Raw genomic sequence first — 135,681 nt, 5'->3', positions numbered from 1 at the left:
TGACAATGATAAAACATTGGAGCAGATATCAGGTGTTTTCCTTCCAGCTATCAATATGTAGAAATTATTAAGTATCAGTGTAAAGTGTTCATTAATTGTATATGAATTTTAATTGTAAACTTTAGAGTTTAAACTGTTACTTAGTAATTTCTATTGCTGACTTCATATTTGACATTTAGAGTGAAGTGCGTCATGACAACGTCTCCTCAAAATGACGCTGAAGTGAGCGAGGACGTCCCGTTTGATATATTAAATTCCTCTGTCCTTGCGTCTCTTCCTCACATCTCTTTCTTTCATCCTCGCTTGGAGGAGCTAAGGCGCGAGGGAGAGACGCGAGTGAGAGCAACAAGGAGACACGTTAGCGTAATGAAAAGCACCCTCAGATACCTCCCCACATTAGAACACAGAAAGGAAGGAAGCAGGGAGACATCTCTACAAAACAAAGCTTTCTTGAAACCATTGTCTGTGCAGGCAGGAGATGAAAGCACAGCCCATGGCAGGAAAGGAAAATAGAAGCCATCCCAGTCTAAAAGGCTCACTGGCGTGGCGTGGCTTGGTGTGGCGTGGCGTGGCAATGGCGTGTGAGCAAAGGATCATGTAAAAGATGATATCTGAATGACAACAGCAGGCCACTTTCATGCCACATGCTCTATGCCTGCTGTCATGAATGCTGCAATTTCAAAGAAGAGCTGTCACAACCACCTACCTTAATTTCTCTGAACACCCTTCCCCCAACCACCACACACACACACTCACACATACACACATATACATATGTAAGCCAGCTGTGTGGCTGTCATCATTCCTTAGTATCACACTCACTGATGATCTGCTGTAAATGTTCCAAGCCATAAATGTCAACAAATGCCACATACTGTACAGTGCTAAATTGTCTGAATATCTAGTTACTGCTATCCACATTCAACCCTGACACCACATATATTACATAAGGAATGATTAAATGAAGGCACCTCCGTCTTTGCTAATATAAATATTTTATAAATGACTTACTATGAGAATTGAGTCACACATGTTGCAATTTTTCTAGACAGTCTTGAGGGATAAACAGAAGGCTGTGCAGCTCTCCTCTTCAGGTCAGCGATTCCCAGTTCCCCATGAAACAGACGTTAGTGACAGCTATTCCCCTTGTAGTGTGTAACAACTCTAAATCCATCCATCCACTGTAAAACACAAGAAAATCATCATGTCACTCATCCTGCATCCAATCCACAGCATTGTACCAATGTTTATGTGCATGTTCTCTGTTTACCTTTAGCCTAGCTTTAACTTATCCCATGGCAGGAAAGTCATCTGCTTTCTCCCTGACATTTATGAATTTGAAACGGCACATGTATCAGCCACTGGGGGCAGAAATACAATAGAAATGCAACGGATGTTTACAGCACAGTCAAACACACACTGGGCTGATGATTCATCACGTCATGTTTTAATGAAGAAGACATGGAAAGGCCTGCTACATGGTTCTTGCCCTGGTCTTTATAATCTCACACTCATACCCGCAAACCATTAAACACAACAGTCTGGGGTCACGCTGACTGCACATGACTCAATGCTGATTGGCTTGTTGGTCTGTCGTATCACTAACCCAATCACTTCCTCTTCTGCCTTACATTACATTGGCTTTCAGGTTGCCAGAGTGATTTTAAAGAGCAGGAAACAAGTAAGCACACAGAAGAAAACAACAGCATACATGCTGTACAATAATGACATGCAGCCATTGTGAGAGTTTTATTTATTTACACATCCAAATAAATAGCAGTTGGTTGAGTTAGTTATCTGGAAAGTTTTCCATTCCCTCAAAATACCTTTGTGTTACCTCGCAATACTTCTTTCATTCCCCCTAATCTATATCTCATGATGGAGTCAGAGCTCTAACTGTAGTGTCAGCCATTGGCTGTGGAAACATGTTTTCATCAGGGGGTACTCTATTAATCAGGATGAATACATTGGCATAGTTCAGAAAGCCCCACTCAGTTTTCTAGTCAGTCTAGTAATATGTTACGGTGAACTGTGTTGAATGCAGCACTGAGATCCAATAATACTAATACTGAAATTTTGCCACAGTCTGTATTTAAGTGGATGTCATTGAAGACAGGAGCAGTCTCAGAGTTGTGGTGTGGTCAAAATTCTGGCTGGAAGACATCAAAACAGTTGTTCAGCTCTTGAAAAGCAGCTTCTTCAATAATTTTACTTAAAAACGGGAGGTTTGATATGGGCCTATAATTGTTCATTAGTGACATGTCTAGCTTGTTCTTTTTTAAAAGTGGCTTGATGACTGAAGTTTTCAGGGCCTGTGGAAATAAACCTAAGAAAAGAGACATGTTGACAATTTGTAGAAGATCTGAGGCCATGCAATTTGAAACATTTTTGGAAAAGCCTCTAGGCAGAATGAATATCAAGGCAGCAGGTGGAGGATTTCAGATCTCGTAAAATGTCCTCAAGTTTTTCTGGTTGATAGGATCAAATTGTGTCATACTACTTGAATTTATTTTAGGTGGACACAGGGACAACGCATATCCTGTATCTCATATGGAGGCACTGACTGCTTGTCTAATTTTCTGAATTTTGTCTGTGAAGAAGGAGGTAAATTCATTGCAGGCCCTGGTAGACAGAAGTTCAGAGGCTACTGACACAGGAGAGTTTGTTAGCCTGTTGACAGTAGCAAACAAGGTACATGCATTATTATTGTTTTTGGCAATGATGTCAGGGAAGAAGAGCTGCCTTGCATTTCTCAGTTACAAATTGTAAATGCAAAGTCTCTCTTTATAGATAGTTCTTTATAGTCATAATGAACCTGGAGATTTGTCTTTCACCACCTGCGTTCAGCTTTGCGGCACTCTCTTTTTTCTATTCTGAGTAATGTGGCATTTTTCTTTCTTACCAGAGACAACCTTCATTTTAGTGGGCGCAATGGCATCAATAACATTTGTAATTTTAGAATTGAAATGATCTACAAGCTCATTGACTGAGACCCAAGAGAGGATGGGTGTGGACGAGGAAGCTTGAATAAATATTTCCCTGGTGTTACTGTTTTGTGATTACCTCTGTTTGAATATTTGTGTGCATGGAGATAGTACTTTCAAAGAAAATACAGGAATGATCAGAGAGAGCAACATCAGTCACCATAACCTTAAAAATGTTCAGACCCTGGAGATGATTAAGTCCAGAGTGTGCCCCTTGTTGTGTGTGGGCTCTGTCACATGCTGAGTCAGTCCATAGTTATCAAGAACACAACACAGTTCTTTAGTCCCTTTGTCCTGGGGGCTGTCGACATGGATGTTAAACATGTACATTGTATGTACTGTATGCTGAGCCCTTAATACTGAACTACTACTAAACCACTACTAAATTGCATGTATGCACAAGCTTTTGGCTTCCACATCAAATACATACATTCCTTGTGTCCTGTGATGCCTTGGTGCGTGGATATGGATTGAACCATTTGATGTTGTTTGCTAATACTTGTGTAGCACAAACACATGGTAAATGGATGGTGATCCACAGCTTCACACCTGTAAACAAATCATGGTGCACATATGAACATGGCAGGGCTGTCAGGTCAGTGGGCAAGTTGGCCCAGATGTAGATTGCAATGCAATCAGCCACAGTGGCTGTTACAGGTGGCTACTTTAAGTGTTTACTTTTGGTCAGTCTCAGAGGCAAGTGTTTAAAATGATTTTGATGTAAAAAAAAACATATTTATTTGGAAAGCAGCGGGAGACTCATGCAGCTTACCTATAATGTTGCACAAGTCCTTCTTTCCCTAAATCTCTGCAGTGGAGCTGGTGAGTGCAAAGCTAGCATGAGTCACAGTGGCCACATTTATGGGAAAGCCAGGTGCCAGTTTGAAAAATACCAGAATTTTCTGTCAACTGTCCTCTGAACAGGATTCTGGGTCTGAAAATATCTACACTGTCTTTGTTTTCCTACTCATCAGTAGCTACTTTGGGATGACATTTGTTTAGAAATTTACAATATCTGAGTGATATGATGGTATGATGAATTTGAAATGTAGAGACAGCTATGGTCATTTTGTCAATTACTTAAAATGACATGTACATTTACAAGAAGCAATGGGGAAAGTAGCAAGACGTTGTCATACCTCTAGGGTTTAACACTGACAACCGCTGTTTACATCCAGTCTCCTACCAACAGTCTACACTGGTGTTGACTTGGTAGAACAGTTAACACTGTCAACAGTCAACAACCCTAACCCTCAGTTACCTAAACCTGTGGTGAATGGGCTTGAAGATCCCCTCCAGACATGTTTTAAGATATATAAAAAAAAATGTTACAGACAAACTTTCCCCCTTTAGCAGATGGAAGTGAAAACAGCCTTCTAGTGTCAAACTCCACTTTTTGAGTGGTGGTAGCTTTAACATTTTACAGCTGACAGCAATGGTTGCACTGTTGCTGGGGTATCCCTGCATTGCTGTCTTGTGGCGTCCTAGGGGCTGGGAGGGGACATCTCACTTCTGGACTACCTCTGCTGGTCTACTGAGCTTCACTCCACTGTGTTCTTTGATCCTCCTTCTCTCTTTCCTCCTGGCTGTCTGGCACATGCCGTGTTGAGGATCACAAACCTTGAGTGACAAGCACTTGTCAATTCATTGTCTTCGGCTTCCTCTCCCATTGCATAGGGTAGGGTAATTGACTAGAATCTCAAACATTACCACAATCTGTTTCTGACTTCAACCAAACAGTTGCCTGAACTTAACCAAACCATAACCATGTGGCTGATCAGGAAACTCTCATATGAATAGTTTTTGTGACAGTCATTTATAACAGTTTTGGGAATCACTGATGAATGATGTATGTGAGACAATCAATTCATTGTTGCTTTTCTTTTTTCCATCTGATTGGTTGATAACAAAAAGCTCATGTGCATAAAACTATCCCCATGACTGAAGCAGTAAGTGTTTTTGTAATTTATTTATTTTATACCTCCTTAACTCCAGTTGCCCTTTAGCAAATGGCAGTTCTCTTAAAACTTTTACTTGTTGCTGCCACATGGGGCAATACAATATACTACCATCCAAGCCTGTCACAACAGGCTTGAAATCATCTTAGGCAATTCTTCTGAAGACCTTCTTCATTGTGTGAAATGTTAGCGTGATACACTAAATAAATGTCTTGAATTCAAGAGCATTGTGTTGGAATCTGCTTTTTCAGTAGACACTGAGCTCCTCTCCAACACATCAGCATAAGAAATACTGGATCTCTGGAAGTCTAACCCTCTTCATGACCATCCTGTGATCTTGAAAGATCAGCAGGTTACACTTTACCAAAGCACTGTAGTCAATTCTGAGCTAAGGGTTGCCTATGAATGTGCAGAAATCTCCAGCAGCCTTGTGTCATTAACCCAGCATTCTAGAGACTTCCAGGGTCAGGCTGATCCCAAGATGGAGGTCTCCAGATAGCCTCAGGTGGAATTCTTCATACTGGACTGAACCTGTCACAACTCATCTGGCTGCCAAGTTCAGCTATAAGTAGAGCACCATGGTTGGTGTTTGTGCCCTCTATGAAACAGCTACCCAAGAGCCTGACACAGATGTTGTAGGATTTGATTTAAAAAGCATTTAAAGAAAAAAAAAGTGTTATGGTTGATGGTTGGTGGTTGATGGATATCAGAAATATCATTACTTTACTTGAGACATATACAGTAGGTCCAAGACATAAAGTGCTGTGGATGTAAAAATTCTCAGTAGCCTACTGATAAACATATACAGTTGGAGTGGGCAGCAGTTGAAGAAATATTCAAATTGTTTAATTAAATATTTTTTTTCGACCACATGGGACCAGTGGAACCAATTATATTGACATATTAAGTTAATATGGCAAAAGTGTTTGCAAACAGTTGCCTTTTTACACATCCAGCAGACACAGAACAACATTAGCTTTCACTTTGAGTGGTGTTTCTGGTTGCCTGATTAATATAAGTCCAATATTCATTCTTTTTTGCTTACTAACAGCTCCTGAGGAAAATATCTGTCTCTTTAGCAGCTAAATGTTACATTATGTTCACCAGCTAGTCTCTAACTGTGTCTGTTGCCATTTGGTGCTGAGCAGGTAGTGTACAGAGCTTTTTCTCAGGAAACAGCTGCCTGCTGCAGCTGGAAACAAAATTGATGAGAGTAGAGTTTGTGAGTCAGAAATGATGAGTTGTAAAATAAATAGCAGTAAATAAATAATTTAATTTTCCATATAGTTTATTTTCATATAAAAATATTGATTAGTGCAGATAGACGTAAATTATGTTATAGCACTGAATTCTAAATTTTATTGGAAATTTACTGTAGTTAGTGATGAGACTGAGTCAGGTGCATTCATGGCTGTCACTTTGGTCTAGTCTCTCCTCCCACCTCCCACTTCATCTCATTCAATCACTACTCTGTCCCAGTCTGGCTCTATGTCCCTCCATCAGTCTACCAGATGTCCTCAGACCTTTTCCCTGTTTGTTGAACTGGACTGAATGGAAGGACGGATAAGATACATTGCAGATTATATTAAAGGACCACTTGAGATACTGTACTAATGAACCTTTGTCCAGACATTTTACTGCCTAGTCCATAATAAATATGCTCGATTGGAGGAACATACAGAACTGAAGTGAAATCTGAAATACTTTTGCCTTCACCTGGTTCAGAATGAGTTTGTTTGTTTTACAACCAGAGAATGTGCTTTGGGCTGGTTTCTCTGAGCCTCCACATTTAATGCTTTTCATTCAATTCACACTGTAAGAGGTGACGTATCAGTTTTTGGGTATGGATGATATTCTATGTTTTGGACTTTGGGAGTTTGCATGTCTTGGATTGTCTTGCAGCCCAGTTGTTTGCATTTAGCCTGCTGGAATTTAGGGCTTTCTTGAGCCTACTTGTGTTTTCTGTGTTTTTGGTACACAGGTACACACCTGCTATATATATATATATGACATACATCTGACCATATCACTTTTTTCCACATCTCTGTAGACCAGTGCCTATGGTTTTTGCACCACTGAACTCTCAAATGTGCATTCATCTTTGTAATGAGGGGTCTATGCACTGCAACCGTATTATAGTATCCCTCTCCATGTAATTGTCGATGGACTGTTCTTGCTGACACAGTCTTGTCATATTCTTATCTGATCTGATCACATTCTCAGTCACCTGAAGAAGAGTTGTTCTTCTGTTTTTCCTTACATATCGCAATAATGCACGAGCATCGCAGTTATCAAAAGTGCACTGTCGACTACAATTTCCAACCCTGTTTCCTGATGTCTTTCTCATGATCTAAATGCAGATGTCACTTTAGTCATTGTTTCTATTGAAACACCAGCCAGTTGAGCAGTCTTTGTGACTGAAGCTCCTGCCATCCGTGCTCCAACAATGAAAACTCTTTCAAAATCCCTTTTCCTTCTGCCATCTAGATGTAAAATCAAAATCAATTGGGCCTGCTCAGCATTTTATACATGCCACAGAGCATGATTGGATGTTAGTTGCTTAATGGTACCATGCTGTGTACCTGTGTGGAAGCATCTGCATTCGTTATATTTCTCCACTCATTTATTCAGGTTTTTCCTTTAATTTGTCACACGTCTGTACATTATACTTTTCCTGTTCAGGTCACTGTAACTGAGAACAGCTTTACCCTAACAAAGCCAGGGAAAGTGCTGTCCAGAGTGCTAACAGTCATCAGCACCAGCAGGAGACTGAATGTACTGCTACAAGAAGCCAGAAACTGTCAACACACTCTTCCAATCAAGATATATTGTGCCACACCCATTATTGCATTACTGCATGGGTTTGTGAGTTGACAGCAGCCTTGGCATATTAGTGTGAGTTGCCATTGTGCTTACTTTCTCCACCCATAGTGACCTTTCATGACTCTTGGTCCCATGCAAGAAAAGGCACAGCACTAACTGTCTTTGCACCTGTAGCAGCAGAGCAGAAGGATGGCAAAGTCACCTGTTCATACACTTTGATCCAGAACAAAACATCTAGACAGTTAATGGCAAGAAAAGAAAAGAAAAGAAAAAGAAAAACCTAAAACTAACTGGCAGGTTGTCATTGAATTTGTGAAGGAACCGTTTTCCATTCCCTCTAATTCCATCCTCAGATCAAACTTAGCTTGTTAATAGCCATTGCTCTAAAAGACAAATGCAAGTTAGCCTTTGCCACTCGTGAAGCTACCTAATTTCAGCATATTTTATCTCTCCAGTTGCAGATGTATGGATGGCGTTGTTGGTTGGAAGGTGATGGCAATTCTCTTGATTTACTAGTCGATCTATGTCCCAACCTTCATCTACAGCTTTGGTTAAAAACTGAGAGAATAAAATCACAGATACAAGTAGCCAAAATGAGTTTTCTTCACAGGATGGCTGTGCTCATCCTTCGAGCTGGAGGATGTGGATGGGGAGAGGGATCTTGTTTAACCTGCTACCACTGCAATCTGGACCTTGATAAGGCTGTGTTCAGACCAACATTAGCGCTAGGTGAAAAAATATAGTCCTTTCAGCAGTGGGGTTGCCACGCAGAGGGCTCTGGCACAAAAATGTTGTTCAGCAAAAAAGTTGGCCAGATTGCCTAATCTGCTGTGATTATGAAGGAGGGTGAATTCTAATGTCTTCTGTGACTCTTCAACTTCCCTTAATCTACCTGACTAAAACTTCCATTTTTGCATAAAAATAGTGTTCTGTGTAGACTACGTAAGAGGATGGACATTGAAGCTAAAGGCTTTGTATGCTTCAACTGAACTAGTCATTAAGTTTTTACACCATAGACCTTCTCATCATTACTCATTCATATATTTTTGTAAATATATAAGCACAAACTGTAAGAAAAAAAATGTACAAAAGCAAAATAAAACATATATATATATATATATATATATATATATATATATATATATATATATATATATATATATATACACACACATTTATTTTATACCCTGACAAAGGTCCAAATACTAGTAAGGAAGTCATTAAATTGAGGAGAGAGGAGGAGGGGTCACTCAAATAAAGAAAGACATCAGCAAAAAGGGCAATTTTATGTTCAAACCCTGCTATGTTTACTCTCTTGATGCTATTGGTCTGTTTAATCCATTGGCTGAGTGGTTCAATGAACAATGTGAAGAGGAGTGGAGAACAGACACACCTCTGATGGCACCCCCTCTCAAGAGTGAAACTATTTGTTAAATTCCCATTCATTTTAATTCTAGCAGATGGCTTATCGTATAGATCATTAATTATATCAATAATATCATCATGAAACCTACATTTTCCTAAAACCTTGCACAAGTATGACCAATGCACCAAATCAAAAGATTTTTCAGCATCCAACCCTTAAGTAACTGCACCAATTTTATGTGTTTGGATGTATCTCATAACATGTAAGGTTCTCTGTATATTGTCCTGAGTCTGTCTTTCCCTAATGAAACTGGTCATGTGAAATAACATGTGGCAATAGAGACTCTATTCTCCTTGCCATTATAGATGCATACAGCTTATAGTCCGTGTTGAGGACAGAAATTGGTCTATAATTGCCACATTCAAGTTTCGGGATCACTGATATTATGGCTTCTCTCCAAGATGGTATTTTCTAATACCCAGTTACATGCTGAGAGCAAGCCTGGTGTAAGTTGTTCTTTAAATATTTGATACCATTCTGAGTTCAATCAGTCTGGGTCACTAGATTTGTTTGGTTTAAGTTTAGCAATGGCCTCATGTAGCTCCTCTACTGTTATTTTTGACTTAAGTCAAAAGTCATTTTGTACTACAGTGATTGAGGGAAGACTCACTGAATGTAAAAAAATAATCTATATCCCCATATCATTGCTCTTTGGTTTAGCATGAAGTCGTTTGTAATAAGATTCAAATAACCTTTGAATTCCCTGTAACTTGTAATGACTTATTTTAGTTATTGGATCACGCATCTTATAGATAGTGGGATCTGCCTCCTGTTTTTGCAACTTCCTTGCCAAGAGCTTCATAGTGTTGCTTCATAATGTTTCAAAAGTATGATCTTCTTTTCTAAGTCTTGGGTATGTAAATTATCAATCTCATTTCTAACTCTTTTGATATCTTGAAGAAAATCCTGGTTCATTTTCTGTTGATGTTCTTTTTCTAGACATTTTAGTTGAGACTGCAGATTAAACAACTTCTGCTGTTTTTGTTTCTTCAGAAAAGAAGAGACTGCAGTAATCTTCCCTCTCAGCACTGCCCTACCAGCATCCTATAGCATGGATGGATTCACCTCCCTGTTATTATTTTGTTTCATATACAGCTGAATCTCTGTCTTAATTTGTTCTTTAATTTGTGGACTGTTCAATATACTTGAGTTGAGTCTCCAAATAGTAGGTTTATGTAGTTTACATAAACAGAGAGTAACTGAAATAGTCAATTCTGGAGTAAACTACATGGGGGTGAGAGTAGTATGTACAGTCTCAATTTGTGGGGATGTCCCTCCATATATCTACAATCCCTATTTCTTACATCAGGTAATGTATTCTTCTAACAATTGATGGTATTTGGTGAATACATAATTTAGAAGAATCTAATTCAGGGTTCAGATGGGCATTCAGATCATCTCCACAAATGAGTATATCTTGGGTTACAGAAACAATAATGATGAAAATATTTTGGAAAAATATGCTGCTTTTCAGTAACACACAGCTAACAAAGGCATCTCCTCTGCAAATCTGCTCCCCATGATCACTGCTCAAAGAACATAAAAACAGTGATTGCATGGCAAGCATTAGTCTCCTATTCAAAAATGAAAAAAGGAGAATTAGAAGTTCACATGTATCCTATTCTGTACCAGTTGAAAGTTTGGACACACTTTCTCATTCAAGAGAGTGGGAAAGTGAGTCAAAACTTTTGACTGATGCTGTAAGTGGAAGCCCCATCATATCTCATGTTTAATTCTTCACACAACTACAGTACATGTGTCTCTTTTTTGTGTGTTCGACATATGCCTTTGAGGCAAGACTGTCCAAAAGTTTGTGTCACTATCCCCATTTCTTACAAGTCATTGCATTGAAACTATAAAAACCTGCAAAAAACAGAATTCTTGGAGCAGCATGGCATTTTTTGCGCAAACACTTCTGCTTTTGGACATGGTTAGAGGGTACTTCCGTCATCTACATGTAGCTACAGCAGCTATGTTCATAAACTGCAAAGCTACAACGAAACAGCTAATGCTTTATAAATCCTCCTATTATGCTCATTTCCAGCTCTATATTTTAATTCTGGGACTCCACTAGAGTAGCTTTGCATGATTCACAGTTCAAAAAACTCCTTATTTATCTCATACTGGCCGTTTATGCATCCCCTCAGTTCAGCTTCTATCTCTAACAGGCAGTCTCAGTTCCTGTCTCTTTAAGGCCCCCCTCCCAATGAGCCCACTCTGCTCTAATTGGCCAGCTTTCTAGAAGACTGCCAAGGGGCAACTGTGTCTGAGTCGTCTTAAGTTACCACCAATGCAAACCCAACATTTCCTGCTTCACTGCTTCATATTAAAAGCTTTTAAATTACTAAATAACGGGAGACTTTTATTGTGAAGAATTCACAGGAAATGAAATTTAATAACCTTTACAGGTTATTAAAAAGACAATTACATCTGATTGACAAGAGCCGTGACACTGTTTACATAAAAGTTGGTAAACTCTTCAAGTAAAGGCGTGGACTGCCCGTCCACCTCAAGGTGTAATTATCAGTCTTTACAGCTTGAGCACCTGGTGTGGAAGTTAGTACACCAGCGCTAAAACCCGGTCAACACATCAACATATGGGGATATTTGGAGCGGATCAGTTCGAAATAATGCAGGGAGGAATAGTACAAGCAGAAACAGCCCACCAGCACACCTCCAATGGGTAAACTATTTATTTTACTTTGCACCGCTGTCTAATGGAAAAACACTCACAGCCCGCCAGCTCGACTTGAGTCATGGCTTGGCATGACTACCCCCAAAACAATGGAAAAATGCCAAAATGTTAGCAAAGCGGAACAGTGAACTCGTGCATTGTGTGTGGAGCAGATGACCATATAATGAAATCGGTCATGAGTTGACGTCGACTTGAGCTGAAAATAGAGAAAAACTTAGGAAACTAAGCATTCAGAGCAGTCTGAAGCTGGTGCTTTTTGCTCACAAGGATTACTTCTATATACGTTTTCCTCATTGTTTGACACTGTGGCCATGTTTAATATGAACATCCAGCAACATTATATATGTGACTGAAAATAAGGAAAAGCATAATAGGTCCCCTTTAAGGACAGATTCTATCTTTATACTCCACAACTAGTAAGAATAGCAAACCTGTCAGTGTATTGTTTGTTCCATCCAGCACTTTCATATTAAACATGCACCCTATAACAGAACCTTAGGCTTTTATTCTTCCTTATTTGGAGGCTCAGGTGATGTTTTTGTAAATAAAAAGCTTATCACTCTGGTTTCTATTTAATGTCAAAGATGCAAAGCTGTACCCCTGAAGATGGCTGGATTTCTACATTTCTGAGCACTTGACCTTTTGCAGGTACATTATTTTGATCTGATCGCAATGTATTGTTCTTTGCTTGCAGCCAACCCCTGACATACTGTATGTTAGCATCAGATCTTGGAATATTTTTACTGACACCAAAGCCCTGCAGGCAAGGGATAGCTGCACTGCTAGGACTCTATATACCTTCCTGTGTGATTTTAAAAAGTGAAGAGTTCTTGTTTGTGAATGTTGCTGCCATCAGGGACTATTACTTGAGACATTTACGACCTTTCAGGTCTTTGTGCCTCTACAGTACATCTCCTGCTCCTTTTTCTTCTTTCAAAAAGTATCTTCAAACAATACAGGTTTTCACTGTGGAAATAGCAGTTGCTCTCTGTTTCACTTGTGGCTGTTGTCCTTTGGCTCTCGTGTAAAAAAAAAACAACAAAAAAACAGCAGTGGTTTGGAATAAGAGGAACAGACAACCAGGGTGCCTCCTGCCTTATATTACTCATTCATCAGAAAATTCATGTTTGTGTAGGGGATATCACATTGACTTACATTCATTTCCTGGAGACTTACCCCTAACCCCTAAATCCTAACCCACCAGCCCTAACCCTATAGCATACTCCTGACCTTAGACCAAGTCTTCACCCTGAAAACATTTTCAGGGGTAAAGTGAAGGCTACAAAGTGTGCAGCTGTGTTTTGCTGAATGCATTTGGCTGTGTCTTCTATCAGAAGAGTTCATGTAAGCTGGCTCATACATGGTTGTCAGATTTGGCTTGGTTTTTTGGAGATGCAGACTTTGGTCAAATTGCACTGAGAATTAGTTCCAGTTTGTAGCACATGCATGGGCCAGTGTTTGGAAACTGAAAAAATGTCATTCCCCCAATACATAAAACTGTTGCAATATTATTAAGGAATGGAATTTTTTTTAAATATGATTATCAAGAACCTGAACTGTATGTTTTTGTTTTTGTTTTTTGCCAAGGCTTTTTATTTTTTTCTTGCTGCCTTTAACATTTAACTAACTACATTGATTTACAGTGATTTAAGTCAGTGTAACTGCCAGTGATAGCGCACGGTTGATATGCATGTGCGCAGTTGTGCGCACTAATTAATATCTTACCAGGAAATGAACGGAACTCTCCGCCTCAGTATTTATCCATCAGACAGATGTGCTACAGCAGAGCGCTGCTCGCTGTACAGTTTGCTCTCAGGTTAGTCTGTGGGTGAGCTGTGGGGACTCCCTGTTGGAGGAGCTGACAGAATGGACGGACAGTAACCACCTTCATCTCTTTGGCTTCCTCATCTCATTCTCCGCCAAAGGCTTGTTCATCTCCAGTGTGTTCACTCAGTATCCAGTCTCTCGTGGCAACCCAGAGGACACCTGTCGCGTTTCAGGTAGGCAGCAACTATGTTTCGACAGATTACACTAAATTGGACGCGTTTTTCACAAAATGAGCTGTAAGCTGCCATGCAGTTTCTGGATGGGGAGTTTGGCTGCAGAGACTTGGATGCTGGACTAAACAGAACCCCACTGTGAGACGACTAGACCTGTGTCTTTGTGGAGACAGATATCTGTGTGGGGTCTGTTTAATTGCAACATCTGTAAGGTGCTTTGTGCCGTTCTGCCGTGTAATTACGCGCTCTGAAAGCGTTTCCCGTCTTGTTTTCAGGCTTCAGCAATGAGACGACGATGGGGCTCACATTACATGTCTGTGTTGGTCTCTTTGATCGTACTGTGGCAGACATGGTAAGTTTTATGTCGGTGTCATGTATTTTCTTCAATTAAACAGAAATAGCCTACTATAGCGCTTGGACGGCAGGCTGGTCGCGCGCACGGGCAGCGTAAGACACGGCTTTCTGGCTTTCCCACCTCAAGGCTACTAAACGGGATGTTTTGTTAAACAGTAATAGTACTACAATAGTCTGCTAGCGACGTTAATGATCCGCGTTAATATGGAAATTCATAGCAGATCCTTTTCGGACACAACCAGTGCTTTATGCGCTTACTTTACCATCACGTAGGGAGCGCAGCGCCAAACCTCCTTAAAAATCTGACAATTTAAGAATGATTTGCCTATTAGGAAAAATTACACCTAGCACAATTTGATACGCGGTCTTCTAGGTCTTGCTATGCTCTTCTGGTAAAATCGGCGTTTCGAAGCATCATTTTATTTCAGTAAATCTCAACTTAGGTAGCCTATTGGATGTCATTGTTACCGCCCGTCACGGTGCACTTTGTAGAAAAAAAAAGATAGGCTAATGGGAGTAGGCCTAATAGACGAACCGGTTGTAAAAGTTAAAATTCTAAACCGTATAATCCTTGCATTAAATTGTAACTCCATCCATCTGTGTGATATTGAATTAGATTTTTACACGTGTAAAAACTCTGTTCCACATGAAGAACAGTATGTGATGTCATTACTCATAGTATGATACTGTCTAAATGAAAACTATCCAGATTACTGTATTGCCCATCGAACAGCAAAGCTGTCCAACGTGCTAGCCTTCATGAAAGGTTTTGCCCTGGTTATTCATTACTCGGAAAAAAGAAATGAAAATAAAGGAAATTCATACTCAGACATTAAAATATAAATGAGGTATTTAAAAAGTTCAAAGAGCAGTGCGTCTTGTCTCCCTTCTGAAAATTCTCCGTAACAGTAACTCACAATTTGTCATATTATTTCAACATATTATTGTGCTAGATTCTTGTTGAATAAATATTAGTGTTAATTTTATATTTGATTTGAATGGTTAAAGTGAATTTAGGCATTCCTAGTTGCTGTGTGGAATGAATCGTCACATTGTATTTTTGAAAATATGAACGTGTTGTAGGGGCTGTCCACACTCATTATGACAGTTCAAAACATTTAGTTAGACACTCGTGTCTCTGTAGGAAAAAAAAAACTGTTTAAGTATTTAAAGATATATAAAATATTTATTTTATCTTTATGCTTTTATCAAAATATGTACAAGTGTGATTTGGAATACATTAACTTTTTGTTTTTTCTCAAAACTTTAAGTGCACTGTTGCACTGTGATTACTATGCCAGTCATGCATTCCTACCTCATAGGCCAGATCGCCTATCACACTTAAAGGTGTACTCCACAGGTTTAGTATTGCACTTCTATAAAGCTGGGACAAAGGGAAAACAAGAATGGTCAAAATCAAAGTGGCAGAGGCTGAGATATGGATCCTACATTTCCCATAAGGCAACTCAAAGGCATCTCTTCATTAGACCCTCCCTGCCTGGTAAACGCCCACAACCTTCTATTTCCAGTTTGAAAGATGTCTGTTGTGCTATACATTTGTACATTTGTCCAGGCCATAGCTGAGATAACCTTGATGATGTCATCAGATCATACCGCATCAGTTTCTCCAAAACCACAGAAGACATTATGCAGCTGTTTTCACAGGATAAGTCGTACTAACTATTACTAGTAATGTCACCTTTATGTGTAAAACTGGCGGAGTGCCCCGTTAAATAATGTTGTCATCATTAACATTGTGTTAAGTAGCATATTGTAAAGGTCTTCACTGGTCTAAAATTTCTGACTTGATTTGATACAGACACATGTCAGATGTGCATAAATTAATCTTCCAAAAAAGGATACTGATCCAGAAGGGTCCTGAGGTTACTCAATCCCACTGTGAATAGACCTGCCGATAATTAGATCCAAAATGACCCAAACAGACAGACAACAGCAACACTGTCAGCAGCATGGTGCTCCACCAACTAACAAGCAGCCAGGGTGGAAAAAGACTCACACTCTCCTTCTGCCTCACAAAGAAGAAAAGAATTGTCTTGTGTCTATGACGATGTATATCATGATCAAAGCTGACGGAGAGTCTGATGGATCCACTCAGTTTGACACACAGACCAGAGACCTGCAGCAGTACAACAGGACACTAACAGGCCTGATTAGACCGGATATAATTCGGATCCCATTCATTCATTCTCGGGTCCAATCTCAGTTACTAGGAATAACTCCTCTGCTTCCAGTCTTTATGCTACTTAATCACATGAGATTGATATTGATCATCTCATCCTGTGCTTTGAAAGAAAGCCAATAAACATATTTCCCAAAATGAATCTATATTTTAAAATACGAGATCACACTTCAAAGCGGAATCTATTATTTTGTGAGAAGAAAAAGTCAAACAAGGCCAGTTTCCTCTACTGTTGTGGGCTGACTGATCAATACAAATGCCTCCACTGTTTGGACAGTTTCTACAATGATGATTATGGACAATCTTCAAAACATTCTGTAAAGAAAGTCATAAGATACTTATGTACAAATAAAGAGGTCACTCATAGATAGTAAACAACGTAATTATGAATAATTGCTTGAAGGTTATTATGCATGACCATCAGTCAGCCTCATGTTGCAGTAATGTTGTGCCACAATATATTCTTTCAGGTTTAGTATGAAATCATCTGGGATAAAATGGATTCAATATTGTAGATGGAGATTATCAAGATGTATCATTATCCACAGTCCTTAATAGTACTTAAGTAAAGTCTATTTTTGTAGCTAATCTAGAGTCCTCTTTTTTTTTTTCTCTTAAGTCCATAATCAAATTTTTGTCCCTCATTTAGGTCCAAAGCAGATTCCAATTCGACACGCACCTTCAAAGACATCACAACATTCACCAAGATCCTGGACAGTCTGCTGGATGGATATGACAACAGGCTGAGACCAGGCCTGGGAGGTAAGGCGAGGAAGACTACACCTCTACACATACAATATGCGTGTATGTACACTGGCAAAGAGGTACTCTAATGACTTAGTATAGCACATCCATACATTTTGGGAACTGGCAAGAGACATATTCATAAAAGAATGATCAAAATAGATGCAGCAGGGGCTGAGATATCCTGACTTTTAGTCCTAAGTATGCCTCAAAATGCATAACATTGGATCCAACACTTCCAATAATGCAGCTGGATAGCAGCTCTTTGTTAGACCCAGTCTGCCTGTAAATACCCACATCTTTCAAACTCAGTAGCCCTTTAAGCTACTAAGGGTTTTTGAATGTGAAATCTGTGTAGGAAATGTGGACTTTTATTGACAGAAACTGAACACATAATGAAAAAATGGCAAAGTAGAACTGAGTGGAGTTTATTTGTATTAAAAAGAGAGAGTAAGAGCAGAAGAGTGGTGAGTATGGCATTGTTTTTATACTGTTGGAATTAACGCTGTGGAAATGTACATCATACTGAATTTATCAAGACAACAGGTAAATATAGTGTTGAGTTTGTATTTACAGCAAATTAAAAAGGGGAAGATCATAAAAAATAAAACAGGATGACGTCCTACTGAAATATGATCAAATATACAAATAATTAACTGATAATCTGGCACAATCCGATGTGGCTTTGCGAGGCTGGCAACTTCTAGCGCTGGTACAGAACAGTGATGGTGATGGCTCTCTGCCCCTCAGGAAACATGTCTTCTCTTGAGTTCAGCCAGTGTTGATAACTGAAAGCTGAGAGTGAATTCAAATTGACTCTGTTGGTAAATGACACCCATTAGATTTCCTCCATGCCCAAGAAGTAGTTGAAAAATGCACTGACTTTAACATTACATATTACTCACCTTAGTAGTTAGGGGTTGCATTTCTCCTCTTCTGGTGTAGGCTAACCACGTGCAAACACCTCCAGCCCTCACACCAGGCTAGCATGTAGCGGACCAGTCTGTCCCCTGAACACACAGAGACCAAACTGATATCAACCTCCTTCAAACTACCACAAAGATGGTAAAAAAGTCCATCCGTATATATCAAAGTAAGAGCATTACTGGCATTAGTAACTGTAACGTAATTACTGAATTTCACATTGTAATCCCTTACACTACTTGTTACTGAAAAAGTAATCACATTACTGTAATTACAAAGGAATCCTTTACCGCTGAACACTGGTTATGGGACACAATGTTCACTGAAATACAAGTTAATGTACTTCCCCCTCCTGTGTGTATTGGTTATGTGTTCCATACAGACGGGTGGCAAATTGAAGATAAAAACCAATCAAAAATGAGGGGTGAAATATAATGAATCCGGATATTTCCATATGGGTCAGGAGGGCTCACTGAATAGTTTGATAAAGATGAAAATGTTGTGAATCATAACACTATAGCCTTCACAGTCAGATGAATGACGCACCTACTGTATGGGATATTTTGGAGTGACATGTTAGACAGAGCTCTCCACTACCATCATCAAAACATTAAATGAGGGAATATCTTTTGGAAGAATTCTGCTCATCCCTCAAGCAGAGTTCCATACACTTGGAGAATCTATGACAAGGAGAACTCAAGCTGAGGCTCATGGTGGAACAACACCTTACTAACACACTTTATGTTGGGTTTTCTTTTCCCTTGTCAACCATTTTGTAACTGTGCTGCCATTTTAGCTAGGACTGTCTAAAAAAAAGATGTCAGTCTGAAGAGTTGAGTAAAGGTCAAATAAACAATGATAAGTCAGTCTAACCATTAATACAGTGAATTTACAAAAAAACATCCCACTGGTATTCTAATTCTGGCCAGGACACACAAATCAAGGAAAAAAACATGGTGGAGGCATGCAGTTACCTGTATTTATGCTTCATGGTATATGGTAAATTCTGAATAATTTATATTTCCACAGCACTATTTCAAGCAGCACATGTCATTCTCACTCGGCTGCTCTCAGTTTCAAATACTAGCTTCATCCATTCATTTTAGTTTTTTGTGTCACTGTTGAATTACCAATGAAAGAACACTTGCTGTAGGTTTGTCAAATTAAAAACCTACCAGCAGAGGGAGGGATTATACACAATGAACCTCTGGAAGACCTTTAATGTGAAACATTTGTGCAGGGAGTGTTGCGTTTTATTGACAGTAACTTACTACATTTATCAAGACAACAGGAAACATGGAGGGAGACTGTTGAGTTTGTATTTACCAGCTTGACGGTATGAGTCTCTTTCAGTTTGTATGACACAATATAATGTATTATTAAATGTATATTTTGAATTAACCTAATTCAACAGTGATATGTACTTATTTTGATGTGCACATCTTCATGAAGCCAACACTACTGGAAAAGAACCGTCACATTAATTATAATAAGCAGGAATGACACAAAGCCAGCCTGAGGCAGAAGCAAATGAAGTGGCTGCTTAGGACCACCAGGGGGCCCTGAAACAGGCATCTGTGCATTACAATGTCGAGGCTGATTTACATTTTGTGATGCAGAGTTTGGGTCAGCTCAGTCTACGGTTTGGGGTTTGGAAAAAATCCTACTTAAAGGTGCAGTGTGTAGAATTTAGTGGCATCTAGTGGAACAGACTTGGCAGAAATGGAATATTCATAAGTATGTTTTAATAAGTGTATAATCAGCTGAAATTAAGAACTGTTGTGTTTTTGTTACCTTATAATGAGCCATTTATATCTACATAGGGAGTGGGTCCTTTTCCACGGAGCCAGCCATGTTGCTCCACCACATTTCTACAGTAGCCCAGAATGGACAAACCAAACACTCCTTTTGCTCCTGATGGCTGTGCCATCGGTGTATGAATGTGTGTGAATGGTTAGATTTCCTCTGATGGGCAGGTTGGGACCTTGTATGGTAGCCCCTGTACCCATTCAGTGTATGAATGTGTGTGTGAATGGGTGAATGTGACTGGTAGTGTAAAAGTGCTTTGAGTGGTCGGAAGACTAGAAAGGCGCTATACAAGTACAGTCCATTTAACTGTGACTGTAGTTTTGTAGTAGTGACATTCTGTTATCTATAAAACTACATTGAATTTCCATGGCCCCTCACCAGACAAGAGTCACTTAAGATCAAAGGTATATTTGAAGAACTCATTGCTAAAAGATAATTGATTCATCTTGAAAATGGAAACAAGCAAACAGTTGAAAAGTATTTCAATAAAAGGCTTCACTTGTCAATTGATTTTAAATACAGGAGACTCACACTGGAGAAGTCATGTAAACAGGCCCAACACACCACAGCTATATTCTCTCTAACTCTAACAAGGACTACGTCCACATTAAACTGGCAAAATTCTAAAATGCCATTTTCAAGCAAAAACGATCACAGCAGGAGTTTCAGCTCATTTCTGCAAATACCTTCGTCCAAATTAAAACACCAAAATAGGTAATTCTCCTCCTACTGGGCGTGTGCGAAGGACAGATGAGCAAGTCAGCCACAGAAAACCCGCAAAGAAGAAACAGTATACTGTTCCATTTCCACAGCAGCTTCCTGACATTTAGTTTATTGCGAACACATTACCACAGTTTCAGCAGTTTCAGAAAGGTAGTAGATAACTATGTTTAACTCTAAACAAGCTCTCAAAGTAGACAATAAAGAGAACAACACTTGCATGAAGCCATCCACCATTGTTGTTATTGTCATGTTTCTTCTTCCTCCTCTTCCACTGAAATGCAGCAGTAGTTTTCCTCAACCAAACCTTAACCATAGGAGGGGTCAAAATCAGACACCTATAGATGGGTCATTTATAAAGGCAATGAGAAACAACATTTAGCTTTCTGAACTTGTTGGAATCTATTGGGGTTTGACTTCACATGGTAGTAGATCATGTTGTTTTTAGCTAAAAGACTTAATGGAACCAATGATCTGATAACCAGGTTACAGACTGTTGATTATGCAGAGTGGTCCTGGTCTTAAATTGGGGTGCAATTGTAATCATCCTTGTACCTGTTGGCCCACTCTGCCTCTTGGACATACTGTTCCTCAATCTGTCTATCCTCCTCCTCACTGATAAGATGTTGTGCTCTTTGTAGATGGCTCTACAGGTTTCTTGTGCACTGTGGTCTTTATGTTCTTATCAGCCTTCACATGAACACAGTGTGTGTGAAAGCTCTGGAAAAAGCTAGTACCTTGATGAAAATGATTTTGTCAAACCACTGCTGATATATGTTTCACTTAGTGCACCTTAAAGCTAATTATTTGAGTTCAAATATGATAATATCTACATCCTCTGTATGGTGAGGTATTGTTAGACATTACTGGCATGTTTACTATGGTTGGTAGATAATGGTGACTGGGATGCTGCTTTGGTGGAGCTGGTTGGGTTAAGGTAGTCTCCTTTAGTTGGACATGACATCAAAGCTTGGTGCTTGGCAAAAAGGAATAAAAAAGGATGAAGGGGAGCTGCTGGCTCCACAATACAGGTCATTTTTGTGCATGGTGCATGGAAGACAGTAGTGGCTTTATTGTTCCAGGACCTGACAGCGGGGCTTTCTTTTATGTTTGTCTGGAGATCCCTTCAGTGTTTTATAGCTAATGTGATATGGTGAATTACTGCAAAGAAGTGTTCTTTTACAATTCTCCATCATCACTGAGCTTGTTTAAAACCAATCGAGGATGTCAAAATTAATGTTATGCCCTGCATGCAGGGTTTCTGCCAGTGTATTGGCCCGCCGGGCCTGAGTTGACTCCCCACCAGGCCTAAGCATTGGTGAATTTTAAAAAAAAATGTATTTTAAGATGTTTTATAAACTGAAATGTATTATACAAGTAGTGTAGCTCCTTTAAAGGGCGGGTGTTAAACCCGCAAACGTAACATCCCTGAAACATAATAAACCACAAATGTAATAAAAATCTGCAGCTTTTAATGTAATAATCCAACAAACATAATAAGTTTCCTACAAACATAATAGCAGTTGCCTACCACAAACGTAATACATCATTTCCTGAAAACGTAATAACTATTATGTTTGCAGGGATTTGTTACGTTCATAGGAAGGTGAAAAGCTTTCAAAAATGTAATAACTTCCCACAAATGTAATAAACCACTAATATAATCAAAATCTGCAGTGTATACAAGTTGCTAACCCTAAATGTCTTTAACAGCCAATGACATTTTCTTCTTCAATATTGTTGTCCTTTAGATTTTTGCCTGTTTAGACTGATCATTTGACTGATTAAGCCCCATAATATTAATTCCAGTTTAATTCCAGGTTTTATTACAAAGCCAATTGTAAAAAATCTCAGGAGAAGGAAAAACAGAATCATGTCACTCTAGCAATGAAAGATTTACAACCAATCATACTTAACCCCATACAAAAGTTTCAGTACAAACTCACCTGCTATATGTGTGTGTGTGTGTGTGTGTGTGTGTGTGTGTGTGTGTGTGTGTGTGTGTATTTATGTATATATATATATATATATATATATATATATATATATATATATATATATATATATATATATAAAACTATGCAAAAGTAAGTGATGTAAAGTATTAATTGTCAGTAACAGCTGGTTACATATATATATATATATATATATATATATAACCTCATACAAAAGTTATATATATATATATATATATATATATATATATATATATGTAACCAGCTGTTACTGACAATTAATACTTTGCTCCACCCAGAACATGATTCTACCTCATTTTCATTCCTGTTTGTAGCCAGTAAAGTCATTTTTTAAAATCATATTTTCTTTGTGAAGAAATGTTTAACTTCTACATACTAACTTTTTGCTAACAATGAATAGAATCTTCAGTCTTTTGAAAGAATAAACGATTCTAAAAACTGTCCGGATGAGTTTATTGGGTCCAAAAGAGAGTAAAAATGAGGCAGAATCATGTTTTGGGTGGAGTATCCCTTTATACACAATAGTAGTCTATGTTTGACCCATTTAAATAAAATATGTCTGCATATCAAAAGCTCAAAACTTCAATATGTATTTAAAGCAGTCTGTCATTCTTTGAAATAATGAAAACAAAACATTTGTCAAGATATAAGACAGTCTTAAGACTGAAAATTAAAGGCTTGCAAACAATTAATGACTGACATCAGGTGAATTTAAATTAATGTCAGTGAATGCAGGAAAGAATCTCCTTTAGTTGGACATGACATCAAAGTGCTAACTGAAAATTTCCTAGACAAAAGAAAATGATATATTATAGGTTACATTAACCTTAAATAAAAGTCTTTAAATTAAGTGTCATCCAAGCTGTCATCCACCTATTATTGTTTGAAAGAATTATTTGATAGTTGCATAAAACTACAGTTCTGACCAGTTTTGACCAGCTTGTACAGTTTCATAACACTGACAACTGGTGATTTTTGTCTATATCAATGTTCAGGCAATGCAGGGAAGGTGTCTTTTAGGTTATTCTCTAAACAGTCTCGCTTGCCCGTGTCACTTCCCATTAGGATACTGTGTTAATGATCATAGCTGTTTTAGTAGCAGTTTTAGTGATGAGTGAAGTGACGATAGTTCATCATTTTATAGCTATCAGTCAAAAAAAAGAAAAATTTCAACTCCTTTCAGGTCATCTGTCTTAAGTCTAGTCTAATCAATGAATGAGTCTTCTGTTTCTTCTGCCTCTGTTCTGTTTTCTTACAAAATTAATACATATATATATACAAATACTGATGGTGAATTGAAAAATTTTTTATTAGCAAACCAATTAGCAAATGTGACAGGAAAACAGTGAATGCTAACACTAGTGGTTTATAGCCTAAACTATAGGCTATACTACTACTACTAGAAATAAAAGACTGTTGACTTGGTCGACCAATTAGCATTAGACTTAAAATTATTGTACATGTTCAGTGCGGTTAGATATTTATACCATATCATATTTGTATGTCTCACAGATTGAAGATGATTCTGCGCATACCACTGTGCACACTCTGTGTGATATGTACTGAACAAGGCCTATGGCCAATATATAATGACAACTACAGTGTTATACTGAAGGTACTCTGACAGGGAATTTGATGTCCCTGTCGCAGACAGGATGAAAAAATCAGCGGTCAGCTCTGGTCAGAGTATGGAGAAATAGGCACCAGTATTCCTTAAGTGATAATAGAAAGTCCATTTTGTGTAACAGGAAATTCATGATAAAGAAGTCTGCTATCCCAGAACTTGTTAAGAGAGGATTTGATGCCACTAATGGTTATAATGCACGAAAAGTAAACATCAGACTGAGAGAGAAGGACTCTGGGATAAGTGAGAGCTGTTCAACAAGCATTGGATTTATCCAGACAGTTCCATTTGTTGAGAGCAAAATTTTTAAGCAGGCCATCTTTAAAGCCAATTACAGCTAAACTGGTTCAGGAAAGACACCAAACAGACCTACTTGACATGACAAGATGGAAAGTTACACATGGAAGAGCAATCTACAAAACCTTTCATTATCAGAAGTTTTGAGAAATGTTTTGTTTTTGTTATTTCAAAGATTGAAAGACATATTTTAATTATTAAGCAAATTCACACTGAAGCTGGTTATAAACCTTTCATTACAAAATTACATGACAATATTTTTTCCCTTTCTGCGTTTTTTTGTACTTGTCTTTGTAGTAAAACCGTGAAGAAATCTGGAATAAATATGACTGGGATTTATTGCTCATTTGTACACACAACACTTGATCAAGAATATTGGGGAAGAAAATGTCATTGGCTGTTAAAGACATTTAGAGTTGTATACACTGTAGATTTTGATTATATTAGTGGTTTATTACATTTGTGGGAAGTTATTATATTTTTTGAAAGCTGAACCTAACAAATCTCTGCAAACGTAATAACTATTACGTTTGCAGAGATTTATTAGGTTAGGTTAGGTGCAGAGATTTACATTTGCAAACGTAATAGTTATTACGTTTGCAGGAAATGACGTATTACATTTGTGGTAGGTAACTGCTATTATGTTTGTAGGAAACTTATTATGTTAGTTGGATTATTAAATTAAAAGCTGCAAATTTGCAAATGGTTTAAATTATTTTTTTTCTTTCTTTCTTTATGATTCAGCAATGACTTGCTGATTCTCATTTGTTTTGTTAGGATGCTAATATTATGATGTGCTTTTTGAGCTACTTCAATTTTGTTTCATGTCTCCTCAATGCCATGTTGTGTATAAGAAAAATTCAAATAAATAAATTGCAAACAATATGTGCTCCTTTCTGATTATCAAGACTAGAAAAATCTGTTTATGTTGTAAGTGTGGTTTGTCTAGTCACTGTAGTTTTATGTATAACTTAAGAGTTTTTCTTTGTAGAGTAGATGTTTTTCATAGTTTGATAAATGTGGTGATCTTCACATGATGGCATAACGGGTTGCATCCAATCTACAACTCCGATGACATTTCAACTGAAAAGAAATCTACTTCAGCCCTGTAAAGTTCATCTTTTTTGTGGGAGAGTAAATGATGTCAGTGCCACCTTCAGGACCCCCAGCAGTGTGAGACTGACAGATTACTTCAACATTCCAGCTGTACATGAAATCACTCTAAAGCTTCATTTATGTTTGGGGTCTCAACAGTCCACACAAGATGACATGTGGCATATTGCTCTGCATTTATACCTCAGTGACAGTAGAAAGTCATAGAAATGATAAAGTGGAGAGATATCACAGTTAACCTCTTCCACCCTGCAGGTTCTGACAACAACTGATGTTGTTTGATTCATGGATAAACAAACAAATGAATAGAGGAGCATTTTTTTCTGTGTAAATGAGTCTCTAAAGTGATGTGCTTTTCTTTTCCCTTCTGCCAACAATGAGTGTGTTTAAATGCGCACAGATACCAGTATGTTGGATCTGTGAGGAGCACGGTTGGTTATAGGCAATAATTAACAATTATCAGTAATAATTACTTAATTATAAAACTTAATAGAATTATTAATATGAATTAACAAATACAGGGCACCACCTGGAAACAGGGACCAATAACCATACAAGGTAGTCTCATAAAAGAGTTCACCTAGAATGTTAATATCTGAGAGATATTAACATTCACAGGTGAACACAGAGGGGTTGAATTCGAGCTCTGACTCCTTTCACAGTGTTAAACACTATAATGACAAAAGAACTTCTCTTTAAAGATATAACAGTGTTTATTAAACTTAGCGGAATTAACAAAGTTAATAAATGCTTCATTCAATAAACTACTATTCTAAAATCTAATTCTACCAAAGCAAAACACAAACAGCTAAGTACAGGGTTGAACACATGCAGGTGAATGCATGTGTCTGTGTGTGTGTGTGTATGTGTGTGTGACAAGATGGTGACGTGATCTGGCGTGATGACGTCGTGGGTTTGAAACTATGGGAGGAAGTCATGTCCACCATATGGCGGAAGTATGACAGTGTCTTGGTTAGACAATAGCAAGATGGTGCCGCCTGGTGGTCGGCGTCTTGCACTCACCAAATTCCGTGCAAAACACACGTGTCTGATTTCAGATAGCGAGAGACGAGTCCCACATTATCTGACCATCAGATGTGCAAAAAGGTGTCGGTGCGTGTATGTGTGTGTGCTCATGTGTGTGTCACAAGACAAGGAAGAAAGAGGAGGGAAAGCAATCGTGAGAGGGAGAGAAGTGGTTCCTTTGTCCACAGAGAGCGTGCGTACGGACAGCAGTCTGTAACGCACATTGTCTGGTTTCTGATTGACAAAGCAACTTACTTTCTCCCTCACAATGGCACAAACACAGCAGTGGTCCTGAGCGGGACAAACACAAAACAGTCTAGCATGGTGAACACAACTAAACAGGCAGAAAACTTAAAATACTCCTCAGAGTAAAGCAGAGCAGATGGACTCGGCGGTCCATCAATCAATCAACAAACAATGGTAATAAAGCTAAAAAAACTAAAAGCTAAACAACAGCACTGATGCTGAAACTAACATACAATAACACTGCCTCTGCCCAGACTTAAACCTCTTACTTGCTCGCTTCAGAAAGCGAGCAGGGTGTGTGCTCAGTCCGTCTTTCGGTCTGGCTCCGTTCCTCAGCTCAGATGCTGTCGCTGCCACTGTTGGCAGGCTTAACGGCGGCTGATTCTCAGTGGTGCAGCAGAGTCGACTCAGTTGAAGAAGAGCAAGAAGAAGTTCTGCATCTTCCTGAAGGAAATCCGTTCCTTCCTCCTGCAGGAGGTAAGAGCACTGGTTGCAGCAGCAATCTCTCTTGGATCCAGGGATGGTGTAAATAACCCAATTTATGTCTTAGCTCTAAAGAAAAGATAGCCCTGTTGAACATCATTTTGTTACAATATGTTTTTTATTACATATTTGATCTGTTTCAGGTTTGTAGTGCCTTATTTCCTATTTTGATTAGAAGGGCTTTTATTTTGAAGGCGGCATTCTGGTACTCGCCCAGTTCCTGCTTCACGCAACAGTAAAGATAAACAGTAAAGATAAACAGTAAGATGAAAGAACTAAGAAGGAAAAATGCAATGTTTTAGCACCCCCCGAAGAGGCACAAGCTCTTACGTTGGTTTTGGGATTGTCATTAAACCTAAAATCATCAGTTCAAGTGTCAGACCATCTTTCGGTGGGGTATGCTACAGTAAGAGCTTCGCCTGTACCTGCTACACCATGCTGCCCATGTAATCCACGATACGACGGCACGGCACACAGAGCAGCAAGTGGCAGCACTGAACGGTATGGTCAAAGGAGACGTTAAGGAATACAACTACGCTCAAAATGGATGACATAAAGGAACAGATACACAAGCTACAAACGGAAATACAGGAAAGTAGGAGCTTACTACATCAAGAGGAAAATAAAGACGTATCAAGGCAGGAATTAAAGGAGACAATTGAAAGCAGAGAAAAACGACTAGCTGAGCTTCAACACAAAATGGATGACACTGATGGGTTAGCATTACCACGTCGTTCAGAACGTCCTAGTGTGCCCATAGAGAAAATGCTAGCCTACCAAAAGGAGGAATTGAGTAAAAAGGAAAAAAGACTGCTCAGCATGTATGAACAATGGAAAATTCAAATCAGAAAATCCAAAGAAAATTTAAAGAAAGACATATCAGAAACAGAATTGGCTGCAATGGCAGACACCATTGAAAAAGGAAAAGATGGACTCATGAGAGCTTACAATGAAATAAGAGAGCGTGCCACACCATCTACTGAACTAAGACGCAAAATAGATGCATGTGAGGCTGTAACTAAAGACATTATGAAAATAGTCTATGAACGCTTATCAGCAATAGATGGCTATTTTGATGCAGAGCGTGAAAGACACCAGCTCCATCAACTACTAGCCCATGACTATGCTTACTCCATATATGGTACTGCCTCTCTGTCAGGTGCCAGTCACCACTCTGAATCAACAAGCATAGCTGCAAAAAGGGCTGATGCAGCCGCGGAGCTAGCTGCAAGGGAGGCTCAATACAAAGTAATGCAAGAAGAAAGAAAGCAAAAGGAAAAAATAAGAATAATGGAGGAGCACCATAGGAATGAATTAGACATGCAGAGGTCTGAATTAGAGCGTCTACAAGCAGAAAGGGACATGGAGGCAACTCGTGCCAGACTGGATATCTATGACAGAGAAATTAAACAGAGCCCCCCTGTATACCACCACAACCCTCACACTGTCGCACCAGCAACCCCTACAGACGTGTCCTATCTTGCCCAAGCAATTCAAGACAGCATAGCCATAAACAGACTCCCGATGCCAATGCCCACAGTGTTTAGTGGAGATCCAATCCACTACATTGAATGGAAGGCTTCATTCAAGTCACTTGTAGACAGAAAAGGTATTTCTTCAGCTGATAAACTTTATTACCTGAAGAAGCACGTCAGTGGCCCCGCACACAAATGTCTTGAAGGCACCTTTTATCGAAACGATGATGAGGCATACAGAGATGCATGGAATAAGCTCAACCAACGCTACGGTCAGCCATTTGTCATCCAACGAGCTTTCAGGGACAAGCTGGCAAAATGGCCAAAAATACAGTCTAAGGATGCAGAAGGATTAAGAACATTCTCAGACTTCCTAAATGCCTGCCTGCAAGCCATGCCTCATGTGAAGGGTCTAGAAATATTAAGTGACTGTGAAGAAAACCAAAAGCTGATACAGAAAGTTCCTGACTGGTTAGCATCCCGTTGGAATCGTCAGGTCACAACAGCCCTCATGGGAGGTAAGGAGTTTCCCACCTTTGAGGATTTCGCTAACTTTGTCTCAGTAGAAGCAGAGATAGCATGCAATCCAGTCACTTCCCTACATGCTCTTCACTCTTCTAACTCATTCCAAGACAAAAGAAACACAAAGGAAGTAAAGGGAAGCAAAGCCAATGTCTTCAACACTCAAACTGCCATAAACAGTGTTAAATCAGTATCAAGCAGTGGAAAATCAAGAATCCCCTGCATGTGGTGCAAAGATGACAAGCATCAACTCCCAAAGTGCGCAGACTTTATGGAAAAGTCTCTGGAGGAGCGGCGAAAACATGTGAAGGACAATAAGCTGTGTTACGGATGTGTGAAACCCGGTCACACTGCCAAGGAATGTCGTCACCGCCACACTTGTGATATATGCAAGGGAAGACATCCTACCTGTCTCCATGATGAGAACTACAGAGGACGTGAAGGTAGAGAAGGGCTTGTAGCTAATGTGAACACAGCTTCAAACACAGTAAATGAAACCACAGCAGCCATGGCACTCAACGTCACTAGAGGGGGTCAGTCATGCAGCACTTCCATGATCGTCCCTGTATGGGTGTCCTCTGCTACAAACCCATCTAAGGAACAGCTTGTCTATGCATTATTAGACACTCAAAGTGACAGCACCTTCATCGACAATGGAATAAGTAATGAATTACAAACAGATTCCCACCCGGTGAAACTGAAACTTACCACTATGCTCGGAGAGAGCATGATCATGAAGAGTCAAAGGGTGGCTGGACTCCGTGTGAGAGGTTACAACTCATGCTTTCACATCGACCTTCCTCCTTCATATACAAAAGACTGCATTCCTGGGAACCGTGACCATATACCCACTCATGAAACAGCAAAGAGATGGCCTCACTTAACAGCAATCACCGATAAGGTGCCACCTCTCCTTAGCTGTGATGTAGGACTCCTAATTGGATACAACTGTCCCAGAGCACTAACCCCCAGACAGGTATTAACAGGAAAAGACAACGAGCCCTATGCCATTCTTACAGATTTGGGGTGGAGCATTGTTGGCTGCTCAACACCATGTGTTGATGAAACAGACTCCAGTCTGTGTCACAGAGTCACAGTAAAGGAACTCCCTCCAGTAACACCGATGGATGTGATAAGTGTCCTGGAGTCGGACTTTAAGGACACTAAAAGAGACGACAAGACTGTCTCACAAGAGGATCTTCTTTTCCTGAGCAAACTAAATGAAGGCATAAGGAAAAATGACCAGGGACATTATGAGATGCCTCTGCCCTTTAAGCAACGGCCACACTTACCTGACAACAGGAAACTCGCTGAAATCAGGCTCAGTCATCTAAGACGGAAGTTCTACAGGGATGAGAAATATAAAAGAGACTACACAACATACATGAAAGAAATCATTGAGAGAGGTGATGTGGAGGAGGTATGCGAAGATGGAACTCCCGGTGAACGATGGTACATTCCCCATCATGGCATCTATCACCCTAAAAAGCCTGAAAAACTGCGTGTCGTGTTCGACTGTTCTGCAAAGCATGCCGGCACAAGCCTCAACGAACACCTTCTTCCAGGGCCAGACATGATAAACAACCTAACGGGCGTCCTCATACGGTTCAGACAGCATCCCATAGCTCTCATGTGTGACATAGAGAAAATGTTTCACCAGTTCCATGTTCAGGAGGATGACCGCAACTACCTGCGTTTCCTGTGGTGGAAAGATGGAGATACAAACACACAACCTCAGGAATACCGAATGAAGGTACATCTTTTCGGTGCTGTGTCATCCCCTGGCTGTGCGAACTATGGCCTGAAATATCTAGCCAAGGAAAACAGTCTTTCACATCCAATAGGATCCCAGTTCATCACCAGAGACTTTTATGTGGATGATGGAGTCACAAGTACAGACACAGTGGAAAAGGCCATTCGGTTGGCACACGAGGCAAGAGAGATATGTGCCAAAGGTGGTCTCCGTCTTCATAAATTTGTGTCAAACAACCATGCTGTTCTACAGAGTATACCCTCGTCAGAATGTGCAATAGACGCCAAGACAAAGGATTTGACCTTCAACGTTATACCGCTGGAGCGAGCACTAGGGATTCACTGGAGCATAGAGGGGGATAGTTTCAGATTCAACAACACCTTGAAAGACCAACCAGCGACACGTAGAGGCATACTGTCTACTGTTGCCTCCATATATGACCCCCTCGGCTTCCTTGTGCCTTATGTTCTCAAAGGAAAGAGGATCTTACAGGAAATGTGTCACCAAGGTATTGGTTGGGATGACCCCCTACCAGAGATGCTGAAGCCACGGTGGGAGAGCTGGCGTCACGACTTTGCCAACCTGCAGAAAGTAAACATAGCTCGATGTTATGTACCTGCCAATTTTGGAGAGGTCATAGATACAGAGTTGCATCACTTTTCAGATGCGAGCGCCAGTGGATACGGACAATGCTCTTATCTGAGAGTCAGAAACCAAAGAGGAGAGATTCACTGTTCTCTTGTGATAGGAAAGGCCCGTGTTTCTCCCACAAAGTTGACTACAATACCAAGGCTTGAATTAACTGCAGCAGTGGTTTCAGTCACCATCAGCAATATGCTCAGAGAGGAACTCGTTATGCTGATGGGAAAGAGTACTTCTGGACAGACTCAAAGGTAGTCTTAGGCTACATAAATAATGATGCACGGCGCTTTCACACTTTTGTCGCCAACCGGGTCCAGAAGATCCGCCATAGCACAAGTCCCCAGCAATGGCTTTTTGTCCCCACAGATAAGAATCCAGCGGATGGCGCATCCCGGGGAAAAACTGTAAATGAACTGCTCACATCCAACTGGTTTACTGGTCCCATGTTCCTCTGGGAAAAGGAAATACCTGCACCTAGGGATGTAATACCGGACCTAAGCGTAGGAGATCCAGAAATCAAAAGGTCACAAACACTGCAAACAAAGACCACAGAACCAGTGAGTCTTGCGACCGTCTGTCCAAGTTCTCATCATGGTCCCGAGCCACCAAGGCTGTGGCCCGACTTCTGCGACGGGCTAAGAAAATCAAATCATGTGTTCATTCTACAGTGAGTGAACAGGAAAATGCTGAACGTGTCATAATCCAAGACCTGCAAAGTCAAGCATATGAGAAGGAAATCCAGCTGTTAAACAAAGGAAGTCAACTACCACATTGCAACAAACTGCACCGCCTTGATGTTTTTCTAGACACGGACGGTATCCTCAAGGTTGGGGGAAGACTCCGCCACTCATCCCTTGCTGACTCATTCAAACACCCGATTGTCATCCCCAAAGAGCATCATGTGACAAAACTAATAATAGCTCACAACCACGAAAAGACAAAACATCAGGGAAAAGGCTTCACCACAAATGAAATCAGATCCAATGGCTATTGGATCCCTGGTATGAGCCGAGCAGTTGCTTCATACATTCGTCAGTGTGTGACTTGCCGTAAGCTCAGGAGACCCCCAGAGGGCCAAAGAATGAGTGACCTACCTACAGAACGTGTAGAGCCCTCCCCACCATTCACATATTGTGGTATGGACTGTTTTGGTCCTTTTGTTACTACAGAGGGAAGAAAACAGCATAAGCGATATGGCCTGCTCTTTACCTGCTTTTGCTCACGGGCCGTCCACATCGAGATGCTAGACGATATGTCCACCGATGCTTTCATCAACGGCCTGCGATGCTTCATTGCTGTTCGAGGTGCAGTCCGTCAAATCCAGTGCGACCAAGGCACTAACTTTGTTGGCGCAAAGAATGAATTCAAGGCAGCTCTGCAGGAGCTCGACACACAGAGACTCTGTACATTTCTGTCACAAAAGCAGTGTGACTTTGTCATGAACGCGCCCCACTCCAGTCATGCAGGCGGCGTGTGGGAGCGCCAGATAAAGACTGTCAGGAGTGTCCTGAACTCCACTCTATCACTTTCTCATGGCAGACTCAACGATGCCTCATTATGGACTCTACTTTATGAAGCCATGGCTATAGTCAACAGCCGACCCCTCACCGTGGATAACTTAAATAGCCCTGACAGCCTGGAGCCACTCACCCCCAATCATCTGATCAATATGAAATCCAGCATAGCACTGCCTCCCCCTGGCACATTCCCCAGAGAGGACTTGTACGGAGCGAAAAGATGGCGGCGTGTACAATATCTGGCAGAGCAGTTTTGGAGCCGCTGGAAACGGGAATATCTTCACAACATCACCACAAGGCAACGATGGCACATGCCGATGAGAAATATACAAGTGGGTGATGTAGTGATGGACATTGATGAACTGTTGCCCAGAAGTGAATGGAGACTCGCAAGAGTCTTAGAGACTGTCAGTGGTAAAGATGGACTTGTAAGGAGAGTGAAAATCTCAGTAGGAGATAAAAGACTGAACAAGAAGGGTGAACGCCTTGGTACACGTTCCATATTAGAGCGACCAGTGCAGAAGTTAGTTCTGTTGTTAGAGGCTTCTTAAGCCCATGACTGTAAGCAAACATTATCATTCCTAATGTGAAAATTATTCATAGTTCATATCATCTATTATGAAACATTCATAATTTTGGTGGGAGTGTAAATAACCCAATTTATGTCTTAGCTCTAAAGAAAAGATAGCCCTGTTGAACATCATTTTGTTACAATATGTTTTTTATTACATATTTGATCTGTTTCAGGTTTGTAGTGCCTTATTTCCTATTTTGATTAGAAGGGCTTTTATTTTGAAGGCGGCATTCTGGTACTCGCCCAGTTCCTGCTTCACGCAACAGTAAAGATAAACAGTAAAGATAAACAGTAAGATGAAAGAACTAAGAAGGAAAAATGCAATGTTTTAGCACCCCCCGAAGAGGCACAAGCTCTTACGTTGGTTTTGGGATTGTCATTAAACCTAAAATCATCAGTTCAAGTGTCAGACCATCTTTCGGTGGGGTATGCTACAGATGGTGTTTGGGTGAACACGGGCGAGGTCTCGTCTCGTCTGAGGGAAAAACACGTGCGTTGGGTACCTATGTTAGCGAAGCTGACTCACAGAAGGACGAAGGACAATGAAGGTGTGTTCCTCAGGGTGCGTTCACTTTTTAAAGGGGCAGTGATGTCACAGCTGTGTCATCATGACGCTCCTCTGTGCAGGAGCATCTCCGCCAATGAGGGACTGTTTGTTGAGACTATTTCCTGTTTAGCACCTAGGTGCCAACTTTGCAAAGCATCAGTGGAAATGGAGTCTGTGAGCTGTTTTTGGCGGTGTTCCTTTGTCTCAGGGGGAACAAAGGAAAAGCACTTCGTGGCCAGGCCTCAGGGTTTACATGTAGGCCTTCTTTGTGTGACTGCATGGTTTGAGGCCCAACAGTATAAAGCAAACTTCGTTCCCCTGTTCGAGAAGGTGAGGCAGGATTTGGAGCAATGGAATTTTCTGCCTGTCTCTTGGTTGGGACACATATCTCTGATTATGATGAACATAAGTCGAGCTGTGACAACCCTATCACATTTAAGACCTGGCAATTAGTGTGCCGACTTGAGGGAAGGTCAAAACTAACTTCTAGCTTCACTCCTGTGGTGAACAACCCTGATTTCCACCCTGGGTTATCTGATGCTGGTTTTAGACAGTGGGGTAATAGAGGCATAAATAGGCTAAAGGATTTATTTTCTGGTAATATTATAATGATATTTGAATAAATGATTGAGAAATATGGTATCCCCAGGCAGGACTTCTTTCGTTACCTGCAGATATGGCATTATACAATGCATAGCACAAAGTTAATGGACAATCCTGAAAGACCTCCTGTTGAGAAACTGTTATTTCTAACAGCTGAAAAGATGTCTGTCAGTTTGTTTCATGAAGCTATACGTTTTACACTCCATGTCACTTTACAGGGGCTTAAGGGCACATGGGAGAAAGAGCTATCTGTCACAATTGACGACGAAGAGTGGAAAGATATCTGGAGACATGCTAAATAAATTTCTGTTTGCAATTGTGTCAAAGCAATACAGTTTAAGATTATACACAGAATGCATATATCCTACAATCGCAGACATCATTTTAACCCTACCCTCTCACCTATGTGCCTTAAATGCAAGACAGAAATTGGTACTCTCTCTGTGGTCATGCTGTAAACTGCAAACGTATTGGTCTAATATGTTATCTGAAATAGAAAAAATATTAGGTTGCGAACTGGAGATGGACCCAGTGTCTCTCATCCTGGGCCTCCCAAGCAGATATGTAACATCAAAAAAGAATAAGAGACTGTACTATATTCTTACCTATGCTGTGAGGAAAAACATTTTATTGCAGTGGATTAATAAAAAAGCACCAACTGTAAAAGGCTGTCAAAGAATACTGTTTGATTTTGTGCCATTGGAGTACCTTACATGTACACTGCTGGACCAATCCTATAAAATTGGGGAACCCTATCTGAACTAAGTAGTGCCTGGTATCTCAGCCATCATGCTGCAGGGCTTTTCTTGATTGCCCTTATTGCACATTATCACTGTAACCTATGATGTTGTGTATATGAAACTGAGCTGATGTTTTTTTTCCCTGTGGATTTCATAATATATCTGTCTTTTACTTGTAAAAGTGAAAACCAATAAATATATTAATATTAAATATATTATTAAAAAAAACAGTGCCAGGCCAGTGCAGGTGTGTTTTTAATCCTTCCTTTGGAGTAACTTTTTAACTCCACCTAGATTTTGTTGTCTTTTAACTCAAGTGAACACGTATTGGCCTCAATTTGCTTTCCATAGAGTTTATATGCCATCTTAAAGGGGCACATCACCAATAGTACACATCACAGTACACTGTACTAGTCATGATTAGTGCTACTGAGTCAGTGAAAACAGTTGTATAATGGGTTCTGTGGCTCTGAAGGAGCTTTGTGAACTCACAAACAGGAGGTGAAGAGTTTGAAAGAGGTGGATTTTTACCTGTCTTGGAAGGTCTAATGAAAGATGCTATTGAGTTGCATAATGAGAAATGTAGGATCCAGTGTTTTTGGAGCTTGACCCACATTAGGCACTAAAAGTTAGGATATCTCTTCCTCTGCTGCAGATTTTGACAATTCTTTTTTAAATCAGTCTCTCACAAGTCCCAAACACGATACTGAATCACTAGAGTGTTTCAATCACAGCTAACTCCTTCTTGCTCAGTCAGCTTTCCTTGCTCATTTGTCTCCTCTGTTACAAAAGGTTGTTCTTTTGTTATTTATCATTTTATAAAATTAATTTTATCATTTGTGTCTACAGACAGAGTGACGGAAGTCAAGACTGACATCTATGTGACCAGTTTTGGTCCAGTGTCTGACACAGACATGGTAAGTCTCACACCTCAACTCATAGTGCACCATCTTTTCAGGAACCCAAACACACAGAGTGTGAAGTGAAAATGGCTTCAGCTCCTTGAAAGCCTCGACTATACACTTTAACAGTCTAAGTAAACATGTAGTTTCAAACACAAACTGTGTTATATGGTTTTGTCAGATTTTTGCTTAAGGTGTAAACAAAGAACTTGACAAGGTGACAAGCTGTAATATGTTGGAGGCTCTGAGGCACTGAAAGCTAAAACATTTCAAAATGTCTCTGAGAGAGTTAATATATCAAGAGGATTGAGTTTGTTTGGAAAGACAATCAATCCATAAGAAAGAAATGTGGTGAATGTTTGAGGAAAAATTCAGGAAAATCAGTCATGTCACTGCTTGTTCAGTAGGTTGATGAATGATTGTTTATGGGATTTCAGTATAATTACTCCATCATGGTAAATGACTGCATCTCCTCAACTTAACATTGTGTTAATCCTGTCTTGCTGGAGCTTTTTAAAAGGTCAAGACATTTGTTTCATACAGAGTTCATATACAGTCATGAAAAACCTGGAAATATCATGGATTTTGAACATTGCTGTTTTTCCAATTCTTGTTTGGTAAAAAAGTGAAAATCTGAACACTTTTAGAAAATAGTTTCATTAATGTTTTAATGAATATAAGTTTTAAACATGATCTGTGTATTTTTTAAAGTTCATGCAGTGTTAGAGCAGAGATACTGCACTATTGCTCACATATGATCACAGGTATACAGTACTAGGTACTAGGGGTGTGCCCGAATACAAATACATTAAAGCACAAATAGTGAGTTTTTTTTTACGAATATTTGTTTCATACAAATATTTTTTCAAAATTATTTGTTTTTGGAAAGAAAAAAATGAAACATGTCAAATACCAGAGAGCTGGTCAATTACCGTCGCTATCTCAGTGTCTCTTCTCTGCTCTGCTGTTACGTCTATCAGCAGGTTTCAATGAGAGGAGTTACATCCACCCACTACATGACGCATATTCTTAATTTGGACATCACTTTAATTTTCATCTTTAATTTTCTAAAATTATAAGCGTAACAAAGACAAAAACAGGATTCTTAAGCCTCTTTCCACTTTTATTTGAACACAAATACAAATACAAATAATTTTGCTGCCTCAACAAATACAAATACTGGGCCCTCTGCACATCCCTACTAGGTACAGTAGTAGATTGTCCTGCCTGGAGTGACAGCCATTCCAAGTCCTAGTCGGGGGCTCCACATGGGCAGTATATCATATTTAATATATAAATCTGGACTGTGTGGAAACATATTCAGCATTTGGAGAGGTAGTGCTGTGAGATGATCCATTGTGAATCATGTTAACACTGTGGGGCAAATGTCCACTGAAAGCATGTCAGAAGCAAGTCACTAGTAACCAGCACTTTAGCAGATAGATGGTGTGGTGTTTTATTAAGTATTTCAGTTATTGCATTATTAAATTATATCTCTCTTTTTCTGACTCTGGCACATTCTTTTCTCTCTTGCTTCAATTTAAATCTGTATGGAAAGAAATTCCCCCGCAAAATAGCCTGTCAATAATCAATGATATTGACAGAAAGAAATAGTATAAAGTTATTGCTTAAATATGTTTTTAGCTGCCTTTAATAGGAACAGTATGAAAAATATGTTGAGAGACCCAACTCAGTAACACAGGCCTACATATAGTAAATGAAGGCCAAACACCAACAGAAGATAATTATTGAATGAAATACGATGATAGACCAATGGAGCATAGTTAATTCATGCAAAGTGCCAAAGTCCCACTTGTATTGGCTCATTGTTTCATTCACCCTTCACCATCATTGGCTCATTTTCAGCTCTGTGGTCAGTAACATGCAATTATATTCATGTTGGTGAACAGCATGGACATTATAACAATATACTGTCACTGGTGTGGTCCCTCCACCACCCCAACTTCCTCCGTATCTAGTATTTTTGGTATTGTTGATTTAACCTAGATTTATGTTCATGTCATTAATTTGTGTGACAGAAGGTATACTATGGGACTGGGTGATGTGGTTGAGATTAATATCATGATATTACAAATAGCTTTGATTAATAGGCAGCAGAAGTTTATAAAATGAAAACTTGATGTGATCATCACAATAAGTTTCCACTGAAAGTCAATAAAATGTAATATTGAATTATCACCCAGTCAGCAGGGCTTGCACTTTGGAATTATTGTGGTCAATTTGGTTTAAAGTCATGGAAAAGTAATAGATATCCATTGGCCAAAACGTGTTGAACCCTGTTCATTCATATTACCAAAATGGTGGTAACGGCGATCAGCATGAAATCTATAAAAACTGTATTGAAACATTCTTTTTTGACATCTTTTGATAACTTTACAGCAACTAACAGTATAGAATGACTGTAGCCAAGAAAAAAACAGGCTTTGCTACTGAATTTTGTGACAGTGAAAAACCACTTATTAATACTAATTTTCATCTTGCTTCTTTCACAATCTCATTAGAGATTAATGCACAAATCATTTATTACGATAAATAAAATATTCTCAGGCTGTAATAATTTTAAGACTACAATATTAAAGTACTGTTTGGACTTAAACTGTGGTGTCCAGTATGTGGTGAGATTTTGCCTTGCTAGTGGCAGGGCCTTAAATGAAACTTCCAGTGTTTTTCAACCTGGGTCTTATTCTCAAAACTATGGCCATTCTGACTATGGGTCATGCTGATTTTAGACTCACCAACCAATCTAGCTAATCGAGAAATGAATTAACAAAGTTAGCGTGACAGATTGTCTCCTTTACGAACATGTTTGTCCATGAGAAGGAATTATATCTTGAAAACGAAGGGCTAAATTGTCAGTAAATGTTCTGTGGATATTCTTTTATCCCAGAGGACAAATCCTTGGTTGATCCTCTGACTGTTCTTACCTTACCGAAGGTCCACATTTTTACTCATACACAAGAAATATCATAACCTAATAGGCAGAACATGAATGTGACCTTTCATGTTGTGGAGTGTTGTTAACATTACAGCCTCCAGGGATCAAAACTTACAATTTGTTTTTCTCTCTGTTTAACTTTTGATCATTTTCTGTTTATTATTCTTCTTGAACTCATTTAAACTGTATCCTGTTAGGACAAAAGGTAATATGACGGCAATATTAGAGCAATAAAAGTACATGACGCTGCCCACAATTAGAATACGATCAAAGAGTGGAACACCGTAAACATTGTTACTGTCGCTGCAGTGCAATCCCTTAATCTTCTACCTAAAACCTCTACAAAAACACAAAGCCAGAACACAAGGTTCTTGTTGAAGGCTCGACCAAAAGAAATCTGCCTTTAAGCCGATATGATCCTTCATAAAATCTCAGGGTTGCTTTGCTGGGCCAGTTCAGAGATAATTACACACATCAAGCAGATAAAATCTTCTAGACAGAAACCTGTCACTGCCGCTTTCCTCTTGCCAATGGAAACCCAGCCACTCCAGCCAGGAGAGTAATGATACAACAAGGGTCAGACTGTTTTATTAAAAATGGGATCTGATCATCCGCTGCTGTCCAGGTAAGCAAGTAAAGCTTTATTTATATAGCACTTTTTAAACACACTGTTACAAAGTAATTCACACACACACATGAAAAATATAAATGAATAAACAACAGTGGCGGCTGGTGACTCAAAAAACTGGGGAGGACAGGAGGAAAACTAACATGGAATCTTACAACAAACTGCATCAAACTATATCATTGTCCCCCACCTGATGAAATCAGATGTGAACAGGCTGCTTATTTAAAGACATTTAGCATATACATATTGTTTCTAAACAAAGAAGTGCTCATTTTAGCCGTGGAGTGGTTCAGAATGTGTCATTTTACCAACAAAATGAAATTCAAATTTATAGTATTGCTCTATTGTGACAACAGATTTATGTTCTCATCAAAAACAGAAAACATATCACATGATTTACATGTGTTTCCTATGTATTTTGTTAGTATACAGAAATATATAAAGTACGACAAAGCTTATAATCTGATACAGGAACAGATCAGTGCTGAATACTAGAAAGATTGAACACTAAAAACATTCACAGATCTAAAAGTGTAGGTTCACACGACACATGTTCAAACATGACTTACACACTCTTATCTATGTGCACCACATACAAAATATAGTCTACAAAGCTGACATGTTAACACTTGTTATTCTAGTTACTTTAAGCTTATTACTCAATATACGACTTGAAAACAAACTGAAGAAACTCTCACATCAAGCAGCCAGACCTCCTGCACACTCATTCACAAATCACACAAAATCAACAGGTGACTGAACAACCACTTAATTAAAAACTGGATCAATTCTGAATGAATGAGTGAGTCCAGACAACTCACTGTAACTTCAACAAGCAAACTACCCACAACACATTATATGATCTCTGCTGCATTCTTGTTAAGGAGATAAATCCACACAACAGCCACAGAGACATTTAACCATCAGAGATGAAATTAGCAACCAAAGAGACAGAGAGAGAGAAGCTGTATCTGACTCACCTTATCTGATGTCTTTTTCTTTCTTTCATGGAGATAAAGTATCCATGTCATAACGTCCATTTGTGGCTGTTGGTCATCTTGTTTGTTAGTTAACAGAACTTTGTGGCTGCTGGTAAACCAGTCTGATATCATTAGTAACAATAACAAACAAGCTAACTCTCCTGGTTGTTTCTCTGGTTGCTTCTCTCTCCAGATGCTCCCCCATGGCATCCTGCTGCTGCTGCACCGCACAGTCCAAATCCATCCCTGTTAGCTTAACAACCTTCCTTAATAGTCCTTAAAGAGTCCCTCAGGGCTGCTACAACAAGCCAACTGTTGCATTGGCTAATGCAAGCAGCTATCTACTGCTCCATAAAAGAATTGAAACGTAACCTCTAAATCTAAAAAAAAGGAAATTTGGTTGTTGAAGGGGCCTAAATAAGATGTAATGTTTTACTGATGTGTTTAAAAATATAGTTCACAATTTGCGTTATGATTTATTTTCTAATGTGCTACTCTATCAAATTATCTATATCTTACTGGTCTTCTTCTCTTACCAGTTCGTCACACTCATGTACGTTACAGTGGTAGAGAAGTGAAGATGAAATATGGAAACTATCATTGGACCAAGGCTATGTCAATATTGTATTCTGGCTGTTGATTGGTTAGGGAGGATGTCCTCCCTTGGAGCATCATTTTACATGTCTTGGCCAATCATAGATTAGCATGAAAAAGATGAAGTACATTAAATTGATGTAAGAGAGCCCGCCCTGAGGAGGACAGCAGGCACCCGTCCTCCTCTGTCCCCCACTTCGCCCACTGCCCCCCACCACCACTTCACACAGACTGTATTTCTACTCCTGCCCTGCAGGTGTTGCTGTTGAAGCATTTTAACCAGAATCTCAATAATGGATTTTTTCCAAAGAAGAGAGAAAACAGTTTTACTACTGTAAAACAGCAGTAAAACCCTATTGTTTTTCGTGCGTTTGTTCCTTTCTTTCTTTATTATTACGCCACTTAAACCCTAAATTTGACCCCTTAAACATGCTCAAAAACTCACCAAATTTGGCACGCACATCAGCGCTGGTGAAAAATTTGATAAAATGTAAAAATTAACCCCTAAAGTGCCAAAATGTGCTCTCTCGTGCCACCTATATAACTAAAATGGCCACCACGACCCGTAGGAATGTCATGGAGAGATCAAACCAAAACTCAGTTATTCGTCTCATCAAGACCTACAAATCGTACACTGACACCCCTGACCTAAATCCAACAGGAAGTCCGCAATATCAATTTCAAAATAAGACTTTGACCCAATTTTGGACCCCGAACAAACGCTATCTCCTCTGAGGGCATTAATGGTATCAGCTTCAAACTTTGATACATGACTTATGACACTGTGCTGAAAAAAAGTTGTTAAAAACTTTGTAATAATTCAAACGTAAGTCAAATATAAGTCTGACTATTTTCAAACCTGTATCAATGGATTTGCAATGAAATTTCGTACTAAAATATGATTTTTAATGTTAGATTTGGCCAAAATAATGGGATTTATGAGGACATTTCACAAAAAGTGTACTCTAAAATCCTGCTCTCCAACTGCTCCTGGTGATGTCACTCAATGGAGTGAATTATTCCGCAATACACACTCATTATAAAATCACAGGAGGAGCAAGAAAAGACTTTAAAACTCACACTCTAATATCTCAAAAACAATAAAAGATAGAAAACATATGTAAATTGTTTTCTTGTGACTCATTTAAAGTCTTCTTTAATCTTTTTGTATCTAAAGCTATGTGGAGGCAGTAAATGATCAAAAAGGTGTGGGTTCGCTCACACTCTCCGTTCAGTGTCCAGCTGCAGTTACTCATTGTCTCTACACACCTGACAGTACACATCTCAATCAAACTTTCAAAATAAAAGCACACCACATTTGTAAGAAATATCCCTCATTTTTAAAAATCAAAATGATCTGATCTCAACGGGCCAGAGTGCAAGGTCCCAACCAACGCTGCTTGCAGCTTTAATTTTATATTAAACCAGTCAGACTGAAGTCTGTTGTGGGGAGATTGGGGTAACCTGTTTTACATTTAAATTGAAACTACCCACTATACCTACAAATTATATATATTTATTTAGTTTAAAATACAAAATGTGCAATACATTTCACTCTCTACTGTATCTGAACATACATTATCTGAACATACTGTATATCTGAACAGTACACTATAGAGCCACTAAACCGAAATCAAATTCCTTGTATGTGTAAACATAAAGATGACTCTTATTCTGATTTGCATCCCTAATATAAAAGAGAATATAAAAAAGAACCATGCAGAAACACACACCTTGCTGTTATTTTTTTGCACCATGAACTAAACGGCTTGCCGTTTTCTCCCGTTTCGGACAACCAAGTCCATCTCCATTTATTTTTAACAATGTTGTCAATCTCCAATACATCGGAGCTCTCCTTCATTAAAAGAGTCCATGCTAGCTAAGCAGCTAAGCAGAACCCACCCTGGTCTGTGTACGCACACACACGCTGTAAACAATCCAAGAACAACATCAGCTCTCACTGTTTTTTTTTTTACACCATCAAAGTCCACATACGAGATAGCGAATGAATGGGAAGTTACTTCTCTCTCTCAACACCCCACCCTGCCCCCCCTTTTTTTATTCTCCTTGGATCTACACTGATCTCATAATTGGCCTCTACAGACTCCAAATGACGAAAATTCATTGCAGCAATGGAGAACTTTAATGCCTAAATTCGCCCTCCAAATCAATTCTACAATAGCAAAGAAACAAAAAATCACTTCCACACTCTAAAATAGGCATGTAAGATGACAAGATGTTGTGATCTGTTTTCCACTTACACGCTGTACAGAAGGTTGTTTGCCTGTTCTTCATCCACTAGTACAGTCTCTCAAAAGGTCCATGGATTTGGTGCGACACACAAAACAAGTAAGAGTCCATATAACATAATACATTAAAGACAATGGGACCATTTAGAATCACAAAAGGGGATTCATTGTGACTGCAACGGGGTTCTGTCTAGTCATTATAAGGCACATCTACTTTTCTTGCAAAACCTCTAAAGCTTGGTCCTGTTCTTTCCTGTTGAGATAACATTTCAGTGTCACAAATTAATCCTGTGTGTGCGCAGCAGGACTATACACATAATCCAGCTATAGAATGGAATGTCATGAGCAGACAAATTATGGGCATTTCATGTGATCTGATATTATAATTTTTTACACTGTTGTGTGTACATATTGGTAATGTTGACATTGGCACTGACTCATCTTCAAAATTAGAGATTGAAAACAAACTAACTGGTCAGATTCTTTTCCATTTGCTGATGCTGGATGGTGCAAAAAACCCGGTCACTTACATGGTGTCGATGTAGTTGGACCCTGACTTTGCCGTCAATCATATTTAGAATGCTGATAACATTAGCGAGCAAGCAAGCTAAGGTTAGCAAGCTAGCTGTAACTTAGCTACTTGGATATGTTGGTTGCTTTGTAACCTGTAACGTTAGCTGATAAAGTAATTTGCAAACAGCAAGCTAGCCAATTTACCAGCCAGATCAGCCCCGGGAGTCTTGATGAATTAGCTGACATTATCCACTCAAGACAGTACTTTACGTTAGCTAGATAGCAATTTGTCCACGTTAGCAAGCAAGCTAATGTTAGCTAACATTAGCCAGCTAACAATGTCACAATATCTTTCTCATTCTTTGCAGTAACGTTAGCTTAGCTGTCCAATAGGCAGAAGGCCAGCTCGAGGTCAGTTTTGATCCCCAAAATCAATGAAAGGCCCTTAATGTCTCGAATGTACAGCTGATGTTGACCCTAGTTTTCCCCTGACATCATTCACATTGCCATTTGGCCAGATGGGCTTCACTAGATAAAACTTTTGTTGTTGTTGTTGTTGTTGTTGTGTTGAGGTTGACTTTGTATTGAACTCTGTGTTGTGGTGGGTGCCGGTCCTTTGTTGACTTTTAGCAAACTCAACTTCTAAGCTAATGTTAGCTAGTGTTAGATCCTGTTGGCACTGTAGGGGGGGCGGGAGAGAGGCAAGGCACTCCGGAGCGTGCATAAACATCACCATCCCGAGTCTTTTACATAGAAATCAGTGCACAGGCTGTTATAGGCAACCAAAAAAGTTGGGCAAGGTCTCATTTTTTAAGCTATCAAATAATTAACTTAAAAATCACTCTTTTGTTACACTTTTCAGCAGACTTTGATCATATCTCCTTTATGAAATAATTTGTAATTTTGAAGTTTTTTTTTCCGTTTTTATCCCAGTCTAGACACACATTTGATCACATTTTCTCAATCTGTGTCATCTATTAGTTATTATAGCTCATTATCAGCTGTACTGTAGTTTATTCCTACAGTGATAAGACACAGAAGGAAAGTGATAAAAGTAAATAATAAAAACCAAAAATGAGATTCAAACAACCAATTTATGCAAATTAGATTAAAGAATCTGATGTCCTGGTCTGTCATTATCCCAAACATTGTGAAATAAAATATGATAATAATAATAATAATAATAATGATAATAATAATTCAGTGTTGGATCTTGAAACTTGAATATAAGTTATAAGTATAATGTGTGGGTGAAAGGTCAGAAACATGTCTTTTAAATCACTGTTGGAACAATGACATGGAAAAATGCCAACACCAACATACTGTATTGGCCTGTTTGGGAACGAATGTGGACAGTAAAACATAGAACCATCAGGAGAGAAAGACCCAATAAAAGCTCATAAAATGGCTGTTGTAACACCAGTTACAGGTATGGACTGGTATTGCCTTTGCTCCCAGTTTTCAGCCAATATTAGTTGGCTAATTTACACCATTAAATGTATGCTGAGTTCTCTATTAGCAGTTCCTGTTTGCACTGCACTCATGTTGTGTGTATGTTTACATGTAGCTGCTTCCTATGAGGACTTAATGTTGATCTTCACAGATAACACTGTGTTTCTTCCCAGCATGAATAACAGAAGTCATTTGACAGCCAGCTTATACTTATACTACAATGTTAGTCTGAATGATTATGGTTTCTTTTATTTGTAATCACCATTATTGAACTTTTTGCACAGTTTCACATTTGCTTCCAGTAATTTATTGGAAGTGTGTTTAACTGGCTGCAGAGTTGTGCACCTACACTCATAGTGAGGGCAGAAAAAGTCACACTGAATAATAACAATCAAGTGTTTATGTCTGAAACATGATATTCATGATTAGGCTTTGTCCAGCTGGATATTCATGTCTATTACAGACCACATCCTGTCTTTTCTTCATGGTTAAAATGGCGTCAGGAACCATGAGTTGACTTACAGAGGAGCACAGAGATAATTTGATTCCCCACCTCCTCCTGTGATGTTCATCCTGTCTGAATGGAACTTTACTCTTGTTTAAATCATAACATCATATTTGACAGCAGAGCTTCTACTTTCTAACATTCACAGTATAAAGTCATACAGTTGTTGTTTTTTATTTTTTTATTTTTTTATTTGTATTTTCATCAGGTATTTGTGATCAACTGAGGTGTAATTTAGTAGTTTCCAATCAGCCTGACCTGCATGTCTTTGTGTTGTGGGAGGAAACCCGAGAGCCGGGAGAAAACCCACGCTGACACGAGGAGAACATGCAAACTCCACACAGAAACATACAGAAACAGGCAGGTGGAGGTGTTTCTGTGAGGCTGCAGTGCTGATCAACAGTCTAAGTAAGGAGGGAAATTCTAGTGGGTATCTTCATCCTGGCACTTGCGTATATAGGTTGATGTATGTGGGTTTACTACACCAAAACATGACTCCCAGGACACAGAGACACACTGTCTGTGGAGACACACAGGGAGAATTTACCCACTCAATTTAACTAAACCTCCAACTCTGCAGCTGATAAACAACTCACTCTACCTGCTGAGCCACAGCAGTAACGAACAGATTACACCCCACTGTGTTTACATTCTTTCACTTACTTTGTAATATAGAGCGACAATGGGAGAGTTCTCCTTGTCTCATTACTAAATATGAGACTACTGCTGTGCAATCAACATGTTTACCTTCTCTCATTCACTGTGATAGAGAATTGTGGTGAGCAGGTTTGCAGTGGAGATGTTTTTGTTACATGTGTTACTGAAAAGCAGCAAATTAGTCTTTCTTCAACTTGCTTCAACCATCAACAATCTCCACCGTCATCAGAAACATGTAGGAGAAAACACGAGAAGCTCAAGCTGATCAATCACAGTTCTTATTGTCCCCATGTGGTATCTCTGTAGCTGCTAGCTGTTGGCTAAGTTACAACTATACACTATAACCCCTATGAATATGATGATTTCTTAAAACTAGGTTACCTATGTAGTAGAAATGTGCAGTTATTTTTGAAATGGGTGCCCTATGACTAAAAAAAATGAGAAAAAGGCTGTAGCTTTCCCATATCGCTCTTAAGGGGGAATCCTACAACAAGCAGAATGCATTGCACATGTCCTGTTCTACCCACTGCTGATGGTGTGTTTATGGAATGCAGCTAGCAAGTACCTTTCCTAGAACGGCCAGTTAGCAGAGACAAAGAATTATATCTCTTTACTGAGGCTTATTTTCATTTACAGAACACTTTTCCTCATCGAGTCTGGGCCTATCGTACTGTGTGCAAGGATCATAACACAAATGGCAATCTGTTTGTGGCAACTTTGCAGTGGACCAGTCTGTGGTCAGTGTAGCAGTTGGCGCTTGGCATCACTCTGGTGTCTCTGTCTCTGGAGCAGGGGTGTCTCCAGGTAGCCTTGAATCTGTTCCTCTACTGGAACAATGTGTTTGTATGGATACCGGTACACTGTAACAAATAGAATTGACTGATTAAGAACAAGGCTTTCAAATGAGTTATAATTAAGTATAGGTCTAGGGTTGATTATTAGGCTTGAGTTGAAAATGGCTGCAACTCCACCTCCTCGAATTAAATACACTATAGCTGTACTTTATAGCTCTTGAAGCACATGACTTGTTTGGACACGTTTGTTATTGTTAATAATTTTATCAGAATCTATGTACTTTCCAAATTCAATAATCAATCATTCAAAAGATGGGAGAGATTTAGAAAAGTTGGACAAATGGATATGAAATTTGACCAAATGAAATTAGCAAGTTAACAGTCACTGGCTCTTGTTTTCAAAGTATAAAATAAAAATGCTGGCTTCCAACTTCATGGTTTGTTTGAAAGCAAAATAATCTTCCTGTTTTCTCCAGAAGGCTGTTGTATACGAGCATTCATAAAATAAATGTTTTATCGTGTCTTCATCTGAACAAAATTCACATGACATCTACAAATCTTATAAGAGTTGGTGGTATATACAGGATATTACACAGTTTTGCACAGTTTTGTATCATAGTTACAGAAGCTAGTGGGACAGAGGCTAGCTGCATTGTGACACCATGATTTCTGATCTCTATTGCCTGATGGCCAGTATGGACCAAATGAACGATGACAGCAACCGGTAACTCTTTCATTGTAGACATAAAATATAGTATTGAATTAAAATAGGTGGATTTTTTTTTCAAATTTCTTTCATTCATTTCACTTGAGTAAAAATCTAGGGTGAACACTGATTGTCCCACGCACATGCGCACACATAATTGCTGTCATGCTCACCCAAAAACACACATATTTCTTGCCTTAAAAGCTTTCCTTAGTTTTTCCATCAAAATCCCAGCCACCAGACCTCCTTCCCACCCCCACCTGGCTGTTCTCAAATATTTAAGTGGCACAGGAGTGAGGGGCAGAAAGATGGAAGTGGTCGTGATCGAGACAGCACCTTCAAAAGAAAGAAAAAAGAGAGATGGTCTCATGTTTAATTCATGCCATGTCTCCATCAAACTTGCAGAAGATGATTTCTCTCCACCACTGTGTCTATCCTTTTTTCTGCCTTTGATAGCTTGGTCCTGATACACACACACACACATAGACACACACACACACACACATGCCTTCCTTTTCCTGATAGATTGGACGGCTCCCTGCTGCTCCCTCTGCCTAGTTGTTTGTGAAGGTTTTTCATTGCTGTAATGTCCTGTCTGTGCTTCTCATGCAAATACTGTGAAAGCAAGAAAGCACATTGAGCTCCTGGAACATATACACCTGGTTATTTAGTATGTTCAATTCTCTTTTCTGATTGACATATGATCGCACTCTAAAACCTTCTATTTTTAAATTATAATATCACATGTATTTATTTCACCAGTGTTTTTCTTTTCAGTTCTACTAGTGCAGTGCACATTCAAATCATGCCTGTTCGGAACGGGTATTGGTAGATGTTACAATTTACCAATGCTCCCTAAATGCCTCACATGCAGGCTATTAGTAGATGCTATAATTTACTCATGTTCCCTAAATGCCTCACATGCAGGCAATCAGTAGATACTACAATATACCAATGCTCCCTGAACGCCTCACGTAGAATGTCTCAACACAATTTTGAGTTGAACTGAAGTTGATGAACTGCAGTGCCTATTCAAAACATGCCTGAGACAGCCTGCACTATGTCTTGAACATACATTTATGATTTACAATTTACAATTTCATTTAGCAGACGCTTTTATCCAAAGCGATGTACATCTGAGAGCTAATACAACACAAGCAGGGATCTAGTCAGGAGAGAACAACACGAGTAAGTGCCATAAAGGTAAGTTTGAGATGCCAGGCGGTGCACAGAGGCAATGCATAGAGTGCATAGAGGAAGAAGCAAATCAGTGTTGTTTATGAGGTATTTTTTTATATTTCAAGAACCACTCATCCAAACAACTTCACATATCGACATTGCACTTCCTTGATTCCCCAGCAATCCACTTGCCAGGTATTAAGTAGATCAGATGAATGGTTCTCGAGATATGCGAAGGACAAACAAACATACCTACATACATACAGACAGACATACAGACAGACAGACAGACAGAGATTCCTTGCTTTATATAAAGAGAAGAAGGCAAGATGAGCTGACACATAGGACTGTGCAGCTTTCTCCTCCTTTCTTAGAAAATTTTTTTACCTGCAATCCAGCTCCTCACTAGAATAGGTATTCATTTTCCTTCTCTTTTATGTTAATACTAAAAATAAATGTCAACATTTCAAACTAAATTTAACATTAAAAAATATGTGGGCCTCTTGGAAATGTAAAAGTCAGGGGAGTACATCACAGTGATGCAGAGCAGAAGGACACAGCAACTTGACCTATAAGGATGTAGAATGTTATAGAACATTAAATAATTTAGTCTTTCAGTCTTTCCGGCCACACAGTGGGGTGATATTTTTGTTCCTGCTTTACTTTGCTTTCCCTTACTTTAGTTTTTATAAATCACATTAAGTCCCAATTCTTTTGGATCCTTGTCCCATTTTAATCCTGTGTAATTTTAATTTCTAGTATTACACAGCTTCTATACCAATATAACTGGGCAGGTTTAAGCTCAGTAGGCATATTTGTGATAATATAAGAGCTTATCAGCTGTATTAATCCAGTTCTTGTCAACAGTCCCTATGAGAAGCCTACAGTATGTGTAAGTGATGTTATTATTTAATTTTGAGCAAATTATACATTCAAAGCTGAAATAGCATATAAAGAGACTTTCAGCACTCCCGCCCTGCAAGAGTGCTGTTTCCACTGGATCCCACGAGATTCCCAAACAGAGTTGGTTCTAAAACACTAGGGGACAATCTGTTCCTGCATTCTGTCTCTTCACAGAATCACTGATGTTTACTGAAACGTAATTTAAATTAAATTAAATTGATCCTTAATTACTGTATGTTGTATATTTTTAAAACAGACTCTAGAAAGTAAGGCTGGTTCACTTGAGCCACCAGACCTACCCTTTCTTCTTCAAACAAACATGTAGGGCCAGATCTTAGCTTAGATGATTATAAGAAGATATGTTATTTTAGGTCATAACAAAATTTTAATTAAGGCATCACCTTTTTCCCCTTCTATTGCTTGCAACATCAAAATCAAAGACTTGCAGTGAGAAAGGCTAACTGGTAGGGGTTTGTTCTCAAAAACACAGATTTGTTCCTGTCTTCAGATAGAGTTTACAAGTCCATACAGTACCATGATTAAATCTGCTTTCTGTATACTGTGGAGTAATGAGAGAGACAGTGCAAGGGAGATGTTGCCACTGAGCTGGAGGGACTGAAGGCCTCAGTGATGTTGATGTAAACCATGGCTGACACTTGCCTCAAGGAACAGCTGGATGTGAGACTGACAGACAGGTTTGACCCCGGCCAGGTGTCACACTCAGCCAAGCCACAATCATGCGACAACCTCTATCTGAGGCTGAGGACAGGACAGGACAACAGGACATGTTGGATTAGAGAACTCACTGTATTTCACACGTCTGATTTGACAGATTTTAGTCTGTTAGTGGTAATAATAGATAAGGAAGATGTACTACTATGTATTATTCCTGGTGTTATACACCACTTAAATCATTAACAGAACATTCACTTAAAGGTTGGTTCACCTGAATTACTGAAAAAAGATATCCCTAGTGGATATTTATTGTTTATTAATTATTAAGTGTAATTTTTCAATGCTGTGAACACAACAGTAACACATGAAATTCCATTCACCTCCACTGTATTTGGGAAGGAGAAATCTCCGAGACAGAACTTTCATAACCCGGACAAGTAAAACCCAAACTATCTGTCTGGATAGAAATGAAGAGAATCAAGTGAGAAAACGTCTTTGTAATCAGGTGGACAGAAACACTACACCAAGTGAATGATAATGTTGCTCTGTGTATACTGGATATGTAAATAGGTAACTGTTTGCTATCACGTTCATCATGAGAACTTAATAAGGTAATATGTCAATATTGTGTTTTCAGCTTGCATCACTGCACCCAAGTGGCAAAAAAGAAAAAAAAAAACATAATGTAGCTATGTGTATGTATATATATATATATATATATATATATAGATTTACCCCTTCAGAAGCACAGACATGCTAAGTAAATTTTATGGCAATCTTCACACTGTATTTTAATATTCCATATGTATAAAAGGAAATTTGGCTGGATGTTGGTGCTAGAGAAAAAGGTCAGGGTCAAGGTCAAAAGCTTTGTAATTCATCCTCTCAGGACCATGAATATTTACTGCATGTGCTGCCCTGCAGATTCATAGATAGAAGGCCCAAAATGTTGAACAGTTGGATGGGCAGACTGATGGACCTTCTGTCAAGCTGCAGAGACAACTTGTGCTGAAATTAGTCAGGAGGCATTAACAGTCTTAATTAGGTTCTCATTATAATCACTGAGGTACATGTAATAGTTTATAATATATACCTTAATTAGGTTCACATTACTGTGTCTTACTACTGCACGTTTGGTTAGCTATATGCAATGGAGATGACACATTTACTGATGTAGAGCTTGCTGTGGTTGAAACACAGTAGACTCATGTGATAATTACAGATGAATGAACGTCATTTCAGTCCATCTGATCCACATTAAATCCACACACACAGACATGCAGATTAAACAATACAATACAATACAATACATTATATCCCTCAACATCAATGTATAAAAATCAGCTAGTCTTTGTTAGTTTCTAGGACACAATTTAAAGGGGGTGCTTTCACACCTAACAGTTAATGTTAAAATGAATTGTGGTGCATTTGCCTGTTAATGTTCATTTGAGCTGGTGTGAAAGCTGTAAAACTGTGGTGCAGACCAACAATTAGATTGAGATTTCCTGAAAAGGAGGGCCTCTGGTGCGGTTTGTTTGTGATGAGACTTTAGCATAAATTCTAAAGATTACCTACTATCTGCTGATCATGAACTATTATGAAAGCAATCTCCTGCTCTGTATTAGCAATATAAAGCCTATATTTATACAAGATAATTTTGTAACCATGGTAACATGTATGCACATCACCTCATGAGTGTGGTTATATCATCAAGAGAAAAGAAGGTAAAGATGTGTTGAGCTTGTGTCTCTGTGTATTTTAGTAGTGGTAGTAGTTCCCAGATAAAAAAAAAAATGCTTACGCATGAAAACCATGCATATGCAATATCCCACATATAAACTGATATTAATGTGGAGATGAAATATAAGGTGAGAAATGAACTCTAAATAAAACATTGCTTGTTGGTTGTAGGTTGATAACCAGCTCCACTGATTGTGTGATTTTTATGCAGTGTACAATCTGTAAAATGCCAATCAAAGGTGTATTTATAAACTAAATATTGATTAATTGCTTTTGTGTGACCAATTTCATCATTATTTTAATTGACCAGGAAGCATCATTTTATTTTTCTGTTAATATTCTTTTTATTTTATCCTGAATTGTGACACATACTGTCAGTATGGATATGAGTGCTACAAATTAATCATTGATCACACTTTTGACATTTAAAAATGATGAGATATCACTGCCAATGATGGTTTACAGGTCCATGTGATGAATTAATGATATGGATGCTTTTAATAGTCGCACAGCCATACGTAATGGTCGCGAGTATTGAGAGCTGTTCTGGTGCTGTTAGAGAACCACGCCTATGCAACACAATCAGTGAAACTGCACATGTTTTTTTTCTGTTTGTTTCATTAACGGTTCTACAGACTTGTAGACAGATCTCTGACACAAGACTGGCAGTTATCTGTTGACGTGGAGAACCAGCTGAAGTTCCAATGGCACATTGTGACAACTACCCTGAGGTCAGACATCCTCCTGGTCTCTGAGGCTATGAAGAACATCATCCTATTTGAATTGACAGTGCAGTGGGAGGATCGTCTGGAGGGAGCACATGAGAGAAAGCAGGGGCCAAATATGAAGAACTGGTCATCGACCGCCAGAAGCAGGGCTGGAAAGCAAGGCGCATGCCCATTGAGGTTGGATGCAGAGGATTTGTGGGGCAATTACTCTACAAAGCCTTGAGCCAGCTTGGCATCACTGGAGTGGCAATGAGTAGAGCCATAAAGAACATCATAGAGGAAGCAGAAAAAAATATTCAAGAGGGCTCTGGATTAGGAGAGAAGACCCATAGAGCGAAGCAAATTCCACCTGAACACAAGCTGTGGTCACCTGAGAAAGGGTGTCTGATGTTGTAAGACCTGAAAAACCTGATACTTTACTGATCTGAGGATGTATTCCACCAACTAGTCATGAATCTCAGAACTGGCCCTAGAATAAGTTTTTCTTTTGTGGGTCCATGTAGCCTGATGCAAGATGACATCACCAAAACTGCCCAATCAGTGAATTACCTGTCAGTCCATATGACTTTATGTTTTATACCTTGTAGTTCATTTGCAAAAAGACTGTGTAAACACGAACTGGTCCAGAACTAAAAGACTTGGGTTCCTTGGCTCAGACCAACACTGTTTCTATAAAGAGATGTTGCTGTTGAATTTGTTGAATGTCAGTGCTGTGACATGTCACATGTGCTGTGAGCACCATAAGTAAAATTCCATTCACCTCTGTTGTATCAGGGTGGAGACCTGAGACCAAAACTATCTGCATGGATAGATACTATTAGAGAGAAGTGGTACCCCTTCAACAGACCATGAATCAGACAGTCTGACTTCATAAACACAGGTGTAACTAGTGACATTAATATGGCTGCACTCCATTTAGTTGTAGCAGTGATTTTCCACATACTAGCTCTCTGGCATGGCCTACTGACAGCTCTACTTCTAAAAGGGTTAATTAAATTTATTGGTTACACCCGTGCTTTGCTCACGTCAGTCTGCCCTTCTTGGACTTGTGAAACATAACAAGTTGAGGCCTAAGTACTGTTCAAATTCAAAGTCAACATTCAGCCAATAACATTAGAGATGGCAGGATGTGTTCTTGACTTCTGTGAACTCGGGAGACTCTCAAATGACAACTAGGACCTGCAAAGAGAAGATCACTTGACAGACACAGGCATTAGTAGGCTAGTTTTCACTTTGCTAGCTATTCTAGTTGTATTATAACTTAAGGTTAACAGTGAAAAACAAACACAACTGTCACTTGAAAATGAATCAAACTCTGTAGGTGTAAAGGAAAAACAATAAAGTTTGTTAATCAACCTGCCATATTTCTTTATTTGTTCACCTCTGTTAAATTTCGACAAACTGTGATTGGAACAATGCAAAACATTTACAAATGTTTAAACAATGAGAAACAAATTAAACACAGCCAACCTCTCTCCAAAATATGAGATAGGCTAATCATTATGAATTCATGCATACATGTCAAATTTATCAGCAGAATTGTGTGTGGATCTGTTGCCCAGCAAGACTGATCAGAATGTCTGTTCAAAGAAATATCAGATAAAAAGGGGAAACAGTTCAATGCCAGTGTAGAAAATAAACAACAAACAAATACAAACAAATATTTAGTTGATTTACGGTCCTGAACATTTGCGCCAATGGTTTCGGAGTTGTGAAGACGCACTAACAGGGCAAGACCGCAGAACATTGGCCAATCTCAGCCACCTTTTGGTAATTTGCCATTGGTACTCGCTTCCATAGAGTTTTAAACAGAGATATAATTCCTTATGGATGATAAACTTTGGTCTCAAAGTTGAAGCTGGATGAAACCTAATATTTATTGCTTGTTTGTCTGAAGGTAAAGTTAAGACCACACTTCACCACACTTCAATAAATATGAGCATATACAAATAAAAACAAACAGAGGCAGTGTAGTTTATGATATCAAATTTTGTTAAATAAAATTTCTGTAAATATAAATTACAGTCAGATAACAGGTGTATGTGTTGCTGTGCATCTCACAGTCAAAGCAGTTTAAAGCTCTGCAAATAATTAGTCGAGTTTACATTTGAATTGAGATTATTTTGTCACAAATCAGGTAGAGACAGTCACGCTAAAGTGTAATCACCTGAGCCCAGCTGAGCATACTGTATCCTCCTATTCTTGGGAGTTTGGAGTTCAACTTGTCAAGGTTAAACTCCCAAGGACATGAGTTCAAACTTGGCTCACTGACAAAGGCCAGCATGTCTACACATGGGTCTTTTGGGCTTATTTAACACTGCTTTCCTTGTTCTCTCCCTCTCTCAGGAGTACACTGTGGATGTCTTCTTCCGTCAGAGTTGGAAGGACGAGCGATTAAAGTTCCATGGTCCAATGAACATTCTGCCTCTCAACAACCTTATGGCTAGTAAGATCTGGACACCTGACACCTTCTTCCATAACGGCAAAAAGTCTGTGGCCCACAACATGACCATGCCCAACAAGCTGCTGAGGATCATGGAGGATGGAACCTTGCTATACACCATGAGGTGGCTGTTTTGTTTTTCATTTCATTTTTTTCAAATTATAATCGTTTTTACAGCTGCTTATTGCTATTCAGTGCCTTATGTATAGTGTATTAAACTCTGGATGAGAAACTGCTTTGAATTTAAATGGTTTCAATCGTATCTGCAAAATAATGTTTTTCCCCATCTTTCTTACCGGCAAATTGTAGCTTTTCCAAGGCAACTGTGACTCATGGAGTTTTCCAGGGTTCTATACTTTGGCTGTTATGTTCTCTGTTTACATAATAACACTGGATCATCACAGACACAACATCTGTGATGTCAACTTTAAATCTCATTAGAGCCATATAATACCATATAACCTGACTTCAGTCATACACTATGTTTGTTGTAATGAAAGTATCATGTGATGCCTTGCTAGGGCATATCATCAGCAATACAACCTGGGGTCATCAGGTGTTTTAGCAACAGAAACTCTTGCCCTCAGAGTTGTTCCTTCCCATTTTACCATTTATGATAATGGACTAAAGAATTCGCTGGTACAGTAAACATGAATGTGTTCAGAAACAACATCATCATCATCAAAACATGTTCATTTTTTTAGTTGACAACATTAGCTCAACAAATGCAAAGCACCGTTGTTAATACGCAGCACCACCAGTCTGCTCCCAAAGGCAGATAATGCAGGTTTCAATAGTCAGTTACAGTACAATGATGATAGAAATAAAAAAACTTTTTTGGTGAAGCCATTTATATGATCACATTGATCCAACTCTATTTCAGTTTTAATTCAACTTTATTTCATGTTATGAAATTAACTAGAAATTATAAATTAAATAAAGTAGAATTATTTCAGGACCACCCATGAATGTGTCCATCCCACCAGAACACTGGTTTCATTTAAGGAGAAGTTGGTCTGAACTCTCCACTCCATGACACTGATCTCTGCTTTAAATGAGGATAAAGAGGGTTGATGTGATTGGCAGTGGTTGATGAAAGATCCTGACACATGCCAACAATGTACAGTAATTACTTACTTCCTTGTTGCGTAAAGCTTTGGGCATGGTTTGGGTCCTGATTTGGTTTGGTTCTCTGACTGTGCCAGTAATGTTTTTCAAAGTGTATCATGTGTTGCAAGTAGGTACACAATGCCTACTGGGGAGAGGGCAAGAGGCATAGTGCCAACATGTAGCATTACCATGGCAAGCTAACAGTTATAGATTAAATAAAGCAAAAAAAAAAAAAAAAGCTTAAGTCTACAGCTAACCTAGTGCACCAGTAAGGCTGTACTTTGGCACAGCAGTGTCTTTCGCTCAATGCTGACTTCAGCATGCTAACAAGCATGTATTTGATCATGAAGAAAATATAATTATAAAAAAATATTATCACACAGTATAAGTTTTATCAAACATTTTATGATTCATCCATGACATGAATGTCTGTGCCAAATTTCATGGCCATCCATCCATTAATAATCGAGACATTTCACTCTGAACCAAAAACTGTCAAACTGCTGGTGATGCTAAATGAAAAGTCAGGGGATCACCAAAGTCATTAGGATGTATCCTCTTGTTTGCACTCAACTGAAGTGGTATATAGTAACTGATATTCTCATCTATAGCTAACACGGTGAGTTCCTGTCACTTCTGCGCCTTGATTCACAAACCAAACCCCCTAATCTTACCTCCAGCTAATATACAAATAAAACTGTTATGAGATAATAGAATTATTTTGTGATTTATAAATTACATTTACTCCCAGATATGTATTGGCAAAAGAAGAGGTGCCCTCTCCACTGCCTTCGAATATAATCCTTTTTTAAACTCAGTTAAAAGTGCCTTTCACAGCAAGCCTGTTGCCTCACATTTTATGACAATTTCTCCTGACCTCTCAGCTGTATCGAAGTGTCATCTTGTGATCACAACTAAAATAATCTTATTGTCTAGAGATAATAACTGGTGATCATAATGGTAACTTTATGTGTAGGCGCTGTCATTCTTGCTCTGTTCTCTTTCTGAACACCTCATCCTATCAAGATTTATAACACATTTTATTCTACTAAACAAAGTCTGATACCTCAGTTAATGTTAAAATTCCATCGTTATCTTGGAATAATGAGTTCAAAAATGTGTGTGTGTGTGTGTGTGTGTGTGTGTGTGTGTGTGTGCTGCCAGGCTAACAGTTCAAGCTGAGTGTCCCATGCACCTGGAAGACTTCCCCATGGACTCTCACTCATGTCCTCTCAAGTTTGGCAGCTGTAAGTGTGAACAGGATGACATCATCCATACTGTACATGCCTGCACTCTACTCTCAACCCCAAACTGTAGGCCAAATCATGGTTTCCATGTTCCACGTCTGCAGACATGGTTGTAGCCATGGTAACTTTCCAGAGTTGTAAAATCCAGTTTGTGAATATTACAAACCGCTTCACTGTGTTTTTCTGATAAGCCTGTAAACGTTGTTGTTCTTTATGTTGCAAAACAACAAGAAAAGGTTGGAAAAAGGAGAGCATTTTTTTCTTTGCCACCAAATTTTACTCATAATTGGTTTGGCTTCCCAAACTGTCAAAGGTACTACAAAACTTGCAAGGTAAGTACTAGAGCAGAAAATCATGCCGACTATGTCAACTATAAGAGAGGGCTAAAATATGGGTATGGGTGTTTTGATTCTATTATTAACCGTGTGTAGCTCATTGTTTGCTTGCAACATTGGCATTTAATTGTATGATGTCATTTTTGGTAGAAAAAAAAAACAAAAAAAAAACACACCAATGGGTTGGTGCAAATAATAAATTGGCACTGTAATATGTTTGTCCTATGCTCTCAGGTATGAGTGAGGTTGAAATATATGTGAATATAAATGATGGGAAACAACATTTTATTAAGATCTTGTTTGAAAAAGACTGAACCTGTTTTTCAAAAGTAAAATAGTGTAATATATAGAGTGATTAGAATGTATCTTGCTTGTGATTTTTTTGCATAGGAGTAATCATACCTCTCTTGATGTTGGGGAATGCAGGGGAGGTGGGCATGTGATCTCTGTAATTTGAGCCAAGAGCATTAATAAGGTGTTCTGCTATGAACAGTGTGTTGATCATGATAAAGAGGGATTTGTATGATTGGTTTGTTGATTAGTGTCTCTTCCTTCCCTGCTTCAGATGCCTACACTAAGACAGAGGTTACTTACATCTGGACTCGTAATGCCTCCCAGTCTGTGGATGTAGCAGCTGATGGATCTAGACTCAACCAATACGACTTGGTGGGCCAAACGGTGGGGAAGGAGACCATTAAATCCAGCACTGGTGAGCATTATACCTTCACTACAAGTCAGACGAGCAGAAAGGAACCAGAGAGAATACCAAATGAAAAGGTGTTACGACGATTTAATTTTGTACTGGGTAAAAAATGACATCATTATAAAAGACAAAATAAACAACTGCCATACTTCCATGTTAGCATGTTTGGTTGGTTGTAAAAAATAGGCAGTAAATGAAAAGTGCAAAGCAAGAATCACCTTTGAAGTTCTTCCCTACACGTTACATGATGTGCTGTCTCTGTGTTATGGGTGTATAAATAGGTAGAGGTCTGTCTGCACAATGGTGATGCACTGGTTTTAGCTCAGTAGTCAGCACAGTCATCCATGATCTGGGAGACTAGAGTTCAAGACCTGGTGTTGTGATCTCTTTTGTAAGATAGTTTATTCATAAGCACTTTTAACACTTTAATATCCTAAAATTAAAACTGTAATAAAAACAAAAACTGAATTTTTACACCTGTTTCCACTTTTATTCGAATACAAATACAGATATAAATAATTTTGCTGCCTCAACTAATATGGATACAAATATAAATACTGAGCTCTCTGCACATCCCTAATATCCTTTTGTATCTGACTATCTGTAAACAAACTATATTAATTATATTCACATTTGTACATATTGGTGGTAGGAAGTAATTAAATATATTTACGCAAGTTCTTAAGTACAGTACTTAAGTACTACAGTACAGTTACAGTTTTGAAGCACTTGTCTTGGAGTATTTTTGTTTCACGCTTCTTTATACTTCTACTCCACTACATTTCTGAGGAAAATATTGTAATTTTTTACTCCACTATATTTATCTGACAGTTAGAGTTACTAGTACAAAGAAAAACATATAAGATTGCAAAATATGACAACTTGTTATGCCTCCACACCAGCGACAGCTGTGGTCGGAGGCATGTTTTTGGGTTGTCCGTCCCATTCTCATGAACGCAATATCTCAGAATGCCTTGAGGGAATTTCTTCAAATTTGGCACAAACATCCACTTGAATCTAAGGATCAACTGATTAGATTTTGATGGTCATAGGTCAAGGTCACTGTGACTATCCAATTTTCGTGAACATGATATCAGGAATGCCTGGAGGGAATTTCATTACATCTGGGAAAAACCAAGCAGCAACCTCCGGGGCTGAAAAATGAAGCCAATGTGGAAGTGCCAAAAACTGCAGAACCCTTGAATGGCCACTTGAGGCTGGCTCCAAAAGCGAGTCAATCCCCATAGACCCCCATGTTAAAATGCCCAATTTTACAGCAGAAATAAACATGTTTACAGTCTGGGACAAAAAATGCTTTTGGTCTGTATGGCTAATTTCCCCTTTCATGACAACTATACGGGGGGTGAATTTTTTTATAACTTTCTCGTTTAAATTTTATTAAGCCGTAAAGTTCTGCATAATGAAGTACATGGCTGCTTTGAGTGACAGGTCCGCCAGCCGCTAGGTGGCTTGTTTCAGCCATTTGGCCTGCCTCTTTGCCCAAATGAAGCTTTTAAAGCTTTAAAGTTCAATGAAATTAACTTTTAATAAAGGGCTGCCTGAAAGGTTTATGACATTGATTTACAAAAAATAGTATTGTTGGTACGTATATGCTTTAAAAAATGATCAGCATAGCATTTTGCATTGGCTAAGACATTCTGGTATGGCCCTTTAATATACTTTGAGAATGGCTTCATATGTCACCCAGGGAGAAGAGAGATTTTATTTACAGCACTAGTGTGTTTTCTTTTTATCTGTGTTTTATGGCATTAAGTCCACTCACTTCATACCTCTTTGAAGTTTTATTTTCTGCCTCCAGGAAGTAAGGATAGAAAGTGAAGATGGGAGCTGCAGAAGCTCCCAAAGTTTACAGCATCACAGGGCATCACAGGGCCAGAAAAATAGCCAAAGTGAGCCAAACTCCATCAGACTTCTGACAAAGACAGCTGAGCTTAAAGCAACACACTGTGTGATCAAAGCAACTTCTGACAGGCACACACAATGCAGTCTCTGCATAATGAAACACTTTGTGGCTGCTGTATACTTAGATTGTTCTCTCAGGAACAGTTAGAATGGTAAATAAATCACAAAATGGTAAATAAATTCTCCACATTTAGCTATAAAATATTCTTTAGATATCCTCTTCCATGATGAATACATTTTACATTAATACAAAATCTTACACACATATTACTTATGCATCTTTTAATTCATCTATTAATACTTGGGGCACATGTGTAACAATGCTGCAAGAGCATCTTCACTGAGCTTCAAGGTTTATTTTTGACTTTGGAAATAGAATTTGGACAAAACATGTCATTAGTCAAAGCCCACTTTCTAGATTTCTTTCAGAGCTTTTGGCCACATCTCAAGGTCTTCATCTGTGGATGGAGATTTGCTGATGAAGGGTCCATCAACGGCTACATCAGGAACTTGTTGTTGGGGTGTTTATTATAGGCTGTTGAGGCTGTAATTATGATTTTTCCAGTCTTCAGTTATTATATTTGCATCTTATTAAAATAACATGCTGGCAGTCAGAAAAGTTAGAATAAACTTATTGTTTTTGTTGTTACTGTATTTGATGTTTTCTGTAACTTCAAAATCTTTGTACAGTTCATCAAGTGTAAACCTCCATACAGTATTCTCAAACTGGGATTATGGTCCTCTAAGCAAACATGCACAAGGGTCAGTCAGTCAGAGACTTCATATGGCCATTTCTTTCATACTTAAATATAGTACATTTGTGTGTTTTTGTTTCTGTTTGCCCTCAGGAGAATACACAGTCATGACAGCCCACTTCCACCTGAAGAGGAAGATTGGCTACTTTGTGATCCAGACATATCTGCCCTGTATCATGACAGTCATCCTTTCCCAGGTCTCATTCTGGCTCAACCGGGAGTCTGTGCCAGCCAGGACTGTCTTTGGTAAGTCTTTTCATTTTAACAGATCACACTCTGGCGCGCCCCGGTTGCCTGCTGGTTAAGACGCATGCCACATCACACCAATATTTGTGGTTCAATTCCAGCAGCAAACCTTTCTTGCTTGTCACCCCCCCCCAATCACTCTCTCCCCTTGATTCCTGTCATCTCACTACTGTCGCAATAATAAAAGCATAAAATGCCCCCCAAAAAATAGTGCTTGATACTAGTAAAAGAGTAAAAATAAACATAAACTCTGGTAGTAGCAGGACAGAGCTATATTATGTGAATAAATAACTCTAGTGGTCAGATAAAAAGCTGAGCCACAGGCCCAGCATTAAAGTGGCTTTCAGACACAATGCGACAATGGCGCCGCTACGCTCTGTACCTCGTTATTTTCAATGGCTTGCGCCGCTTGTCGCGTCGAGCAAAGCGCACGTGCAGCGCAGCACTCAGCATCAAAGTTCAACTTAGTTCATGTGTATGTCAAAGTTCATGTGTATGTCAAAGTTTGACCTAGTTGAATTTTGACTGCTGCACGCTGTGATGGACACCCGCATGCTGTGTCGAACACCCACGTTGCCATTAGAGGGCATTCAGCATTCAGCCCGGCACGGAAGATGGAGGAAAAGCTGATACTTTGTGCTTCTTAATTTCCTGAATTATACGATACAAGTTTGCGTTCGTATCGAGAACTCGGGAGGAAAGCCCTGTCTTGTAAACAGGTTTACACTCAAGTAGGCATGTCAGCTGTGTTTTAATAGTCAGGTAGCTTGTTGTACATAGGCAATATGTGTAAATATAGCTTAGGTTTGTTACGTGTTCCCCCATCAATAGCTCTAACTGACACAGAAACATTCACTCTGTATCTGACTGAAGTATCTCCCAGCTCCCTGTGTACTCCTCCACTTCTAGCCACTGACACATCTTCAGAGATCCCGCCTGACCCTGAATCTCTGGCCCCTGATGTATCCTGGGAGCCCCCATCTACCCCAGCATCCCATGTCCCTGAAGTGTCCTGCACTCCATGTGCTATCCCAGCAGCCCCTGCTCCACAGCGATCAAGCAAGACAAAAAAAAGGCAGGGACAGAATGATGAGTTTGAGAGGCAGGTGTTGAAAGTGCTCAACCAGTCAAGTCAAGTGAAAAGAGGCATGAATTAAAAATAGAATTTACAACAGCTTTACACAGAGTTGAATTTTCCTGAGAAAAAGTCCTTACATATATATTTATCAGTCGTTCTTTGATTTCAGCTTTAATGTTTGAGTAGTATCTATCATTTGTTCCTTGATGCTTTAATGCCTGTGTACTTTGTTTTGTTTTCATTCTTAAGAACACAGACACACACACACACACACACACACACACACACACACTTTTATTCCCCAATTCTGAAACTTACCTTAGATGTTCCTCTATACATAATAATACAAACATCCTTCAATCCTCCTGTTTTGATGCAATGTATGATGAATCTTTGTTTAATGTACGAACTGTACACTTTAAAAATCTTCCCACGAAGACATGAGGCATGGGCCCCAGGTGGTCAGTGCCCGGGAGAGGACCATCTTTTGGGAGATCCAGCTTCTCTTCCCACAGGGCTTCTCCAAGCCAGCGGAGGCAGCAAGGGTCCCTCCATCACTGTTCCAACCAAAAGCTCCAACATCCACCACCCTGAACAGATATTTGGCATCCACAACTGCCAGAAGTACAACGGAGTATGTTCCCTCGTAATTAAAATACTGGGAACCTGAATTATGTGGTGCCTTGATTACCACATGCTTCCCATCAATTGCTCCCACACAGTTGGGGAAGTTCCAGCTCTCCTTGAAGCCGAGGGTGATAACCTGCCAATCAGCAGCCTTTGATACAGGCAGAAATTCATCTACCAGGCTGTTCCAAATGGCCTTGGTCACATCTGGCACAATGTCTGCCACAGTGGAGATGCCCAACCGGTAATTGGAGGCAATGGTGGTGTAGGAGAAATTAATCACATCATAATGCTATCAGTAAAAATAAAACTGTAAAACCACCAATCAAGCTAATTTAAAATACTTTTTTCATATAGCATATCATCAGACAAACCAAATAATTTCCAAATATAAACAAATCAATGAGCTAATTTATATTAATGCAGAGAAGGCGTGGCAAGACAAATTCAATTTATATATAGCTTTTCATTCAGCTTACGTTATATAACGTAGCTACGTTGCTATAGATACTGTTAAAGGCTAGGTTAACGTTAGCATAAAATAGACTAAATAAAAGTGTTCATTAGTGTAGCGATCATATTTTATTTTCACATAAATCACCCACCTCAGACAAATTGCCAGACACTCTGTTGGAGAAATTGGCTCTCTGCAATTTGTCCGGATCCTTGAGATCCTCTGGCGCAGCGTGACCTCCGCCGTGGCGGCGAGCGCAGTACAAGTAGTACAAGTCGCATTGTGTCTGAAAGCCCCATAAGGCAGCTAAACAAAGTGCTACAACAGTCCAGGTGTGATGATAAACCCATGTACAATTTTTTTTGGTACTGCTGAAACATTGCTCTGATCTTGGAAATATTCCTAGTTATTTAAAGATCCCCTCCAGCGTGTTTTAAGACAATTAAAATGTTCTGCTTTGAATAATAAGTTTGATATGGTTTTTCCATAAAAAGTTACCTAGAAAGATTTTTAGTGACATCTACTCCTTCTCCCTCGTTGAAAAAATCCAGAATCTATGAATATGTAAATATATTTCATTTCAAAAGTTTAACTGCTTGGTACAAGATGTCTCCTACTTCACTGTAAAGTCCATTCTCAGTGTACGGTACCAGTTAAAAGTTTGGACACATCTTCCCATTCTCTTGAATGAGAAAGACTGGTACTTTTGATTGGTACAGTTTCTTCACTAGAGGCTTCATGTTTCCATATCACACTTGTGTAAGCTGCATACTGGACCACAACTGATATGTGTTGTCTGCATAACAGTGAAATTAAATGTTATGATGACATATGAAATGACCTAATGGCAGCATACACAGAGAGAAGAGAACTGGTATACCACATGCTGTCTGTGCAGTTGAAGAAGTAAATTAATCAACTGAAACATAAAAAATTCTCTTTGACAGATTGGATGAGAACCACTGCAGTGCTGCTCCAGAATGCCCACCCACTGTTTTAGTGTATTGATTAGTTTGGCATGATCAATAGTGTTGAATGCCTGAATACATGCTATGTGAAATAGTCTGGGACACATCCAGATGAAAGAACTATTTAAAATATGGAGCAAACATGGATCTCCCCCATCACCTCTGTGTTCAATTTAGCTGGAATGACATCAAGATGATTTGATTAGGGTTCATACAGGACATAATGTCAGCGAGAGTTTCCAAATCAACTGGCTTGAAGCTATCTAACATATGTGGACATTGATGACGATGATGAAACATGGGAGGAATTGGAAGAGTGATGTTTGCTTGGATTTTGTTGAGAAAAAATGAGAGAAATTTCTCACAGCAGGTAAAGCAGAGGTGCTAGTGGCGGCAAGGTTTACAAGCCATTTAATGGTTGTGCTGATTGGTGCTGATTAACTCAGAGATGTATTATTCCTTAACTATTTTACATTTTGATTATAGATGAGTTGATCTATATTTGTAAGTAGTGGACACAGAGTTTACTTGTCCTCCACTTGCGTTCTGTTCTCCTTCATGCATTTTTGAAAGATCCAAATGTCCTCATTGATCCATGGTAACAATTTTTTTCATTTTAGTTGTAAATGGGCTGAGAGTGTAGTGAAACAGATCTGATTGAAATTACTTAAAGGACAGGTTCACAATGTTTCAAGTCTGTCTTAAAACAATTGTCAGGAGCCCAAACGAACATGTAAACATGTTTTTCTTGCTGTAATCATTCCTCCATTAGAAGATCCCTTCATAATGCACTTACAATGGAAGTGATGGGGGACAAAAGCCACAGTCCTCCTCCTGTGCAAAAATGTATTTTAAAGTTTATTTGAAGCTAATATGAAGCTTCAGCATCCAAATAAGTCAAATCAAGTAGATATCTTTCAACGTTTCAGTCTTTTTGTCACTATACTTCTACTGCAGCTCAACAGGGAAACACTGTCCGAGGAAACACAAAGAGGGAATCTGATGCTAAAAAGACTGTAAAATTGTCAGATATCCACTTGATATGACTAACTCAGACTGCTGAATCCTCATAAAAGCTTCACATCAACTTTTAAATGTACGTGGTGCAGTCGTTACTGTCACTTCACAGCAAAAGGGTTCTGGGCTTGAACCCACCAGCTGGCTGGGGCCCTTTTGTGTGTAGTTTGCATGTTCTATCCATGCCTGCGTGGTTTCTCTCTGGGTGCTCCGGCTTCTTCCCACAGAACAAAAACATGCAACTTAGGTAAATGTTACGCCCCTGAAACGGGGAGAAATAATCACAAAAGTGATACGGTAATGTTTCCTCAGAGAGAGCGTTTACTCGAATGAGGAAAACACTGCGAGTTCCCCTGGATAGGTGGGTGGAGACAAAAGCAATCGATCTCATGCTAGCAGATTAAGACTACTTTGCGGATCACTGATAATACTATTATAGCTGAACCTCTGACAATAAAGAATGAAATAAACAATTAATTAATTAAAGACCTTTTAATATTTTAACCTCTTTCAACATAATGAATTCCTACTTTTTTTAAACACATCTTATAAATTGTTTCTCAACTTATCACATAAACTGGTGACTCTAAGTTGTCCACAGATGTGAATGTGAGTGTGAACGGTTGTCTGTCTCTATACTATGTGTTAGCCCTGTGATTGACTGGTGATCTGTCCTGGCCTGTCGCCCAGTGTCAGCTGAGATTGGCTCCAGCTCCCCTGCGACCCTCTAGAGGATAAGCGGTAAAGAAAATGAATGAATGAATATGGGCACCTATCCTTTAACAGCTCATATTGATCTAAATTGAAAGACAAGTTGTCTTGCCTTGTTAAAAAGAGACAGAATTTATCAAGTGTGTTCACTGATTACAAAAAACTAAGTGATATGTTTACATGGCTTTGGTGCAGCTTGCAACAGAGTATTAAACAAAATGCATTGATTGTCAGAGGACTATAGGCACATTATTTAAGTCTAAGGCCGTGGTTGTAAGTCGGGCCAGAGACATGTTGAACCTTACAAAAAAGTGTGTAAATGTTGGACATGTGGACATTGATGTAAATAATGTTAATCAAATTGAATCATGTGCACAATGGGCATTGTAAATGAACTGTTAGATTAATGATTCTATCTGTTAAAGAGGATGTTATGAAAACAAAGCTTGAATGTCAGACTATATTATTCCGGCCTTACTTTGTAGTTATATTTCAGAAAACTATTTTTTAATACAGTGTTGGGCCTTAAATTTGGAAAACCTGTAAAATATTTTATGTTCACTATTGTGGTGAAACTGAACCACACTAAGCCTCCAACAGCCCAGTCAGGATTCCCAAACGGTAAATGTTCCCATCCTCACCTGAGCTTACCAGGCTTTTTGTGACCAGGTCTGTGTGTTCATGCTGACAGATGAACATTTTATCAGACCACTGCAGGCTGGCCACTAGATGAGGGTCAGGCTGCAATGAGACCTTGCCCTCCTTATCTGCCACAGGACAGCGGACCTGCACACACACTCTGATTTCCCATTTGGTAAAATATCAGCGATCTGTCTGAGGCTAATGTAATGCAGTATAATACACTTTAATAAAACAAGTCATTATCTACCGCGACAAACAGGGCAGAGAGGTAAGGTTGAGTTAAAAGGGATTGATTTATCACAAGTTCTCATACCAGAGACATTTGGTTCCTGATTCATCGAAGACCTGTAGTTATGAGTGCAACATATCAGTAAAATCTGAAAACCATTATCTGATTAGTTCCCCTACCACTGGGTCATGTATATATAAATAATGTGTAAATCTCTTGTGTTTGTTTGTTACAAATTAAGATGAAAGGACCATAGCTGCACTGAAGTACTGGACAGATGAATAACCTGTTGTTCATCAAGAAATATAGTTATAGCATGTAACTCCCCATAAAACCAAAAATTGTTGTTTTGCTTTTCTGTTTTGTGTATGGATTTAACAAACCAAATAAACATGTTCATCAGTGAGCTTAAGAGGTATTGGTAAATGTATTTTTTTACTTTGGACAGAGCCAGGCTAACTGTTTCCCCCATCTTCCAGTCTTTATGCTAAGCTAGGTTAACCACTTCCTGAAACCAGCTCTGAACTTAACACACAGACATGAGATTGATATTTGTCTTAATATCTCACGCTCAGAAAAAAAATAAATTTCAGAACTTCCATCCTTTTTGTAACATTATTTTTCTCAATAATAAAAAAGAAAACATATCTTCAAAAATGAGCAAAACCTTTGTTCTACTTCCAGCCAATGATCTAACCCCATAAAGATTTAGATTACCCTACATGACGAGGAAACTGTGTTACCCCATTATTACTGAAATGTTACTCTGATAACCTGATACTCACTTTGAACAGACAGGCCTATTGTTCCACGATTGTCACCATTCTTTTGTGACATCTTTGAGACGAGCACTTGAAGCGGACAGTATTACCAAAAAATAAATCATGATTTGTTATTATATTTAACTTTATTCACTATTATTATCCATGTATTATTATTATTATTATTACTATGACCTCAGTTTTACATAACTCGTTATTATTTCTCTTTTTTGATGAAATACTACCCCACCTTATTATTAGCCAATTATTACTGTAATTGCAACATTGAGAGAATATTGTGGTAAAATGAGGACAAGGGTGTTCTTGATAGCCCCTCCTGATATTGCTCTGTCATAGTTGTTTGGGCTTTTAGTGGTTTATTGTCTGCTAATATAGATGAACATATTCCATCCTGTTGTTTTCTTGATGGATGCTTTGCTTGTCAAGATAGTTCTAATATGACTCAACTGGCCCAGTTGGCAAAGGAAGTGAATAAATAGCCGTCTCCACCTCACAGTATGATTCCTGAAATGCCACTCAGCAAGGAAATTAATCTCCAACTGCTTCTTACAACATCAAAGAAATTCATGGCTCAAGCCATTTTATTGGAGCAACTTCAAAATTTGTATTGCAGCTAATTCCAATGGTCAGGATATGATCCATGGCAGAGAGGGAGCTCAATAACACAAACATAATGGAACACAATTCATTACATCATTAATGCAATGAATACTGGCTTCATGAAACTACTAATGTTCACTTTTTGTTGAGAGGTGGGATTTTGTTGAGAGGGATCAGAGCATCAGGACTAAATAAAAAATACACTAGAGGGCTGTCATAAATATTCACAATTTGGATAAGGAAAAAAGCCAAACAGCAGCATGAAACAGTTCCTGGTCCTGATTAGATGCCAAGTTATTACTTTAATTCTTAACACATTCAGTGTAATCCCAGTTACTACTCTTGTGAATTCCTAAACAGCACAATAAAGCCTTGATGCTGCTATATCGTTATCTCAAGTGCACAAAAAAAAAAAAAAAAAAAAGATCCTGAGGGTGGAAAATAGACTGGATGTCATGCTTTCATTAAAATTAAAATCATTATTCTCCTGGCAGCATGAACGTGCTCAGCATATATCATGTCAGGGTGTATACATGAGATGGTATCTTGTGTTCACACTTGTGGCTAGGATGTAGCACTAGTGACGCATATGTAGTGTGCAAAATGGGAAAACAGTTTTGAACTGTTGTGAATGTGCTAAATAAACAGTATTTTGCAGCAATATGTTCATGAAATTTTGATATTTCTTTCATATAAGTGGGCCTTTTGGCCTGATGGTTGCACTACAGGAATATCAAGGGTTTATCAGAATTGTAGCATTCTCTGTCTGGGGACCATGAATATCTCCAGCAAACTCTCCCCTGATGGTGGTGCTAGATGCAAGGTCAAGCTTAAATAGTAGGAGTCATCCTCTGGGTACACTGCAAAAAGTAATCAGGTCATATATGTCTATATTTTAGTCCGAATAAGCATATTTGGTTACGCTTTATTTTATAAGTCCATCATTTCCAATAAATGAGTAATTTCCAAGAAATTTCCTAGAAATTACTGTAAATCTGTTGTAATTAAAGTATAGAGAAAATAGGTATAGTGTTTAATTGTTATATAAAACAAAATCTAAAACGTGTATATAGGTGAGCATAGAAGTAAGCATATAATACCACTCAAAAGGTTTAACTTTTGGTTTAAGTTTAGGTTGTGTTTTAAGTGTGTTTTAAGTATGTTTTAACTTGTGTTACTGACCAACCAACACTGTTGGTCTAAAGATCAGAAAACACTCATATTATTGATTTATAATATTGAGGCAAATACAAGAAACACATCTTGTTGTTGAGTTTGGTTTTCAATACTCAGTGCTACAGACACATTTTAGTTGGCACAAAAAATAGCAGTGGTTCAATGTCTCTGCTTTTAGATTTTTTTATAAAGCCTCCATAGGGAGTCAGATGTGGTTTAAATTCAGATCTGGCTGATAGGAGGTTGGAGTGGTGACAGAAGTATATAGCCTCTGTATCAGTTCATTCCATGTTGAATATCTTGATGATTGCAGGATTTCAAGTCCTCTCTCCTTCCACACCCACTTAACATGCCTGGTTTGTTCGAGGACCTGTACGCTGAACAAATATAGCACAGATACATAGGTGAGTATCATTTAATGTTTTAATAATATGATTATTTATTTTTATTATTTATTTATTAATTTAATAATGGACCCATGTATGTTATTCTACACCTGCCAACACACAACTTGATGGAATCTGTTGTACTACTGCACGTGGCTAACGCTAGTCATATTTAGCAGTGCAATCTGGCCATCCTACCCTTAGCAATGGATAGAAATGATAACGTTTAATTTGTGAAATCTGTTCAGCTAGAGAGGGCTTTACCACCAATTTACCACCAAGCATAGTTTTGAAAATGGTCCGTGCATGCAACTTCAGTATTACGTACATATATCGACATATAATGACAAAAAGGTAACTAAAAATTGAGCTAAATCTTGACTTTGGAAGAGGGATGCAATCAGTTGTCTCCTGCAGCAAAGTCCACTCTAGTTTATTACAACTTGGGTTAGCCATATTAACTAAATCTCTTTTAGTTTGGATATAAAACTGAGAGTGAGTGCACCTGAAACTCTAGCTATAAAACTGTGTATGTACATAACTTGAGTGTCATTATGAATAATTATTTAAAACGTTATTTTACTGTTTGCCTTAATTTTTACTTACAAATAAGTTTTTTGGTTTTTGGTTTACTGATGTTTCAGGGTTTTCAGATCTCAGTAATTACTGAATAACATATTATGATGGACAAAACTAGAAAAAATATGACCCAATTTATTTATTTAGCTATTTTATTTGTGTAATAAATGTGATAATGTCTATTGTCTTACCATTATCATGTTTTGTGAAATTCAGTTTAATTCATTTGATAGTTATTTTTTGTCATGCTTATTGATGCAACCTGTTTATTTAGCTCATTTGAGCAATTTGGTGTATGTGTGTATAAGGGTTAAAATACAATTCCATTTATCAACTCAATCCACTAAGCATGACAGTCGTAAAAGTCAGCGGTAACCATCCATTATCTGTAACGCACTAACCTATCTTTTCATTTTTTTTACAAGGACATGGAAGAGTTCAAGGCAGGCCTTGATAGGCAAGTGATGAAAATCGCCATCATCGGTGACTGGTCCACCCCATGATCTGGACAGTTTACAATTTTCAATTTATTTAATTTGCGTTTTTTTCTTTTGTTTGTTTGTTTGTTTGTTTTTTTAGATACAAATATCATTTTCTCAAATACAATTGCAAAATAAATAAAAGTTAATTAATTGCCTAACAATTTTGTCATTGAATGAATTCTTTTTTAAAATGTACTACATGAAAATAAAACTGGAAAAGCTAAAAAAACTACTTAAGAAAATCTAATTGGACCAACTTTTTTTTTTACCTTTTGTTCATATGGTAATTAAGTACATGATACCTAAAAAAAATCCTTTTAAACATTGTGGAGAAACTAATTGGAACAACTTAATATTTACAAGTAATCAACTTAAAAACTTGTTGTTCATGCAGCCAACTATTAAATCCGTGGTAATTAAAAATACTTTTGATTGTAGAGGAAAACTTGTTCCCCCAACTCAATGTAGTTTGTTGGTCCAACATAATTTCATCAGAAGTTGTCATAACTCAGAAAGGTTGCAAACTGTTGTGTTCTTTTTTTTTTGTTGAGCCAAAACATTTTGTGTTTGTGTGTGTGTGTGTGTGTGTGTGTGAGAGAGAGAGAGAGAGAGACAGAGAGAAAGAGAGAGACAGAGAGTGTGTGGTGTGTGTGCATGGTGTGTGTGCATGCATGCTTGCAATATATCAATAGAAAGTTCATGCTTTTCTTGCAGCCAAAACTCCTCTATCAGTCTGTGAATGAGAGAAAACCTCTTGCATTATTAAAGTCAATGACAATGTGTGTCATTTCCCTGCTGTTTGCCTACACAGATGATCTACACTGAGCTCAAAACTCCTCCCGCTTATTTGTGTTTAGAAAGTCTCACTTCAACCACAGGAGACATGTCTTATCGAAGGGTTAAAAACAAATGGTTGCAGAACACTGTGAAAGTCATCAGCAGGTCACCTTTCTTATTCTATAGAACTTTTTTCTAGGATACATAAATTATACCAGTTAATGGCAGTTTTTTTTCTCCACTCACTTTAAAATAGCATATTTATTTCCTTTTTTTTCCTAATGTTGTTAAAGTGAGTTTGGTGACACAGCACATTCATCTGGTGTGATTACTCCTATTAGCTGCAAGGCAAAGTAGACCTATTGGTCCTATCCTAGAGGCAAAAAATGTTTTTTGTGTCAGATGGGAGTAGGAAGAGAGAGAGATCACAACATGCTAAGGGGAAACAGACAGACTCACTTCTGAAAGATATTTCAGTGTTCATTACCCCCATTTAAAGGGACATTATGGAGTCGGGGTGGGCTAACAGCAAAATAACAAACAGAATGGAACTGTATTAACCAAACTAAAATTACCAGCTAAAAACAAAAAGAAAGCAAAAATACAAACCTCTTACCTAAACTCCAACTGTAACTCAAATAAACAGGAGAAGAAGAAGAAGAGGTGACAAAAGTGCTTCCCACCCCTACAGATCCCAGGACTGCGAGACATACTTGCATGGTACTATTTACAATATTTTACAAACTTGTAGATTGCAGCATACTCACTGGCTGATTGGAGAAAGAAAACTATTCATTTTAAAAATTGAGCTCAGCCAGTGAGACATGGCTTCAAAAACCACATTCCAGTATACAGGGGCCTGGCTGCGGTCAGGGCTCTTAAATGTTCCTGAGGAAGTCAGAATAACAGATTTAGGAGCCAATGTTTTATTAAAACTAACTGTTATTCTAACATGTCTCTGTAACATTTGTATTTAAGTGAATGGATTCTTTTTTATTGACTATAATATATTAATTTTTGACATGCTTATTTCCTCTCTTTCCAGGTGTAACTACAGTACTCACAATGACCACTCTGAGTATTAGTGCCCGTAATTCACTGCCCAAGGTGGCCTATGCTACAGCTATGGACTGGTTCATCGCTGTCTGCTATGCCTTCGTCTTCTCTGCGCTCATTGAATTTGCTACTGTCAACTACTTCACCAAGCGAGGCTGGGCCTGGGATGGAAAGAGCGTCGTGAATGACAAGGTAGAGCTGTCACACACAAAGGAACATTTCTCACCAGCTCCTTAAATTGTAATAAAAATGCAATTGTAAAATAAGTGTATTTTTCCACCACCACTATGTTCTTGAGGTGTCCAAAGCACTGATATAAGCAAGACATAGATAGAAAATCCATAATTTATAACACTGACTTTGGTCCCTGCTGAAAACTGTCAGTGCACCACTGCGCTAAACATGCACAGACACACAGTCACAGCAAGTCAGAACAACACAACACATGGAGCATGGAGGTGAAGTCACATCAGAGGTTCTCTGTGTGAAGTTTAACCAGCCAAACCAATCTAACTCAAAGTTAAGTTTGTACTGTATGCTAAACTTGATTTTATAATGAGAACATGTCTGCAATCATAACGTTAGCCAAAGGTTAATTTGCTAGCTAAAATGGACTTCATCACAGGACATGATTTGAGCTTTTGTCATTCTGAGCCTCGATTTTAGTACATATCAAAGCTGCAGGTGCACCATTGCAGTGTTAAACAAACACTGATAAGTTATGAGTGGGTTGTGGGGATAGTAGCCTAATAACTGCACGTGACTGCTAGGAGATCTATTATTTTTGTTTAATTAGCAGAGACATAACTGTCTTTCTAACATAGTACAGCACAGAGTCTACACACAAACGGGCTGCTGCTTTCACCCAGACCAACCCACAAATTCTTGTAGGATCTGGTTCTTCCCTTTAACCTAAACCAACATGAAAACTGAACCACAAACAGAATTAAAGCCACGAAAATAGGACTACCGGACCCACCAAAAAACAAAAGAACTAACAAAGGCAAAACACCAAAGCATGTCAGCTAAGGTTGCTGTCCCCTCTTTATTGGTATTCCCTCAATCAGGCCAGACCAGATACACCTGCGAGAGAACACAAGACATCATGAGTCAAATACTATGTATGTCATAACCAGCAGGGGGGTGCATAACAGTAAGACAGATGGTGAATTCCAGTGTTAATTGAACTGCCGTCACTACAGGGGCAAGACACCGTAAGCGTCCACTTCCACGGACTTAAGGTGAAAAGATTATGAATGTGGCTTGAAGAGGCAATCAGCAATCAGATTTCAATCCATTTCAAATGCTTCTGTGTGTATGTTTTCACTATGTCCAAAGACATGCTGGTTAGGTGAAATTGAAAAGTCTAAATCGCAAAGGAGTATGTGTGAATGTGCTTTTCAGTCTAAGGTGTACCCTGCTGCTTGTGCAGTACGATGCAGCATATATAGTATTAACCAGATACCAACCATATGCCAGCTAGATTGTATGATGACATAGCACCACTTTGCATACTAGGGATGTGCAGAGAGCCCAGTATTTGTATTTGTATCTATATTTGTTGAGGTAGCAAAATTATTTGTATTTGTATCTGTTTTCGAATAAAAGTGGAACAACGCTTTTATAATCCTGTTTTTGTTTTTATAACACTTTTAATTTTGGAAAATTAATGTGTTACGATAAGTGTTTATGAATATACTATCTTACGAAGGAGGTCCCCACACCAGGTCTTGAACTGGAGTCTCCCAGATCATAGACGACTGCGCTGACTACTGAACTGAAACTTTACTCATTGCACACTGTTTAACATGTAGGGAAAAACTTCAAAGGTGATACTTGCTTTGCACTTCTCATATATTGCCCATTTTTTACAACCTAACTTTGCGAAAAGGAGAAGGGGACCAACAGGTTATGGAGAGTCCCTTGGGAGCACTTTGCGTGTGTTGGTAGCTCAGCTTTATCTCTGGGGAACACCACCAACTCTGGGAGTGATGTCCAAATAAGGAAATGTGTGTCATGTAGCAGGTGGATGTGACTCTCCTCATTGAGACCTGCTAATAGACGTAACAGCGGAGCAGAGGAGAGACACTGAGATAGTGACTGATGTGCGTGCTGGTATTTGACATGGGTTTTTTTTTCTTCCCGAAAACAAATAATTTTTTAAAATAATTTTTAAAAATATTTGTATGAAACAAATATTTGTAAAAAAAAAAACCCACTATTTGTGCTTTGCTGAATAACGTATTTGTATCCGGGCACACCCCTATTGCATAGTAATTGACAGTTACTGATTTTCACTGAGGGCTAAAATGACACAGATGGATGAGAGTTTATGGTTGCAATTCCTCTATCAAAACTATCACTGAAATGAGATCCAATGTCAGCATGGCAGAAAGCAGGTTAGAATATGTGCTAAACACCAATTTCACCGCTCTGTCTCAGTTTCTAAAGACAGAGGCTCTATTAAAAGAGTTCAGATAGTATACTGTTTAGTTATCCACATTAAAGATTTGAAAATACCCATCTATCAAGCAGTAAAATCAATAAAGAAATTAGTTAAGACTGCACAATACTGCAGTACAATGTATATCACTTCTGACCATCAAGTGCAGTTGGAAGTTGAAAACATTGATCATAGTAAATTATGTCAGTGCAACAATGGCTTTGGAACATAAAAGATTTAGTGTGAAGCTGTTCTGATTCATTTACTGTAAATTCCCAAATATTTATTTCAACAAAACCAGGGCTTTACTTGCAACAGCTTTATATTAGAGTCATGTCTTTCATTCTAATTTTCCCAGTTTTTATATTTTATCACATCTCAGTAAGAAGCCTCCCTGTTTTCTGATCCGCTCTTGTTTTAATTTGCTGTTGTATAATCTTCTCCTTTCCTATTGGGCATTTATTGTGAAGTGTTGCAGGATGTGTTAATTAACAGTAGTTTAACACGCATAAAAACAAAACAAACAAACTATGAATTAGAAGTGAATGGCTTTAAGTAGCGCCTTCTCTTGTTTTAGTTGAATATGTTGTCTGGCTTATTGTCACCACAATATTCTTGGCTTCTCTCTTGGCTTCTCTTTTGAGCATGCAAAGGTAGTAATATTTACAGTGTCTAACCTGAAACATTTTCCCTGCAGAAAAAGGAAGCATCCATCATGAAGAAGAACAATGCCTATGCTGTGGCTGTGGCTAACTATGCTCCCAACATCACAAAAGACTCAACGTTGCCCACTATCTCCAAGTGTTCTCTGAGCGATCCCAACAAGATGACTGGAGAGACGAAACCTGAGCAGAACAAGAAAACCTTTAACAGCGTCAGCAAGATTGACCGCATCTCCCGCATCATGTTCCCTGTGCTGTTTGGGAGCTTTAACCTTGTCTACTGGGCCACCTACCTGAACAGAGAACCAGTCATTAAAGATCTGGATCCTTCCAAATGAACTACAGGGACTCCCTCCAAACACACAACCCATTCAGGACTTGTACATTTGTTGGTATTCATTTTGTGAGTCAAAAGCTGTTTATATGCATGGAGAATCCCCTTCTCCCTTCTCTCTTTTCTGACTTGCTAACTCAGTGCAGTCTTGGGTCATCAGAACTGGTTTAGAATAATGTGAGAGCTCATATTATAGGAGTAAGCCAGGCATCTTAAACAAGTTTAATATAATCAGACAGAATACTGCGCCATGAAGTCATGTTCTTTGTTTTACTTTTTCAGACATGGTGTGAGAGCACAGGAAAGCACACATGCACACAATGCTCACAAATCGATGGACACATTTGCATTAAGAAAATAGACATTTCCTCTTAATTATGGCCTCCATAGGTTCTAATTATGACAACATTTGGTAAAATGAGAGAACAACACTGCAGAAACTGGAGAATACTTCATTTTTAAATTTGTTTAATCAATATTTTTACATTAAAAATGGATCAACTCTGCAGTTCCCCTCAACTTTCTGGAGCTTTTTAGCCTATTTGAGCTTGTTGTTTTGTTTTTCAGACCCACAACTTTAAAGAGGTTCTGCACACTTAAATATGTTTTGAGCTGTTTGAGCTGTAAACCAAATTATATGACTGTACTGTGATGAAACACATCAATGCTGGTGTTGATATTGACATTGACACCAAATTTATTAAAAAATGTGGCATTTCATGGGCTGAAAATGGCTCAATCTATTATCTGGTGGCCAAAATCAGCCATAAAAAGGTGGGGCTGATGCTGACGTAGAGACGATCGTTTGGGTGGTCTCTACAGGAGGAAATGCTGCTGGCAGCTTCAAAAACAACAGAAAACCTCACTGCATTTCATTTAACCCTCCAGCTGTCTGTTCCAGCTGGTAAAATCTTGTTTCAAAACGTCAAATTGCGGTGTAACTGGAGCTCCACCATTACTGAACCTGTCTGCGGCAGAGCTCCAGTTACACTGCAATTTAACATTTTAAAACAAGATTTTCCTAGCTGATAGCTGCAGGAACAGACAGCCGGAGAGTTGAAGAGCTGCAGGGCGAGATGCGAGGAGGATTTCTGTTGTTTTTGTGGCTGCCAGCAAATCTTCCTCCTGCAGAGAGTCACAGACAGAGAGAGTTCCTCCAGCAGGTCAGTGCTGCTGTTGGCTCCTGTTAGTTCCTGAAGCTAAAACTGTCTTCATCTGAAAATAAACCAAGTGAAACCCAGACAGGTTTATTTAAAAATGACTTCTGGTTCATTTAAATGTTATCATTATTATTATTATTATTATTATTATTATTGATATTGGTGATGTTTGGTGCTAGCATATTTTACAGAGTTCTAAAGACTTTTACCTCATAATTATCAGGTCTTTATCTCATATTTATGAGAAAAGCAAAACATTCTTATATAGCAGGTCAAAATCTATTTTCTCATGCACTGTTTAATTTGTCAGTGCTTTCCCAAAACAACCTTTAACAGCTTTTTTGTGTCTCCTCTATGGTTAAGGGTTGGTTACATTTAGACAGCTAAATCTGCTTGGTTAAGTTGACAAAACAATCTCCACTCAAGGACCAACAGCTATCAAGAAGTAAACTTAAAAAACGTAATTTCCATCAACACAGTCCATGAAATGGTCCATAATCAACAGCAGCATTTTGTCTCATGGAACAGTGAATATTATCCCAGGACTCTTTTCTCAAAAATATGTGATAGTTTTCTCATAATTGTGAGATATTATGGGATATGGAAGTCAAAATTACAAGAACATTTCTCTGAATTTTATTTTACCATGCCAAAAGCTAATAACTCTGTTTGTTTTCTAATATTTTCTTGCACATTGAGTACCACTCATATTAGTTTTGTGCTCTCCTAATAGTTTATTCATTAATTAACTTCTACATTCACAAGGCTGCAGGGAGTTAAGAAGCAGTGATTCAGCACCAAGTTCGAAATACAGCACTGCTGGGTGTTGTCATCTTAACACTAGTCATCAACTAAACTCTCCTCAATAGTGTGGGGTGGACATTTATCTCTTGGCAAAAACAGAATTTGCAGTAAGTAGTGTTTGCTTTGTGGAGCAGGTTGTCACAGTAACATCTCCGTCATAACTGTATACAACTGTACTCCACACTTACGCCTCACCACCTGTCACACAATGGACTACATGAGGCTTTGCTCTCTCTCTGTAGCTTTTTAACTGCTTTTTAGACTTTTTCACTCTGCTTCCCCACGTAGACTGTGTCACACTGTGGAAGATGATTCTGACTGGATACAAATGTGTATGAGAATATGTGTCTGTGTGTATGAAAAATGTTCTCTCATGTGTTTTGTGTATTTCTTTGTTTTATTGTATTTTTTATATACAATGTAGCAAAAACAAAGGACCTATACATATTTAATAGGCTCAACCAAGAAGAGGATACTGTGTCAATAATACTGCATTCATTCAATTTTGTGTAGTCTTTGTCAAGTTTTTGAAAGTAAGATTTTCTTTCTGCCATAAAATACTTCTTATAGAAATTTCTTATATGAATATGTGTATACCATGTGCTTTGTTTAACCCACTTTTCCACTTATATGAGAAGTGTTATTTTCCTTCTTGCACACTTGATACTGTTTGTGTTTCTAAAAATGTTGAAGTGCAGAAGCCCCTCCTGATTTATATGATCACTAATACAAACTTGTTATACTCACTGACAACAAATCTCAGTGTCTTCTTGTTTTTTGCTCTGTGAAAGATGTCCTTCCATAGCCATAATGTGTGATGTAGGAGGACAGTCTGTTCTCTTTTCTTTGATTCCACTAGACAAAACCTTTCCTTTAATTTCTAAGGAGGAAGTGAGTGTTTTTACAGACTTTCAGACTAGTATTCACTGTATGAAAGACTGTATAAACCATGGGGTCTAAAATATATTGTCTGAGGACAATTATGTTAGCATGTTAGTATATCATGTGTAAGGCTACAATTTCCCTTTTAACTTTCATTGTACAATCAACTGGTTGTCTAATTTTATTAATCTATCAGCAGTATCAGAAATCATCTTAACAGTTAAATCAAAGAATATCATGTTGAATGATTGAATTATGCTGAAGTACGTGGAATGTTAGAGACATATTGTTTGAGGAATGTTTTAAGGAATGTGTTCAGGACATTAATGTTTAAATCTAAACTTAGCACAAAAAGTAAGGAAATTTGTGTTTGGTAGATTATTTCTTTGTTGTAACAATGCTTTTTGGCAATAAATCTTATACCGTTGGAAAGTTTGTTTATTTCCCTTTTAAATGGTGCCACATTTGTAAGGAACATGCATTTGTGGGATGAGCAGCAGAGCTGAGTATGTCGGTTGCGCCCATGAAAAATATGCCAAATCTTCTCTGCCAATGCCAAACAGCTTATTCTGCCATTGACTCTTGTTTGGTCACAGCCTGGCACCTCCTCCTCAAGCTGGTCACCAGCCTGGTCACACACTGCTGTGGGATGGCATCCCATTCTTCAACCAGCATTTGTCGGTTTGTGGGGTTTATCAGAGACTACCTCCAGAATTTGGGAGTGGAGAGGATGGAATGGCCTGCCAGCAGTCCTGACCTCAACCCCATTGAACACTTGTGGGATCAGCTTGGGCGTGTTGTTCATGCCAGAGTGACCAACACAACCACATTGGCTGACTTGCACCAAATGCTGGTTGAAGAATGGGATGCCATCCCACAGCAGTGTGTGACCAGGCTGGTGACCAGCATGAGGAGGAGGTGCCAGGCTGTTGTGGCTGTGTATGGTTCTTCCACACGCTACTGAGGCTCCTGTTTGTTAAATGAATAAATTGTTAAATCGCCAATATGTCTTGTTTCTTCAAACTTCAATCATCCAATCAACCAAACACCAAACAAGAGTCAATGGCAGAATAAGCTGTTTGACTTTGGCAGAGAAGATTTGGCACATTTTTCATGGGCGCAACCGACATACTCAGCTCTGCTGCTCGTCCTACAAATGCATGTTCCTTACAAATGTGGCACCATTTAAAAGGGAAATAAACAGGCTTTCCAATGGTATAAGATGTATTGCCAAGAAGCATTGTTACAACAAAGAAATAATCTACCAAACACAAATTTCCTTACTTTTTGTGCTATATTTATGTGGTTTCTAATTGTCTTTAGTGATGGATGAAGTATGTGGCCATCTTAAGTCACAGAGTATCAGCCACCATTTTAGCCACACTACGTTTTCCCCCTGGGAACAAAATAATTAATATTCATTAATGCTTGTGGCGCCAAACACCTTCTCCATGCCCAAAACGCCCAAAACTTCACCTGTCTTGGCTAAGTTGATAAAAGAGAGTTCTCCACATTTTATTTTCTAGACATCTCATTTAATTTTCTTTCTTTAAAACAAGCTTTGCGGACCTCAGTGTTGAACTGAGGGAATTATTTTCTTTCTGTGTTTCTATATTTTGGTAGCAAGAAACCTCATGTTTTAATGTTGTATGTCAGTATTTTTGAAGTTTTCATCCAGCCAACAGAATTACCTGAGCCTAAGTGGAAGAAGCTAGTGTAGCCAGATTAAAGTTTTATTGGACACTCAGACAACATCACAAGATTTCAACAAAAGCTGCAACTCATCACCGACAACAGGGACCTTTAAGCAAGACCGCTTCCATCCATTGGTTCTAAAGCAAGACCAACCACTAAGCTCCACCATCAGGCCCCCATCTGCTTGACGAAATGCTGCTTCTGGCATTGCCTGGGGGAACAGCAATGGCTCCTCCACTGTACAGCCCTGCAAAGCAGCCTGCACCTAGCTGTGAAGATGCGCAAGCCGCTCATCAACTTCAGATCTTGCTGAACAGATTAATCTCTGCACCAAAATCCTTCATCAAGTAGGCATTAACAACCCACGGCTTTTTGTGATTAAGAGTTGATGTCAAATAAGAAATAAGTTAATACCCTAGAGAAGTGATTTTCCCTAGCGTCCCTTTGTTCTCTTATAACTCGAGTCACATACTACACATCACTATCATCCACTGAGTTAAAGGTCTAATAAATGACACTGAGCCTCACTGGATGTCAGCAAACAACTATTTGCTATGTAAGGATATAGTGGAGTAATGGCGACCTGAGCAGTGAATGAAGTCACACTCCCTCTGTGTGTGTTGTTATCCAAGCTTCTCTGTTCTTTGTTTTGGTAGCCACACCGGCCACGCCGCACTGTGCATGTGCATGTGCATGTTAGGGCATATGAGTGTGCATGTTAGTGCATGTGAGTCCCTCTGTGTCCTTCACGTCTGTTTCCAAGATGGTGGCTGTGTCACAAACTTTCTCAAATTACAGCTAAACAGTAAGCTAAAATATGTTTCTGAAAGCATTTGAGGCAAGAAATAAGCAGTGCAGTAACAGAATCAGCACTGCCTAGTTTGACAGTTTGATCTGAATTTCATGAGTTGTCGGCTTCCTTTTTTTTCCAACTTTAAGCAAACTTTGAGCAAACAACACATTTGTTTTGGTCTGAGATGTTGGTGCTATAGTGTGACATCTAGTGGCTGAATGTTGTGTATTGCAATTTTAAAATTTATGACATGCTCAGCACCCCAAAACATTTACGTTACATTCAAGAAGCCACAGTCAACCCAGTCCCCAGAACAAAACGTTGGCATTGTATGTCTCTGCAAACCACAGATATGTTAAATGTCTACATTTCAATGTTGGCCATTATCAGTTGAATAATTATGTTTTATGATGTGACAACACTGTGGTTAAGGTCTGGTTAGGTTTAGAAAGATTATGCTTCAGGTTAAAATAAAAAAATAACGTAAAAAGGGCTGCAAAAATCCTGACATCTCAATTATAACACCTGGTTTTGTCAGTCGAAATGGGAAGCGGGCATTGATTTCGAGGTGGTCTCGAACCGTGCTCGCTGCTGATTTCCAACTTTCTTCCAACAAACTTTCTAATCATCCACTGACCCCTCCTCCTCCTAATAAGAAAGTCAGCTCATATAGATCTCATGTGAACTACGTCAATTTAGAAATGTTGACATGATACGTATTCCAGAAATGTTGATAGGATACATATTGTTTAAATGTTAATATGCTACGTATTACACATGTTAAAACATAGATATTCAAGGTATCTGTGGTTTGCAGAAACGTACAATGCCAACGTTTTATTCTGGCAACCAGGCTGCCACAGTAGTTATGACGGGAGCAAAGGAGGACATTAGGTGACTATCAGGTTATTATAGACGAGGCCGAGGTTGATGGCTGTATCACCAAAACAATCAACTGTAACATGGAAGATTGCTGTTTACTCCCTGGTTCCAACCACACCACGAGTCAACATTATTTTTTAAAAGCCATGACCACAATCGTCCCCTAACCTTAACCATGTGGTTGTTATTGTAACCATGACAAGAATGTCCCCTGACCTATAATGATACAGTAATTTTAACATAAACTACAATGTTTCTTTAACCTTAAGAAAGTACTTATTTTAACCCAAACTATGATCTTTTCCTAAATCCAACAAAGTAGTTCATGTGTCTAAGCCAAACCTGACCTTAACCACATTGTTTTCATATCATAAAACTTTCAACAGTAACTTGTAATGGTTTTGGAAGGCACAGACAAATGATGTGATGCTGCTGATAATTGCTGGTAGGGGTGTTGGATCTGGAGCGTATGGACCAACAATGTATTTTGTTGTTTAATTTGGAGGACCTATTTGAAAGCATCAAACACAACAAAGTCACCTGTAAACTCTTTCCACCACTGAGTCACAACTCCAGAATCAGAGACGCCAGGGCCAGAGAGTAGAAGTGTGGATGAAAGTAAGAAATGTAAAAGCAAAATGTCTAAACATGTACAAAATAAAATACCTCACCCTCTTATTGCTCATTTGATTTCAATTTTACGGTGTTTGGTTTTCATTCTTTATTCATGTTTACAGTTTTGGTTAATCTGTTTTCAGATATTATTGGCCTTAAATTGACTCTGTATCAGACTATGAAGCACTGCCTTTCAATTTGGTGAGGCTGGTTACTGTGTTGTACATTGAACATGTGAACTGAAACATAACATGAAAACATAACAGCAGGGATTTGCTTTAATTGGAAGAATCTTGCAGCAATGGTTCAGCCAGACACCTTCAGTTGAGCTTGGATCAGCTCAGCCTGATCACCAGTTTGGCCCATTCCATTCAAATTAGCAAACTCACTGTCTACCTACCTTACCACACCTCTTATACACTCGCAACTACTCACCCACATCCCCCTGTGAGCTCAGTTACCTCACAAGTTCCAGTTCAAAGTTGATATGAATGTGTTACCTTGGTTCGGAGTGGTTTAAATTATGATTCGCAAGCTTTGACACTAAATGAAAGTGTTTAATATATATTCCATGTAAGAGTTGTTTGACTGAACTTGAGCACACACAGAAAATGTTTTATTTACACTGATACATACATGTTACCAGTAGTTACAAAGTCATATCAATCAAAAAGTTGTGTTAATCACTCACTGTATGTTTCCTTTGTTATTTCTGTGTTCCTTGTGAAAGTGACATTTCACTGTTTTTTATTAAACTGTAATCCACCAGATATGAATAATCTCCTTTTTTATCTTGAACAAAGTCAAGCTACTGTAGTCCACAGGTCTTTGCATGATGCAAAAACAACAATTCTAAAATATACCATGATATGCTAATGCTCTGATAATATTGCTTTTGTTTCTCTGTTCTCTTGTTGTCATTTTCCTCTACAGATCAGCTTTGCCTTCAAGGCCTCCAAGAATAAACACATGGTTTATGCTTTCATCCATAAATAAAGATCACATAATCAGTGAAGGATGGTGGGATGCAAATTTGACTTAAATGCTTTGTACTGTAAATAGTTGTACACCCTGTTAGCTCATCATGCTGATGTAAATAACACAACTGAACTGTAATAACTGCTGTAATGTTTATCCTCTGGGCTAACTACTCCCACCATTTCATCTTAATATGTAACCTGGAGGTCTGTCAGAGGGAACACCATCATGGAACTGATCCTAAGAGTGTCAAAACAGATATCTGGTGCTGCTATTTTTAACAATTGTCAGAGTATCTTATTTCAAAGTGATGTAGAACAAGACTAAACAACTGGTAGCTCCTAGAGGCTGAACTATATGCCACAGTTTAATAATGTTGCACAAAGGTGTATGGTTCCAAAACATATATGCATCTTACTGCATTGTCTTTGATTTATGTTCTATTCCAGCTTCTCCTTGGTATTATAATTTATGCAGAAAAAAACATGCAGAGGCTGCACACCTTTTCAGGGCTTTCTCAGACCTGTGCTTTTTAGTCCAGTAAAATCAGACTCTAGTTCGTTTTTGTTTAGGAAGGTCTGAAGCACAAATAGTGGGTTTTCTACGAATATTTGTTTCATACAAATATTTTAAAAATTATTTGTTTTCGGAAAGAAAGAAAAAACATGTCAAATACCAGCACACAGGTCGGTTACGTCGCTATCTCAGTCACTTTCCTCTGCTCCACTGTTACATTTATCAGCAGGTCTCAACGAGGGGAGTCACATCCACCTGCTACATGATGCACATTTCCTAATTTGGACATCACTCCCAGAGTTACAGGTGTTCGCCAGAGATAAAGCTGAGCTACTGACACATGCGAAGTGCTCCCAAGGGACTCTCCATAACCTGTTGTTCCCCTTCTCCTTTCCACAAATTTAGGTTGTAGGTTGAAGTTCCTCCCTACACATCACACAATGTGCTGTCTCTGTGTTATGGGTGTATAAATAGGTAGAGGTCTGTCTGCAATGAGTCGATGAGTAAAGTTTTAGTTCAGTAGTCAGCACAGTCGTCTATGATCTGGGAGACTCCAGTTCGAGAAGGACCTCCTTCATAAGGTAGTTTATTAATGAACAATAATTTTAACACTTTGATTTCTAAAATGAAAAGTGTAATAAAAACAAAAACAGGATTTTTGAGCCTCTTTCCACTTTTATTCTTATAGAAATATAAATGCAAATAATTTTGCTGCCTCAACAAATACAGATACAAATACTGGGCTCTCTGCACATCCCTAGTCTGAGCACATTAATCGTATTCGAGTGCAGACCAAAACAACCATACTGAGACCTTTTAGAGGAGGTGGTCTCAGGCTGGTCCCAACACACACACTGTCATCACCTTCTTTATACCTTTCCACTAGTGGAGCAAAAATCTTGTATTGTACAGCTTTAACCACACTTTACATAAGTCTTACATTTAGTTTGGTTACTCCAACACAAAAGTGTCCAGATATTTTTAATACACAAACAAACACACACACACACACACACACACACAAACACACACACACACATATGTCAGCAGGCCACAAGGCATCCAAATCCTAACAATGCTTAGATCCACAGCAATGCTGAGAGTCCTGCTGAAAGGTGAGTGTTGCTGAAGCGGCTATAATCAGGCCCCAGCACAGAACAGCACAGTACAACACAGCACAGCACAGCACCCACAGCACTCAGCACATTTACCCTCCTGTCTGCACTTTACCCTCCACCTGCCTTTGATCTGTACCAGCATTATCTTATCCCTCTCAATGCTGGCCACTCTTTCAATGGGTGTCATCTGCCCATTCCCGCTGAAATTCACCCCCCATAAGCTGTGCAAGCATCAGCTACTGACAGGAATTAATTATGTAATCATATCATTTCATACATCAACTTTTCTACTCTTTAATCCAAAATCATATTTTAAAAGGGGTAGCCAAGCAGTGGACTATGCGTTTTCTGTTTTTTTGTTGTTGTTTTTTTTAAAAAATGCATACGCACAAAACTTTATCATGTAAACGCAGCATTAGTTCAGCTGTCAGTATGACTCAAATCTTTTTACATATATACACACACACATGCAAAAACACACACACACATACACACATACATACAGACACAGGCACACACAGCAACACACACAGTGAGTCTTGTGACCTTTAGGGGAGTCTTGATGACTGAGGTGGAGTATCTTTCTAAGGGCCAGAGGCCAGAGCTGTCCACATTCATCCCATTACTCATCACAGACTCCCCCACCTCCACCCTCCCACCCCACCACACTCAGGGCTGCTGCGTTGGCCAACTGCTGCTGACTATACACATCAGGGGAACTATACCTCAGGTCCGGTACAAACGTTTTTAAAAAAAAGTACGTAAGGTGTGACCAGATTCAAATACCTAGATTATAACTCTAACATGTTGTATGTGGGATTCAGGAAGCCAGACTGAATGATTTCACCAGTTTATTCAGTATTTTATTCGCACCTCTGTTTTCCTTCTTCAACACAGACCTGCCCAACATGAGCAGGACACTACTGTCCAGATTTCCTTCTATAGTAAACAATACATTTTGTAGCAGTTATCTGCAGTCCCACCATAGATATTTCAGCGTAGGTTTGAGATGTCTTTGTTAGATGTGTATTACTAAAAACTAGTACATGACAAACTTGTTTGATGTTGTCTTCAGTCTCAACAATCCCCACCAGCATCAAAAACTTGCAGGAGAAAATACTTGCAGCACAGTGGTGGGCTCCATTTGGTGTAGTCACAGTGGATCTGACATGTAGTTACAGAACATTTTGAGGAGAAGCTTATAGCACAGGCTCTGTTTCCAAAGCTACACTGTAATGAATTGCTGTAAATTTACTGTGGATTTACAGTAAATTTACAGTGTCTTACTGTATTTCCTAATAATTATAACATACATATTCATCCTTTGCATGTAAATTAACAGTTAATGCAGTCAGTTAACCATACGAGTAGATAACTGTAATTTATTAGCAAAAAACAGTATTTTCTGTCAAGCAGTGGAAATACACGCTGTCATCCTTTTACAAGTCCAGTCACTATCCATTACCATTGTACTGATGATTGTAGGCTAATGTTTCTGTTTTGATGATGACACCTTTTTATTAATCAAACTGCTCATACTACTTGGTTTTGAGTGACAAAACATAACTGGCTGTTCCTGAACTGGACTTTGGACAGCACAGCTTCGGTAATCTATGTCATCATTCTAACGAGAGCAGTCCATGTGGAGTTCAGCCAAGGAGGTTATCTCCCGAAATTGTCCAGCATTATTTTGTTTTCATGATTATTGAACTGTTGAAATTTCAGATAATGTTTCATAAGGTCTGTTTCATTAGATCAGGTTGCTAAAATTGGCGAAGCATGCTCTGTGGCTAGCACAAGCTCACTTAGCCATAATTACATTAGCTAACTAACGGCACAGTTAAAGAATCGCGGGGGTGTCTGCTCCTCGGCCAACATTACTGTCTTTCAGAGGCTGTAGCGGGCTCAGTTCTAAAGCTAGAGTGATGATACTGGTATCATATGAAACTAGACAACCTAAGGCATCCATTGGTACCATGTCATGCTAGCTTGTCAGGAAGGGGGCTAAATAATGCTCCCAAGTTAGGCTAAATTTTGGCAAGGGAAAAACTGGCATGGCCATTTTTAAGGTCCCTTGCATTCACCTTAAGATATCTGAATGAAAATGGGTTCTATAATGGGTTCTATGGGTACCCACAAGTCTCCCCTTTAACAGACAAGGCCAAACCATGCAGTTTTTTGCATGCAGTATAAATGTGTTATTTTCAACAAACAGCCAGTGGATGATCAGCATCGAGGGGCACGTGAGGGCATTCAGCCAACTTTTGTGTCAGGACTTGCTGCACTGTTTGTGGTGCTCTACATTTTCCACCGCCAGTATCAAGAGAAGGCCTCCAATCCCTGGATTTCATTCAAACACTCATCGGTATAAATCTGGAAAGAGGTATCAAGGACATCCATGGAAAGGTTATCACCAAGAGGACTGGGAAAGTGGTTCAGGAAAGGGCCACAAGTGTGAACCCTTATGTTGCCACACTGTTGAAGAACTTGCTAGACTATTGGGACTTCATCTAGGCCCTCATCATCGATGATTGAGGATACCAGCCAAACACTGCAGTAAAGTCTCTCTTTCTCCCTTTCACTGTCACTATCATTCAGTTCACATTTACATTTGCAAAAGACTTGTTTCCAAGCCATACTGTGATGCAGTTCTGTTACACTGTTCTTGATGCTATTTTAATTTAGCATCTGAGGTTATGCTCTTGAGTTCATTAAAGCTGTCATTAATTATTTCAGTGGAGACAGTTTCTTCCAAATATGGTGATGGAGTAGGCTACCCTGTCAGTTTTTTTAATACAAATGTTCCAAATGTTATTAGTCTTACATAGCCAGCTGTACAAATAACTGAGGACTTGTAATGAACTACAGCAATATGCTATTAAATGTGTATTCTCTACTGTTATCTACTTTTTTTTTAATTTGTGGGAATTTATAAGAATTAGGTGCAAAAGTAGATTTCATTACCCTTTGTAAATAAGCAGTAACATGCTGGCATATACAGTAAAATTACAGTAAAACCCCACAGTTATCCTACTGTCATATACTGTAATCCAATATACGGTAATGTACTGTTAAAATAAATTACAGGAGATGCACTGTAAAATAACAGTAAAATGCTGGCAGCAGAGATGCCACCATTTTACTGTTATTTTACAGTGAAATTCTTGCTGTTGCCCAACACAGAACTATAAATACAACTTAATATTTCTTATAATTTGTAACTGTAAAGCAATTTGTAAACCCGCTTTTGTGCTTCATAAACAAAGTTATACTTTCTTGCATGAAGCACTCTGAATTGCATCTGTGTTTGAAAGCTGCAACACAAATAAACTTGGCTTGCCTTTAAGTTTGTTTAAGGCTCTTAACCTTGTGTTGACACTGTAGCCACTTTCTGCTGCTGACCTGTTCAGAAATTTCTTTTAATTTCCTTCCAAATATGTCATGTTATGTATACGTTTTGCTGCATTGAAGCAAAAATTTAAATAATTACTTTTTCTAACAGCTCTACCACCAGTGAGAAGTCATTGGAGTTGTATAAAATTCATATCAATTCTATTACAAGTCAGATTCAGTGTGATTTTCCATAGGTCAATACTTTACTATCACATCACTGGATTACATACCCATTAATTACCTGCTTTTGTTTTTGAATACCCGAGAGTAATTACCACTAATAGCTTGTTCTTATCACATATTGTATCTCTGACACATCAGCTTCAAATAAATGCCACCTAGCATCTGTCTGAGGAGCTGTATGCCTAGCTGGGCTGCACCACTCATATCTAAAATATAATTACAGTAACAGCATTGGCCCCGGGGAGCAGAGAGGCTGTTCACAATGGTTTTATCATGTGTGCATAATCTACCTCTCTCCGTCATCTCTCACCTCTGGGCTGTCAGCAAAGAGAGACTTAGCTCTGCATGCATAAACAAGTACAAAAACTATCTTTTATCTCACAATGTAATCTGAAGCAAAAGGGAATAATATGAGATATTTTACAGCATGTGAGTAATGCCAATTTTATCCCTTCAAAGACTACACTTAAAGTTTCTTCTTAAAGGCCCAGTGAAACAGAAGTTAGACTGTCTTTAGCTTCTGTATTGTGGTGTATTTCAGAATATATCACAATGGAATATTTGAGCTTTGTACAGTTACAAGAGGGATTTAAATCAAATCCTCCACATTTGATTGGACTTTTTAAAAGTGGACGGGACTTAGAGAGACCTTCAAGGAGAAGACAGCAGGCTCCACACACGTCCAAATCTGTTGTTAGATCAGGAAGAGGAAGAGGAAGAGATGAATGAATTAGCCCTCAGCCACATTGTTTTGGAAATGAAAACAAAGTTTTTGCCCACTGATATCCAAACACAAACACACATCTCTTCCCATCTTTCTCCATATTGCTCTGTGAGCTACTATGGCCCATAAACAGTGAAGTGTGGTTTTATATGGTGTGGCTGCTACTCGCCTAAAGTCATATTTGACTGGATGAACTGAGTGCAGGATGAATCATCAAACATTTGAAACTGTTTTACAGGAAGAGAAAAGATGGGGATTTTGATGTAAAAATACTCTGATACTGATGTTTTCACATATTTGGCATATAACAAGACATAAATGAGCAATTAACACAGAGACACAGGATTGAAACTGAGAAAATGTTATTTTTCATTTCATGGGGCCTTTGACTACTAATAATCTGTACATTCAATACAGCAGGGGTACCCATTATGGTGGCATGACTTAATGAGTGAGATACACTGTTTGCCTGTAATCAGAACCTGTGCAGTGTGTGACTGCTAGATCTGAGCAGCTGTGTTCAACAGTTCTGCAGCTGGTAATAAACAGGTTTTGATGCTGGACTGCAGAGAGTGAATGAATATCTCTCTTTTCATCTCTTTATCGTTCCTTTTCTTTGCAAACTTTAAGAACATCTTGCTGCATTAGTGACAATGTTTGCTTGTCACTGGCTGATGGTAACAACTCATCATGTTAATGAATTTACATTTATTGTGACTGAAATAAAAATGTAATTTGTAATATACAAAACCTTAAAATGATTGTTTGCTTTTCACCAGTACAATCATTTTTTACCCCTTTAATGCATTATGGGTTTTGGGGTCTTGTTATTTGTGCAAAAAAACAACAACAACAACAAAAAAATTATCATCAAATTTCATATGCAAAGCCTAATCAACAATGAACTGATCTATTTACGAGTATTATGTGTGTTTCAAAGTCTGATATGTCTTATTTCTCTGTGCCGTAGAGCTCCATTTTTGTCCAAAAACTATTAAAAACACATCAGTGAGCCACAGTGTTTCACTTGACATCTTCCTTCATCACCATGAACACACACATACACTATAGTTTATTTTCACTCAGCCCCTGATTGTCACACAGTGCCAGAAAGTCAGAAAGTACTGATTGTTGGGTTTTCTCTTTTTCATGGGATTTACTGTATAACAATAATAATAAAATAAAAAAAATATAGAACTAGAAATGCATTTCCTGCGGAAAATGCGTGTGAATGCTGAATACTGAAATAAATCGCAAAGCATTGTTGAAAATACTAAAGACTCGTTCAGGATCCCCATTTGTACGGATACAAGTTGATTACCATGGCATATTACATTTAACAGATTTGGCAGTTAATAAGTTGTATGGTGGTGTTTTATTTATGACCACAAGGTGGGGCTATTGGTGCCATAATTCAGTATGTTGTGCAGATTCTCATGTAAAACTTATCTACCAAGTTTCACTTCATTAAAGACAACAGAATTGTATAAATATCATGTTAAAAAGTTACTTTAGCGCCCACTTTGGGCAGAATTTTATGAAATGTTACACACTTCTGTAAGGTCACCTTGTGTACAACATTCCCAAAATTGGTCGCAATCCGATTCAGTATTTAGGAGTTATTGATCATTAAGTGCATTAGGCCACGCCTTCAAAACTTTGCTAACCAATAACAGACAAACCGTAAGTGATATCCAAAAACAAATGAGTACATTTTGTTCGAGGTCTTCTAAATATGGTTTGTACCAAGTTTCGTGAAGATTGGATGAAATGTGTGCCAACAGAAGCAAAACATGTGTTCATAAAAAAAATCCAAAATGGCGGAAAAAATTTCAGGCGCAAATGGGCGTGGCCTATATCAGTCTAATCAGCATCATCCAAGGAACATGCTGACCAAATATTTTTTTAATAGGACTTACCATTCATGAGTTCATGGGTTTCTGTCGCTCAAAGTATAGAGGAGTTGAAAGCTTCCAAAAAACGTACAGAAGAATAAGAATAACTAGAACATGCAATTTCTGTAGAAATTGCGTGTGATTGCTGAAAGCGAATTAAGATTGCATAACTGGAAGTTGAACACTATTGAAAAATCTACCAAGATTAAAATCAGCAATGGGTAGAATCTAACCTACACCCTCATGCTTGTAAGACAGACATGCTATGCACTGAGCTAACATGTCACACACCAATGTCAGGCCAGATTCTGGTATTTAGCCTGTCAGTTGCATGAAATTGACAAAAAAAACAGTTCAGCTCAGCAAGCAGATTGACATCACCTGGACTCCTTCATCTCTACTGAGTTCTGCCCTAAGCAGGGCTTGAACTCATAACCTTTGGATCTATAATGTGAAGACGAGCGCAGGCTGTGCCTGACTTGTGCCCATTCAAACGTGGTCATGTAGTTCATCTGTACTTGTACATAGTGAGAGCAGGCTCAGGTCCAGGGAGCGGCTCCTGTGCTACAGGCCCGTTCATACCTGGTTCAAGGCTTCATTATTTTTTTAATTGCTGTATTTTTAAAATTATATAAAATCACTGAAACATGTTACATTTCAGAAAAATACAAGCACACATGTAGCACAAAGTATGCAGCAGTTGAAACGCAGCAAAAAACGTACGGAAGACGAAATAAGAATGAGAAGAACAATGAGTGAGAAGAACAATGTGTGATTGCTTTCAGCAATCACACAAATAAAGATTTGGACAACAAAAGTGTGAATGCTGAAAGCACTCACACTTTTATAACACCAGATTGATCCTTTAAACAACTGCTGTAAATGCAGTTTTAAAGCAAACAGCTTATCAAGATGAATAACAATCAACGTATTGTGGCAAGAACTTGTCCTACTGTATAGAGGAGGAATTAGTAATACACTGAGCAAATATACTGCACCAAAATGATACAGTACTGTCTGTATATTAGCCAAACACGGACCTGAATCTTTATTGAATGAAAATTGGAAAGAAAATGTAGTCCAGTGTGGTCTTTCAATAGAAATGCTGATGCTACAGCTTTGATGAAAAGATAAAAGTGAGTGGGATTTCTTGAAATTGATTTCTCTCATATCATCTTCTTCATGCTATTCAGTCATGAACAATTAGTTGATACAGTTGCCTAGCAACTATATTTTTCCCACAGGAAGTTTAGGTCTCAATAGTTAATTAGATTTAATCTAATGTGTTTGTTGATGTCCATAAAAAGAGGTTATATTAAGCTTTAAGTGTTGGTGTGTGTTTGTTTGATTGACAGGAGTCTCCACCTATCAGTGAGCTGTGGTGGATGCTGTTTGATTATCCCACATCAGCTTCACCCAGTCATCCCCCTCTTAGTCCCAATTTGGATTTTTACGCTTCTAGCTTCCAACAATGATGGTGATGAGTGATAGAGCCAATTTCCAGGGTTTTAGCCTAATAATGTTATTAGGCTACAACTTGTCAAATTTTTTCTTTCCTGTGAAACTGGTATTTTGTGAGATGGAATCTGGTCATTAAAAACCCATTTATATAATACACATACTCTATCTTAAACTAGGCTTACAGTATATTCAGAAGTAAGTTGCCACAGATGCTACTTCTAGCCCGCACATTCATTTAATCTTTACCTGCCAGGTGTACAAGTGCTGTGTGTGCTTTACTCTTGGTCAAATAATACCCAACAGGTTGGTCTGAACAGTAAATAGAACTTTATTTGACTGAGGATTAAACGGACAGGGGATCACTGCTTAAGATAATGTTTCTATGTTAAATCTCTCTTGAAATGAAACTATGAATAATTTCAACCTGGTTGTCCCCTAACACAGATTAGAGCATTTGTATTAGACAATTTTGGATTGAATTATTGGGCTGACTGTTTGGGGCATTCATCCCTTCATTGAATTACATGCACATCACTTAGGCATAGATATTAAAAAACAGTAACGCTTACACTTACTCCAAAGCTGCAATTTTAATTCAAATACACATTTCCATCCAAGTCGGATTTTCATCAGGTCTAAATGTTTGAAAGAATGAATCCCACTCCCAAGCTACTAAAGGAAGGAATCTCTGTCTGTATGTCTGTATGTATGTGTGTCCTTCACATATCTCAACAGCTGTTCATCTGATCAAGTTCACAGTTGGCAGATGTATTGTTGAGGACCCAAGGAAGTGCAGTGTTGAGTGTGAAGTTGTTTGGATGAGCAGTTCTCAAGAAATATATAAAAATACCTCATACACAATGCTGATTTGCTTCTTCTTCTGCACATGGAGACAGTGAGCAGAAATACCAACAGTGCCACTCTGCCTCACTGCAGTCGGACATGGGATTACATCCGTAGTGATAAGGACTACTATAGAGAATGAATTGAGGATGTTCAGAGAGTTAAGCTCCACTATTGCAATTCCTCATGCATGTTGTATGTATTAGGGATGTGCAGAGAGCCCAGTACTTGTATTTGTATGTATATTTGTTGAGGCAGCAAAATTATTTATATTTGTATTTGTTTTCAAATAAAAGTGGAAAGATGCTTTTATAATCTTGTTTTTGTTTTTATTACACTTTTAATTTTAGAAAATTTAAGTGTTACACTAAGTGTTTATGAATAAAATATCTTACGAAGGAAGTCCCCACACTGGGTCTCGAACTCAGTCTCCCAGATCATAGACAACTGCGCTGACTACTGAGCTAAAAGCAAGTCAACTGCAAATATGCAAACAGGCCTCTACTTATTTACACACCCATTACATAGAGACAGCACAGCATGTAATGTGTAGAGAAGAGCTTCAAAGGTGATTCTTGCTTGGCACTTTTCATTTATTGCCTATTTTTACAACCTAACTTTGTGGAAAGGAGAAGGGGAACAACAGGTTATGGAGAGTCCCTTGGGAGCACTTCATGTGTGTCAGTAGCACAGCTTTATCTCTGAGGAACACCCCCAATTCAAGGAGTGATGTCCAAATTAGGAAATGTGCGTCATGTAGCAGATGGATGTGACTCCCCTCATTGAGACCTGTGAATAGACGTAACAGCGGAGCAGAGGAGAGAGACTGAGATAGCGATGTAACTGATCAGCGTGTTGGTATTAAACATGTTTTTTTTTCTTTCTGAAAACAAATAATTTTTTCAAAATTTGTACAAAATAAATGTTCATAAAAAAACTCACTGTTTGTGCTTAGAATAAAATGGTCTTTAATTGATTTACAATCCTAAATTTTGATTACCAAGAGTAAGGACAATAAGAAAAAAATGCTACAGTTAAAATAATCAAAATTTAGGATTGTAAATCAATTAAAGACCATTTCATTCTATGATTCATTCTAATTTCGTCTTCCCCCTATATGTTTTTCAGTTCAAGAATTAGCTTGAAAATGACTGAACAACGCCATCTACAGATGTAATGCCACTTACTGATACTAAGTCATTATGATGAGATACTAAGTCATTATTTTGAGATAGTTTCTCATTATAATGACTTACAGGATCTTTTTTTCCATCACAGTGGCGGAAATGAGCTTCAATAATTTATTGATATGTTTGATGCATATTGTTGATGTATCATTTTTGTGCTTCTACTCTTTGTGATGTACCTTTTTTGAATGTTTGAATAATTGTTGATTGATTTGAGATCCGACTTGAAACTAAACGTTGTGTCTTTGGATTAAAATTTTGGTTTTGGAGTAGGTGTGCGAGCATTAATCCCTCCAACAATTTAGTCAAGGTGCCCTTGAGCAAGATACTGAGAGGCCTACCCCAAGTTAACTGCTGAAGATGCTCAGTGGCTGACAGCCTGTAGCTGCAAACTGCATGCATGGGTCCACATGGCAGCTCCAGCACTGCAAATGGATTAAACCCCGAATGTGAAGCGGGACGCATCTGCATAAGGAGCATCTGTTAATTTACCTGGAATTTAAAAAAATAACACCCAAGACAATAATAGACAAGCAAATAACCATCAGCACAGTCATTATGAAAAAGCAGGTGCAGACTGTCAGCGATAGTGTTAGAGCGGCGTGTGTGAGAGCAGCAGCCTGTTAGCGGCACTGCGGATGGACTGAAGAGCAGAGTCAGCGGTCCCCGGCAGCAGCTTCACTCTCTCTGCTCCATCCTCCCCCTCCACACACACCATGGACGCATCTCTCACATCCTGTCGTGGCTACATTTAACCCTCATCTGCTGCGTTTAGAGGCGACCTGACGACAGAAAACTCCGATTTCCTCTTGGTTTCCGTGGACAGGGTTGTTTCCCAGCTGTGGAGCAGAATGAAGCGGCTGTTTGTCAGGGCTGTGCAGGACAAAGCCATGAACCCCTGGCTGCTCTTCGCTCTCCTCGGACTCTGGTAAGTGTGTACTGATGTGAGGAAGCGGGTCTCCATCATGTAGACAGGAGGAAGGTTTGTCAGGGTAAATGGCTGCAGATGTTGCCGCCTCCTTCAGGCTCATGTCTTTGCCCTCGACAGGAATCGCTGCGTTCCGCATCTTGTATTCTACCTGTGATCACAGTAGCAATCAGTGGGTCAGTGTGTGAGCTGGGGCCTGGGAGGAAAATCTTTGGAGAGGAACGTTTCCTTGCTTCGTCGGGAAATGTTCCTGAAATTAAGTAACCTTGAGCTATATGTCTGCATTTTTCCTTTCTGCGCCCCGCTGATTGTGTCTTATAGACGCAAAAACAGGGTGGCTTTATTTCGAGTTTTCGTAGTTGAAAGGGGGGTTAAACCGTCATGTCAGTACAGCAGTAGAATGTCATGTGGTCTATGGGATGATGGATGATTTTGTTCCTTGGAGGACACAGATCTTCAATTACCTCTATCTGTCAGCTGCACACACAGGTGTGGATTGTGTCCTGGTGAGGACAGGCCTACAGTAGACCTACTACTGAGCAGACACTTTCTTAATTCAACACGTCATGTTGCATATTCATGTTCAAACACCCTCTGTTAGGACACCTATTGCACCCATCACCATGAAAGTAAGATCTGGCGCCTGTTAGGTACAGTATGGAGCCTGCAGTGTGCCTCAATAATGGTTATAGACTTTTACAGTGTTAAATAATTAATGGAGTAGGCAATAAAACTAAAAGAAAAAAAAAAAAAAAAGTTAATTAAATTTGCCAATTATAGATCTGTATAATATTCTTAAAGGGAATGGCAGAATTATTTTAACAAGGCTTTTAAATTTAAGTTCTTGTGTGTCCCTATTGGTTATACTCATCTCATATTTATACTGGATCCTACATTTCCCATGATGCATCTTAATACCTTCTTTTTTAGAACCCCTCCTTCTGATAACTGACTGCCTACACCTTTCAAAATCCTTTCACAGGTCTGTAACCAAGCCCAACAGGAGCAGCGCCGGGCTGTGAAGACAATTTGACAAATCGTGTATCATCTGATGTCATTGGGCCCAAAAGGACTTTTTCCCCATAGATTTATATTGTGAAGGAGATGTCTGTAAATCAGCGGATAATTTTTTTTTTTAGCATCACAACTTGAAATGACTCATCTCACTATTAGAATTTGATCCGTTCGGTCACATTTCGACAGTCTAGAAGAGCCGCATGATTGAATTGTTTTATCCCCATTCAAGCTAGCCAGAGGGCTAAACCGGAAGTAGCCGGCTCGGCTGGCGAAAGTCATTAGTGTGTTTGCTCTATGGGTGCAATGATCCCAGAAGACCCGAGTAATTGTATACTCGGAAGTTGAACTTTTTTGGCTTCATGTGCCACTGAGCAACTTTGATAGGAATGAATGGGGCCCCGCCTCCAATGCTGTACCCAGTTCTCTTTATACATCCATGTTTGTGACTCATAAATGAGTGTCTCAAGCTGATGACATCAGTATGACATCATCAGGGTTATTGTCTCAGACTTGAGTAAGCCATACAGAGGACACTGTAAACTGACATTACACTTCGACATGTAAATTGGTAGTGTATCCCTCAAAATTTAAAGAATTTTCAAATTTTTTCATGTGACAGATTGTTCTCCTGTAAAATGAAAGTGATTCTGGTGACGTCATGTAGTTCACAAAAAGAAGACACAACTCCTTAAAGCTATTTGAGGCAATGAAAGAATAGATAACGATTACACTGAAGTAACAAATCATGTACAGTGTGCACAGCAGACTTTACATGCAGGCAGATTCATTATATTTAACCTTCAGCCCCAAAGACCAACCAGTACTTTTCTGAAATACTTCACTGCACCAAGTTTGCTGTGAGTCAGTTAGTTTAGTAATTTGATTTATTAAAAATAAAGTAGGCTAAATGCTCAAAGTAAGAGTGTTAATGAAAATAGTAAACTACATTTTGACGAGAGAAACGTATGGGGCTACAACAGAGACAGTTAAATTTTGGCATAAAACATAAAATTTGGCATTGGAAACAAAACCTGAACTGAAAAAGGAAACAATGGCATTGAAACACTTGTATTGGAAAAAAGTTGTATTGGCACTGAAACAAGTAGTAGCCCCATACCTGTCTTGTTGAGGGATTCTGCATGATTATTAATATAAAGCAGTAAGTAGTTAGTGAACAGACAGCTGCCAGTGTTTCTTGACACCACAAGCTCAGGAGAACTTCGGTCCTGTAACTTGGTGATCATAGGTGGCAGGAGAGACTATGCTTGCCCGAGCAGCCGCTGGAACAGATGAGAACAGACAGTGGAGAGAGGCCCCTAGAGAAGAACATGCTGAGACAGTCTGAACTGGTGCAGAATCAGTGAATCATCACTAACAGTCTCTAAGGCTCCAGTTGAATCAACATTCAGAATCAAAGCAAGGAGACTCAGTGGCTCACCACTTTTCACTTTGTGACTTTAAACTTGAGCTGAACTCAAGCAGCACTTACTACAGCTCAGTGCTGAAGGCAGAGCCTGAGTGTTCAGCTGCATTGCTTCTAACGACTACCAGATGACAAGTCTGACTGTAATGAACTGAATGAGGAAATTACCAACATCTAGCTGCAAATACGGACAGTGTTTTCCACATTTGAATGTCAGCCTATGTAGTCAGCTGTGGAGGTTGCTGCTTGCGTGTTCTTCCACCCTTTTTTGGCTCAACTCAACTCAACTCAACTCAAATTTATTTATAAAGCACATTTAAAAAACAACAGTTGACCAAAGTGCTGTACAATCAAGATAACAAAAGCCATAAACACAATAGAGACACAAAGACAACACAATGGAAGCTCTCATACTGAGTTGGCTGCAGACTACATTAGCTGCTCAGTTTTCATCAACTAAACCTGAGAAAAACAGGATCAATCAGAGAACTATTGTCAGGTGTAGAATGGAATCAGGGATAATTGATAAGCATCTAGTGTAGAGCCTACTTGAAATTACTCACGCACAAGTAAATGCCCGTTGAATCTTTAAAAACACAAGACAAATTAAAAGATAATTCAGTTTTATTACATCTTAGATCTTATTTATGTAGTTTTTGCCATACTTTATACCAGTTAAAGTAAAGTGTACCAGCTGACTAGCTCAATGTGGCTGTCAGCTCCCTCTTTCATCTCTCTCCCCGAGCTAATCGCATTCAGTGACCTGGCTGGGTCTGGTCAACAATGCTAAATGGGAAGCATTATGCTTTTCCTTATTTTCAGTCATATATATATAATGTTACAATGTCAGATGTTCATGTTAAAAGTGGCCAAAGTGTCAAATAATGAGTAAACATATGTAGCAATAATCCCTGTGAGCAAAAAGCAGCAGCTTCAGACTGCTCTGAACACTCAGTTTCCAACAGTTTTTTCTACTTTCAGCCCAAGCTGACATCAGCTCATGATTTCTTTATATGGTCATCTGCTCCATGCACAATGCACGAGTTCACTGCTCGGCTCCACTAACATTACAGCATTTTTCTATTGTTTTGGGGGTAGTCATGCCAAGCCATGATTGGAGTTGAGCTGGCAGGCTGTGAGTGTTTTTCCATTACACAGCAGAGCAAAGTAAAATAAATAGTTTATCTGTTGGAAGTGTGCTGGTCGTCTGCAGCTCTTTATCATACATCATCATCACTGTGGCTGTTTCTGCTTGTACTATTCCTTCCTGCATTATTTCTAACTGATAAACTGAACAAAGAGCTGCAAGTATCTTCATATGTTGTTGTGTTGACCAGTTTTTAGCATGACTCATGAAGCTCTGCTGATTCGGTGAGGAACACGTTTCATTTCCTGTAAATTCTTCACAATAAAAGTCTCCAGTTATTTAGTTTAGTCCTTTATTTAGGGAAGGGGCCTTAACAAGACAGGAGCTAAGACTGCCTCTGAAGAGATAGAGGTTGAACTGAGGGGCTGCATAAATGACATGTATAAGATAAAGAGCTGGAAATGAGCATAATAGGTCCCCTTTAAAGATACTGTTAAGTATCTTTAACATTGTTTTAACACTGACCCAGCCAGCAATAGACTGTTGCAGACTTGCTTCTACATGAGTAACAGCTAAACAAGATAAAGGTGGAGCTGGAAAGCTGAGAGAAATTAAGTTTAAATATTTAAAAATACTTAGTTAACAGGATAATGTCAATAAGCTCAGTTTTCTGTTCTGGTGTCATCAGAAATTCTAATATGCTAACTGTGCTAACTAACCAAACCACTCAAAGTATGTAGTTGGTGTGATCAGTTCTGACCCTATACCTTCATTACAAAAAGATTTAATGAAGGAAAAAGCCACTAATTTAAATTGTAATCTTACACTCATACTGATATAGACTGAGGGGAATGTGAAAAATACAATAATTAAAATGAGTTAATATAATGCAAAAAGAACTGTAATAAATACCAGTTACCTTACTTATTAATATTCAGTTTTTGTGACGAGGTACTATGCACCTTTCAAATGGAATGATCTGCAAAATGCCCTCAAATTTGAATCATTCCATTCCTCTTGGAGATTTTAAAGCTTTATTATCTGATGTTTTTTTATGATTCTTGTAACTTTTTTTTACTAATTCCTTGTTTATTGCGTGGTGGTGTTGTTTCTGTCTGCTGATTGTGTTCTTGTCTTATGAATGTTTCTTGTTCTCTGGTCTCTCTTGGAAAAGAGATCTTAATCTCATTGAGACTGCCTGATTAAATAAAACATAAATTAATAAATATGGATGAGACCATATGTTTACAGAAATAGATGGAAACAGATGAAAGAGCAGGGGGATTATATATATACACACACACACACACACACATATATATATATGTGTGTGTGTATATATATATATATATATATATATATATATATATATATATATATATATATATATATATATTTATATAGCTTAACCATGTCATGTGATATGCTACTTCAGTACACTTTAGCAACAAATATTACTGGGACCACTACAGAAATTGCAGATGAACATTTAATATCCAGGAATTCATATGATAGACACTACCACTGACTATCCCTGTAAAAAAATTGTCCACAATTTCGAACATTGACCATGAAAAGTCCAGCCATATACTAGGTTTTGACCTAGTTTTGTTTGAAAATGTACTGTAGAAGTGTTAAAGTGGACTGTATTGTATCACAAGGTGTTTCTGATACAGTCCACCTCAAAACTGTAGACCTGTTAGAACCATTGACAGCTTCACACCATAAGGAGAGAGAGAGACTTAATTATGCTATTGTTGCCTCAAATATGAAATATTACTAAAAAAGGAATAATAATGAAAATTAAATCACCACTTATGGAGGAACTTTAACCTGTTACTACATGACTAATTTGTCATTGTGTGGTAAAATGGCTATAGAAAGATGTTTCCTACATCCATTCTACTCAAAAGCCCCTGATTTTCATCCCCACCACACCCCTGTTTGCAGCTGTCCTGAAGGAGCTGAAGGAGTTTTTACATTGAGAATGAATGTACATACTTAGTTATGATTGGGAATGATGCATGATGAAGCAGTTCATTTTTTGTCTTTGTTTTGTTTGATGCAATTCTTGTGTAGTTGAGTGGAGCAGAAACAACTATGTGCTTCTGTTTTAGGAGGAAATAGAAAAGAGTGGGATTGTTTGTTGCCAGGTTGTTGCTCCTGTCAGAGGACATAAAGCTGAACCTTTCCCAGCTGTGATACGTTGTGCCACTGGGCAACTTTTGAGTGTTGGATAGTGTCAAAGAATTGCTGGAGATGGTTAACCCAAAGTGAAGAACAGGATGTCTTATGCAGGAACATTTATTGAAGCTTATTTATCGATCGAGGTGAATAAAGTTTCAGAAGTTTCAAAGCCAAAATTTGCCTTGCTATTTTTTGTATATGAGTTACATAGTAGGTCAATAGACATGATTCAGTGTGTGTAGTGTTAGCCTTGTACAGTATTATTTATGTAGGTGATAGCACAGAGTGATGATGTTCATTTCTGCTGCACTGGGTTATTGTGCCATGGTTTAGGTCATATCCTTTGTAGTAGAAGTAGTGCAGGAAAGGGTCATTTCCCAGCCTGGGCTGAACGCCAAGTCCTCAGGTCTCTTTACAGTATCAGATCCATGTTCATTAACAGAGAACAGCAGCGGCACACCTTGGCACAGACTGAGGGTTCAGCCATGTGTAACCGCCTGTAATAGACACGGCATGGTGGGGCAGCTGAAAACAGACACATAAAACTGCCTACAGCTGTTTCATTCCCAACTTATATCCTTAAAATTCCCTTTTTCCACAAAGTAATCTTCTCCTTGAAATCCAGAGGGTGTTTTGTATGTGACTTACACTCACATTTGAGATGCCCTTAAGCTTTTCCTAGATTGAAAATGTGTTTTTTGATTACTTGTAGAAAGAGCAGGATGACTGAAAAGGTCCTATACTGAAATTCACTGCTGAGACAGCTGATTTAGTGTTTATATTCTTTGCTGAAATAAGCACAGAACAAATACATGCTGTGTAAGCAAATTTAGTTTTTGTCCTTGGAGAGTCCTATAATGATATTATATAAATTGGCCAAGAGGGGAATCCATACACAACATGATTGCTGGAACTCTTTAAACTGTGGCTCTTACAACAAGAAAGGTCTGGCTTTGATTCCTGGACTCTGTCACACTAGATGAGTTCAGCCACAGTGCTGCTGTTACACTTTAGTTACACACATTAGGGTGAAGTTGGTTCTCTGAAGATACATGTGAACGACTTTATGGTTCTTTGCAGAGAATGGTGTTGTGGGTAACTGTAGAAACCGAATCTCATCAGTTTAGCTCCACAGATTGAGCTGAGGTGTAAAAGTACACTTCAGGTCGCAGTTACGTATGTAAAGTGCGAGTGATTGTAAGCCATTACACAGCTAGTGGTCGCAGCTGAACGGATTGAAACAGAAGTGTACCTGTTCTTTCAGAGGCAACTGCTAAAAAAATGAGGTTGAAAATGATTCAATGTGCATACATGTACCATGAAAATCAAGTTTTACCTTCTAACCAAAGACTCCACCCACTTATTAGAACTCTGATATAATCATATAAACTGCTTCATCCAATCAATTTCTTTTTCTTCTTTTTCATTTATATCATTTTTAATAATAACTAACTGATGAAAAAACAACTCCATCTGTCTTTAGCTGTAGATTTGTGATGTATGTTCATGTCGTGACACTCTGAACCATCCAGACATTTCCTGAAGAAAAGCTTTCTGTTTTTTAAGCCGTCGTTATCATGTTTAACTGTGATTGGCTCAGCTGTTTCAGAGCTATGAGAGCAGTAATGTGACTGGCTGAGAGAGTATCTCATAATCACCACACCTGCTGATCTATATTCACCTTCACTCAGCCCTTTTGCACGTTGTGCTGCTGTACACACATGAACCAAAATAGCAGGTGTACATGGAGAAGTCCACACAATCTGTGCACCTAAGACCTATCATGCTGCACTTGGCATTTATTATTCAGATTCCAACTGAGGGTGTAAAATATTAAACTGAGGGTGCAATGCATGCTTTTGTACCCTCATAGAGCCGGGCCTGTTGCGCCATCGTTTTAAAAAGTCTCTGTTTCCACTCGTCCAGACTAAAAAGCGGTGCCAGAGTTTTCAAACTAAAATGTGGTCAGTAGTGCTTTCAAAAATCTAGGTTTTAAGAGATTGAAAACACCGGAGTAGTGTGGACGCAAGGCATAACATCACAGATCATTAAACAAAAGCAATCTACATGCACCAGTTCAAAGATAACATTGTTATGTGTAAACATACCTGTGCATTGATTTTCTGTCTTCTCCGCTCCTGCTCCGTCCTCTCCATGGACTACAAAACTCTCTCTCCCGCTTACTAACTATGGATATTGTCAAGCTGTCACTCTGACCGAGACTGGCCAATAGAGATGTGTCTTACGTCTTTCAGCGTAGGTCCCGCCCATGAGATTCAGCTCAACAGCAAGCAAAACTTTTGGATTCACAAACAAAACTTTTGATTTGCATTTTAATCACAAATTTATTTTACTTGCCTCCATATGTGTAAAGGTTTCACAGAGGTATGGATCTGAGAAGAAGGACAATTTTTTACTCAAATTCACTTCACGCAGTATCTTTGCCTCACCTTCGACTCTCCATCGCCTCCCTGTGGAGGATTTTGTCTTTGTCCTGCTGAATGTCCATGTCTATTACAGACAGATCCTGTCATTTCCCCATGGTTACAATGCCATCTGGAATGATAAATTAGATTACAGAGGAGCACAGAAAATATTTAATTCCCGGCCTCCCCTTGTAATGTCAGTCTTGTCCAAATGGGACTTTAGTTTTTTTGGTAAACCAGCCAGAGTTTGTTTTTTCTTTGTTTTGGAGTTAAGCGTCATTTCAGTGGATTTATTTCTGGTATCATCTCCTTCACAGTGACTACTAAACCTCACCATCTGCCATGAAAGGACAGACCTCTATTCTGTAGAGGAAATGATGAACGCCACCACTTAGATTTCACATTGTACATAATAACCTGTTTTAATCACTGGATCTGTGTGTTTTGGAGAGGAGGAGACAGTAAAAACCTGAACGATGAACAGTGGAGTAATCCTATCCCGGAGAAGCTGGTTGTTTAACAATTAAGACAACAACCCATGATCCCACGCTACTTCACACCATCATCATACTCCGTCTTTTGTTATTGTTTTGATTGAGAGATCCCTAGTGGCAGAAATTACATATTGTGCATTTAAAACCTAGTTTGTTTGAAGCATACCGAGACCTTAAGCTTTCAGTTTTATCTTTCAGCCAAAACAAAGCAGTCAAACAAAGTTGTCACGAGAATCATTACAGATGAACTCTCGAGCAATACTTTTGCCCTCACATAATAAAAGTGGATTGTGAAGCAGAACAAGAAAGACTATTTCTGTGTGAGTGCAAGGGTGATCTCCTGAATATGTGGTCTTTTCCTAAATGCAGGTGCTGGTGACAATGAAGCTGTTCCATGATAAATCGCAGACAACACACTAAATCTGATCTCAGTATACAGGAGCCTTAAATGCTGTTTTGAGGTTTTGACCCTAAAACTAATATAATTGGGTGAAATATTCTTTGGAGGAAACAGTCTTTGGGGTTTTGACAACCAATTCTAATATGTACTGTACCAACATTTGAACTTTAACATGCCAAAACCAAAAAAAAAAAAAAAAAATTCAAACCATACTGCAAAGGCATTCCACATCTGCATTAATACTCTTGAATTTATATCTTAGGGCATCTACATACACCCACATTTTATATGAGATTTCTTTGTTTCTTACAGTGTTTTCTTCTTTTCTTTTGCTACTCCACAGTGCAGCGTTTGGACCCAGTAAACAGGAAGAAGAGGATTATGAAGATGTACCCATAAATAAGACCTGGGTTTTATCACCCAAGGTCTATGAGAGCGATGTGACTTTGATCCTAAATAAACTGCTGCAGGGCTACGACAACAAACTGCGACCTGACATTGGAGGCAAGTGAAGTTTATCCTCTGGTGATGTGTTTTGTGGTAACTCTGTTAGATGTTCACTCAGCTCACATTAAATAGGGGGAGTTCAATAGATGTTTAAAAACAGCCTTGTGCAATTTGAGTTAATGCGATGCCATTGCATGGAAAAATTTGGGAAATTACAATTTCTACTGCTGCCACTGTCTGGGGTGAACCTTGCATCCTCTTGTTTAACATACTTCCTCTTACAATGAAGCTTTAATTCTTACTCAAAAAGCTGTTGCTCACCTCAGTGCCCCATTTTTGCTGCAAAAAAAGCCTTACTTGATGCAGACTGACCAGATTCTAATGATGGCTTATGTTCGCAAACTTTATATTTCTGTGTAACTAACATCACTGAAACTACACTAGAAACTAGAATTTACCATTGTTTTGTATGGTTACTGCACTTCAAAAGTCACATGCAGAAGGATGCTTGAAGGATCTGAGAAGAATGTACATATTTATTTGATTTGATTTATTGATTGGGACAGTTGGCAGTTTTAAACATTAAAGATGCACTGCACCGGAGTTAGCTCGAAGCTAATTTGCATCCGTAGTCCCCCACAATCAAAACATACAACAGCACAACATATATATCACCAAGATAGAGATCAAAGTTTTTCACCTGACAGCCACAATATACAGTATTTGGTTAGTTACATTTTCATTGAGATTTTAAACGCGATACAACAATGAAATAGTGCTGAGGTGTGTTATCAGTTTAGTCAGTCTTTTCAGAGTCTTCTTTCAGTTTTCATCAGAAAATATATTGTTTTGCTAAGTTTTCATGAAACTTTAGATGTTCCAGCTTTCCACGATTCTGAGTACTTAAAGGACTTCATGTCTGTGTTGCCTTTAAGAGTAAGCTACTTAGAATAGTCAGTTTTAGTTGCTCTGACTGCCAATTGCTGGCTCTTCTCAGAGAACAGTATCTACACTGTGGATAGGCTATTGTAAAGGTGTTCATGCAGACGGACCATGCACTGGCTAGACTGTAGAAGAGCAGAATTATGATTGTGTATGAGTAACTTGTCATGATTGTTGTGTAAAAGGGGTTAGATAGGGCAAAGCTTCTAAAGTACTTGAAGTAATTGAGATTAGAGCTGGGGCACAAAGTGACAGCACTGACACTATTGTTTCACCAACCTGTCAGTTAATGTAATGCATTGTATTTTTGTGTGTTCTGGCGTTTTTGCCCAGTTTGAAATGTCTTTGTCACGTGCGCTCCCTCCTGATACATGATGTTGTCTGTCAGTTTTTTTTTAAACTCCCAGCAATTAGTTTCACCAGGAGGGTGTCACATGTGGGAAGTGGACTCCCCACTTACACCCCTCACAAAACAGGTACCCCAACCAACTTTTATGAAGACAAGAAGAGAGCCCTCACCCAATCCACCACCAAACTGTCCTGCTACTGGAAATAAAAAAGATAATCTGTACATAATGTTTTTCTAGCAGTAGCAGTAAAATCAGTCTACTGATAATTCTGGATTTATGCATTTAATCACTCAACACCACTGTCTTGAATGTTATTAGGCAAAATGGGGGATGTATCAGTATTCAATAGCTATGGGATGATATTCTTCATTGTAGCTAACTTGTGATGTAGGTTGATAAGGACAGATGGCATAGTGCATGAAAAAATCTGTCCAAACGTTGCTGGCAAACATCTATAAATTAGTTAATTAGTTAATGCTATCTGTGTCAGTACGTTATGTCTTCTGTTGTTTCAGTGAGGCCGACAGTGATTGAAACAGCTGTGTATGTCAACAGCATTGGACCAGTGGACCCCATCAACATGGTGAGACTGCCTCTTCTGATTCTTCCTTGCTTTGTCTCTGCTGATATAATGATATATTGGATAATAGGAGGATAGCCCTCCTTGCTAATGTTGTAATTATGTATAATGTTGTATAAAACAATTAAATTGTATTTGTACAGATTGTGTTTTTTGAGTAACAGTAATGTACAGTTGCAGGACACCATTTAGATTTATCCTATGGGGACCATGAATGTCTGTACTGTTGTGAATACAACATTGAATATTATATAGTTAATACTATATAAGTGTGAAAATTCACTCTTAACCTTTGCAATGGTACTTTACCTGCACACAGTCTCATAATGCTGCTTGCACTTCCAACTAATGGTGACAACATCCTCTTTCAACAAACTGTGTAGCTGTGATGTAGCATTGCGCTATAGTACCACCCTACATCACAGCTGTCATGTTGGGTTTGATCAGGGTTTCGAAAGATTTATACCTTTCAACCCATTCCTCCTTCAAAAATCTGTTGAGTCACTCTTTAACTAAAGGTCTGCATTACCAGTTTACCAGAGCTTTCAACCTCCATCCACTAAAAATGACTATGAGATGTGGTTGAAATAGTTAGTAAGTGGATAGTTAGTAAGTGGACCTTGATTTGAGAATGCAGTTTTTAATTTGTTCAGTTGTGTGTTTATATATTAATTGTCATGGGATTCTAATTAGTTTTGCAGGTGTATCGTGATAAACCAAGGTATAGGACAAAATAACAATTTATAGGACAAAATAAAAAGTATATCAATTCATCCTGGCAGGAACATGAATGTCTGTTCTAAATTCTATGGCAATCCAACTAATAGTGGTTGAGACATTTCAATTTCAAAAAAATGTCAACCTGATGGTGGTGCTAGAGTAAAGGTCAGGCGATCACTGAGGTCATTAGGACTCAAGTCAGGGAATAAAATGTGCTAATCCCTCATGCAGATGTGAAAATAATTCACTGGACAAATTGAAATTTTGACCTGATGATCACCAAAGTTATTAGAATTCATTCTGAGGGGAACATGAATATCTGAACCAAGTTTTATGAAAATCCATCTAATAGCTGTTGAAACATTTCATTCAAAGAACAAAACTTTGAACGTCATGGTGGCGTTAGTTGAAAAGTCAACAAAGCCATCAGGATTCATCCTTAATTAATGTCTGTCCAAAATTTCAAATGTTCATGGCAGTCCTTCCAATAATTGAAGGTCTACTTATTTCATGTGCTGATGATGACTGTGAGATGTGTTTGGAATCCTGGAGTAAGTAAGTGGGTTGTCTCTCTTTACATGTCTTCCTGTACATTAAAGGTGCAGTGTGTAGAATTTAGTGACATCCAGAGGAATGGATTTGACAGAAATGGAATATAATATTCATAAGTATGTTTTAATTAGTGTATAATTACCTGAAACTATGAATCATTGTGTTTTCGTTACCTTAGAATGAACCCTTTATATCTACATAGGGAGTAGGTCCTCTTCCATGGAGCCCACCATGGTTTACCACCTTTTTTCTACGGTAGCCCAGAATGAACAAACCAAACACTGCCTCTAGAGAGGGCCCTTTGCATTTTTCGCAAGTTTTGCGGCCACCGTAGGTTCTCCTACATGCTCGGAAGGGTAAGGGAAGGAGGAGGAAAGAGGGGGAGGGGTATCCAGTTGGTTGCAATCTGCAACCCCACCTCTAGATGCCGCTAAATCCTACACACTGGTCCTTTAATGTTCTTTTTTAAACTATTGGTTGTATTTTCATGGTTTTTGTAACTGTGTTGCAGGAATACACCATTGACATCTTCTTTGCCCAGACATGGTATGACAGCCGACTGAAGTTCAACAGCTCGATGAAGCTGCTCATGCTCAACAGTAACATGGTAGGCAAAATCTGGATTCCGGACACTTTCTTCAGGAATTCCCGGAAATCAGACGCCCACTGGATCACCACTCCAAACCGCCTCCTGAGGCTGTGGAGCAATGGGAGAGTGATGTACACTCTGAGGTAGGACAGTTATGCAGCCAGTTTGCTAATCCTTGTGGTAGAAATTTTATTGTTGAACTATCAGCTCCTGAAAAATCTTTGTTGTTTGTGCAGCTTTAGTGTGTGCATCTGTATTTTGTCATGTAGTTCTCTTATAGATGGCCACAATTTGTCAAAGCATGATCTAACTGTCATCATTTTTTCCGCATTTGTTGGTGTAATTACAGAGAGAACATGAAGTACCTTTACTATGTTCAGTCACACTTGGGAGGGAAAAAACACAATGCTGAGACTTGCTTTTTCTCTGTCACAATTCTGTTTCTGTCAGGTTGACTATTAATGCGGAGTGTTACCTTAAGCTGCATAACTTTCCAATGGATGAGCACTCGTGTCCACTGGAGTTTTCAAGCTGTAGGTGGTCAAACGTTTTCCCCTCCCATTTTTGAACCTGTCATCTCAACTTCAACTTCCGTAACTTGCCCTGCGAGAGGGGCTTCTGTGTGGGCTAGCATAGAGGCTAAGCCTTGTTCCTTCTCCTGCCAAAAGGCCCATCTGCTTGAGTCTGCCCTCTCTAAGCCTGTACCAATCTATCATCTTCTCCACCAGCGGAGAGAGGAGGTCACCCAGTCCCATCTTCTCTGGCAGACTTAATGAATTATGCAACCTCTCCTAGTCTGATTCATGCTGTCTGTGTCATCCTTCATTCGTCTCTTGCATTGTGCTTCAGCCTCTTGTGTCTTGTCATGATCTCAATCTTCCACACACCAGTGAAAAATGCAAAGACCATTCCATGGAGTTGAGGACAAATGTGAGGACCATTACAGTCACACAAAATTTCATCAAATGAGCACAGTGGTAATTATGCCAACAAAAATAGCTTAACAACTAAAGAGACTTCACCTGAAACACAACAGCATTGGTCAATTGTTCAAATGAACATACATAGATACTAATACTTTCTCAGGAGCAATGTTGGAAGCAATGTGACATTTGTATACCACTGCAAAATCTTTAAAGGAAGAGGAGTGATCAAAAGTCAAAGCTTTAACTCTTAAAGGATCAGTGTGTAGGATTTATTTTCATCTAGCAGGAAAAACTTGAAGGCCTCTCTGGAGCCAGTGTTTGGTTTGTCTGTTCTGGGCTACTGTAGAAACACGGCGGTGCAACATGGCAGGCTCCATGGCATGGATGTATAAAGAGAACTGGATACAGCATTGGAGGCGGGGCCCTGTTCATTCCTATGAAAGTTGCTCAGTGGCGCATGAAGCCAAAAAAGTTTGATTTTCGCGTATAACATTATCCAGATCTTCCAGGATCATTGGGCCTATAGAGCAAGCGCACTAGTACTTCCGGTTTAGCCCTTCGGCTAACTTGAATGGGGATAAAACAATTCAATTGTGTGGCTGTTTTAGGCTTTCGAAATGTTATCGGACTGAATGAATCAAATTCTGATAGTGAGACGAGTCATTTCGCGGGGGTTGTGATGCTTAAAAAATGTATCCGCTGATTTACGGACATCTCTTTCACAATATAAGTCTATGGAGAAAAGTCTTTTTGGGCCCAATAGCGTCATGTGACATTGTAATTACACGCTTTGGCTGCTATGTCAAATTGGCGTCACAGCCTCGCGCTGTTCCTGGGGGCTTGCTCCATGGAAGAGGACCCGCTCCATATGTAGATATAAAAGGCTCATTTTAAGGTAATGAAAACACAACTATTCTTATTTTCAGGTGATTGTACACTAATTAAATCATACTTATTAATATTATATTCCATTTCTGCCAATAGATCCCCCTAAATCCTACACGCTGGTCCCTTAAGGCAACCTTTCCCAAACTTTACTCAAGTGGTTTTAGTTGTGGAACAGTCATAGAACAATCATATTGGTTATTCTGGAGACACAGAAAAGATAATACAGAATTTTAACATACTTTGTTGTTTAGGTATGATGATGTGTTGGCCAAAAAAATATTTTCCACTACATCTCCATGAGAAATATATCCAAACCTTGCAAACATGAGCCTTTGTTGTGTAAAATAATCCAATTCAGAAGCAATACAAGCTTAAGTCAAATAACATACCATGACCTCAGCAAACAAACTTCATTACAAATGTATTCATGCCAAAGGGGATTTCTTTCCTTCTCAAAGAACACCTTTAGGTAGAGTATATTTCCAGACTGTGCATAGCTTCGGTGTAAGCACTAGCTTACATCTGCACAGAATCCCTACTACTGACTATTATAGGAATGCCCATCAAAGCCCATGTTTACCTACCACATACTGTAGTGCACAGAGTATGTTATTTGCATTTGAAGACATTATGCTCATTTGAAGAAATTTCATGAGACTGGGCCGGTCAGTTCCATCTTGAATGCTCCCCTTTGCCTTGCCATGGTGCAATGTCCCCCTGTGATTGACAGATGTGAGCTTCCTGTTTGATATTATAGGCATCAGCAAGGCTGATAATTTATCTTGTGTGTGTCGGTGTTGGGGGGGGGGGTTTCTGTAGATGGTTATCCTAAGAATGAGATCATGTACCGGTGGCAGAGACGAGCGGTGGAGGTGGCAGACCAGCGGTACTGGAGACTCTACCAGTTTGCTTTTGTAGGGTTGAGGAACACCTCTGATGTGGCACACACCCAGTCAGGTGAGAGACTGTGTCCAAATCCTCTTACATGTTGCCAGTTTCCTGTTTCTTAAGGGATTATATTTGGCACTGATAACAATAAATCCCAAATTGTGTTCTATTTTACCCTGCCTTACCTAAATTCTTTGAACATCTCACTTTTCCCTCTGGGCTTATTCATGTTTTACCCCATCTCTATATCTTCTGTTTTGTTAAATTTTCAGGGGAATATGTAATTCTGACGATCTTCTTTGACCTGAGTCGGAGAATGGGCTACTTTACCATCCAGACCTACATTCCCTGCAGTATGATCGTGGTCTTGTCCTGGGTCTCCTTTTGGATCAACAAGGATGCTGTCCCAGCTCGCACATCTTTAGGTTTGATGTGGTTTTACTTCCTACATGTTCACCTGCAGAGTGTCAATTTACTTTATGACTTGATTAATTTCTCTGTAAATTATCATGTCTGTGAAGACATTCATCCAGGTCACAGGATATCAAGAAGTGCTACAGTAAGTCAACTAGACTTGCTCATCCAAAATGCTTTTTAGTGCTATCCGATTCATGGAGGTCACATGTAGATCGTTAGACCACATGGCAGTCATGTAAGAGGAGTTAGAGTCACATTAAACTTGTGTGGTCACTTGTAAATCATTCAGGCTTTCTATCAATCTATAATCTGCGAGAGAGAGGCAATAGTTTGAAACTTTAGAAACTGATATCCAGAGGTCTTCAAAGGTGATGATAAACTGCTCACTCCAACCTAGTTGTTCTATGCTTTGTAGCACACAAGGGGGCAAGACTGTGGAAGCAAATAATGGTCATTAATATTTTGAGCTTATGAAATGATGTTCACAAATAATTTCACAGCCTGCAGTTGTATATCACCAAGTGTGTGCATGTGAAAAAAAAACACATGTTTAAAAAGTTTTTGTAGTCGTAGAAATATTTTGTGTATGTGTAATTTTTTTAACATTTGTGCAGGAATATTTTAACATTGAGGTTTCACATTCACACAGTGTGAGAGATGGACACACAAATTTCTTTGTGTGCAGTAGGTAGGTCACATGAGAGATGCCCACAAATGTCCTACCTGTGTATGTGACACTGAACAACAGTTACAAGCATGAATTTTGACCCTGTTCTTACAGCTGAATCCGACTGGTTAAACGTAGAGTCAGTCTGTTTAATCAGAGGACAGATGGTTCCATTGCGTGCATTCCCCTGCTGGTCCTGAATTTTAATATGGACGACAGTGTGGGCTCTCCCGCAACCCAGGTGGGTTTAATTGTACTTGAGGATGCTGTAGATAATAATATTAATGATGGTAAACATTTAATGTGTTGTGTATTTACCTTGTAGTTAGTTCACTGTTATTGTAAGGCAACACAGTTGTTCAAATGCATACTTTCAAGTTCAGGAAGGCTGCTTCATGTGCCCAGAGTAGAACAGTAATGTAGCTTTCTGTTAGCAAATATCTGCTAGCATTACCAAAGTAGCAGCATCAATGCTGGCAAGGAACTTTTCAAGCTGAAGGCAAAGCAATTGCTTGGCCATATTACGTACTGTTGCTCTGCTTCAGCATGCCCTGAGCAAGTTGTATCCCCAAATGGATCAGCAGTTGATGTTATTGTATGACTATAATGTGTTGTGCTGCCATTGATGATGTTGAAGCTTTATTTCTAAGCTCTTTCTAATAAGATTAATATCCAGTCCTCCCTTGTGTCATTAAGTAAATAATACACTCTGTCTGTAGTTGCCAAATACATCTGTGAGAATTAGCACTGTATGAGCAGACATATCTAAGTTTTGTGTGACCTGATAATAACACCCATTTGCTAGTAGACATGAGTTGTCATTCTCATATTTCAGCTACTAAAGGAGGCCAAAGACTGCAGCTCCATCTCAAAAGTTCAGATCACCATGGTAATAAAATTAGTATTATCAGGGCCTTGGATGCCACAACTTTGATTCAGAAGGCCAGTTGATCTGCTGTACCAGCCTCAACCAGCAGCCATTGTAGACACAGATCAGCAAGAGGCATGAAAATGTATCACTGAGTCCACTTAGTTGGTTGTTTATGGGGTTAGAATTGTGACTTGGCACTGAAAATAAAATTTGGCATTGAAAACAAACCCTGAACTGAAAAAGGAAACACTGACATTGAAACACTTGCATTGAAAAAAGTTGTATTGGCAGTGCTACTCAGAGTAATCTCAGTCAGTGGCTCTTCTAGCAGCAGCACAGCGTCTCTCCTTCTCTCGCACTGTGTGCACACAGGCAGGAGTGAGAGTGAGTTACCATGGTTACGGGGATGCTCTGTGTCTCTGTCGCTCTGAAACTTTCTCACAATTCCCAATAGGTTTTTAGGTAACTAACTACCACTTTAGGCTATATAATGTTTTTATAAATGTAATTTCAAATATGAAATAGAGGTTCTTCTAATATTAATTTCCTGTCCACCCAATTATATTATGTTTTTAATGCATTCTTGGTTTTCATAGCACCCTCAATCTTACTCATCTAGACTAGTGCAGGTGGCTGTTTCTTGACTTCATTCAAGAGGTTAGATGTGGAACAGATCTCACTCCAAGCTGAAGTCAAAATTTGGCAGCCCTGAGGACCCTTAGCACCAGGATCATTGACACCCTCTGCACCGTTTTCCACAGCCCCTGCTATGCTCCTGTCCACTGCTTACACTTCCACCAGACCATCGGCTCATGGAAGCACCCACAGGGATGAATTCAACATCAGCTCTACCTGTGCCAAGAAACAGAAAAGATTAAAATGCAAAACAATCGCATCTCAGAAAATATAATTAACTTCCTGCTAATTTACTGGCTCACTGTTACCATGAACCTTACCTAAGCTAATAGTTAACACTAACTTTAGCTTAGTAAACAAGGCCATATATGAACCTGATACTATATTCAAATTTACAATCAAGCGTAATCCCACAGGAGCTAGACTGTCCTAAACAGCCCGTCCTCACAAGAAAAATGACAGTATAGGTCAGGCTAATTCAGGCTGGCACAAACGACCTATAGTTACATTTAGGCCATGTAGCAGCTGTAGTAATTATACCCCGGGGAAGTGACACAGTTCAGATGACATCCATATATGGTGACTTAATAAGATGACTTTTGCCTTGTTAGGAGGAGGCGTGATGGGTGGATGGCTAGATAGATAGTGAACTTTGCTGCAGGAGACCACCGTTCGCTTCCCGCCTCCAAGTGTCATGCTTCCACAAAAAAAAAAATGGAACACACCATAAAACATTGTTATTTTTTAACTGTGATTTGTAACAGTTTTGGAAAACCATAGTGCATTACTACGTCCGCTAGGTGGTGTAAACATAACTATAGATCTTTTTAGCTGGCCTGAAATTTAGACCTATACTGTCCTTTTTTCCACAAAATTATAAATACAAAAATTGTAAATACAAAGAAGTGGGTTAGTTTTCATGTCTAACTATTTGTAGCGTAATTACGATGCATGTCTTGATTCTTGGTTTGCCTTCAGCTTGAAAAGTTACTTGCCAGCGTTGATGCTGCTACTTTGTAATGCTAGCAGACATTTGCTGACAGAAAGCTAAATTACTGTTCTATTCTGGGTACATAAAGTAGCCTTCCTGAACTTGAAAATATGCATTTGGACAACTGTGTTGCATTACATGAATAGCAAACTAACTGCAAGCTAAATACACAACACATTAAATGTTTACTGTTACAGACTGACTCTACGTTTGACCAATCAGATTCAGCTGTAAAAATAGGGTCAAAATCCAGTCTTGTAACTTGTAGCTTGTAACTTCAGTGTCGCACACAAAAGTAGGAAATTTGTGTGTCCATCTCTCAGACTTTGTGAAACCTTGATGTTGAAAATATTCCTGCACAAATTTTAATCACACATATACATTTTTTCAGCAAGAAAAACTATGTGTAACATATGTAAACTTAGCTTTTACACATGTGCAAATTATATCTGTGTGCACAAAACTTTTTCAAACATGCACAAAATATTTCTACAGATGCAAAACCTTGTTACACACTCACAAACTTGAATTTGTGAATTTTTTTTTTTTTTTTTTACAAGTTCACACATTCAAAAACATGCATGCAATTGTTTTTCAAATGCACACAAAAGGTGACATACAACTGCAGGCTGTGAAATTATTTGTGAACATCATTTCACAAGCTCAAAATATTAATGTCCCTTATTTGCTTCCATACAAGACAAGCATATGATCTAACACTGAATCCAACGTCATCAAAATGCCACGGATTCTGTTGAATTCACTTTTGATTACTTTTGGATTTCCTTCTTAGACCTAAACAACTTCTCAAGAACATGGGAAGTGAGGAGAATCATTACAGTTTAAGTTGTCACTCCATGTTGCTCATTTTATAATTTAGGACAGTCACCTGTTCATCTGCACTATAGACAACAGGCAGAAAGTTGCAAGTGAAGTGCTGTTTACATTTGGAACAAGTCCATTCTTTGGTTCTTGTGCCTTTTTAGTGTTCTGGCCATTATTGAAGCTCACAGCAACCCTACCTGCTGATACTGACAATGTATTCCTCCTGCTCTAGACCTTTTTTTCCATATTGTGCTGCACTGCTCCCAGGCTAAGCTTGTGCCTCTGACTACAAAACTGCAAAACTAATTTTCCTAAACCTCCATGTAGTTTCTCAAAAATAAATCCCAATGTGTCATTTGTGCAATAAATCTGTCAATTCTGAAGGTGGAGTCACCATCGGGTACATATTTAATGAATAAATAAAACTGGTAAGTTAATCAATCATTTCTTCTTGTTTTTGATATTTGCTTTCATATTCTGTCAAATTCATCATCTAAGACACAAACATTCAAATGAATGGAGGGAAAGTATAATGAATACTGTATTCCATTGAGAAATGTATCTCTGTGACATCCCATACAGGTATCACCACAGTGCTCACCATGACGACTCTAAGCACCATCTCCAGGAAGTCCCTGCCCAAGGTATCCTATGTCACTGCTATGGATTTGTTTGTCTCTGTCTGTTTCATCTTCACCTTTGCTGCCCTCATGGAGTATGGCACTCTGCACTACTTCACCAGCAACAGACAGACCAAGAAGTCTAAAGCCAACAATAACACACAGGTACTTAACTAGTGAACTTTCATGTAAATCCATTGAATGTCACAGTAACGTACTGAAATACCCGTATGTTCTCCTCCACAGCAGAAAGTATCTAGCATGGTTAATATCCGTCCTGGGACATCCCTGCTACAAATGAACAACATTGTGCCCTATCATGAGGAGGATGACTACGCCTACGAGTGTTTGGATGGAAAAGACTGTACCAGCTTCTTCTGCTGCTTCGACGACTGCCGCTCAGGTGCCTGGCGTGAAAACAGGATGCACGTGCGAGTTTCCAAGATTGATTCTTACTCACGAATATTCTTCCCCACTGCTTTCGGCCTTTTCAATTTGGTTTACTGGATTGGTTATCTGTATCTATAAAAACAGTACCTCAAAGAAGGACAACTGGAGTTTTGCATCTCCAAGCATTTTCCAGAGAAAGAGCTGCTCTTATAGTAGAAATTATAGCTTATCAAACACATACGGCAAAAAAGAAACTCAACTGAAATGTAAGCCTACCTGCTAGCGATGAGGCATGGAAAAATGGGGATGACATTCTGTCTTTCAGTCTATCCAACAACCTTGTTTGAGAGCAAGTACCGGTTAATATGCCATTAAATACACTATGAATATTCATGGTCCTCTGTAGAGAATCACCATGGCCAAATTAAAAATTCCCCTTAACCATCATCTTTTTCCAATGACAAGACATCTTGCTGTGGATATTCATGATTGCCAGAGGTTTGATCCTAATGTTTTTGATGTCCCAAAATTTTCACTTGTACACAAGAAATATAAAAATCTAACTCACAGATTGTCAAAAACTGGACTGAGCAATTCATAATCCCCAGAGCAAACTGTGTATGAATGAGCCCTTAGCATTTTGGACCACTTCTAAGGGGGTATACCCTCTTGATTTTAATGAACCATTGGCCTTTAAACTAATGCCACCCTCAGGATGAATTTAACACACCGTTTGTGCTCGTGTTTGCAACTGCAGCATTAAAATAGAGCCCTTAGTCTTTCATTTATTTAAAACGACAATGTAGACATTAAAGAATAACTCTGGCAATTTTCTGTATTTTTCTTATTGTCAACAAATCTCGTGTGCAGAGACAAACCAAAAATGAACTGATCTTCTAACAAGTATTGTGTGTGTATCCAAAGCCTGATATATCTTATTCCTCTGTGCCATAGACCTCTGCTGTTGTCCAAAAACTATTAAAACACATCAATGAGCCACACTACTGCACTGAAGACAGTGGTTACCATAGCTTATTTAGAAATGCAAAAAAAAAATCACAACCATTTGACTTTGTACTGAAGTTCTTTTAGAAAGTTACAATGTAATACAAAGTCATGAGGTTGTGTTAGGTTCGCAAAACTCTGTGAACTAAACTGCATTTAGCACATGTGCAGTAGTGTCTGCTGTACTATGAAATCCCGAGAGTTACTATCTTGCCACTGTTTTTACTCTTTTGAGCAGTTTCTAAACAAGTTACATAACCCCCATTTTCATGGATGACGGAACATGTTACCTAGTGCTTTGGTGAGATTCATTGACATGTTTTTAATAGTTTTTGTACAACAGAAGTCTATGGCACAGAGGAATAAGATATCTGTCTCTTCATATAAGATTTGTTGACTATAAGAAAAATATAGAAAAAATTGCCAGCCAAAGCCTTTAAAGCCAAGAACTGTAGGTTACCTAATTAACCAACAAGTCCACCAAATTAGACGACCCCCCTATCAGCAGGACGACTTAATTTATCTGTGCCCTCCAAAGCCATAACAAATCACTGTTGAAAAATAAATATGTTTTATAATGTGACAATGCTATGTTTTAGGTCTGGTTAGGCTGAGGTACAAAAATGATTTGATAGGGTTTAGTTAAAGATGATAGTTTCGGTTAGAGGTACTACTTCCTTAATGTTAGGAGACCTTTAGAGACAACATGGTCATGGATGGAAACAGGGAACAAACATGTGTAAAGTCAGATGTTTTGCTGACCAATGCATCCACCCTGACTTCCTCCTTATGTGGACTTTGTTGCTCTATAATAACGTCATCTCATTGCTTCCATCATACTTACAGCTGCTAGAGGTTGCTGACATTTGAACTTAAATAGATGTAGTTTTGGGGCACTTGCATTTACAACTGATCCTGTCATTTTTCTTGAGAGTCTCTAAATAACTGTATTTTTTCTTTGGCAGCACAGCGCCTCATAATAAGCGCTATGCATAGCTAACTCCTCTCATACTCTGCATTTTCACTTAATCTTTCTTCTTTGGCTTTAAAGTTTATCTCAACCTGTAAATTGTTTTCTGCCTCTATAGCAAGGGTTGCAGTCTGATTGGCATCAAGCTCTAACGACTCTCTTATCACATCTCTTCTCTCTTCTCATTACTTTCTATTGGCAACAAGCAATACAGACAACATTTAGGTACATTTAAGCCTCATGTTCCGTCACTTTCATTGTTTAAAATAATAAAAAAAACATGAAATAAAAACATGACCAGTGGCAGATTACATAAGCTGTAGTAAATTAACATCAATTAGCATCTGTTGGAATTTAAAAAATGATTTGAAAGGATTCTGATTCAATGTGCAGATGTGACAATGGATTTGGATTTCAAACCCCAACCTCATCCATAGCAGCTCTGATCCCCAGAAATGTTTGTATAAGTAAAACTCCAGTCTACTCAGAGGAGATATTGCCATCAAACTGAAAAAAGTCCAAATGTTTGTTTACTCTTTGCCACCGTGCTATTGATATTGTTGAGAAGCAGAAAGAGGAGGTAATAGCTGTAATATGGAATGGAGAGCTATTGTTCCCTCTCTTGAAGATATATTCCCTGATTTTCTTAGACAGGCCAAAAGCTTCAAATAGTTACAAAAGTCACTTGAGATTTTTAACATCAACAGTGAGTTTTGAAAGAATTGTGGTCACTAAATATTGGTCACATTCTATATTGGTCACTATAACACAACCAGGGAGCATATCTTTAAATATTTGAACAATTCCATTGTTCATAGGGTTCTATTTTTCTAGGCAACACCTCACAGCATTATGATTATTGAGGTCACACTGGGCCAACCTCTGATCAGAAGCTACTGCATGGAATGAATTTGTAACCTCTGTGAAACAGTGAATTATCATGAACAACGATGGTTGTTTTTCCAGCAGCCAGATTTTATACTTTGATGTATCAGTTACAAAAAGTGAGAGAATTGTCATCGATGCACTGTTCAGGCAAATGCTCATTCACTATCAAAAACACTTACGCTCAAAAATTAAAAATTCCAAATTGTACATTTCCTTTCTGAACAGATTTAGAAAACAATGTCCTTTACTTAACAGCTCATAAATTACTTGAATTTCCTTTTATACAGTTCTGTTGCATATAAAAGACTTACTGTGAGGACAGATATTTTTACCACATCACATCAGACACAAAATAAATGAATACAGTGAAATGCTTACTGAAGAATCTCAATGGCAGCTGTCAATAGCATAGAGTCAGTATCATAAGGGAACAAATAACCGTATGATAGACTAAAACCATTTTTTAAAATTTGTCTTCATCTGTTAAATCAGCAGCACCCACCCAACCCAGTCTCATGGCTTGTTTTTATTTCTTTACTTTAATTTTATCAGTAGAGTCACTGGTCCGCATCAGTCCAGTGGGTGTACCGGATGACCCACTACCTGGAAGTAGCCTATTTTCCTCATCCTATTAAGATTTTCTTTTAATGATGTCTTCAACATTTCTCAACACAAAAACACGAAAGTGTCCTTGATAACTCAACAATACAATAGGTTTATCTTAAGACCATCTGTTTTAATTATTCCTCCTTCAATTCTGAGAAATACAGATTTTCTTGTCAGTTTTTGATAGTAGGCTAAGGAAGAGCACTGTGTTGTGGGCGGATATGACACGTTCAACTACTGTTTTGGGTTGTCTGCCATCAGTGGGCTTCATTCCATTTCAATTTCCAATTGTTGCTGGTCGGCTGCAACCCAAATCCAAACACTACTATCTCTGTTAAGAAAAGGCGTTTTATAGCCTGTGATTTAAAAATGTGAAGTTGCTCATTTAATTTTATATTGCTTATTATATTATATATATGTGGCTGAGCATAGCACAGTCCATATTTCCTTTGTACAGTCAATATTTCAGTTTTATATCCTATTTCAAAACTATTAATATTCCATTCTGTAAATAGATTTTAAAATTTCAATTTAACCTTAATATTACTTTGTTTATTTCATTATCATTATTATTACCTTACTTTTGTCTATCTTTATTTTTCTATGTTGAGTTTTTTGGGAGCAAACGCCAAGACACATTCTTTGTATGCTTGCATTGGCTAATAAAACAGATGCTGATTGATACACTCTGCATAGCACCGACTACCATCAGTGTTACTGAGAAAAATACATAAAATAGCTTGCAAAGCTGTATCTACTGAGCTGTTCGAAAGTTAATCAGGGATCCTTTTTAAGAAATGTAACAAAACCAGCTGATGCATCATCACAGACAGGCTGGAAATAAAGCTGCTAACATTAGCTAGCCTGATTCACTCAACAGTTCATAAAACCTTCATAAAAACTCTAACTTTAATCCCACTGCTTTGTCACATTCAGTCGGTCTGTCAATCTAACTGTCAGGTTTTATCATGTTTTATGTGAGCAGTTCTGCACATAAGTCAGAGTGTCCTCCGGTCTGTCCACTGGACTGACCATTGACTGTACTGATAAAATTAAAATAAAGAAATAAAAACAAGGATAAAATGTTGTGATTAAATGTTGAGTAATGTAGCGGTTATAGTTAAAAAAAAAAAAAAAAACAAAGAAAAAAAGAAAGATTAACAAATGAGAAAAAACAATACAGCGTCTGTGCTCATAAGTCCTGACTGACTGCACCACTTTTCAGTGGTGCAGGCAAGACAGATACTTCCAACTTGCATTAGTTTGCATTAGTTTGAAAGTAGTGCAACTCGTGAGACTGGGTTGCACCACCGGTTACTAACAAGACACAAAGAAAAACAAGGCTTCTCTGAGTGCCAGCTGTAACTGCTGTGAGACAGCTAAATAATTAAAGAAGTAAAGCTGTTGCTTTGTTGTTAAAAGAGGTCAGTACTAAGCAAATAAGCTAATGTTAGCTACTGCCAGTCAGTCAGCTAATGTTGGACTGGGGTAATATTACATCCTTATTGCAGGCTATGCTGTTCAGTACAGGAAGCATATAGGCTTTTGTGCAGTCAAGAATTATGTATGTTAACATAAAAGTGTTATGGGATACACAAGCTTTTTGCTCTTTTACATATGTGCAGACCAGAGGATGTCAAACTGTCTTTTTGAACCAATGCCATTATTAAAGAATACATCTACCATCACATTATTTATTAATTACTTACTGAGCATTTCCTGTAAGTACTATTTAAGAAAATATTCAGTTTTCAGCCCTGCTCTGCATCCATATAGTCTGCTAAATCATGGCTTTTTTGTGCAAGTAAAAAATAAAATTTGAAGAAAATACAGGTGAATACTACAGCAACATGTGAACCTTAAACTACTACAGAAAAAAAATGACAAGAGTTTCTTGAACTTTTCACATACACCAAAGAAACGACTTAGTGGCATGTCCTCTATAATTGTCATGTTGCGCATACAGTAAGTTCGGATTGCATCAAGCCTCAACATATGTAACATCAAATACAGAATAGTCTTAACCCTTAAAATAACATTCCCACATTTCCAAGATACCATATTTCCAAAATGTTTTATGAAATTTCAATATAAGATAGCTATTCATCACCCTATATTTCAGTAAAATGTCAGCCATGTAAGTGTCAAACAAGGAATGTACTGAAAGCCACATTAATCTATGCAAACATGAACATTGTTGCAATTGTTCTCTTATGGTGTTGTTCTCTACTTTACATTCTTTGGTCTGGTTTGGTCAGTTTGCTACATTATTTTAATCAATTAATAATATCAATGAAATAGTATATAATCATTGAGAATATGTCCATAGTGCACCGATACAAATGACTAATGCACAAGGAATACTTGCCCTAACTTGACAAGACCAAAATGTCTGTACATCCCTTGTCTGAACCAAACTTAGTTTTAGCATTTTTCTACTTAGTTTATGTATTTGTTCACTTCCCAATTACAATTAAACCAATTTTTAAAACATGGCACACCACACCAAAGTTGTCTTATAATAGAATGGCGACACATTCTTATAGGTGTCTGTGCAGTTTTGGTGCACCTTGCACCTCTGTTGCAACTAAATGAGTAGGCTCCAAATCACTTATAAATAAACTGATTTAATATCTTTTTGTGAGACCTGTTGTTTACCTATTGTCTTGATAAATTCAGTATTTTCCACAGCACTAATTCCACCAGTACAAAGACAAAGTCATGTCATAATCATCACTCTGCTGCACTGAGTTTCTCTCCTTAACACAAATACTGCCCCCACTCACTAAGTTAATGCAGTAAGTTCTACTTTGCCATTTTTTGATTATTGTAAAGTTTCTGTTGATGAACCTCAGCTCTTCCTGTACAGCAGTTTGCATCAATAGTCTTAGCTTATGAGCTGCAATAGATATCATATAGCAGCTCATATGATATAATGCATACCTTTCTTGTTTGGCTTTTAATGTAATACAAATATAGGAAGTGTTGAGTTTTGTTTAGGGTAGCTCAACAGCGAACAAAAGAACAACAAAGTAGAATGGAATTAATTAGTGAATGAAAACATAATTTCTGTTTAATTTGATTGTGTTATGGACCACATATATATAACAAATGTATGCAAATATTCATAAAAAGAAAGAAAGAAAGAAAACCAAAACAATAAACACAAATAAATCAATCCAGCGTGGGACATGGACAAAACATGCATAAAACATATATAAAATTAAAGTATGACAGAATAAAAAGCCTAGAAGTTATTATAACTTATTTCTATAGTGGTAAAAAGTGAAAGCGAAAGCAGCAGAAAGTTAAGGATGACATGACTCTGTTGCACTAATGGAATTGGTGCTGTCCAAAAGGACATTATGAATGGAATTCTGAATTTACCATGAATTTGTGATCCATTATAGTACAGGTCATTCAGCTGCCCCCCAGTGTGTTCTTTTTTTAACCCAGCTTTTATATGGGACGCCCTCATTTGTTCTTACCAGCCAAAATACCAGCTTTTTAAATAGAGAATTTATAGTGGGACAATTCAAATATCCATTGTGTAAACTTCATCCACATACTGCAAGACTATTGAAATCTAAACTAGTCACTGTTGAGAATAATGATTATCACACATGTGATTTGCTCCACCAGAGTATGGTTGAGCTTAAAATCTCTCTACAGCCAAAATCACACAGAAGTTTCTCTTACCTGTCCCAGCAGAAATCCTTGTTAGGCTTTTGCTGCTTCCAGTCACAGTATTCTTTTAACTGTTAGAAATTTGTAGCAAAGTCAAATTCAGATCAAGGAACATGTGCAAATGACAAATATTCTTCTAATGTAGCATTTCTAGCAGGCTTGGTAAATCTGTTGATACTGTACCAAAAGGAAATTCGGTAGATACATGGGTTGCGAAATGTTAGCCTGATTCTCATCATGACAATGCTTTTAAATATAGCAGATTGCATTTTAATATAGTGTTGGTCTAATATAATGCTATTCTAAGGATATTTTACTTACTGTTTACTAAATGCATTAGTTCATTTGGGGAAATAAATCCAAATTACAAACTGAATATGCTTAATGTTTATAATACCACAGGTTATTTACATATTAATGCATTGCATAATAAATGCAAGCATCATTTGTTTTTCTGAGCTCAAATGTTGTAGACACATTGCTGATTATATTAATTGCGGAATATAATTTCAAGAATTTGCACGTTTTGACAAAGTTGTATCTTAGGGTTAGTACTGATGGCTTCTGCCTACACATGGTAGGGTAGTACAGTAGTTTCCATAGGGCCTACAGTTCTCTCTGCTTCAACACTCCTCTGTCTTGGCTTCAAAAATGATTGTTTTCATGATCTGTGTTAAAAAAAACAACAAGTGTACATTTATATCGCTTTTTAATCTTTGTAAAATGTAACTCAAATTATTCATATAAGTGTATTCACAAGTTGCTGTAACCCCAGTACATGTCAGAAATTATGTTGCATACCCCTCCTTGTAAGTATCTAAAGACTTCAAAATCGAATGCTGTAATTTTCTGTCCAACAACTTCAAAGTCATGGTCAATGATCATGTGAACATGATATCAAGGTTGTCTGCTGTACTTGATATTATTATTAATAATTGGCATAATGCTATGTATTGCATTCAACTCAAGCCATATAAACACATCGTTCATTTTTGTGCAATGTCATTCTCTGTAAATGTTGCTCATATTGTATCGTGACTACTAACTCAATACACTGTGAGAAAATAAAGCAGTGCCTGGAAAAAGTCCAAGTAGTGTTATCAGACTTGATGTTGCAATCCGTGAGCTATTAGATACCATCGATAGTTTCAGCCACAGTATCCACCAAGCCATTCACTTAGGGGAGTTACACTATAACACACATGATCAGAGCTGATACTGAGGGCCAGATTTACTAAGAAAATGGTGGCAACCTGCGAGTATTCAGCATCTGATTTAATAAGACAACAGCTCATTACACAGTCAGCTCCTGGACTGATCCAGGGACAGCCCTCCAGACGCACTCTGCCTTTGAAGGAAAGCCTAGTTCAGCAATGGAATTTCTATGAGATGACCACAATCTTGATTACCAAATATACTTTGGCCGCGGTTCAACTCTGCTGGAGATCAACCGTCAGTGTATTACTCAAAAAAATACTCATAAAATTATTATGTTATAATCCTTAGCATATATCTGAATAGTAATTTATTGGAAGGCAATACACATGTTCATGGGAGATGAAAAAGAGATGAAGTGACACGATAAGACAAATGAAAGACAAAGATGTACAAAATACACAAAAGGCACCAAAACCTTACAGGCGTAAGTTACATTTTATATGCTATATGTAGTCCTTTATGGACTAGCCTCATATTGTCAGGTGGGGACTTATCATGCAGACATTGTGGTTGGAGAACTCCTTGGTTCTCAGTGTAATGCTTGAAAAAGTGCACCGAGCTTGCTGTTTAGAGGCTTAGTGCATTTATCACTGAATATTTGGCATTCTAGTGTCTAGTAATCTTGTGTTACTGGGGATCATATACTACTACTACTACTACTGGTTCTCTGCTGTTGCCACAAGATATGCTACCAATGAAAACACAAAGTGTGTTGACAAAGACAAATGACAGACAAAAACACAGGTGAATTTTGTTCATGGTCTAGTCTTGCTGTAATATAAAACATTACATAACACAGGGTGTTAAAAGCTGCTGACAAGCTGTGCTCAGGGTGTGATGCATGACACTGAAATATCAACTCAGCAAAAATGACTCCCTCTCTAAGCATGAGTAATAATGAACTTCTTATACTGAGTACTGTATACAGCAGCACTTTTTAAAACAACACATTAAAGTGTCTGACGATACAAAAGTAGAAACCAGGATTACAAGTCAAAAGTGATCAAAGAGAAATGTAAAACAATATAACTCCAATCCTATCACCACTGAATGACAATTGCATAAATATGAGTTGTAAGGACACTGTGTCTGATGCTGAAACCACTACCAAAAACCTTAGACTGCAGCTACATAAATGGTCAGTGCTGGCTCCATTTCATTTTACTGGACTGACCCTTACCTTTCCCTTTTGAAATATCGAGTCAAAAAATATTTACCACAAGCACTGTCTCAATAGCTAATGTTGTTCTAAAGTGCATTTGAGCTCAGTTTGCACTGGACAAGTATCAGCTGGAGACATAAAGTGAATAAGATCCCTTCAGCATCAGGTCCATGAAAGATTTCACTCAAATTTACTTGTACAATTCTGAAAGGGAAGAAAAAGCAAGGAATCCTGGTGAAACAAAAAAAGCTTTATTAGAAAACTAATTTATTTTGTTTTATCTTCAAGTGGGATGAAATGCAATATGTGAGCATGTACAGGATATAAAGTAAGGAATCTCTGTCTGTCTGTATGTATGTTTGTCCTTCACAAATCTCCAGAGCTGTTCATCCGATCTACTTCACACTTGGCAAGTGCATTGCTGGGGTCAGAAGGGAGTGCAGTGTCAATTTTTTTGCAATTTGGACACACAACATATTCAATATTAATAAACTTGGAATAAATAAGCAATCAGTGAGCTGCTCCGCCCTGCAGCAGCGGGGCGGGGCTTCTGGGCTCTGCTACTGCATGTCATGATCAGAGCTTTACAACCCTGCCATTAGAGAGACAAGGGGAGGACATCTCTCTTCATTTGATAATGTTAAAAGTTAGGCTTTATTACGGGTTTCCTGTGAGAAAAAGAGAGAGAGAGAGGGCGAGCGAGCTGAGAGTATGAGCAAATAACAGAGGGACAGGCTGTAAAGTTTTCTCAGAGAGAGAGAGAGCCTGTGAATGACAGAAATACATTATTTTCTGATTGTTTCATGGTAGTTCTGTTGTAAAGTACAAATAATCAATTATCAAACAATTGCAATTGATGCAATTTGGACACACGACACATTTAATATTAATAAACTTTGAATAAACAAGCAAACAGCAAGCTGCTCAGCTCTGTGTCTGAGTGCATCAGGTGCTGGGTTTTTTTTTTATATAAACACCCTCTTATCACAGGGGGGCGGGCCTCTGGGCTCTAACTCGACTTCACACTTGGGAAGTATACTGTTGTTTGGACACACGACGTTTAATATTAATATACTTTGAATAAACAAGCGAAACGCGAGCTGCTCAGCTCCATGTCTGAGTGCAGGGGGGGCTGATATAAACACCGTCACATCACAGCAGGGCGGGGCTTCCGGGCTCTGACTTGCTGAGCAGGACAAAGGCACACACCCCGCTCAGTTAAACTGCCCAAGAGGAGTGCATACAGGAGAAAAAACAGAGGTGGAGGCAAATGGAGCGCAGACACGTTTGATTTGCAGCAGAATCAACCAGTGGAAGGCTGTATACTGCTTCTACGGTTCAACCTCAGTTTAGTCTCAGTGGTTAAGTTTTAGTCTGGATTAAAACCATTTAATTTTCTAAATCCATATTGTTTTAATTGATACATTTGTCAATTGATACATATATATGTGGTTCTCGAGAAATAATAAGCAATTGGTCTGTTCTGAACAGGCACGTTTTGAACGGGCACTGCACTAGTTGCAAAATTAAACTGAAATAGCAAAATTACAACATACTGTACCCCTGAGGATGTTTTATATAAACAGAATACACTTCAGCTACATCGACACTAATACGTTTTCATTTTAAAATGCATAACTTTTGCTACGTTTATGCCTAGTATCCACACTATTCAGGCATTTTCGAAACCCTGAAGACTTTTGAAAACACTGCTGACCCTGTTTTAGTTTGAAAACTCCGGCATTGTGTTTTGAAAATGATGACATGGACACCCACGTTCATTTACTGATTGGGTCTTAACAGTCTCAACATGTCCTTCCCTGATTCGTCACACCCCTGTCACCTACATGTACAGGAGGCAAGCTATTATTTGAGCGATATGCTTTTTCAGGCATGTTAGTATGACTGGAGATTATTTATGAAACAGTGCTAAAACACTCATGTGGACAGAGATTAGTGTGGACATAGTCTGTATATACAGTTTAGTTTAGTACCTATTCATTCACACATATGGAGTCATATTGTGCAAATGAAGAAATATAGCAGGTAATTTATTGTGGAATTTTTACTTAACAGATTAACAACTGTGTCAGACTATAGGGAATTCTTTCACCCCATCTGCTCCATGTAAGAACATTAGCGTTGTATTGTGTAGTTCCTTTACCGTATTTACCACCAGTTTAGGTATTTATATGTAGATTCTTAGCTGTGTTTGTGGGTTGCTTGTTTTTAATGAATTTGTTTCTTTTTGCGCCCACACTGCGGATCAATTTCTACTTGGGGAAAACCAACTTCGGTTGATCAGTAAATGTGATTTATGTGAGATTTCAAGGCCAGACTATCTCCACTCCATTTACGCTATTGTAATTTTCTAGATGTTAGCAAACAATAAACCCAAACTCCAGACTCTAAACATTGCTTAACCTGTTGGTTCAGAGGTGACACATGTTTTTCTGTTGTCTAGGTTTTTTTTCATCATTTACTGTTTTGTGAAAAGGCTATTATTAACCAATAAACTAGTGAAGTGTTGAAGAAAAAACTTGGGCATTTGTGTCAAACTTAAACATATTAGACATGTGAGATTTCCTGCATGTCTCTGGAGGGAACAATAAAAACTGTAAACACTCATTCTTCCCTGAATATTACCCTGGCAACCTGCACAAACATTGTATTGCCAAACTATTCAGGATTTCATAACTGTTCACTTTGTTCTTGATTATTCTTTACAGTAATTGAAATTTAATGGTGAAACATTGGGTGAAATGAAACATTTTCTACATGCAGAAAATCTCAGATGCTGGGTACAATATCACTAAAATTCTATTTTGAAGCTGTGAGTTATCCAAAGACACTTTGAGGTTTATTTTGTTGTTTAGGTCCCATATCCCTTGAGTCGTGCCTCTTTCTCTTTTTCTCTCTTGGTGGAAGGTACCAATTACCATGTAAGCTGAATGGGAGAAGGCAGTGGTGCCTGAATAAGGACGCTGACGAGGGGATGAAAATAAGCCAACTGTCGTCTCCTGGTGAGAAGTGATTATGGGGTATGAAGACATGTGAAGTTGAAAAGCTCCCACCTCCTGGCTGGCAAATGAGGGTGCAGTGTAAAACCTTTGGATTAGAAACATGAACTGAAACACTGTGTTGATAGATCTCTGTTCAAACACTAGAACATGTTTCTCCTGTTGTCTCAACTGTGACAGGTACTAAAATGGCCGTTGTATGCATTTGGTGGATGAACTGAAGTGATGAAGGTTTGTTCTGCACTATAAAGTAAAATAATGTTAATTGAACATGTAATTTATAGTGGTATTTTTACTGTATACAATACAGTGCTGAGTATAAGTATAATTTCTGCATTCACCATTTTTTTACCTTTATTTATTCAGGGAAGTTTGACTGAGAGGAAGCCTCTCTTTTGCAGGAACACCCTGATCACATTCACCACTTACCCTTAACTTCAAGCTGTCCATCATATGAAATACGATTGGCACAAAATATATTCCAGCCTTTTATTAACTTTTATGAAAGGGTGTGTGTTTTACTCTTTTTTCAGTCATTACAGTCCCTGTAGCATAAAAACAAGATTAAGGGCTGTATATTGGTGGGATACACTGATGTTCTTTTTCGACTGTGCTGGTTTGGTATCTTGGTGACCCACCATACGCCACAGTGGGAGGAAAGGCATAGTAGAGGGTGTGGTGATGCTCATGCTGTAGCGCACTGCCTCTACCACTCACCTGCTCAGAGCAGGTTGAATCTCAGCACACTTATGTTCCATAATAATTTGTCACTTTATTTGGTGAAGGCACACCCATATAAACCACTCTTAAATTACACAAACCCCTTTATTCATGTTCGGCTTAACTTCTTCAACCAGCTGACATGTGATCACACAGAAAAAAGTTACTTTTATTCAGATTATGGCATTAATGCCAGCAAGACAGAATAAAGATTCTGTCTTCAACAACAGCTAGCATCATATAATATAGGGGTGTGCCCGAATACAAATACATTATTCGGCAAGGCACAAATAGTGGGTTTTATACAAATATTTGTTTCATATAAATATTTTTAAAAATATATGTTTTTGGGAAGAAAAATGTCAAATACCAGTTTGCAGATCAATTACATCATTATCTCAGTCTCTCTCCTCTGCTCCACTGTTACATCTATCAGGGTAAGTCCCAAGGGACTCTCCATAACCTGTTGTTCCCCTTCTCCTTTCCACAAAGTTATTTTGTAAAAAAAATACGCAATAAATGAAAAGTGGAAAGTAAGAATCACCTTTGAAGTTCTACTACATGTTACATGGTGTGCTGTCTCTGTGTTATTGGTGTATAGATAGGTAGAGGTCTGTCTGCAATGAGTCAATGAGTAAAGTTTCAGTTCAGTAGTCAACGCAGTCGTCTATGATCTGGGAGACTCCAGTTTGAGACCTGGTGTGGGGACCTCCTTCGTAAGGTAGTTCATTCATGAACACTTATTGTGACACTTTAATTATCTAAAATTAAAAGCGTAATAAATACAAAAACAGGATTTTTAAGCCTCTTTCTTTCTTTCTTTCTTTCTTTTTATTCAAATACAAATACAGATACAAATAATTTAGCTGCCTCAACAAATACAGATACAAATACAAATACTGGGCTCTCTGCACATCCCTAATATAATGACGGTTTTACCTCACCCTGGTGACTCTCTTTAAAGCCATAAGGTGGCAGGTATCTGTTCCATCTGAAGTCTCTATTGGATAGCAAGTCTATATACAGAAGTATTTGAGAAGTTGACATTTCAGTTACAGAACAAGAAAAAGTAGTAAAATCCTACCACTATAGTTGTTTTATGGTTTGTTGATGGAGCCTCTGGAGCCAGCAGAAGTTTTCTGAAGGGCAGTTTCCAAGAGCTGGCGAATCAGAAGAGTGGGCTCATCAGGGCCTTAAAGAGACAGGAGCTAAAAAAGACCTCTTTCAGTCAGAGGCTGAACTGAGGGGCTGCATAAAGGGCCAGTATCATGAATGTATAGTAAGAACTGGATACAGTGTTGGAGTGATGCATATATCCAAAAAAGCAACTTCCTGTTGTAAAGAAATGACCCGGATGTTGCTTATGCTTTCTAATCGTTGGGCCCATAGAGCATGCTCACTCGACTTCTGCTGACTGAGCTGGCTAACTTCCAGTTTAGCCCTCCGCTAACTTAAATGGGAATAAAATTATTTAATGATTGATTATTATTGGACTGAATGGATCAAATTCTGGTAGCGAAATGAGTCATTTTGTGGGTTGTGACTCTCAAGAAAATGTATCCACTTTTTTACAGCCACTCCTTTTCCCATGATTGTGTGTGGGAAAAATGTGGCTCCACTGGGACGCTTGGCTGTGGCCTGAGTGCTGTGTTGTTGCTGGAAGAGAACCGGTTTCAAACAAATCAGACAAGTTGATCTGCAGTTCGTGATCCATGGTGAGTTGAGTTTTTTGTAATTGAAATTTCAGCATTTGGCTAAGTTTTAGATAATGCAATCATGAGATTAGGTATAGAGTATGGTTTGTCTGTCAAGAAATCTGAGACAAAATGGCTAATGGCTTCCATTGTCTGGGTGGGGACTAGTCAGTGTCTGCCATCGCTTGCTGGCTGTTTGGAGCGAATAAACACAAATGATCCTGCGGGTGAGTGAGTTACAAGAATAAAAACACATGTTCCCACGGTCAAACTTGTGTGAGTGACACAAAGTGAAAATTTGCATTTGGTGTGAACACAACATTTGTGTGCTTTTGTAGTTGAATCCTTTTAACCCTGAGTAAAGCATCTTTGAGTACCTTGAATAATAATAATAATAATAATAATAATAATAATAATAATAATAATAATAATAATAATAATAATAATAATAATAACAATAATAATAATAACAACAATAATAATAATAATAATAATAATAATAATAATAATAATAATAATAATATTTTTTAAAAAATATAATAATAATAATAATAATAATAATAATAATAATAATAATCCATCCAATAGTTGTTTGAGATATTTATGTACCAAAGTGGTGGACTGACAAACAAGCCTCCCTAGAACCATGCTCATAGCATGGCTAATAAAAAGTTGCTTCCTGATACAGGCCTTGATTCATAACTTCATTGTTAGTCCTTGTTAGTGAGAGCTTGTATACATAAATCTGGCCTTAGGCTGATCATTACAGCTGGAATAGATCATAAAGAGCTCATAATTTGGTGGAATTGTAGGAATTAAAAGAGACATAATGGAGGCATGTCTGTGAAAGTCATTTTGAGTTTAATGTGCCTAACCCTTGTACAGGAAAGAATCCCTGTTAACTATTGTCACTGTAAAATGTTGTAAACTACTAAATACACACTAGAAATGAATCACGTCACTTTTCTTTTTGACAGTTTCTTTCTAAACAGCACAAAAAGTAAGGAAATTTGTGTTTGTTAGATTATTTCTTTGTTGTAACAATACTTCTTGGCAATAAATCTTATATCATTGGAAAGCGTGTTTATTTCTCTTTTAAATGGTGCCACATTTGTAAGGAATATGCATTTGTGGGATGAGCAGCAGAGCTGAGTATGTGGGTTGCACCCATGAAAAATTTGCCAAATCTTCTCTGCCAATGCCAAACAGCTTATTCTGCCATTGACTCTTGTTTGGTGTTTGGTGGATTGGATGACTGAAGTTTGAAGATATATTGGCAATTTAACAAACAGGAGCCTCAGTAGCGTGTGGAAGAACCATACACAGCCACAACAGCCTCGCACCTCCTCCTCATGCTGGTCACCAGCCTGGTCACACAATGCTGTGGGATGGCATCCCATTCTTCAACCAGCATTTGTCGCAAGTCAGTGGTTGTGTTAGTCACTCTAGCACGAACAGCATGCCCAAGCTGATCCCACAAGTGTTTAATGGGGTTCAGGTCAGGACAGCTGGCAGGCTATTTCATCCTCTCCACTTACAAATTCTGGAGGTAGTCTCTGATAAACCTCACTCTGTAGGGGCGAGCGCTGTCATCTTGGAGGATAGAGTTTGGTCCCAGAC

At 38.5% G+C, this 135,681-nt stretch overlaps 2 protein-coding genes across 2 annotated transcripts; both read left to right on the top strand.

Annotated features, from left to right (window-relative positions):
* The first annotated feature begins 14,000 nt into the window (after nucleotides 1-14,000).
* On the top strand, nucleotides 14,001-78,474 carry gabra2a (gamma-aminobutyric acid type A receptor subunit alpha2a). The gene is made up of 10 exons (XM_042388733.1): nucleotides 14,001-14,072; nucleotides 14,162-14,238; nucleotides 17,090-17,202; nucleotides 36,625-36,692; nucleotides 56,283-56,503; nucleotides 58,654-58,736; nucleotides 59,637-59,780; nucleotides 62,546-62,698; nucleotides 74,252-74,454; nucleotides 77,403-78,474. Exons 2-10 carry the CDS (start codon nucleotides 14,171-14,173, stop codon nucleotides 77,703-77,705), a joined length of 1,356 nt encoding a protein of 451 aa, XP_042244667.1. The 5' UTR covers nucleotides 14,001-14,072; nucleotides 14,162-14,170; the 3' UTR covers nucleotides 77,706-78,474.
* Nucleotides 78,475-97,181: 18,707 nt separating this feature from the next.
* Nucleotides 97,182-120,394, top strand: gabrg1 (gamma-aminobutyric acid type A receptor subunit gamma1). Its single transcript, XM_042436762.1, has 9 exons — nucleotides 97,182-97,758; nucleotides 107,136-107,296; nucleotides 109,047-109,114; nucleotides 110,895-111,115; nucleotides 111,423-111,505; nucleotides 113,606-113,743; nucleotides 113,947-114,099; nucleotides 118,664-118,866; nucleotides 118,948-120,394. Exons 1-9 carry the CDS (start codon nucleotides 97,682-97,684, stop codon nucleotides 119,227-119,229), a joined length of 1,386 nt encoding a protein of 461 aa, XP_042292696.1. The 5' UTR covers nucleotides 97,182-97,681; the 3' UTR covers nucleotides 119,230-120,394.
* Nucleotides 120,395-135,681: the final 15,287 nt, after the last annotated feature.

Source organism: Thunnus maccoyii, chromosome 16, assembly GCF_910596095.1.
Source record: "Thunnus maccoyii chromosome 16, fThuMac1.1, whole genome shotgun sequence".
NCBI lineage: Eukaryota > Metazoa > Chordata > Actinopteri > Scombriformes > Scombridae > Thunnus > Thunnus maccoyii.
Note: the sequence above shows the minus strand (reverse complement) of the source record. Positions and strands in the feature narration are given on the sequence as shown.

Excerpts from the sequence above, each read along its gene's own strand:
- gabrg1 (XM_042436762.1), top strand. The coding sequence starts at position 97,682 with ATGAAGCGGCTGTTTGTCAGGGCTGTGCAGGACAAAGCCATGAACCCC. Across the intron at positions 111,116-111,422 it reads AGAGTGATGTACACTCTGAG|GTTGACTATTAATGCGGAGT; the intron begins GTAGGACAGTTA and ends TGTTTCTGTCAG. Across the intron at positions 113,744-113,946 it reads TGTGGCACACACCCAGTCAG|GGGAATATGTAATTCTGACG; the intron begins GTGAGAGACTGT and ends TTAAATTTTCAG.
- gabra2a (XM_042388733.1), top strand. The coding sequence starts at position 14,171 with ATGAGACGACGATGGGGCTCACATTACATGTCTGTGTTGGTCTCTTTG. Across the intron at positions 56,504-58,653 it reads ACCTTGCTATACACCATGAG|GCTAACAGTTCAAGCTGAGT; the intron begins GTGGCTGTTTTG and ends GTGTGCTGCCAG. Across the intron at positions 62,699-74,251 it reads GCCAGCCAGGACTGTCTTTG|GTGTAACTACAGTACTCACA; the intron begins GTAAGTCTTTTC and ends CTCTCTTTCCAG.